General features: G+C 31.1%; 1 protein-coding gene and 1 long non-coding RNA gene across 5 annotated transcripts; both read right to left on the bottom strand.

The window, feature by feature from the left end:
* Positions 1 to 20,027: 20,027 nt before the first annotated feature.
* LOC121123935 (uncharacterized) lies at positions 20,028 to 66,697 on the bottom strand. Of its 4 annotated transcripts, XM_040719010.1 has the most exons (5): positions 66,627 to 66,697; positions 49,140 to 49,477; positions 20,937 to 21,128; positions 20,564 to 20,729; positions 20,028 to 20,500 (listed from the first exon to the last, which is right to left on the bottom strand). In XM_040719010.1, exons 1-5 carry the CDS (start codon positions 66,680 to 66,682, stop codon positions 20,287 to 20,289), a joined length of 966 nt encoding a protein of 321 aa, XP_040574944.1. In that variant the 5' UTR covers positions 66,683 to 66,697; the 3' UTR covers positions 20,028 to 20,286. The 4 variants fall into 4 exon arrangements, with proteins under 4 accessions (XP_040574944.1, XP_040574959.1, XP_040574953.1 ...); XM_040719025.2 differs by lacking the exons at positions 49,140 to 49,477; positions 66,627 to 66,697 and adding an exon at positions 32,313 to 32,790; XM_040719019.2 differs by lacking the exons at positions 49,140 to 49,477; positions 66,627 to 66,697 and adding an exon at positions 29,975 to 30,366.
* A 30,517-nt stretch (positions 66,698 to 97,214) lies between these two features.
* On the bottom strand, positions 97,215 to 98,975 carry LOC139905728 (uncharacterized). Its single transcript, XR_011780753.1, has 2 exons — positions 97,971 to 98,975; positions 97,215 to 97,911 (listed from the first exon to the last, which is right to left on the bottom strand). It is a non-coding gene; the product is annotated as an uncharacterized lncRNA (long non-coding RNA).
* Between the last annotated feature and the right edge of the window lie 3,640 nt (positions 98,976 to 102,615).

Genomic DNA, 102,615 nt, shown 5'->3' with positions numbered 1-102,615 from the left:
TATTATAAAATAAATTTTTCTATGTACAACAGTATCCAGATTAATTATCAGTATTTTAATGACTACTTAGAGCAGGAGTCGGCAACCTATGGGACACGGAGTTATATTCACTGGCACGCGCAAATTAGAACATATTTGCATATTTTGTGTGTGTTTTTCACCATTATTGTTGATAGCTACAAAAAGTTGAATAGTCAGATTTATATAAAAGAGACATTGTTGGGGTTAAGGATAAAAATGAATAGAATATTGTTGAACCGACCATTTCTTTCTCGAAAACATGTTAGAGGAGGAAAACTACATAAAGAGCCTAATAGATGGAGGTTAAATAAGAAACTCTTAGAAGAAGAGGACGTACTAAGAAACCTAAAAGAAGATGTAGAAATGATTGAACAGGAGATGGAAGCTGGATAGAATATTAGGAAGGATTTAAATAAGTTCTACAAAAGTTCTAAAAATTCTAAAATCTGTCGGTTACCGAAAAACTAATGAGAGAATGAAAATAGAAACTTAAATTAGGTTATTATTGCAAGAAGGAAATTGAATGAGATAATGGATTATAAAATGCAGGGAGTCAGAGTTCAAACAAGAATTGTAAATCACAAAATCAATTCCGATAATTTAAATCTTTTAAAAAACCTGGAGAAAAATAATGGAAGAAAGAAGATGAACGAGATATTTGTGAATTAACAGATGATAACATCCCCGCTGAAGATTGTAAAACATGTGCGGGATTATTACAAAGAACTTTACCGATTTAAGAAACCGTTCATCAATGAAAAAGTATATGGTACAGAATACGAAGTCCCTACATATATTAAGAAAACGCAGGAAAATGATAAAGCACCAGGACCTTCAGGTCCAAAAAAGGGTACCAGAAATAGCCAAATTCCCAGCTGAATTATATTGTGAATATTTTTTTCGGAAATAGACTGAACAAAGAGCAATATAAGGGAATCATAACTCTTTTTCCTAAGAGTAAAAAAAGATGTACAAAAAATTGAAAATCGGAGGGCGGTAACTTTAATGGAAACATAATATAAAATTTACAGTGGATGTCTGAAAGAACGTATGAAACCAATAATGGAAAGAGTGGTCCCAGATACTCCGTTTGGCTCTAGAAAGAGCAGGCAAATGGAAGATTGTTGAATTGATTATTCTTTCTACCAGCTGACAAACTCTGGGTATTGATCCCCCCCCATCCGAAAGAAACTATCGAAAAATGTCTCATGAAGAGACAAAAGAATCCTGATTACTGCCCCACATCACACAGAACAAACATTAGGAGATTTAAAGCTTGTATTAGGCAAGCAAGCAGACTATTTGCAACGTCAAAAAAGTCATTAATGATGCTAATGATATTGAGACAAGCTTAAACAATATAATGCACCGCCACACGCAGCAAAGGTTACACAGTTGTTTCTGGATGCCAACATTTCATTCTGGTCATAAACAATGTAGACACTATACCGGGCGCGGCGAAAAAAAACTTTACACTTTATTTTTGCTAGATAAATCAAGATTTTTGTGAATGTGATAAACTTGTTCCGGTCAAATTATAAAGATAAGCAAAAAAAAAGATCGTAGTAAGTGTCTTAGAAGCCGAGAAAATGCAATCTGAACATGGGCAACCAAGTTCAGTTCGGACACTTTTGGACGTTAGCAAGAAACCAACAGAGAATGTAAAACAGTTGGGGATCTCCAACATGAACCCGGACACTAACGTGGTGTTCCAGTAAGATGGTGCACCTGCCCATACGTCCAAAAAGGCCGAAAAGTGGGTGGAGGACAACTTGCCTTTCTGACCAAAGAAAATGTGGCCCCTACTCACCAGATGGCAACCTATTGGACTTCACTTTATTGGTGCATGTTGAGTCCAAGAAGTTCACCGTCTGTCGCCCAAATATCAACCACCTCAAGGACACCGTCAACCAGAACTGGGAGACTATGTCTGTGGACTACATCTGCAGTGAGTACTAGGTCTTACGTGGCCACCTGGAACCCATCATTGGTGCCAAGGGGGGCTACATCGATGATCAGGGTAGCCAAGATTTCATTTTAATTATTTTTTTTTTATTGACATACCCTATTACAACTGGTTGCTGAAATGAAACTTGATATATTTCTAGATTGAAAGTGTAAAGATTTTTTCGCCGCACCCGATACACACCAGATCAAAAGCTGTTCAACTTTTTGTGCTGGCTGTCTTTCGAGGATAGAGCCTTCCTGACATAGGCACTGAAACTCGAAGCACTCAAGGTTTCTGATGATTAGCCTTGGAACTCCAATTACATTATTACAACCTGTAAAAGCTTCCAGCGGTGCATCAAGGCCATTATCAAAGTGATGGAGGCTAAATTGAAGATTAGAAATAGCAATCAATGCGATAACATTTGTACAAAGTTTAGCTAATGTAGTATCCCTAGTTTTCGAAATTAAACTTATTTACATTCTAGATTCAAAATGTCTAGTTTTCGATTATTTACCCAGTACGTTTAAATTATTGAGTACTTTTCAATGTTTGATAGCAGTATTTTAAATATTTTTCTATGGACTCAACTTACAGTTTCTTGTCTCTGTTGTAAATGTAAAGTAAATTTTTCTGTATTTCAGAGGAAATTTTACTCAAATACTTCTGCTAAATGCAGTTTGTTAAACTTTCCTTTTTCTCAAATTGCCTTCCATTGTTGTAAAATTTTATCGACAAGATTATCCACACATTTTTAATTTAAAAAATGTAATTAGAAATCCATCTTAATTAAAAAAATTGTCATTGCAACCACTTGCATTATTCAGCAAAAATTCATAAGTATATAGACAATCCAAAAATGGAAACACCATCAAGATTATCTAAATTGAGTTTATTCCTGTAAGAAAATACCACAGATCCCAATTTCTTAATAGTATAGAGGAGGGAGGGGTGTCTCACCCTTAATAAATCGAGTGGTATCAGCTTACAAAGAAAAGTTATCCTATAGCAGTGGTAAATTAGGGAGGCTCATGCAAAGGAGGTGTATAGAAGTATCAAAATCAAATATGATTAAATCTAGCTCTTAAATTTTGATAAACGAATTATATTCAAATTTATTGTCTTAGATTTTTTACTTTCAAAATCTATTTTCGCAACAAAAAAATGTTCAATGGTCAAAAATTACTTAAAACCGAAGTATGCATTATAGTATTAAGCTAATTCATGGATTATACACACATTTTCACATGAATCGGTCGAATTTATAGGATCAAATCTTTTGATTATTTTCACCACTTTAAGAATATGTATTTTTTGATGTTCGGTATACATTTTCGTATAGGGACAATTTGTATAATACCATTTTCGTATAAATTTATGTGTAGTATCATATGTTTTTTTCAAGTTTTGGCGGTATGTTTCATCCCGTTTTGAGAGTTGGCGGTATTTGAAAACACTCTCAAACATTTTAGGTAATATTGGGGAGTTGTGAGAGGCTCTTTGTAGTTTCTTCAAGTATTGGCGGTGGGTTGTATCCCAATAACTTTTTGAATTTTTTTTGAAAAATTTAATATGATGTACCCAAAAACACCCTCAACATTTGGCGTACAAAATGGCAATTCATAAAGTCTATGCCCCATTTCCTCATAAATTTATACGTAATAATTTTACAGTTGACAAAATAATACAATTTAATTTCCATGTTAGTGGTATAAAGTCTCTCTGATACTTAGTCAATGGATGCAAATGGACATTGGCTAACTAATGTGTCTCATACATCAATATTGAAGTATAATATAATATTATTATTTTGACATTTCATGGATACATTTTTATATATATAAACTACCTCTATTTATCCTTATATTTCATCTTTTCACAAATAGGATAGGAGGATGCCGTGATGATGGGTCCTTGTGTCCTTGCTATGACATTTTAAAGGAAAATATATTGTGTATTTTGAGACTTTTATTTTGTTTTTATGTCTATATATAATATATATATACATCTATTATTGTTAAAGTATCAGGTGTAATCTCATTGTCCCTGTTTTGTATGAGGGAATACATTAACGTTATCCAGAATATATGATGCTATGAGTCCAAAATTTTACTTTTTATATTTACTAGTAGTTGATTAATCAGTAAAAAAATATTATGTACCTACCTTGTTTTTGATAATTTAAGGGGGTTGGTTTTATCTAAGACTAGCGGGAGTACCCAGCAGATCTCTCTTCGAGATTTCTGATTGATTCTGTGAATATAAAGCTACATTTTAACTTTAATTTTGAATGAATAATTTCAAAGATCTACTTTATTACTATTATAACAAAGAGGATGTATGTAATTCATCCTTTAGCATAATGTATCCCATATAGCAATGTATTTATTTAATACGAATCTTATCTTATTTATAATTGAAAGCTAAAAATAAACTAAACTAATGCATTAATAGATGACAAACGTGTGGTAGTTTATAAATATTTTCCCAACAAGTGACGCGCACATTAAATAAGGTAAACGGTTTCACTTAATCCACAAACGAATAAGTTTAATTATTCAAGTTATTTGTTCATAAATACCCTCTACAAAACTTTTTACCATTTTGGGAGGGTGAAAACAATACCTCATTTAAACCTGATTTTTTTTAAATGCACGTCCTAGGGATAGGAACATCGTCTCAATTAATGCTATTATTAATTATTCCTCCCAATTTTGAAAATTGTAACCTATCGTCAGGCAAGGAGCACTATAATTTAAGGTACTTTCTTTCAGCAGATATATTGTTCCTTAAAGTTAACGGGTTTGTATGAAATTTTCTCAGATTTGGATTTTTACTTTCAATATTTCCATCCAAAAAGAGGAAAAGTACTTTTTAATCTTTTTAAACATGAGACTCTTTGCTTTAGCTACACATACTTGTTGCTACACTGTTATTTCTTAGATCGTGTGGTCATGCAGTCTCAGATTTCAAGCATATACTCAAAAATGAGGCGTCGACAAACATACACACTTTTCATTATTACTACTGGAGTAGGTTTGCCCAGTGTTACCCAGGACATTAAGAAATTCAAATTAATTAAGAATTCTTCTGTATCAAATAAAACAAAAAATAAGAACTGTAAAATTCTAAGAATTATTATCATGTTGGTTTTATGAGTATGAATATACTAATGTATAGGCATTTTATAAGCACTCTTCTTTCATGCACTGAGGAAGTAGTTGCTTTATTCTGGGTGAGACGCTGAAACCGCCTAATATCTCAAGATACACCCCGACTCTCAGTTAGTAAAGATAAAGTACTGGCCAAAATACAGTTTAAACTCTCCCGCCACCACGTTTATAGCCACCAAGGAACCCTTCTAATATTTTATAGTACATCCCAGCCAACGGGTTGTTCATGTGAACTGCTGAGCCCAAATCAAGTTAAATTTATCCATCGCCTCTTCCCTGAGCACCGAAAAACCTTCCTAATATCCCAAAATACACCCTGGCTCTCAAGTTGTACAGGTGAAAAGCTGGGCACAAAGGAACCCTACTAATATTATATAGTGCATCCCAGCCCATGGGTTGTGCAGGTGAACTGCTGGGCCAGAAGGAAAGTAAAAATTGTCTGCTTTACTTTCAAATTGCACTAATTAATATCCCAAAATACAAACTGGCCCTGAGGCTGTACAGGTGAAGAGTTGGGACAGTTTAAACTAAAACACTGCCGTGTTTCTCGTACAATGGAACTGTTCCAATATTCTATAATACACCCTGGCCCACGGGTTGTGTAGGCAAACTGCTGAGTCCAAATAAAGTTTAATTTCTTCGCCACCGCTTCTTTGAGCGTCAAGAACCCCTCCTAAAAAAAAAATTCACTACGGTCCTCAGCTTATGCAGGTAAAGTCCTGGGCCTTAAGGCAGTTTCAACTCTACGCCGCCGCATTCCTAAATATCACAAACCCCGTCAAATATACTAGAATACACACACACCTACGGGTTGTGGGTTGTAGGCCTCTTAGGCAGGTTAAATTTTTCCATTACTGCTTCCCTAATCATCAAAGAAGCCTTACAATATCAAAAATACAACCCGGTCCTCAGGTTATATAAGTAAAATGCTATTTTAAAGCCGACATTGGTTCGGCTGTAATTGAAGGACGTACATCCACACACAGAGATATTCACATTTAATATATAGATAGATAGATAATGTAAATTCTTTTTGCTCAACAAATATCGCATCTAGGGGTAAATTTTGAGATTTAATGTTATTTTGGTCTTAAATCCTAGATTAAGTTACATATTTTAACAGAATAATTATCTTTGAAAAATTATGCAAATTCAATTTATACAATATGAATGGTTTATTTGTGTACAGGGATTGACTCTTTTTGGAGTAATGAAAAATTAAACAGAAAAGTATTAGTTTGAGTCATAAATAATTAGATTCGATGAACAATTTCTTGTGCTAGACAAACATTTGTTGCAACTTATCGAGTAATCAGACGAGGGTGGGAGTCGATCAGGTCACGAATAAATGTGATTTTATCACAGGTCCGGGTCTCCAAGGAACATCCTTCTTCTCCAAAGTGAAAATGCAACCCTCCATAGCTTTAGGCCACTTTAAAACAGTATGGCTCGATGAGGAATGTTCTAGCTTGGTATTGAAGAGTTCGGTGTATATCTCCGTGATTGATTTTGCCATTTTCCTGCGGAGGTAGACATTGCTGTGAAAAAAAGATTATCCACCGTACAGCGGTGTAATGACTAACTAATACATTTGATATACATGACCCTTGACACTTAATACACAAATGAAACAAACTGTCCTTTCTTACACTTAAAGTCGCGAAAAAAACGCTGTTTATAGAATTTTTCATTTAGCGTTTATGGGAGAAAAGTTGTGGCACTCACAAATTATTTATGACTCAACCTAATTGATATTTTATAAGTGAATAAAACTTAAAAGTCATGAATAATTAGTAGAGAGTGCTACTTTTTTGGAAATACAAATAATATATAATGACTATTCCTCTAATATATTGATTAAATTTCCGTGAGAAGAATTCAATTACTTACTGTTCCAGATTCACATATTATAGCTAACACATATAAAAAAAGTACCTTGTACAAACATATTTTCAAAAATACATTTTTTTTTAAATATAAAAATCCCCCTAAAAAAAAAAAAAAAAATCCACAAATAAATTGTAAAATCATTGTGGTCCTGTCATTATGTGATCTTTAAATGGACCGGAAGTTACACCTTGGGAAGTTTCGCCCTTATAGATATATTATGGGCAGCATAAATGTATCTTCCACATATAATTTAAGGTCGTCCTTACTTCGACTTCAAGCCCTTTCTAAATAATTATGAAATTATGGCATTTGAGTAATTAATATGAAATAGTTTTTCTTTCTTATTATTATGAATTCGAACCGTTTGATATGTTCTATTTTAAAAAAATATTTAAATTGAATTAAATGTACTTATTTTACACTTCTGAATGCAAAAATGCATTACAAATGACTTCAATTGGGGGGGGTAAAACCATATTTATTGTATCTCATCCAAAAATTCGCAACAGAAAAATATATATTTTGTGCCGTTGTGCCCTATTTGTCAGCTTTAACATTTAAGAAAATACCACACACACACACCCCACCACAAAAAAAAGCAAATGATACACTTGCGATAAAAATATTTTTCTCTTCAATATTTTATAAGAACTTTTTCCATCTATTCTTACAATTTATAACAATACACGTTAAAGCTGTATACTAGACAAAAATTTAGGGCCATTTTTTAAATGAAATATAATCGAATGGCCTTTTCTAATACAAAAAAAATATGCATCTTTTATCGTAGTTTAAGAAATAAAAATTTATTTTAATTTGATAATGATCTTCTTTTTTTTTTTCCAAAATGTCCAACTCTTTTAGAAATTTCTTCAAATGGTGTATATTTGAAAGTTATTTCATCAATGTATTATGTAACGCTTCAAGGATGACCAACCTTCTCTCACTCTCCTTATTGTTTCAACTTAAGACACCTCTAGCGAGTAAAAAAATAGATGTATGTAATTCATATGAGTGGAGTTCAGTCATTTTTGATCAAATAAATAAGAGTGAAATATGACTTAATTAATACTAGTGGTTGTAGACGCAATACTAGTTGTCGAAAAACATACTAACTTATCTTTTAGAAGATAATTCCCGCAAGAAATCCTTTGTGTTACTCTGCGTTTTTCATGACATACTCACTGAATACTTGGAGGTTCTCTCCTTGGGAATTAAAAGATAATAATAACAGATTTAGAAAAAACTATTCATATGATTTAATGAGCAAAGGAGTACTTTAGCTCTTTACAAAACCTCATCTAAAGTCTCATTCACTTTTATGAATGAGATATGAAGCTTTTTAATGTGAGTTCAACTAAAGGCCAACAAGATTTAATTTATTTTATAAAGTTATCCTGTATTTTATAGTCTTTTTTTTCTTTATAGTGTGTTGATATATGATATCATCAGGGAACGATTTATAAAGGACACCCTGTGACTCTTTGTCATATACTCATACAGATACACTTTACTTTATTATTATGGAAGATGACTCACTTTAATGAAATATCGCAGGCGTTTTGCGTGTACTTAATATTGAGATTTTTATTATTGGTTTTATGTGTTAAAATAGAATTAAAATAGTCAATTTCTGTGAAAAGGTCATTAAAAGGTCACTATGTCCATGTTTATTAAAAATTTAATTTTTTTTGCTGACTTTAATATGATTTAAACGTAATTGCAAACTTTTATATTTATCAGTTAAACAGTAGGGTTACAAAATGCTAAAATAAATTAAAAAAAAGGCCCTGAGCTAAATTTCAATCAACTTCTACATATAAATAATATTTTTGTTGAAATGGTTATAATATATTTTATTGTAAATTTAGTAAGCTCAATTTATTGTTTTTACAAAAAAGTTTTAATTTGAAGTTTATGGACAGTTTTTAAGAAAATACTCTGTTTTTACGTTGGAAATGTAAAAAACTATTCAAACTTTTCTTAAATGTTTTTTCTACAATTAGGAACCATTTTTCAACCTAAACCATAATGTTTTTCTTGTTTAAATATGAAGCAATACTAGGTACACACAAACCCCTTTTAAATAAGTTTTATGAATCCAGATTTAAATTTGTGGATGGTCCTAAGGGTAAAAAATGACATTGAACGAAAATATTCCCAAATTACTATAATTACAGATATTTCAGAATTCAGATGACTGTAAGAAAAACTGAGATCAGTTTTGGATTCTTCCCTCTAGGATAAATGTATTTTTTTGGTTTTTGTACAAAATGAGGGTTGATATTTATAGTTATCAAACAAAATTGACAAATTTCCATCAAAATTAATCAAATATATTTTAAAAGTTTAAAAAACACAAAACTTTTTAATTATTGTTATATCTATTCAAGAAGAAGGATTTTTTTTGTTATTGTTTTTCTGAACCGTTATTTGTAGGAAAGGATTGATGAAATAAAGCCCCCGTTATATGCTCTTTTAATGTTAATACAAAGTTATCCTTAGAATAGAGTGTGAAGGAACTTGTTGAATGTCAAATGGGCTTAAAAGTATTCTTTAAAAAAATAATTTTGTTATGAACATATTAAAAGACGTAGATTCTTAAATAGATCCTTGTATTTATAGGTACATAACGGATTGTATAAGACAGTAAAATATGTCTTGAAGCATTTTATGAATGGATACGTACAATCTTAAGATAAGTTACAATAAGTAGTATATATATAAAGTACCGATTCATTTTATTCTTTTTTTGATGAAGCCAAACTTGATTATTGTATTCTTGAGGTAACTCTTTAAATGAGAGGGGTAAGAACTACTCTTTAAAAGTAAGACATGTGCTTTTCAGATAGAAGAAATAGGTATTAATTATCAATCCTGAATGATATAACTTAACGTCCATTTAAAAGAAAACATAGCTCTGAAATATTGCTTCAGTTTGTCTGATAATGATTAAGAATTGAATGAAGTAATTCCTTACAATTTTTACATCTAGCTATTAAAGTCCAAAAAGATGCTTAGTATATAAGCAATACATCAAATTAGACTTTTAGTGATACTTAAACATTGTTCAAGGATACTTCCTACAAAAAAAGAAGAAAAAAAAGCACGAACGAAAATTATAGTGAATTGTTCATGGTTAATTTGATATTTACGCAAGGAATTGCAATTTTTCAACATGGCTAAGGGGAAGTACAATAAACATGTATGCTTATACCAAATTATGTATTGATATTTATAACGTCAAATGGTATTAGATCCACAAATCATTTCTTGGCATTAGTACTTAATATTCGTATCAAAACAAAAATGCCCTTTTAAAATTCGGGTAACTACCCATAATATTTTTTATGTCATTTTATTTATCTCTCGACGAGTGGCGAGGAACAGAGCCTATAGACAGTCGACTTATATTTAATGCTTATAAAATATAAAAATTATCATTCTTAATAAAAGAGAACAATTTAAAATACAAATATTAATACTTTTAAGAGTATTTGAAAGCGCAGAAAAAAAAAAAAAACATATTAAAGTAACCCAAAATTGTAAAGAATATATAAATGTATGTCACACAAAAAAATAATTAACTAAAAATCGCTGGAGGTCAGCTTCACTTCCCTGGCAATTTTCTTAGTTGTTTGTTTTTTTTGTGTGCATTTGTAGGCATTTTCCAATGATTTTATACGTCACCAGGGTGATACTGTTGTATCTGAGTTCCAAATAGGTAAGGGCTTCTTATGGATCTGTAAAAGTGATTTTAGGCACCAGATAGGAGCGGTACAGCTCATTGATTGGGTCCGCTACTAAGCTTGTCGGAGCCCTATAATTTTTCTTAAGCCAGGTTTCCCAAACTGAACTATCCCAAGACCCCCTACACTAATACATTTTTAACTGAGACTCCCTTTATACGAAACATGTGTACTATTTATATGTAAACAGAAAGCAATCCTCAATTCTCCATCTTCCTACCCCCCTAGCCTCCCCTCACGGCTCCCACTTTGAATCCCATTGTTTTAAGCAAACCTTAGTTATTTAGGCCCTTGCTAGAATTTGGGGAACACCGCACTCTGCGTATAAGGTAGCTGCGGCCCTGTGTGTATATAACATCATTCCCTGGGCCTGAATTTTCTAGCGAGGCCATTGTTTAAAGTGCCTGTTACCAAACTGAGCTTATTTAAAGAAGAAACGAAACCAAAGGCCGGAAACGAGCCCGATAAAGCTGAACCGATACGGCAATCGTTGAAATGAAAGAAATGAGACCAAGAACGATAGAACTGCTGAACCTGAACCGGGCACAACATTGGTAAAAAAATGTGCTGTCGCCAAAGTTCTATTTTTCTATCACAAATTAAAAATCCTAATGGAATAGGAGCACCATCACCACTGAGGGTACCTACTTTGAGTAGAATTCGAATCCAGTAGCCATATCTTTCAAATAGTTTATGAATTTTTTGATTTAATATATTATTAAAGATTTTGGGATTGTTTTATAAATTTTTTGAAATGTGCCCAAAATATCGCGTCGACCCTGTATAATCCAGTCCAGATAAATATCTGAATTATATATAATAAACAAATATTTTTGATATTTATATCAATAAGTAATTTTAGAACTACATTTCGAGCAAACCAGTGTTTGATTCAATCGTGTTTTTGACAGATCATCGATGATTTTTATCTTATCTTATCTTTCAGCAAAAGGGTTTTTTGGTGGAAAATCACGATTTGTATCCGCATTTATAGATAAACTATAGGAAATGAACTGAAAAAGAAGCATACTTAAAAAAATGCTGGCGCCAAAGTTCTATTTTTCTATCAAAAAAATCCTCATAAGAATTTTTCATTATCTTGTATTGCTATAAGCTTATTTTTATTATATCGAAATTTCATTTATCCGGATTTGAAGTCATATAGATTGAGCGTAAGAACCGATCCTTTGATTTGTAATCAAGTTAGTAATCAATACGATTTTGAATTTTCTCAAATGTATTAATATATTTAATATTTAAAACACTCGATTTTGGCTTTACACTATAATTCATACTCAGAAGGGAATGAACAAAGTATGTACATACATTATTATGTGACATGAAAAAGTGGGTGTTATAATTTGCTCTAATATATCAACCCCTTGAATCACAAGGGATTCAAATGCAATAATTCCATGTTGTACGAGTACATGGCTTTGTGTCCTTCAGCCAAAAAGGACACCTACATACATACCTAGGTATAAACATTACGTACAATTTGTAATAAAAAAAATGAGACGAAGCTTTTTAAATTAATAATTTTCAGTGGTACTTTTGATAAATATAATGCAATTTTTCAAATTCCATTAGATGGTTAATAAATATTTATTGAAGGTATAATTTTAATTTTTTTCATGATTTTTTGAAATTTTTCTCCTTAAAAAATTTTCAAAAAATTTAATATTTGAAATTATTTCTAAGAAATTCAATTTTTTGTGAATAGCTATTAATTTTTGAATAAAATTTTTCTCCTAAAAATTTAATATTTGAAATTTAATCATAGAATTTTTTTTTTAAATTGATTTTTTATGAACAACTCTGGATTTTGGAATTTTTTTTTTTAAATTGAATTTTTATGAACAACTCTGGATTTTGGAAATTTTTTTTTTAAATTGATTTTTTATGATCAACTCTGGATTTTGGAGATTTTTTTTTTTTTTTTTTTTTTAATTTTTTGAGAATAATTATGGATTTTGGAATTTTTTTTACAAAAAATTTAATATTTAAAATTTTTTCCAGAACATCTAATTTTTCAATTTAAAATTCCAAAATCCATAGGTATTCTCAAAAAATTCAAAAAAAAATTCAAAAATCCAGAGTTGTTCATAAAAATCCCCCCTCCCCAAAAAAAATGTATATATATACATATATCTGCGAATGGAAATTCATCATGAATTATATATTATACAATTTACTGTTTGATTAATTTTGATCTTAACTTCTCAGTTGATTTCACATATTCTCATAAGAATGGTCCAGTTATTTATATATGACTCGAGACAATCTGACCTTGTGTTCCATCGTTTTTCTTGGTGTATGGAGAGAAATTAACCACAATCCTGTCAATTTCTTGCTCCGAGATAGTAATTATTGCAAAAATATTTAAAGACATGGACTTTGAAAAGTAAGGTAGTCCATTGGACTACCCTACTTTTCAAACCTTCAATTTAGAGGTCACAAGTTATAAGATTTAAAAAGTGACCATATGTAAGGACAAAGTTCTTTTGATTTTCTTTGCAAATTTATCATCTTATTTACATTAGCTCTATTGTCTGTTAAAACACTTCCTACATGACAATTGAAATCATGTTTAGCCTTTTGTTATTTAATTTTGAATCAAATGTAGGAGATATTCCGTGGTTTGTTGGTTTCCTGATGTGTTTATCGTCTCAGGTAAGAAAAAAATGACAAGGGGATTTTGTTAAAGTGACGCATATGGACATTAGACGATGCATTGAGCAAGGAATTATTTTCCAGATTTTCTTGGAAATTTTTGAAATAGTTCCAAACAGGGTCATTTTTCTACCAGGTCTAGAACCAAAAGGTATCATTTATAAGTTAATGCAAAATTGCGCCTTTATATTCAACAAAAACTACTTTACAAAACAAAATAAATTATATACTAAATACATATAACATACAATAAATATGCAATATTATTATATAAATTTATTACAAACAAATCCTCTCACCATTATATATTTTTTTCATCTAACCATTATTTTTGTAAAAATCGGGGTTTTTTATATTTTCGAAAATGTAAAAAAAAAAATAAATAACTGGGTACAACTTACAATCAAATCGATTTCCAGTTTTTTGGATGTTTAAGTTCTTTAACCGGTTTTCTATACTTTTAAAAGTGTCAACTCAAAATTTTGTTTAATTGGACCGTAAAGTTACATTTGTTATAGTGGTTTAGACAGCTTTTATCTACTATACAAAATTGCTCTGTTTTTTTTATCAGATAGAGGGTAAAAAGAGGTATAAAAATATGATTCAAAAAAATTAAATCTATGTGTGATAAATAACAAATATATTTTTTCCATATTTTTATCAAAATAATCTACCAATATTTTTGGCACTTCTCAAAAAGCTGTTGAAGGTGATTTCAAAATTTTCATAAAAAGTCAGAAAATATATCTGGGACCAAATTTGAGTTTAAAGTTCTCACACATCTTAAAAAAAACATATTTCAGCTTACCAAAACTTTCAAAATATTGTTTACTTATCATTGCGGACCCTCATATAAATAATACCAGCAGAATACCCGTTGAATGAAGTTAACCATAAAATTTATCCATATCCAGGATATGGAATGAATGCTTGAAGAGTTCAAGTACATAAATAATATCAAATAATACACGAATTACATTTATAATTTTTTTTTTTATGTATTCCTTGCTGGTAAATTACATTTACTCTTTGGAACTCAAACAAAAATACTCCATAGATTTGCAGATGTTGTTTGAAACTTTAAAAAAATATTTCTGGAATACCATGAAATTAAGATTATGAGGTTTTCAAATTTTGTATGTTTAAAAAAGAGGTATTTCTAGTGTATATAAAAAACGCTCTTGAAGTAATATAATAAAATATAGTAGGCCTGAAACGTAGCACATCAGTTATTTTAAATAACGAGATGGGAAATAAATACTATCCATGATTATTTAGCTTCTCAGAGTAGTTTTCATTGATTCATTTAAGGACATCACATGAAAATGAAATGATAAATAATTCTACAGAATGATGTATTCTGTGACATTTGTAGATTTTAACATAGCAAGTGGGCTACTTGAGACCATATTCAGTTTTTGTAATTTTATTCATATTTTAATAGCCATAGTGAGACGTTTTCTTAAAGTTAAAAGTAATGGCCAACTAAAACCTTTAATGATATTTTAGTTGTAGTATCAAATTTAGTGTTAGCAATTTAATGTAACACTATATTTTATTGTCAATATATCCGGCACTTGACTCTGTTTGTTTTCGAAGTCTTATTTTCAATTTTACAGAAGAAACAAAGTCCAAGTTCTGGAGTTTTTCCATTAATGTGTCCTGTGGCTAAAATATTTGTTATGGATCCGTAAAAAAACAAAATGCATAGAAAGATCAATTGTTTTACAATTTATGGCATTTTTACAATGGGCTTTTTTGCCTATAGATTCCTTTTTGTTGATGATTGATTTTATTCATATAGTATGTTTTTGTAGATTCAAGGACGTGTAATCTCCTAATCTGTCGATTTTTCAATCCTCTTATAAAAATTTTCTGGGACAAATCTCTCTTTCACGTAGTGTTATGTTTTTAAGAACTCTCTTTATATCCAATTTCTCTAGGTAGATGGAATTGAGTTTTTCATTGAAAATCTCACCGATATAATAAATTTTTTTAGGGACATCTCTGATAGAAAATCCTGCTGTTTCTGAGAGCCCCTAAATTTAATATACCTAATGTCTCCTAATAATTTGACTGGACCTTGCCTCTTAATATCTTGGATCGAAATCCTGTTTATAATAGGTCGTTGTTTAATAATCCTTCCCAATCAGCTTAAATAATCTCCAAAAACTCTTTTGAGTTTCAAGAAAATAGAGAAATCTTGCAAAGAAAAAAATCATCATATTCCTTCGAGCATGTTAGTCGTTTCCAAATAACTTTTTGGTTTTTACCTCCAGTACATAAAAAGGTCTTATATATTTTATCTACTTTTAACAATTTGGCAGTTCTTAAATAATAATTTGGGGTCTGTTTTTCAAATTTTTTGAAGGAAAGGCTTTAATATACAATAAGATAAGAACATGTTTAGAGAGAATAATCTTAATTCAACTTCTTCACACTACCTTAAATTATTATCTTCCCGGTTATGGAGCTCGTTGTAGTAGATTAAAATTGTCGAAACTCATATTTTTACAATAATTGAAGCACCTACACACATCTTTGTACAATCATACCCCTCTGTGTAAAATTTCTACTTTCTAGAGGCCGAGGGTTTTATGTATACATGGAACAAAAAAACAACTAAAATGTTTTGCCTGTTTGTAAAAGTTAAAAATCGTACACAACATTTATATATATTTTTCCACAAAATAGGATACCCATTCAAGTTCCTCCCCAAAAATATTTGAGTCATATATTTAGAAATTGTTGAGAATTCATAAGAAGGATCTTAACGGGGCTTTTTTTTACGTCATGTAAGGACATGTTTGTTACCGTGTAAAAAGAACATTGATAGAAAGTTTCACTAACTTCCAAATGAATGTATCCATGAATGATAGGTGACATTATATTTTTGTCCTTAACTCAACAAAGAATCCAATTAGGGTAGACTTCTACTGATTTCATTTCAGTGTTCCCTGAATAAGGATTATTCTAATGTACAAATTCAAAATGTGGCATTCGTTATCGTCAAAAAAGAGAGGAGGTACGAATCAAATTAATATTCAAGTAATAATAGTTTAGACAATCATCAATCATTTTTGTCTAAATGGGTTAAAGGGATATTATTAATAATAATTATATTCTACGTAAATTATATGGCAGTCCACATCATTGAAAAAAATAAATTATATTCCATTAATTGTTCAGATGGAGTTGCACTGATTAAGTATAGTATTACACTTACTTTTGGAAGTCTATGTAAATGATGTATGTTTCTTTTCCTAGGAGCGGCCGTGAATCGAAACTACAGACAATGAGTTGAATAGAATAACAAGATTTTTTTTTTTTTAATTTGCGATTTAATAAGTATTTGTAATATTAAAATTCAAAAAAAGGAAAATGACCTTGGAACCAAAAATAAAAACACTTTTTTAAGGTAAAGTACAAAATGTTATTTTTCTTCAAGGTCAAGGTAATTTCATAACGGGATTCCCAATAGAAAACGCTCGAAAAATGAGAAACACTCTCCATGTTTTCATTTTTTTTTTGTTGTTGTTTTGTTAATGATACCAAAATGGGATAACAATGATGGTATGAGTGGCTATCCAAGGGCATTGGACGGGTTAAAGATATGAACAAAGTTATCTAGTACGCAAGAATTAGTTTTAATACCCCCAAAGTTATACATCTATCTACAAATTAGAGAGGTAGACAACTCGAGTTGCTAATATGGTTACTCAAGCTCTGCACACCGGGGTTGTCAGGGGCGTCTGCAGGATTAAATTTTGGGGAGGGTTTGGTTTTTAAAAACTTTTTTGATTTTTTTTTTTTCAAAATTTCAGAAATAAAATTTTTATGCTATAACTAATTAAATTATGACCTTAATTTTTTCCTTCCAGAGCGATAACTTTTCCTAGTACGAAACAAAAAATCCTTCGTTTGGGGTAAAGGGGGGCTACAGGCCCTTTCCAGCACCCCTCTCCCCCCTTGCCTTTTTCATATATCTGAAATAAGTAAATAATATATGGTTACATAAATTAAATTTTAATGAGATGTGCAAGTCATTATAAAATAATTATGATATATATATATATTTTGACCATCATTCATTTCCCTGAATTAAAATTACTTTTAGTTTATTTTTGAGTAAAATAAATATCATTACTCGATCCTTGATGATAAATAAAAATGTAAGTAGAGTGGGTGGGTGTATTTTTGTGTTTGGAGGTGAACTTTTGAAAACAAAAATTATATTTATATGTGAGTATTACATGTCTTAGCTATTAGCAATTATATGTAATCGAAAAATAGTCTACAAGTCCTTTTTATAATATGAAGAATTTCCGCGTTTTATTTTACATCGTGGAAAAAAGCAACATCTTAAAGAAACTAAAATCCGAAAAGGGAGAGAGAGTTTTTATGTAGTAAGTAGAGGAATGAGATTAGAAACACTACTGTTAGAGTGAAGGGCTTTAAACAATTTTTGAGGAGATCATATATACAGAATGGACACTAAATACTGTAAAAATTAAAGCTAAAATAGAACTTATACATTTACAAGAGTTAAAGAGAGTGAATATAGCAATAAATCTCACTGTTTGTTGAAGTCCAGCACACCAACCGATATTGTGTTGGTAAAGTTTTTTTTTGTTTTGTGGAGGTCATATTCAAATCACAAAATAATCGGGTTTTGATCAACAAAAGATCTGATTTGTCTTATATCTATGATCTATTTGTAGGATAAATATGAGTCAGTAGTGGTTAAGCCAGTCCTGTAAGACAGTCATTATCTTAGCGGTCTCGGGGTTCAAAATTGACAACATTTATTAAGTGAGCACCATCCTTGGGAAAGGTATCTAGCATTGGGCAAATTCCTACTTAAGAGAACGATCGGAAAATGATGTGACACTTATTTTCCTACATTTTGGAACAATAACTTTTAGCATACATCAAGTTCGTATTTGAATCTGATGAAATATGCTCCATTTTGGAGGACAGGATCAGCAAAAAGACCCAATCAAATTTGGATGTACTTACTTTACAGACTCAAATTTGTAATTTCTGCAAATGTACACCAATATGGATAATTTTTGAGGGGATTTATATACGATTAGAAAACAAATCCTTAGAGCTACTGAAACTTAATGACTGAAGGTATTGTTTGATCCTATACAAAAAGTATATTTAATTTTCTTTCTTTGAAGTTCATAAACTTAAATTTCGGTTTTTCCTTTAATATTCTTTAAAAAAGGGATTCTCAACCTTTTTTTTTTAGTGATGTACCACTTATAAAATATTTATTTAATCCAAGTAATCCCAAATAAGCACAAATTATTTTTAGGTTCAGAGACAGGTGCGTCTGCAGGGTTATATTTTGGAAAGGGGCCTTGGTTTTTGGATTTTTTTTGAAAAAAGAAATTCAAAAACAAAAAAAAATTTTGAAAAAATTTCCAAAATTAATTTTTTTTTTTTAAATTTCCAAAATCCATATCTATTCTCAATAAATTTAATTTTTCGAAAAAAAATTCAACCTCCACCACTGTTTCCAAAAAATTAATTTTTTTGGATAAAAAAAATCAAATATAAAATCTTTTGTATTTTCAAGTATAAAATTTTATTTGATGAAAAATTTGAAAATCCATAGTTAATCACCGAAAATTAAATTAAAATTTTTCAAAAAACAAATTGAAACATTACATTTTCTAGTAAAAACAAAAAAAACCTTAATTTGGGGGAGTACAACAGACTCTCCCACCCAAATCCTGGAGAAGCCCCTGAATTATGAATTTGAGAACCACTTCTTTAAAACATATATTCCTCATAAGAACATGTAATTAATTATTATTAATTTGAGGGAATCTATATATTTTGATAGCCCATATTATGGGCTACACTTGGAAGGTAAGTATTATATAGAGGACTATAGACGAGTATTCACGGAAATGATTTGAGTTGTCAAATTAAAATGTGACTTCAGACTCGGCTCGAACTCAAAGTGTTCAAAGTCTTGGACATAGGCTAAATGACCTAAAACTTAACTTGGATCTGTAAAATTTAACTCGTCAGAAACTCCGTAGTTTGTTGAAATACGACAACATGGTCTTGCGAGTGAAGGAGATTGACCAGAGCAAGACAGTCTCGATTGAAAATTATAGAACCTCTATTCTGCATTTAAATTTTTAATATCAATGTTGGAACGAAGTATTTTATTGAGGTGGTTATCTACAGTTGTACATAGTAATGATTAAGCAATATTATGTTTAATATTGCATATAAATTTTCAAATAATTTGGAATAACAAACCGCATGTTGAACGTAAAGATGATGAAACGACTAAGAAAAAATATTATTGACTATAAGTATAGCCATCAGTGATGTGCAAAAAGATATATTGATCACATAATCTTACCAGTTACTCATGGATACACAAATACTTCCTTTGATCACCACTATTTTTTATCTTAAACTTATACACATGATTTTTGCAAATCATGTACATAGGGTTTGATCTCTTTCGACTCAAGTTTCTTTTAAAATTATCGTATCTACATATTTAGGATAATTAGAGGACAAATGAAGAATTGATTAAAGTTTAATTTTGACATAAAAGCATTTATTTCAAAGAATGAAATTTACGAGCAATGCAGAACAAAGATACAAGAAAAAAAGAATAAAGACTCAAATTACAAAAATAAATATCAAATAAATAATAATCACTGAGTCTAAATTAACTGTAGTACAAATAAATAACAAATCAGAAGATGAGATTTTTTTTTCAAAGAGAGACAAATCCCTCAGAAAGGATACAACTAGAGGAATGGTTATTTCATAACCATGACCCAATGAAGAATTAAGGGATTCGAAGATTGGGGAAGTTTTGACGAGCAAAAGCAATGTGTCCCTCCACATCCTCACAAACAATGGGCTTCTCATGATGGCAAGTCACATCGTGCCATTTAATACCATCTCCATAAAAGTTATTAAGAACACCGAGGCAGGATTCATTTTCACCATTTTGTTGGATTTTCTCTCTGTTGTCGGGTTGACGTCTTGGAGGATTGAATCTGTACATTTTACGTGAGAAATTAAATGGGTCTCGCAATACAAGTTTGATAGAGGCTACTTACCCTCCGGTGAATGACCAATCGTGGAAGGCAGTAGTAGAGTTGGTTGGACTGAGTCTAGCTTGGTTAGCAGACCAAAACCATCCATTGATTTGCTTAGGAAAGAAATCAGGGCGATCACATCCATCAAAATCGCACAAACGTCCAGAAGTCCAGAAATATTTCACACCTAAATTTAAATGAAAATAAATAAACGATCGATATTTATAGGTAAGAGAGAGATAGAGACGAAGAAAATGGGTTTAACCAACTATTATGTACTGCTGCTTTTAAGATATACGACCTTGAAAAAAGGCATCATAATAAAAAGAGGTAAAAATAACAGTGCATGTTCTTTTCTTCTTCCTCTCTATATGGAGCAATGAACTTTTCCTACCCCCCATTTGAGACTTGATAAACTCATACTCTTCTCTGGTTTCAAAACTAACCAAATCCATACAACGTTTACGACAGTAGTTACGAGCATTGAACCAGTCCCAGTTAGTGTTTCTTAATTGAGGATCAGTGGAGAGCCAAGAGACCCAGTAAAGATGTCCTCCATAATTGATATTACCACTTCGACTCACTCCTAACATACAAAAGGTAGAAAATAGATTAATTAATTAATAAATACCCTCATTTCTACAACAACAAATAAAAATAGGGGCATGAAAAAGTGGTGGCCCTACTCTCTTGACAAAGCTTCCCATCAGGAAAACAAAGCTTCCCCTTTCCATCGTCATCCCGACCACAGTCATCCGGGAATCTTTTATCAATCCCAGTGGATTGAGGTTTTTTAGTACCCCCGGTCTCATCATGTTCACTCTTTGTACTTGATGTGCCACGAATGTTTGTCATAAAAGTTGATAAGGGACGAGTGAATCGCTGAACCCCACGATGAAAACGTTGAAACATGTTTTTAAAAAATTGAGCGTCAGTGCCTGGGAGGGGAGCCAGAACAAGAGCCAATACAAGAAATATTGATAATCGAAATCTCATTCTCCGGGTAGTGTGTTTTAATTTAACAATTATAACTGATTTAGTTAGATGCTTTAAATGAACTGATTTGTAGATGGAAACGGTCAACCAAAAGTTGATTATGTTTTTAGTGTTTTTTTTGTTTTTTTTCATAAAAAAATGATTTTATTCGTGTCTGTGTGGCAACAAGAGATGATGACGAGGGTGTGGGGAGGAACAACGGGGAACCAAGGCGGGTCCAAGCAAGGAATTTCCTTACTAAGTAAAGCATGGATCTCTTTCTAATAATAATTTATAATTAATTTATCAAGAGTGTCTCATATCTATTCTAAGAAGGAATGATTTGTTTTTGCGGGTGTTACGGTTATATTTTTGAAGGTCAGTTTCTCTCTGGAATGAGATCCGGTTAGTTGTCGCCGTCGTCATGGAAGGTCATACTGCGTATATATATATCATATATTACTACCAGAAGCAGGACAATGTTTTGCATTAGTGTCCTATATACATAACCGCCATTAAGAGGGGTGATTTGTGGTCTATGATACATACATACATAGTTTTTCTATTTAATCGTAATGAAAATAGTTTTTAGACCATTCATCACAAGAAAAAGTAAGTTTGTTAATTATTTTTTTGTTTTCCTTTGTTAATAATATTCTGCAAGGGACATCGAAATTAATGGACGTGTAATTTCAATTTTGACAGTGGGAATCCATCATCTCCTGCAAAAGTTATTTTATATTCATGCAAGGAACATACATAAATAAAATTATAAACGAAAAAATAACACAAATGGATTCGAACTCGAGTAAAAAAAACACACGTAAATGAATACATTAGAGTCTATACTTTCAGGGGCGTCCCCCGGATTTTATTTTGGGGTGGGTTTTTTTTTAGAAGAGACAAAAAATATGGGATTTTATTCCTGCTCAACCCCTGCAGACGGCCCTTAATTTGTTTTTATGACTAATAAATAATAGCTATGCTATTTATTGGAGTCCAGAACAAGTTGATCAAAAAATGTATACAATAAAAAAATTAATTGACTTAGTTGGAAAATTAGGATCTTCAGAGCAATCAAATTGGAGACTTATAACTTATTTTATGCTTGTTCCTCGAGAAGGAATAGTTTCATAGTGGTGTAAAAGACTTTGTATTAGTTAAAAATATTGTTTGAATATGGACATCAAATTTGACTAGCTTCAAAACATTTATGTAGCTGGAAATATAATATGATAAGTAACCTTACACATAAATATTTATACACAAGTTATTATAATCTGTTGAATTAAGGCGAAGTATGTAGTAGGGTGTGATGAGATTGTATAAAAAACAATTAAAATACGCATATTTGATTTGTTTTTAATTGGTTATAGGCAACAGGGATTATATGTTTAAAATTAAGTACTTGAACAAATAAAGAGTCGGCCCTTTAGGTCTCCCTCCAGAAATGATAATCTAAGTAAAAATACTAAAATATATACTCCAAAAATGTTCATATGAATTCAACATCCCGAAATATAGAGTCATATTGATCAATGTAAACTTGAAGTCTTTAGAATCTTTGAGGTTGTAAATTTCACATTTTTAAGTAAGAAAATAGAATTTTTACCCACAAAATAGTCTACAGTGTGTGTCAACGAATCATGGAGTAAGATTGAAACTTGTTTAAGGCTCGTATCCCTTTATTTTAAACTATTTTAAGTTACATGAGTTTATTCTATAAGCCAATTATAATTTGTTTTATAAATAGCATTCGTATTACGATCGAGAACGACGATGGTGGTTCAAAGAAAAAAAGATATTCAACTTGCTCGACGCCTATGTCAAGGCGGTAGAAATTGTCAGGATCGTCGGTTGCTCGGGAAGGCTAGTTTTCAAAGTAAAGAAAGTGAAAAAGGATGGCTTGAGCCTTGCATGGAGTCCTAGCAGCTGTGGTCTCAACAAAATTCGGTCTCCAGTCTTTTTGGACTCGGTAAGGAAGATAATAGACAGGAGCCTGATAAAGAGCATGAAAAAGATGGCCAATTTTTGAAATTTAAATAAGAAATAATATTTGAACTGTTTTTTCCAAAAAAAAAAAAAAATTATGTAAATAGCTATGAATTTTTTAAATTTTTTTCCAAAAAATTTAATATTTGAAAAAAAAATTTCAAAACTTTTAATTTTTTGATTTTTTTTCAAAATAAATCAAAAAACTAAGCCCCTTGCAAATTATAATCCTGCGGACGCCCCTGAAGGGATTCTGGTCAAAATATTTTTGACCGCCGTCAAGCCCGAACCCTGAGCCCCCTATACTACTGGGTGTGGGGCACCATTGAAAGGAAGGTTTGTGCGACCTCTAAACCCCATGTGGAGTCCCTGAAGGCTGCAGTGGACAAGGAGTGGGATAACATGAGTGATGAACTTGTGAGGAAGACGTACTTGGCCTTTCTATCACTGAGGCCATGCTGGGGGCCAAGGAAGGCCCTTTTGAGAAATGATATATCTAATACCATCCCGATAAACCAGTAAAAATTTTAATTATCTGCCTCTTTTATTTTCGAAAATATGAGTGAAATTGTACAAGGTAATCAATTACTGGACGATTCGCTGCCGCACACTGTACATAAGTGAAAACAGAGCAATTTATTCTTAATAATGATAATATATCAATAATGAATTATCTTTCAAAAGTGTTAATCTAACTTTCTTTTACATTATTATTGCTTGAAAAAAGCAATAAATTGCCAAAAGTAACATTTATTGCACGGGTTTCCACATTGGGGATTGGGTGAAGCAAATTCAGGGGCGAAAAAAATATTTCCATATATATAATCTTGCTAACATTTTATGATAGAAGATATTTTGAACCAAAAAGCAAAGTGGTTCTTTCTTGCATATTTAGTACAAAAATATAATACATATTTCGAATGATTTCTTATTAGAGGCATTGTGTTAAGATTATTTGTTAACACAAAGTTTTCAAGGCTTTGGTTATATTGAAAAAGTTCACCTTTTTTATGTCAAAACATAATTGCATCCGAATTTAAAATCGTATTTGAAAAAAAACATAGGACTTTTTGGTTCAGGAAATCTAGATTCTAGTTAATAAATTTCTATTGTACAACTGTTGATCATACAACATATAACTGCAGATGAGAAAAACATAGTTTAGATCAATCCAGGCAAACAACTTAAAATGTATGACCTGGGGCCTTATTAATGTTCATATCAAAACTTAACTTCACAGGAAGATGAAGTATCTTAAAAGTAATGGGCGGTTTGAAAAGCCAAACTGATATCCTTTGAGATCAATTATCCAACAAAGTTGCCATAATCAAAGTTGCTTCTAAAGTAAAAGACATCATCTTCTTAACAATCTATGTTTATTGTTCAAATAAAAAGTTTTGGAGAATTTATATTTCTTAACAAATTATCGGAACTCTAACTTTTAATGACAACTAATGTGACATACTTCCAGTGTCTAATTAAGAAACTCGATTCGATAATGTACTGCGTGATTGTATCCATAACCTCGTCAACATATTGATATATTTTTAAGCACCCAAATATTTTACCTATAAGATTTACATTAATTTGATCAACTTCTCGATGCATTGGTGCTGATTTTTTCTTCTTATAATCATGATAATATAATCATTATATATTTGTACCTTTGAACAAGAAAAGGGAATACCTTTTTCTTGAATTTTTACTGTAGAGGGCCATTTATTTCCACAATCAAATTTTATCATCCAATCGTTTACATCTATTTCTTCTTAATATGACGAACTGAGTTACAACACACACTTAAATCATAAATATCACTTCTTAGATCAAATACTGCAGTTCTAAGATATTCACACTCAAAAATGAAGCTTCGATAAACAAACAAATATCCCACAGACAAACTTTGCTTCATTGATATATGTTAGATAACTCGAGTATTGTTAAGAGAATTCATTTCCTTTATTAAGTCAATTACAAGCTACGGAACATTTTTTTATTGAAAATCACAATGTGATGTTTAGTCTATCTCTCAATTATTCACCCAACAAGAGAGAAAAAGTCCCGAAAATCAGTTGGTATTAATTAGCCAATTCTTTCCTACCGTGGAATAATTCTTTCATAGTTACTCAAGAGCTAATTGGAGTTGAAACAATCAATATTCAGAACACTACTTAAAGACATGGGTAACATAAAAATTGACAAAAAAATATTAGAGAGTAAACTTTTATGTTAGGGGGAGAAGAACGTGAAATATCCTTTTAATATTTATGTTTGTTTATTATTCAACTGTTAGATTTCTTAGTTGAAAATTTATTGCGATGGACTTTAGTTATTCTACAAATTGAAAAAGAAAAGTATTCAAGTTATAAGACTGTAAAATTTTAATAATTATTCTATTTTTTTTTTTTTTTTTTTTGGTTCGAGTTTACAAATATATAGGCATTATATAAGACTCTTGTTTCCTGCCATGATGAAGTATATGCTTTATTCGGGGTCAGACGACGAACTTGCCGTCTTGCAGCAGCTTTCTTGAGCTTAAGGCAAAAGTCTTAATATCCCAAAATATACACAAGCTCTCAGGATGCACAGGTGAAGTACTGGGACAAAAAATATTCAGCCGCCGCGTTTCTCGACACCAAGAATAAAACAAACAACTTCCAATATGTTATAATACACCCCAGCCCATGGGTTGTGCAGGTCAACTGCTGTGCCCGAGTCAAGTTAAATTTTTTCGCCTCCACTTTCCTGAGCATCTAGAAACCCTCCTAATATCCCAAAATACACCCAACCCTCAGGTGGTACAGATGAAGTACCTGGACTAAGGCAGTTTAAACTGCATCACCACCCCATTTCTAAGCACCAAGAACCCCTTCCAATATCCAATAATGTACCCCCATCCTTGGTTTGTGCAAACAAACTGCTGGTTCGTAGTATAGTTAAACTTCTCTTCCACCGCTTCCCTGAGCATCAAGAAACCTCCTTATATCCAAAATACACCCCGACCCTCAGGTTGTACAGGTGAAGTGCTGGACCGAAATACTGTTTAAACTCTACCCCGCCGTATTTCTAAGGACCAATAAACCCCTTCAAATATGCTTGAATACACCGCTGCCCTCGGATTGTGGGCTGCTGGTCCCTTATACATGCTAAATTATTCCATTACCGCTTCCCTAAGTATCAAAGAACCTGTTTAATATCCAAAAAATATACTCCGATCCTCAGATTGTACAAGCAAAGTGCTAAAATGATTATTTAAAGGCCGCCATGGCCTCAAGGACCCCAAAAAATGTTACCAGAACCGTTTCTAGATCCATAAGAACTTGCATGAAAAATTTCAACAAAATCCATCCATTGGTCCGGCTGTGATTGGAGGACACACACACAGACATTCATATTTAATGCATATTTAATGTATGGAAGAAAAATTACTAATTATTGAAAGACTTAGGAAATATTATAAAAAACAACTTAATAAATTTAATGTCTTTAATTTTTTATATAAAAAACCAAATTGACTGGACTTCTATCTTGTTTGAGTTATCGGACTTTTACAACCAACAATTCCCAAGATATATGTGATAGAATAAAATCTTTTCTAGTAACATAAATATATATCTAAATGACAATAAAGTATGGAAATATTAATTAACTTAAAAAAATACCCAGAGAAAAAGTGTAGTAAGTAACTTTTTGCATTCATTTGAGATTTTTAGTCCACATTAATACTATGTAATGTCCGAGATTGATTTTTTTTTTTTTTTTTTTCAATTCGGTTTTAATTAACTTTTTCTAGACCGATTGGATCCGATATTTCGATCTACACCACGGTATCAAAGATGGACCGATACAACAAACAAAAAAATGAGAGTTTTGAATGTTATTCTTTTTCTAAAATCCAACTTTACTACGGGACCGGTCCAGATCGAACTTGGACAAAATTAGTATGGCCTTACAAAAATTATAGCACTCTCATACTGTTCCAGGATTTTTAAAACGAAACTCAAGACTAATTAATGCATACTTTATTCCATTCTGCGTATTGGGAGGGTTAAGGAAGTATTCGAGACATTTTGTCAAAATCTAATGACAAAAATGTAACACGCATATGTACTTCAGAGTGTTGAATACCATATATTTATTCAGACTTCCATTACCAATATTAACTCAAAAGAAGAGTTCAGATAGTTATCCATATTCAAATAACTCATAATAATTGCAACTGATAGTATTTTATTTTTTGAGTTAAATTTGGAATCTTTTTTTTTTTTGTTTGTTTTAAAAGTTCCTATTTTGTTTATGTTTTAGTTTATGCTTAATCTAGGTTCTTAATCTTATTTGGCTATAAAAACGGCTTTTAATTTATAATTGTGGGATATAGGCCACATGTACACAATGATATATATGTATAAATGTAACCAAATAATTTAGTCATTGCCATATGAGGCGTTTCCAGTGCACAAACACAAAAGTGCACTATTTATTTGGTCGTCAGGTGTCGAATTTGTCTTTTTCCCTTCCTCTAATCAGTGTTCTTCACATTGATTGGTTGGATAAGAATTAATTCTTATAAAGATGTGAACAGATATCAACTATAATGAAATAATAGTTCCATAGTTGAAGGAATTGGTCCAGAAACAATTGATTTTGGACCTTTTTCTTTTCGGTTGAGAGGTTGTGAGATACAGTAAAGGTAATGACGTGTCCAATGAACTAATTATGTGCTAATGGTAATAAAAATTTGGGTCATCCATTGTTTCAGGATCAGCAATCAGTAAAAAAAAATGTAACCTTACTCTTGATTCAATTTTATTTAGTCACAAACTTTGGATAAAACGTTAATAAAATTCTATACCAGCATCTGTATAATTTTGATTTCAGATCTGGGTCCGAAAGTTCGGATACCCTAAATTTACTTCATAAGAGTTGAACTGGTCTGAATCCAACAAAAAATGGATCTATCCTATCTGTAGGTATTAATAGAGTTGAGAAGTTTGTAATGAAAAAAATTAGACATAAAAAAGGTTTGTTGGTTCTAATCTTTCTTCTTTTCGTTGATTATGTAATAGATTACCGTGGTGTTAACTTTTCCAGCTGAAGTATGCATCATTGTCTATTTTTGCTGTAAATTCTTTTAAAAATTCATAATAAAAACCATATATATGACTTTAAATATTATAACAATACTTTCCCTCCACTAACGCTATTTAAAATGTAGAGGTTTCTCCTCTTTATAGCAGTAATCAACAGGCAGCTGATATTAACAAGAGTCTTAATTTAGGGGTCGCATATGTCTCGCTCTCGCCTTTTCCTCGCCCTCTTTTTTCATGACAAAATTTGCAACTCTAGTTATGACAATCTAGAAGGAAGTGATTACTTTATTCCCTCACAATCCGGGTTAAAAGTCAAAGGTCAATGACATCATGTAGGAACATCATAATAAAACATATAATCTTACTTATTTATAAACATGATTGAGGGACTTCTAGAAGAGTATAGAAGGACAAAAATAAAAAAACACAAGTATACATAATTTAAAATTGAAAAAAAAAACATCTTTGAAGTGTAGGTTTTGCTTATAAAAAAAATATTTTCTTTTCTTTATATACAGACAGGTAGGTATATCAATATAATTGATTTGAGTTTTTACACAAGAAAAAAATATACTTATTTCATCCATTGTATAAGTCAGTAATAAGTTTGCAAACAAAAGGACATCCTTAGGAATGTTAACAAATCAATTTATGATAATTAAAATGGATGGATGAGGTGAGGTCAAATGGATAAGGCAAGTATGTTCACGTGCCAAGTTTCAAGACACCCATCCTTTGTTTTCGAGCAGTGATTTTACTTCCGGATTAACATATTTACTACGTTCTACCTACAATCATTACATACTTTAACACGTATTTGTATCTTGAGTTATAGTAGTAAATTAAATAAAAGGTGTTACTGATGTGTGCGCAGTTTTTATTTTTATGGATCTATCTATAATGTGAGAATTTTCATTGCACCTTTCTACCTTTAAAAAATGAAAAAGGACCCTTTGACATATATGGGGCAAATACGTCATTAACTGTTTAACTATTCTCCTTTGTAGTGGTTCCAAACCGAGGCTCATCGGAGCCCTTGTGCTCCGTGGGAGATTACATAATTAATTAATAAACCATTTGGTTGATCATACGTTTTTTGCCAAAAGACATTTAAAGTACTATAGCAGTTTGCATTGTTAAATAGGTTAGGAATCAGTGCTCTATTCTTTACAATTAATTGAGTTCAACACATCAAGTGTTCTGAACTCCAATACGGTGGACGAGCATACACACAAAAAAAAAACCTGAGAATAATAACTTAAGAGTTGTTGCTAATTTTGGTATACCATTCTGGCAAGCTCTCGCAGAAAGGCAGAAAAAATATAAGGAGAAAGAAAATAAGTAAATGAACAAACAAAGGAACGAAACAACTCACGTTGTTGGCACAAAACGCCATCTGGGAAGCAGAGATTTCCAGTTCCATCCAATGGATTTCGCCCACAGTCTGCGGGGAACAAACTATCAATACCAGTGGCTTGTGGAAAGGGTGTTCCAGATCCCGAGTTGACAAAAGAATTGGGCTGCTCTTGAAACTGATTAGGGAATGGACCCCCCGCAAAAGGAGGCCCAAATCTACCACCAGGAGGAGGTGCACCTCCTGGACGGAAGCCTGGCTGGGGTGGACCAAATAGATCTGAGAACAAGGAATCGATGGCATCAAACAGCTGTCCTTGCATAGGAGATAGAAGATGAAGAAGAAGGAATATAACGAATCCAAACATTGTAATTACACTATGAACAGCCCCAAGTGGTTAAACATAAACTAAAATACAAAATGAAGACGAAAATTAAAGGAGGGAAAACCGAATCCTTGTGTGTGTAGGCGGCGGTTCATATGTAGGTAAAAGTAGGCATAGGTATTTGCAAGGCCAAAGATCCCCCCCATACTCCACACACGTCTGTTTTCTTCTTTTTCTTCTTCTTTTCTACTCAAGGGCCTCCCCTTCTTCTTAGCTTATTCTTTATTGAATATTGATGAAAATAATATATTATATAAATTTAATATAAAAACGATAGACTGCTAGTAATGAATTTGTAACTCTGAAAGATGAAGGATGTATGTATGTATATACATGTAAAAATACATTTTAAAAAATGTCAAATAAATTTTGAGTGAGAACGGAAAATGTAAATCGAATGATAATTATAATAACTTATGCATTAAAATAAAAATTGAATTTGGGAAAACATAAAAAAAAACGAATAAAATATAAAGGAAAAATGACTAGAAAGGGAACGATCCCTCTATGCACAAAATATGTAAGGATATCTACCCATGAATAAGTCACTCACTCAAATAACTTCGTACTTATTACTAACAAGTTATTGAGACATGTACCTGTAAAATGAATAGGTGTTGTAAAAAAATAATGTGTCCTTAATAATGTTAATGCAGAATCTTTCCGTTAGAGGACCACACGCCGTGCGTACGCAAAGAAAAAAAGGGAGATCTTTTAGTACGTCCTCTATTGGTAGAAAAGCACATTAAGCGAAGGATATTAAATAATAATTATTAAATTAGACGGTTGAAGTAGGAACTCTGAGCTTTACAGGCGATTAAGATAATTAATCTCCCCACTTATTTATTATCCTCAGTAATCTAATTAACTACATGAAGGATTGAAATCCATTTTCATTAGCATAATTAAATGCATATTAGATTAATGAAGGTATAGGAAATGTGTAAGGAAATATGTTGTTTTTCTGTCTGGATGAATGTAAAAACATGTATCAAAACTTGTGGTTTCTGATGCATTTCCGCGTAATTATTTTTTTTATAAAAAAATGACTGAAAACTTGTTTGACGTAGGCTGACATTTCAACATAATTGAGGATATAATTTTGTTAAAATCAGCATAAGTAATTGATTAACGATAGGTTCATTATTGGATCTCTCAACTCTTTCCTCAAAAACAAAAACAAAAAAGGCCCAAAATCAATTATTAATGGTTAACTAATTCTTCTCAACTGTTGGACTATTCTTCATTTCATAAAATTGTTCACAGCTGAGCTGATTTGAATTCAAATAATGCACTTTCAAAACACTGAATTAGAGGAAGATTAGAAGAAAAATCCAGGGGTGTGGCAAATAAAAACTGAGTCAATTTCTATATTTTTTGTATCTCTCAACCTTTCCATCGAAAATAAGAAAGACTCCAAATCATCTTGTAACACTTTGCAAATTTCCCCTAACTTTTGGAATGTTTTCTATTTATCATTAGGGGCCTTGTAATAAGATTTAATTTGAATTTTACAAATCAACAATCAAAACATTTAAAGTAGGAGATAATTGTTGATATATCAACAGCTGACATTTTATTTTTGAAATGTTGATGCCGTGTGAGAGTAATAACACCTAAGGGCTCATTGATATTATTTATGCAATACCGAATAAAAAAATAGACTAAGGAGATACCAAGAGAATTGTTCAGGAGTATCTACATTTTAATCCTTTCCACACTGAGAAATTACCATAGCTGGGAGGAAAGTTATTTAATTTCTTCACGTCAAAAATTACTACCAAACCCAACTCTAATGGTATTTCAAAATAATAACTATTAATATAGGACAGCCTTTGATGAGAGGTAATTAAAACAAAAAATAATGTCAAAATCACATCTAATTAATCTGACCAATTAAAGAAGTGAATGAACGACTAAATGAAACTCAAAAACAAAACCCCTTCTAATGTTATTTTTCAAAATGAGACTCACTTTGTTGACAGAGGATTCCATCTGGAAAGCAGAGTTTCCCAGTTCCTTTATCCGTATCCCGTCCACAGTCCGAAGGAAAAGCTTCATCTCTTCCTGTGGCTTGAGGTCTTTGAGTTCCATCGTCCCGGAAACGACCACCGCCTCCAAAGAATCTAAATAGACCATTACCACCACCTCCAGATGGTGCTCGGAACACGTTTCTAAAAGGCCTCGTAAGAGGACGAAACAAGTCTCTAAGTGCTTGAAATAACTGAGCATTCCCAGAGAGGGGCAAACACACACACAATAAACAAAATAAGATAAATATGCTGGAACGCATGATAGACTAATTATGGTATTAGTTAGATTTCTAAATCAAAGTACACACTCTTGGAATATGGTCTTAAAGCACTGAGCCGAAACGAAGTAGAACTCAAACTTTATATAACATTTGAACTATGCCAACAACGTTGATTTCGATCGTTGTTGACGCAAAATACAAGTACATATACAAACGAGAGTTATAGAAGTTGTACAAGAAAAAACGCACGTTTTACTACCCCGCAAGAAGGTCATATGATACGCAAGATAAACGCACGCGAATTAATTTCTTGAATATATGTTTCCCTTCGTCTCCCTTAGCTTCTCATACTCTCTTTCCTCCTCAAGAAACACCGTGCGTAACAGGTCCGTCAACCGGAACAATCTGTTTCTATCACATCGCAGGATATGAATACAGTTTACCTATGTACATACATTCCAAAACTATAGCAGATCATCAGAGAAAAATGTAATCACGTAAAGGAATTGAACTATTCAATCAATGTATCCGAATTACAGTGAGCGTAAATTTAAACAAACAATATATGTTATTAAGAAATAATATAAGAGTCTGCTAATTAATCCTTTCTCTTAATTTTGAAAATTTTAACAGATCCATGAGCAAGGGTCACAATAGTTTAACGTGGTTTTTTGTCTGAATTTCTCAAAGTTACTATATGTATTTAAACATTATCTAAGACGTGGTTTTTACGCTCACTGCAATTTAGACAATATCCCTTATGAGAAATCTTTTTGGAAAAAAGATATTTACAAAAGACAACCAACCATTGATAGAAAGTCTTAACGCAATTCTTACGACATGAAACAACCAGAGCGGCACAAAATTGAAATATATACTACTGTGTAAGAATCTCGTCCAAAGAAATAATTGCAATTTATTTAACTCGTACATTTATATTATTTGTACACTTGCTACTGGCAAATAAAAAAATGGTAATAAAGAGTGTTAATTAAGTCCCGACCTTTCTTTGGACCAGTCCTTAGGAACCGTCCTTCAGACTGTCGGTATTTCGGACGGTCAGTACTAGAACTAATTAAAAAGAAGAAGAAATAAAGTTGAGTGGAGTCATCAAGGACCAGACTTTATAGGTTTGAGGACTGATATGTAGAAATAAACTGGAGCTGATGGAGAGTGAACTGTAGGATAATGCAGTCTTCAGTCCTAAATAGGCACTGACATGTCACTATTAATAAATAAACATGGACGTAACCATATGCAAAATCTCAAAAATGATCATCACTTCATTCCCAGTTTTCCTTTTTATGCAAATTATAACTATTATTAGTGAAACAAATCATTCCAGAATCAGGGGCGTCCGGAGAATATTTGAATGTATTTTTGTAATAATTTTAAATATAACTTGATAAATTATTTTTTTAATTCAGGATTTTTTTCATATATTATAAATAGTATCCCTAGCCCTCCCAAAATATAATCCTGGAGACACCCCTGCGAATATGCAAAAAGAAACTTTGAATATCCATCAAGGGCAAATTGATCATTCAAGGTCATGACATGGATATAATAAAAAACAAAGACAAAATAAAATCAACAACGATCCCCTATTTTTCAAAACAAATAAAAAAGGAAATTATTGTTAACTCATTTGGGTGCGGAAAATGAATGCATAGGTATACTTAAATAATACTTGGACACCTTCATCAACACATCTTTAAAGAGTTGTTAACTTTGCCAATGAATCTACTTCGTTGGAGATTGTATTTTTTCATTTGGAGGTAAATGAATATGATGAGGAAGATGGAAAACATAAAGAATCCAAGGGACTTTTCATATTAAAAAGGTAAATGGTTCAAGCATGCTCTGCAATATAATTCAATCAAGTATTCATTCAAGGAGTGTGTGAATCATTGACTGGAAGAATGAAATAGATGCTGATAAATCAGATGAAAAGATCTATTTAAACATTTTTATGGTAATTAAATTTTCGTCTAAAATTGTCCATAAAATATCATACAGCCTTCTGAGGCTCAAAATATAAACATGCATTAGTCCTTAATTTAGTCAAAATTTAAACACTCTGATATAGCAAAAATTCTTCAGTGCTCTTTTTATATATTTATAATTAATGAATTATACATCAGATAATTTTTTGTTTGTAAAGTAATATTTATTTTATTCAATTACTTAACTGTAATTATTTGCAAGAAATATATTTATTCTATTGTATTTCTTAACCTTTCCACCTTCAAAAAGAAAAAAAGGACCAAAACACGTTGATTGCTCAGCCACGTGTTAACTAATTCTTTCCAAGATATTCTTCTTTTAATTGCAAATAATTGTCTACGTTGAGTCAGACTAGAGCTAATTTGAATACAACCCGTTTAGATTAAAAACACTAACAATGGGGTTATACAGGGAAATGTAAGTTCACAGCATTGTCAATCTCTAACAGTCCGGTATATCGACGGAACCAATTATCAGGAAAGTTCAAGGTATTGCTATATTATGTAAATACAATAAATAAACTTTAAAAAAAGGATTTCTGAATCCTTTTCATCTAATTATAGTTTTTTTGTTTTTGGAAAGGAGCAATCCAAACCCTTTGCTTCTAACATAATCATCATTATAATGATGATCACTGTCATGGAAGGTTGTGGTAACATTGTACATACATAACTAGATTGACACCATAATGACTCTTGTTAAGAGAATACTTAAAGATATGACACCCTCAAAAGGAAAAAAATAGATTATATGATCCTTCTACAAGGGCGTTCATAGGATTATATTTTAGGGGGGGGGGGTGTTAAAAAGCCCAAAAAATTACATTATTTCGGGAAAAAATTGAAAAATTATTTTTATTTTTTTTAAACTGAAAAAATTAATTTTTTTGAAACGAATTACAAATATAATTTTTTTGGACAATAATTAATAGTTATTACACAAAAAATTTAAAAACTTTGGAAAAAAATTTCCAAAATTAAATCTCAAATATAACCTTTTTTGGAAAAAAAAGTTATATTAAATTTTTCGTAGGAAATTTTTCAAAAATCCATAGCCATTCTCAAAAAATTAAAATTGTGGGGAAAAAAATTCTAATATTAAAATTTTTGGAGAAAACATTAACAGCTACTCACAAAAAATAAAATCTTTGTAAAAAAATTTGTAAAAAATTTTTTTTTTGAAACAAAATTTCATAAAACATTTCAAAAAATCATAGTTATTCATTAAATAAATTAAATTTTTTGGAATAAAGTTTCAAAAGTCCAAATTGATTCTCAAAATTTTTTTAATATTACATTTCAAATAATTTAAATATTAAATTTTTCGGAGAAAAATTACAAAAATCCAAAGTTATTCAGACGATTAATCTTTTTGGACAAAAATTTGAAAAATTAAATGAAATTACCAATATTAGATTCTTTTTGAAAAAAAAAATCAAATATTAAATTTTCTAGTAAGAATAAAAAATTCCTTAATTGGTGGGGGGCTACAGCCCCTCCTGCCCTCGCCCTGCGGACACCCCTGTTCTATCTATGTATTCATTGTTGTTTGTTCTTTCTATGGTAATAATGACTCCGCTTGTTCACACATACATCCCCATCTCACATTATTACAAATGTACACACACTTTAATTGAATCCTTTCATAAACTCATGGCATAATCCGTGAGAAAGGAATATGGGAAAACAAACAAAAATACATAGAATTAAGAAGACAATAATATCCACATGACAAAGATCATAATTCATATGTAACAAGGGAGAAGGGAATTGAAAGACAAGTTCCATCATAATCAAATCCATCTTCATACATACTTACTAGTGTTGGGTTTGGTCTGAAAAACATAGACCGGTCTGAGATTTTTTGTTGGACCGTATTAGTTCTGTCCTAAAAGAAGCTCCGTCTCGACCGGTCTCATATAAAAATTCGGACGAGATTAGTCTAAAGGAAAAGGTCGGTCTAGATCGGTCCAAAAGAAAAATTCGGTCTAGTTCGGTGGGTTAATTGTTTATTACATGACGTCATATGTTTTTTCAAGTACAATGACGTTATGCAAAGTTTAAACAGAGATAGTTCGGATTAATTTTGATTTTGCCGTCTTTATGTTGAATACAGTATTTTTTTCTAGAACTTATCGTATACTTTGAAGAATTTTTTGAAAAAATAAAATACCGTTGATCTAGAAAAAAAAAATGGTCTTTCATAATATATGAGACTGTAAAAAATCGGTCCATAAATTGATAACGAAAAAAAAAAATCGGTCCATAGAGTAAGACCGAATCAAAATGGGTCTACAAAGTGAGACCGAAATAAATCAGTCCACGATCTGACCAAGGGGTTTGGACCGAAAAATTGCTCTAGAAAATATCACTTAAGACCGAACCAAAAACTAAAACTCAGCACTAATACTTACTTACACACAAAGACTCCATTTATAATCCGATAAAGAAACAATGAAAGATGTAGAATCCATAATAATTCAATCTTCACGTCGATAAATTTGATATAATATATTCCACATATTTTTTGTCATATATCCAAGAGATGCTTACGTCACATCAGCATTCCTATGAGGGAGATCTTGACAAAGAGGATTATGATATTGTCTAGATCTGTGGTTCTCTAATAAGGGGACGCATACCCCTTGGGGTACTTGGAGGCACTCAAGGGGGTGCTTGAAATTTTGAAAGAATATTTTAAAAGCAGTACATACCTCAAGGGTGTCCGCAGGAGGTGGGGTGTAGGGGCTGATAGCCCACTCCCCAAATTAAGGATTTCTTTTTCTAAAACATTAATTTTTCGTGAACAGATATGGATTTTCCAAATAAACTTAATTTTTTGAGTACAGATAGGGATTTTAGAAATTTTTTTCCAAAAAATTCAATTTTTTATGTATGGCTAAGGATTTTTGAAATTTTTTTCTGATAGGTGTGAATTTTGAAAAAAATTAATATTTTGAGATTTTTTTTACAAAAAAATTCAATTTTTGAATTTCTTTTTTAAAAAAATCCAAAAACCAAGTTTCCATCTCCTAAATATAATCCTGCAGACGGAACCTAAAATTTTTTGGTGTTGGTAAGGGGGTTCTTGGGTTATTTAATATTTTACCAGCGGTACATCACTAAAAAAAGGTTGAGAATCCCTTTTTTAAAGAATATTAAAGGAAAACCCGAAATTTAGGTTTATGAACTTCAAAGAAAGAAAATTAAAAATACTTTTTGTAGAAGTTCAAACAATACCTTAAGTCATAATTACTCATATTGGTGTACATTTGTAGAAATTACAGATTTGAGTCTGTTAAGTAAGGAATAACCGTAGACACTGAAGAGCCCCTTGGCGTATTTTGGGGAGGGGGAAGGGGACCAATTTGGACCTAGGTTGTTTTCTTAACATTTCTTTAAGACCTTATTTTGAGTAAATACGATTTTTGGTAAAATTTTGATTATTTTGATTAATAAGTGGAGTATTAGGACTCCGTGGAGCACGGGTTAGGAGTCACTAGTCTAAATATATGGGTATAACTTGAATAGAATAAAACATTTATCATTCTACGTAAAGTCTACTTTATATATATGTGTTTGTTTTAATGGGATAATTAGCCTAGCCCTTCAGTTCTTTAAAAAACGATATTTTATGAATTTATAATCGCTATGAACATATTAAGATGTGGTAGACGGAATGAACGTAAATACATTTTCCATGCTCATTAATTATGAGCAGAATAGGAATAATAATAATGTTTCAATCCTTTTGGCACTTTATATTTATGTATGTAAATATTTGGTTTCTTGTTGGTACCCAAGAGTGATAATAATATTAATTATGAGTTTAAAGAGACATTTATTCGTATTTATGTACACATACAACTATATCCTTATAGAAGTTTACAATAGAAAATCACAGACTCCAACGCAAAAATGAATATTCTTAATGTATTATTTATTATTCTATGATATTTTTATAGGAAATGTATTCATTCAATGGTAGATTAATCCCCATGGTTTAAGACCACTCGTAAATTCAACAAATCAAATAATAACTATTATTTGAGTATCATATAGTTAAAGAGTCGGAATCAAGTACTGATTAAGTCTAAAATTGAGCTGCAACTTCAAACTTAATCAAAATTAAAAGATTCAGCTAGTCTTGAAGGATAATTGAGTGCACTTGAGACTCACAAATAACCTTATTTAGGATCAGTACTATAATCATTTTACGCGCCATTGATCTTTTTATACAATTGAATTTTAAAAGTGATTATGAACTCATCAGAACAGAGGACTTGTACTCAGGACTTCAACTCGAATTAAACAGAAACTATAGAATCGCCTTACCTATACTTGAACTCATAAGACTCGTAGCAGAGTATCAAAGATGAAAATCCAAAAACGGATTCGAGTTGTTAAGAAGAAGAAGGGCTGACGAAAGAAAAGGGATAAGCTAATTTATTCCTGTGGTAGATGGCGCACTCATAGAGTTGCTGTTCTTGCTTTAATGAATCTTTCTTTGACAATTTTTATTTAACTTAATATTTTTAAATATCGTTACCATCTCCTTTATCTAATTTACTATTTTACTATTTAATATGATCACATAAATAAGTATATTAATTTACCAGGTCGATTCTAAGGATAAATGCTATGTTATTAATGTATATTTATGTCTAGATTTCTTTGATAAAATATATACACTCATATGTGATTAGTGATATTACACTAGATTGATTTTAAATTACTATATTAAACCTTTATCTACAGACTTGCTATTGGAGTGTAAGACTCGCGATGGTATTCGTACCTGTATGAAAGACTAAAACTTTAGACAGTTCATAAAGTGAATATTTATAACCAAGGCCTATATAGGATAATATGTTTTTAAGTTTTCTGCTCAGGGCAACTCATAGAAGAAGCTATTCATTTCCTCTTTAATGTATTTGAATGGTATGCTTCATTTTGAGGGAAGATTCTACCACGAATCTTTTAACATTTCTGGAAGCCGGAGACTTAATGACATAAGATGTTGAGTTCCAAATGTGTATTCCATATATTTACGTAGGTCGCCTTGTATATATGCAGTGATAAAATAAGGAATACAAATTAATGCACAGAGCCTGCACGATTTTCTTAAAACCACTACCCATAGACTTTTTTTCCCCTTCACAAATCAAATGTAGATAAGAATTTAAATTTAATACATACTTATACAACTGGTGAAATATATGTGAGTACATACATAGACTTTGAGGATACAATTTGTGGTTTCAATGTTAGATCTACATTACACATACATTTGAAATAAGTTATGCTGTAGACATCATTAGGTAAATAAAAACGACGATAACCATCTCCAGATGTTCTTCTTTATGTGTAGATAAATGCATAAAAAATCTACTTATCAACTAGGATATGTAGCTACATCTGGAGTAAAAGAATGGGGGTGTAAAGAGTTTACCAAGGTTTCTAAAAAAATCATTTCATATCATAAATCTGGTAGGTAAGGGAGTTGCCTCTTCTGGCAAACACATTGGTTATTATTTGAAAGCTGCATTTAATGGCATTCCATTATATATAGGTAGATCTGCCTCTTTTGATAGCCTCAGCTACATGACGCCAGAAGCTTTGGTAGGCCCGGACAACCGCGTACGGATCCAGCTTTGCCATTCTACGGGTAATATATTTCTTCAGGGCCTCCAGAGATGAGGTGTCATTGCTCGAACCACACCAGAGATAGAAATCGCATGGATTCTTGACGGAGCTGTTTGCAGGCCAAAAATTTGGTCGCCATAAGTTCGAACATTTTTTGGCCCAGACATTATGCACCTTTTTGCCCTTGTAGGCCGGTGTACTGTCTGGTTGGAAAGTGTAATTTATTGATTGCACAACTCCATAATTCCAGGGAATGTAAATTAAAAGTGAAAAACCAGGACCAAGGCAATGGTGAAGCTGAATCTGCACCAGGTACCCCAGGACTACCAAAGTTTCCGGTGCCGTGTGGCTGAGTTTATCAGGAGAAGTGGATCTCATTATGAATAATTGAATTCAATTAGATGTATCTTTCAAAAAATATATAGTTTTACTCCATCTAGTTCGTTCGTTATAAGCCTTCAAAGATTTTCCTATTTATCTGGACGGCTTTGAAGAGTTGTATGTATTTAATATACATACCAGTGTTGAGATTTGGTCCAACACAGAATGTCAGTCTTATGTGATTTTTTCTAGACCGATTTGTATCGACTTTTTCTGTCTCAACACGAATTTTGATTCGGTCTCACTTTATGGACCGATTTTGTTTTCAGTCTCAATTATTGAACCGATTTTTGTAGGTCTAATATATTATATTTAGACCGGTTTTTTTTCTAGATCAACTGTCACAAAAAAACTTTGATTAATAAATAAGAAAATGATTAGTGTTACTCAAAGTTTTTCCAGAGGAAATTTACTAGTAATTATTCATACTTAATAATAATGATAAAAAATGAGTCTTCAAATCAGATTTTATATAACTGTATATACGTGCGCGGAAAACTGCTCTGGGGGCAATTGCCGTGGAAGATTATCAGTTAGGAAAATTGACCGTATTTTGTTCAAACTTCATTTTGAATATTAGCCTTCAAATGTGAGCAATATTATTGAAATACAATTTCTTTGCAATTAAATAGGCTAGGGTCTCTTAAAATATGGTAGAAAACTTTCGCCCCTTGAATGGGCCCGGGGGTAGTATGGGATTACTCAAAACCAACCCTAATACATCCAAGGAACTCCTTCAATACCAAAAATGTTTGGGTATTTGTCATAAATAATATTAAGGGAATTTATAATGAGTTATGTATTCATCATAACGTTTGAACAAAATACGCACCCTTTTCCTAACTGGCAATTTTCCACAGACAGTTTTCCTAGTACCCTGTATATAGTATAGAGTTGTATAAAATATGAGTTGACCTAAACACATGTGCGATTTCATTCATTTGAATACTCTTAGCATATACTTTATGTTAAGGATATGCTCTACATTAAAGAGCACCCTATATAGGTGCTCCCTCAGGGGAACCCGCTGGATTATATTTTTTGGGGGTGAGGGATTGGTTTTTGTAAGTTTTTGAAGAAAAAAATGCTAAAAATTAATTTTTTCAGCAAAAAAAATACCAAAAATCCACAACTATTCACAAAAACATCAAATTTTTTGGATTTAAAAAAAAATTAAATTTCGAATATTAAATTTTCTGTCAAAAATTTCAAAAAATACACTTTGAATATTACATTTTTTGGAAAACAAATTCAAAAGCTCAAAACTTAAATTAAATATTTTAAGAAAAAAAATCCAAATATTCACTTTTCTATAGAAAATAAAAAAAACCTTAATTGAGAGGGGGGCTACAGCCCTTCCAGACCATCTCCTGCGGACGCTCCTGTCACTTTATACATTTCTTCTTCTTTTTATCGACTTTTAAGAGCAATTAAGGGCGTCCGCAGGGGAGGCTGTAGCCCCTGCCCCCAAATCAATTTAAGAAGTTATTTTCTAAAAAAAAGGACTTTTGTTGTGGAAAATAAAACAAGCCACACTTGTTGTTAAGTTGAGTTCTTTTCAGAGAATCAACTAAACAAACAAACAGACTTTATTAATCTAGATAAATAAATATATTATTCAAATATATGATAAACATACATCGAAATAAACTCAGTCTAGCGTCCTTTTCATAATCTCCTGCTTCGACTACTTCCGCTTAACTTAAGTATCATATTCATTGAGTAACAGAAAGTCCAATTAAATCTTTAACTCCAAATAGATGAAATATTATTTTTAGTTGAATAATATGATGTTATAATATAATGAATTAAATCTTGTGATTTTTTTAGCTGCCACGTGTTTGTTTTTTTTCAGTTAGTTAACTGAAGAATGAATTGTCTTTGTCCAAAAACTTCCTCAGATGTTCAGGGGTTACCATGTTGATTTTCGTTTTCTTTCTTTTTTGACATGCCCATTATACACAAGATTTTCATCACTGCCTATGTATAATACGTAGGAGTACATAAAGTATTGTCTGGTTTGTAGAATCTGAAATGTTTCATCTAGGACGAGTAAAGGTCAGCAACCCATGAAGGTAGTTGTTTTTGAAGGACAACCACCACTTCTTCTCTTTATTAAAATATCTTATAATGAACAAGAGCACAGTTTTTGGTCTGTGCAAAAAAAAACTATAAATAATTATCAGCTCATTCTTATCCTGTAGTTATATATAATAGTATTAGCAATATGGAAGAAACAGGAAACAGGAGAGAGAAACACGCCTAAGACGTACATATAATACAAAGAATCAAAAAAGATAAAAAAATAGTCAATAGACTCACACAAAATATATATTATATAAATCAAACTCTCGTCCAATGGTCTACAGAATTCTGCATAGTATTATCTACAACCTATACGATATGACATTTGATTATTTTTACAACAATGTTTATACTCTAAACTTTAGAAAAGTTATGTACAATTTGTGACTTGTATTAGTAGTGATTGTACAAGTTACCACCAAAAAAATGAAATAAATTTAAGGATATTTTTGATAAAAATAATGCAGTCATTGAATTTCCAGTAGATGTTCCAAATATGAAGGGATCAATGAAATTTTTAAATGGATATGACTAATTGATAAATGCTATGCGGCACATTATAAATTTATAAGTGCTCACAGTTCCGTTGTCCTCAAATAGGTACAAGATAAATAAGTAATTTTAATGGATCGAAATGAACAATTAGGACTTGATTTGCACTTAAGTTTCATTCAATTGTGATTTGTCAAAAATGACACGTGAACAGCATTAATAGTTGAAAGTTAAAATTCCTGATATTATATATATATTATAAGTAAGTAAGATGTATTGAGAAGTACATATTGTAACTTGTACAATCAGTTGTGTTGGATTGCTCTAAAAAACCCAAAAACTGCAGTTTTATCTAAAGAAATATGTCATTCCTAGGAAGGGATCTCATCAGTCTTTTATGGCAACAAAAAAGATTAGGAAAATCAGTCCTACAACCGATCCAATACTATCAATCAGTTACGACTACTTGAACAAAATTTCAATTTGTAAATAACCCCTAGAATAAATATCCAATAAAAAATTGTTCAATAATCCTTTAAATATAATAAAATCTCATAGAGACAGACTATTTGCAGGAGAAAAACTTGATGTCGGTCCCATCTCATAGATGGAGGAAGTCTTTCGTAATAATTAAGCCTCCTTATTAGGAAATTATTAAAAATCATCTTAATTAATTTATTGTAAATCTTATGAAAGTTTTCTCACGCTACAGGGATTGCGGAAAGAAAAGATATGTTTCAATAGACGGTTTGTTTATCCTTTTGCAAAATATACAAACTCTTTCCTAGACAAAGGTCAAAGGAGGAAAGATACAAACCACTCCATATATATATATAGTCTATGCTACGCATTTGTTAAATAATATATAAGTATCCTTAACAACAAAGGGATGAAAATAAGAATCCGCACACAATAAATGTAGAAAACGAGTTTTGTACTAAAATATTCAGAGAATTATTTACCAACCATCATCAACAGAAACAAAAATATGATAATAAGAAAACCACATTAATGACCTTCAGTCCTGTCGGACATTATAGGCGCCAATACATTTAGACTGTACAGCATAGTAATAATTACATAAACGGAAACTCCTGCAAAATTTATTATTTAATCCTTATAAAAATAAAAAAATGGACAAGGCAAATACTAAAAAAGTATAAGCCATTAGGTCGGGCTATCCAAGTGGCTATGAAATTCCTAATGAGTGGATCACAGTCAAGGTTAATACTTAGTTTTGAGGTTTACTACTCTTATCGTTGGTATGTCTATTATCAATTTTTGAACGCAATTGTATAATCATAGATGAATTCTCTATGTGGAATCTAATGATGCTTGCTTTGAGAAACAATAGAGATGGAACCTTGGGTTATTAGATTTTCATCAAAATGTGAAGTCTTTTTTTTATAAAACTCCACTGCCATAAACGAAAAATATGGAAAAGTCAAAAGGGTTACCTTTGGTAGTTTGAAATGGTAACACAGGGGCTGAAAAGTTGCTTCAACCAAAGATTACGCTGTTTAAAAAAATCAACTCATTTTCAGTTAGTACCCTACTTAAAGACAGCTCTATCAAAATTTCATGACCATCAGCATTAGTTTGTGAGTTAATCTACTAAGTGAGACGCTAATTTTGTTGTTTCCAAGACAATGGATGAGAAAAACAATTTTCTGTTTTAATTTTACACTGTTCCTTGATGGTAAAAAAATACCGTTCAAGCTAAGTAATGCCTAGAAAAATGTTATGAGGACCCTGCTCAATAATAATAATAATTCAAAAACGTGGATTCTTTGTTGAGCCCACGACTTTTCAACTCATTAGTTAATAGAGCTTTGTTTACTTATATTAGTTTTTAAATAAGACGACAGAGAGTGCGCCGTATAGCGACAAAATAATTCAACTCCGTGAATGATTATTATCATTATCACATAGAGGATATACTAGCACCCTCCAGAGTGTATCTGCAATTGAGGGGCCAAACTATATAATGGGCACGTCATTAGGAGCAGCTGCAGGTGCCTTTTTTTTATAATTTTGAAAAACTTTTTGAAAATTATTGGATATTTTGACATTTGAATTTTTTATATCACGATAAAGCTAAAAAATTTGCAAAAATGAAAGAGGGGGAGTGGCTCTTCTGGTTCTAGTGCCAATGGTTCTGCAGATAAACTTGAATAATTGAAGACGAATAATTTAAGACTACCCATATTACGAACTTGCATTCACACCATACCTCACTGATGAATTGGTTCCCGTATTCAAGTGTAATCACACTAATGTACTTTAGAAGGATATCCGCCTATTGTCCATACATCATAAGAAATTGTAACATTCAGAGATTATCCTAATTTTAATTTTCAATAGTATTTTTTGTACATACGAGTAATACTATTATAATTATTAACTTTGAATGCATACTTACACAATGCCCTGACGTATTTGTTAAAAGATACATTTTGCTGATAAGTACATATTTGACAAATAAATTATAATTCTGATAAAATTAAAGTATTATGTCATTGTAGCAAATCTTTTTAAATACTTTAATTAGACAGTCTCTAGAATCAAGATGATTTAATGATTAAAAACTATACGAACATACTTATATACACATAAACTTTTAATTCCAAATTATGTTCAAATGGTCAATTAATTTTCTGTCGATTAACGAGCAAAAGACTTAATTAATAATCAAGGAAGGGTTCCATGTTGACTCATTAATTTTTTCTCATAATTAAAAAAAATAACAAAATAAACAAATTATGGAACTATGAAACTATTCAATAAATTAGATATATACTGAGTTATTAAGTAGTTTACAATTTTTGTTTTAATAATGTGGAAGATAACTCCCGAACAAGTCGTTGATGTTGTTCTCAGTTTTTCCTGAGTACACTCACACGTGGGCTACGTGTGAGTGTAGATCCTTATTTAGGTCTGCGGACCGTGGTCCAGTCCAGTCTGGCCCAATCCATTCCAATCACACTTGTCGGTCTTTATAGAAGGTAAAATCGATCCCTCGTGACGTCAATGAGTGTGTTTTTCCTCTTTTTAGTTATTCCGTCAATTATTCTATGTGACGTAGCAACGAATGTTGAGACTAAGGCCAGCACAGATTTTTTTTTTTTTCGGTTCGGTCTTAACCGATTTTTTTTTTTTTTTGGTCTCACTTTGACCGATTTTTCTTTTCGGTTTCAATTTAAGGGCCGATATTTTTTTGGTCTTCGAAATTTTTTTTAGATCAACTGTCATTTATTTTTTTCCAAAAAATCTCAAAAGTACACAAACACGAAGTTTTAGAACAAATACTGTATACATATAAAAGACGGCGTGATCAAAATTAATCCGAGCTATCTCTGTTTAAACTTCGTATAACGTCATTGTACTTGAAAAAACATATGATGTGATGTTATAAACAATTTATCTGTAAAATCGGTCTAGACCGATTTTTTTGTGACCGAACTAGATCGATGTTTTGATTTGGACCGATTTAGACCGAACTTTTCCTTTGAACCAATCTAGACCGAATTTTTATAAAATATCAGTCTAGACCGAGCTTTTTTATTGGACCGAACTAATTCGGTCCATCCAAAAATACCGGTCTTAAACCGGTCTAGGAGTTCCAGATCGAAACTCAATACTAGTAGCTACTCACTCAAAACTTAGACATTCTCTCCTCAAGAATAAAAACATAATTATAACAGATTCAAAAAAAAAAAATATTCCGTGATATACCAAGGAGAATTTTAGCTAACTTTCTAAACTTCATCTAAAGCCACATTCATTTTTTTTTTAAGTTTTATATAAAGGACTTTCTACATCTTTTTTTTAAAATTATAAGTTGAACTAAACGACTGCGATATCACGGAGCACCTAATGAAATGTTTTCAAACATTCATAAATTATTTTTTACATGCTAGATGGTTCTTAAGTTGAATTAATTTTACTTTTTTAATACTTTTCCACAACAATTAGAAATATTTTTCAAAAGAAACATGGAATCACCATAGCTCATGGACAACGCACTCGGGAGAAGTTATTCTCATAAATTCAATGTGTGTACGTTGGTGCCCCGGCGATTCAAAGAGAGAGAAATATACCTTTTGTATATGGATGTCTCCAAAGGATTTATAGTTTAGATGGAGTAAATGTAATAGTATAAGGTTGTACTGATACTTAATCAGTACAACTCCGTCTCACCAATAATTAAAGGAACATTACAAAACAAAAACAAAAAGATGTTTCATTCAATTAAGTCAAATCGTATCAACTCCCTCAATAATCAAATTGTATCATCTCCTAGTAAAAGGAGTATCAGACATTCAAAGACTTCTAACCTAAGCATTCATCCGAAGAGATATTCGGATTCCGAATTCCAGGAGGGACGATCGAAGGAGAATTCATTCGAGGAAAACTACCAGACCTCATAAGGAAGTAGAGTGAACACCTTCCTTGGGAAGGAGATACCAGGATCGAAACAATAAAGTGATCCATTCACGATAAGTAGATGATATTTCAAAATCACTTGCAAAGCAAAAATCCTGGGAGATGTATATTTTTTAAATAGATCTTTTTTTCAATTATACCTGGAATACTTTTTTATAATATAAGGAATCACATTCTTCATCAATATATGTATTATGAATAAGTTATAAGGGTCTAAAGAATAGACTTCGTTTTCAGTCTAAAAATGGAAATATATCGAGTTCAAAACAGGATACAGAATCAATAATAAATAATGATAAAAAACACTTTCACATATGTTTTATTAATCATATTTTGACTTTCGGGATTGTTTTAAGGGTAAAAAAAGACTCTGAACAATAATAATCCCGAATTAATGTAATCCAAGATATTTCATAATTCAGATGACTGAGAGATAAAATGAGATCCGTATTAGATTCTGCACTCAAAGATAAATTCCTTTTTTGGCTTTAATTCATTTGTACGAAATGAGGGTTCCCCTGTGTAATAAAACCATAATTTACAGATCTAAATTCAAAGATTTAAACTCATTTTATTTCTCAAAACAATTTTAACATTCAAATACACTGGAGTAGTTCACCATTTTCCATAGTTTTAGTGAAAAAAGGGTTTTTAACCATATATAAAAGTTCTATGTTTAGGCTCATAATATAGCCGACATCTACAAGGCGGAAGCCACATGGAAACGCTCTATTCACATAATTATATATATGAAAAATACATAAAAATCTTGCCAAGATCACAAAATGTAGTTTTTGCAATTACATGGGTGCATAATATATCAAACACTTTTCGATCTATTTGCCTATAATTGATTGATTTAGAAAAACAAATAATAATTCAACCATTCAATTCAAATATTATTCAACTAAAATATATATTAGTTGTCTAGTATGTATTGATATACATTTACATTATATTTGTTGTAAAAAATTACTATGTTTTTATCAAATACTTCATTTAATTAGGTAGGAGTTTTTACCATAAATTTATCCTATTTGTACGATACCATCTTTGAGAAAAACAAAAATATGAAAAAAAAAATGAATACTGATTTTGTATAAAATTATTAAAGTAAAAAGGTCAAACATCAAAATATAAATCAGATATCCATTGTAAGTTCATCTCGAAGTGTTGTTTATATTTATAAAATTGATTTAAGAATCGTAAAGTGAATGGAACAATGTGTTTTACCTAAGATAGATTATAACTTGTAAGCAGGGCTTTGTTTTTTCACTGTCTGTCTTTCAAATTAATTTTATAGACTCATTGACTTCTTTTACAAATGCATTCATTGTCCCTAAATATGTAAATCAAAATTGCCTACTGAAAATGTTTATAATTATATCTATCTAAATAAAAGTGTAACATTTTCACTTTTCCTTGTAACTTGAGACATGTTGCATTCTATATACATTTAACACTTAAATACAAAATAAATAAACGTCTTACTTGTCTCGCACAGCTTCCCATCCGGGAAGCAAAGCTTTCCTCGTCCAGTCTTATGATTCCTTCCACAGTCGGTAGGAAAGAGCTCATCATTCCCCGTAGCTTGTGGCCTAGGAGTCCCTCCATCGTCTCCTCCACGGAATAGGGTTGACAAGGGGCGAAAGAGGTTATTGAATACATTAAAGAATTGACCTGAGGTCCCTGATATGGCAATCATAACAAAAAGGCAAAGAATGGATTTGTTGTTCGTCATGTCTCTTGATTCGATATTTGATAAGTGTGGCTTCATAGTGGTTAGAACTGTTATTTTATACCAATGCATGATCCCTACTTCGCTTGCCCTGAAGGAAACGAATCAAAGGAATTGTCATTACTCCAGTAGTCGTTGTTCCTATTACTATTTTCGTGTTAATTAGATTTTAAAATCATTAAATATTTTAACATATAGGTATGTATGTACAAGGCACATACTTTTTACAGACTATCAGCGTCATATGCGTCGTTGAACAAGTAGACCTTCTAAGATCATTCAAAAATGAAACCATGTACGCTATGGGAAGAAGGTTGATTTAATATTTAATAATTAAAAACAACCATGAATATGGTAATGATACCTATATAATTGAACCAATTATTGTATTAATTATTTTACCAGTTCAAGGGCTCACTGAAATGTATGTAATTCCGTTTATTGGCCTCATTTTATTTCTATGATACTTTTGCAAAACAGACTAGGAACGAAAATTTGGGATTTTATTCTTTTTACTACACAACTAGCTTTTTATCCACTCTCAACCTCGACTGTCAAAAGGGATAGGAATCATTTGAAAAAAAAACCAAAAACATATGGCCTTTTTTGTAGCTAACTCTTAATGATAATTTAGGTAATATTTATTCATTATTGGTTTCATTGAATTGATAATCTTACCAATAATGACAGAGTATGCGTCCAAGGACCGTCCAACAATAGTTATTGATGATGAGCATGTTATAATTACTTGTATTACTATGGGATTTTAATTGTATCTCTCAACCTTTCTTGTTTGAAAAGAAAAAGGAAAAATGAATCAAAATCCTGAATATGATGAAATTTGTCATTTTTGTGACATAATGCCGGAATATAAATATAACTTGCTTCCAGATGCATTGTTCATCGCTATGTACGTTTTTTTAAATGGTTGGTACTAAAAAGTATTTAGTAGATTCGTCCTTTGTAGCGTGCTACAACTATGTCGTAAACAGTTATTAAATATACCAGTCTTTGAATGGCTGATTCTAGGGAGAATAAAAAAACCGCTATTTTTATAATTATAATCAAATATTTGTCATAAAGAATTTATAAAGATATGTACTCTCTTATTATTGTTATTTTACAGTACAAATCACGTATTTTTGTTCTGTCATGTTCCGTATAGGATTCTCAAAGTTCATAACCAGTCCTTGTTTTCATGTAATACTCTAACAATTAAAATAAAGTTTTGAACCCAATGAGATGCGTAAAAATGCTACAAGGCACAGAATTGAAACAAAATGTTGAGTATCCAAATTGTACAATTATTTACTTATTCAGAAGTAATCTAAAGGAATAAAATACCAAGGTAATGATGAATTATCCAAATTACTTATGTACTTGTATATCAAACAATGGAAAAGGAACTTTTCACTTCTATGTCAATATTTAATCCATTATATGCTCCAGGAAGAACTCCAATAACTACATATCAAATCCTTGATTATTGTTGTGGTAAAATAAGTATTTGCTATTTTCTTCTTTTTCAAGATTTCAATTTTTTTTTTTTAAATATATATAAGGCAATTGAATAAAAAAAAGGCCCTTATTTATTACTGATTTTTATATGCGATTTCCTAGTTCAACTCTCCCACACTCTTCATAAGGATTACATTCATGGGTACGCTATGCTCAAAGTCAAGAATCTCCAAAATCGCTCAGTAGCCAATCGATAAATTTCCTGGTTTGTTGATCGGAGTTTTCTCTGATTGGTGATCAATTACGATATGGCGATATTATATCGCTGATGGCAGTCTTGCAATCGGTTCTGATCTTTATATTGCTATATCGAAACAGAAATAGCAAACAAATTACTGTCTGACCTTTGTCTTGATAGAGTGTTTATATGGTTTTGGTCTCGTCTCCTTCTCGACACATCAAAGACTTCGTCTTGGTATAGGGTCTAATACACTCCGTCTTGGTTTGGTCTCGAACTAAAAATACCAGTCTCTGTATCAATTTTCGTCTCAAACTTTATAACCTCGGTCTTGACTTGGCCTCGATCCTTATATATGTCGTGGGAACTGATTTTGGCCGATATATATAAATAGCAGTGCCAACAGCGAGCGTGTGTTCTCCCTGGCCAAATAGATCCTGAGGAGGACTAGACAGAGGGATGACTACTTTGTGAAGCAGTTTCTGTTAATGTCAAATAAAGAGCTAGACGAGAAATGATTTATGTGGATATTTTATTATTCGTCGGCAAACTATATTTAAGTTTTTTCTACATATATGGAACGCCGTTCAATTTTTGTTCTGTTCACAAGCCTAAATATATATTGAATTTATAATAGTTCAAAAAAATATATATTCAGTGTTATTCTCCGTTTTTAAAAAGTACACACACTCAAATTATGTGATACTTGAAATTTACGCAAAGATACTGCCAGAATGAATACAAAAGCTTTAAAATCCTCTTCATGGAAAATGAAGGAATGAAAAACATATTATGTGTATTGTATACATGTATTGCAGAGAGACTATGAAGTAAATATTGACATTTTTTGAAGCTATCTTATATATATTTGTGTTAACTGATGCTTCGTTATCCATTTATTTGCTACAAAATACTTGATAAATATACTTATTATCCAAACAAATCATAAATATACCAATAATTCAAGGCCCTATACCTAATCCATGTGTTTTTCGCAAAAACCAAAGAGATATTGACGTTTTTTTTGTTTTTTTTATAGATTATTTCATCCTTTACTAATCATTTATATTTTCTTCCCTTCAAAGAAGCTTAGGAAACCTCCAAAAATATCTTTTTTCCGACTCTTGTACAATCTTTCTCTAAAAATACATTTACATCGAAAAAGTTCCGTAAAAATTTTCTCCTTTTTGTAGTATATGTAATATGTAGTGTAGTGATAAAATAAGATGATTCGTTTTTCAAAATATTTGTCATGTAGGTAGCTCCGTGGAGGAGGATCAATGAGTTAGAGAGAGATCAAATCAGTTGGTACACACATATTTCTATGATGTCCTGAGAAATACTTAATTAAACAATTATAGGTACATACTAAAAAGTTAAAACGGGATAGAAATCAGGTTTAGACGTATACAACATGACAGTTTGTAAGCTTCAGGTCCCTATACCAGGGTTTTTAAAAAAAAACAAAAAACTTCCAAGATATTAAATAATCATCACATTTTAGGACAAATTAATTAATATTATTACCTTCAATTCTTACATCTTTTCTGATCATTGAAGTTAATTACATTAAATAGTCTTATTTTATGTTAATGCAATCAAGTATTATACTTAGCATTGAAATACTCATATCAATGCATATTCAATATTACATCAATTCTTAAGTACATTTATTATCCTACACTATAATTTCAGTTACGACATTATACAGAGATATTATCTCCTTAATATCATAATGATATTGACAATTGATAAAAGCCATTGAAAATAAATAATATTATTCAGGTTGGCAATCAAAACAAAATATTGCACGCTAAAAATGCTTAGGATTTACAATCCTAGATTGTATATCCCCCTTTCTTGTCTTTTTTTTTTTTTTTTAATATGACACGCTAAGCATTAATTACCCATGCTCGTTATTAAAATTATTGGATAATAATTCCAAATTTGGGAAGAATTGCCTAACTTTCAACTTCTGTTGTTCCATTTTGGATGAGAGGTCGCTTAATAAAGGTGAGGACGAATATTTAATATTTTTTGGGGTTTATAAAAAAGCTTTTCATTCATGACTCATAACATTTTTTAATCGTAACATCCTTTGATAAACAATGATGACAAATTTTTATACATATTTATGTACTGAACCATCTGCTGAAATAATATTATCTTCTTATTTTTGAAAGAATTATTATTTAACGGTACAAGAAGTTACCAAAGAAGATTTATAGCTCATAACCCTTAATAAATAAATCTTGATGTATATACTAATACATTTTGAAGGTGTGGAGTTAGACTCTACCTGACCCAACTTCCTATATTATATATATATATACATAAACACTAACAAATGGTATGCTGTAAATAAAATCGTTGATTCTTAATCATTTTTCTTGTTAAAAGAAAACCAGGTTTTTTAATAGTTACTTATTATTTATTTAATTATAAATAAAATGAGGGAAATAAATTCTTGGTTACAAAAATGAAGAAAAGAAGGTTGGTTGAGGATGTAAGTACAACAACAGAGAAGGATAGGATCAAAATAAATATTTTTTTGTGTGCTATACATAAGTCGTCATGACATTCATTTCTTCTTTTCTTTACAGATGACTTAATACTCCCTTGAATATATGTATAAGTTAAAATATTATTTTTAAGAAATGTTTCATTCTTGCAATTTGACTTTAAATTTTTTGAGAGTGGCAAATTTTGTATTGCCCGGAGATGTAAAACTGGTCATACCGGGTGTAGAAAAAGTTCTGAGACCTGCCTCAATGTAGTCAAAATTGATCAAGATGATGTTATACATAGAAAATTTTATTTTATAATATTTTTTACTATGGCAATATACGTCAATTATGGAACTGTCCACCCTCGGCCTCCAACCGCTTCCAGAAATTCTTGCACACATTGGGAACGAAGTCCTTTTTCAGGATCCTCCACTGCTGGTTAACAGACGTCTTCAGGGCATCAATATTCGGGTGGTGGACTTTGCAGGTCAGTTTCTCAATTTGTCACCAAAAAATTACCCGGTTTCTGTTGTGCTTAAGATCGTTCAAGAGTTGTTAACATCGATGAAGACGGAGTTCTTTTTTATGTTGGATCAGGATTGACTTCTTGATTATTCTGAGCGACTTTCCTCAGCCTTTCACTCACACTTGAAGGTACTCTCTTGACCGACGGAGCAAACAAATATGTTTAGATTTTTGTCATAAATAATATGAAGCAAATTTATCATATGTTATTATTAATCATGAAGTTTGTACACAAAATACGGACAATTTTCTCCCGATCAATTTTCCTAACTTGCAATTTTCTCCAGGGCAGTTTTCCACACACGTTTCAATACATTCATAAATTACTTGTTACTTGATGGATGGCTTTTAAGTTGAATCAAACTCATTTTTTAAATACTTTTTTTACAAGAATTAGCAAGACTATTTGCAAAAGAACAGATGCTTCACTCATTTCAGTCAAACTATATCTACTCAAACAAATTGTATCTCATGGTCACATATATGTCCTAATTTCCTTAATGGAACATCGTTTTTGATTGAAGGAAGCAAGAATTGACGGTATTTATATATTACAGATAAGAATGAAGCTTATTTGAGTATAAGAGAGAAGGTAAGTCTAACAGAATGTAATACATTTTTTTAATGATTACATTAAATCTATTTTTACAGCTATTTAATTTGATTTTTTTCATATGACGTTAACATTGTTATGAAGAAAAAAAAAAAAGATTAATTTTTTTATATTAAATAAAAGGTTAAAAACTTCTATAACAGCCAATGTAACTCCGGGTCGATAAAAAATTGCCGCTTTATATATTCTTTAATGCAACTAGTTAACACAAAGTTACCCGTTACTTTGAATATCAACCGTTTCTATATTGGATGATGCTGTCTTTGACGATATTACATCAATCGGCAGTGGGCTCGAATCCGTTTGTTAGTCGCGTTGGAACGCAAGACAACCTATAAGCCGGTATACCAACCGGGTTTATAGTGGATGACGTCCCTGATTTTAATATATGAATTGAGGAAGAGGGTTGACTCTCAATCAAGCCCTGTGAACATGCTGCTTATCCTATTGGTCGAGCATCAATTTGTGTCTCTGGAAAGGGCCCCGAAAGATAATGATAAATTTATAATTTCAATGGTTTTGTATATTAACGGTCTTTTTCAGTTATTTTGCCCATTAACTGTCTAGTTCAGTTATTATACACATTAAATAGTTATTTTGCATATTAACGGATTTATTAATTTAACTTCAACATATATATATATAAAACAACGAAGCGAATCATTTGTCATAAATTTACTTTTAGTACGGTCTACAGGTCCTCTTACTATACATATAACGGAGCTATTTAACTGTTGTTTTCTTTACAAGGGTTGCCCTCTCTGTGTAAGGTCTAATGTACGTACATGTATGTATGAATACTGAATCCCAATAATGGGCAAAGCCTAAAGGCAGAGCATACAAATAATATGACTTAGGAGTACGAATCTCGATGTTCCGTCAACTATACAGTCAACAAAAAATATATGAATAATTATTATTCTGTTTGGATGAGTTCCGTTACATCTTTATTCTTTGCTTCATTAATAAATGCAAACGAATTTAGGTACGTACATAATATTTTGTACACGTATATTTAGAAGGAACACTTCATAATTATAACAACAGGATAAGGAACACTAATATTTAAGAAAAAGACGAACAACGAAGATGTTGTCACTAATAAATGTAACACAATAGAAGAAGGCATTACACGTATAGACGCGTATATTTCATTCCTAGTCACGCAATCAGTATACGTACATATTATGTTTATGATATGGGTAATATACTATACATATCTCTATCTACGTAGGTATACTTATATACATCATTAATTGAAAATTGTCCCGGGAGGGAAATTCAATCTACTTAATTGCTATAGATTTGTAATTAGACTTGATAACGTGGTAGGATATTAATAGGATCTACAGAATATAATAGAATATTTAATTGTAATTTTCTACATACAATAATTCATGTACGTACTATATTGAGTTATGTAAAATATGACCTCCCGGTATGTAAAACTAAAAGAAACTGAAAAAGTATTTGATAATTGCCAGAAATTAAAGAAATATGAGAATGTATCTTTTTGTAGTAGCAACCAAAAAAAAGATTTTTTTTTTAAATTTTCCAAAGCAGTTGTCGTCATTATTTTATTATTGAAGAGAGAACTATTACCAAAAATAGAGTTGAATAGTGTTGTTTCGATTCCTTATTTGTTCGGTCCAGTCTTAGGACTAGTCTTATCGGTCCTTGGGACTGTCTATCATTGGTACCGATCATGAACACTCGGTCTTTGGAATTTTTTAATAAAATATCGATGGATTATTAAGCCAAATAAGATATATGAAATATGTATTAAGATTACTGCACATATCTTTAAAAAAATAGGATTTTTTTCATTATACTATGAACATATTATATCATTACTTAGTTATATAATCTATTCTATTATGTAACACATTGTTTGACGTCACAAAGGATCGATTTTACCTTCTTTAAGGACCGACAAGTGGAACTGGATGGGACCGGACCGGATTGGAACGCGGTTCTCGGTTCTAAATAAGGACCGACGCAATACTAGAGCTGAATAGTTTTTAATTTAAAGAAAACAGCATCAGGAGATGGCGGGATCGAGGCATATGGTACTACTGAATTGAAGCCTTGTTAATATCAGCTGCCTTTTATATGATTTTGGGTGTAGAAAAGGAATTACTGCTATAAGGAAGGCTATAATCTACTATCATCACTTTTGTATTTTTATTTCCTTTTTTAATTATTTGTACTTTCAGATAATGCATCTTTTGGGCACCGGATAAATGTAATCCAGTGGCTTCTTCTCCTTTATCGATGTAATCTATATGTTCTCTCACTCTTTCTTTTAATCTTCTTCCTGATTGACCTAACTATTGGGCTCCACAGTTGGGTTTTGAGCAAGTAATGCAATATATTATTCCAGTTGTCTCACAGTCAACCGAATGCTGAATATGTACAACAGTTTTTTATTAAGTAGCACAGACTTCTATCCTGAAATTTCCAGTAATTGCATTTGTTCTTTTGGAGCCCCAAATTTAACCAGGTAGGTCTATCACTTGAAAGTTCAAGAGCTTTGGCATTAAAGATCATAGCTTTGAGATTTCTTGGTTGTTTAAATGCAACCATGTGTGGAAATGGAAAGATTTGTTTCATTGTGGATCATAGATCATAATTGTATTTAAATTCACATCTATTTTTTTTATTATGAATTTTCAAAACAATTTGCACCAAAAAAAGGCTGGAATTCTTCTTTCAGACCTTGTTGGAATTAGAGTAGACAATTGAGGATCAAAATTGGAGTAATTTCTCCCTATATCATTGCTAAATACAGAATAGGGGCTTATGTTTATTTATTTTATCTTATAACTGCGTGTAGATCATTTAATGAAACTTCATGGCGGCTCTTCTCCCAAAAATGCTTCAAATGGCCAGGGTCACCATGTTAATTTAAGTTTTTTTTTTTTCTAATGAACCTGCAGATTATATTTTTTTCAGCTATAATAATTACTTTCCTGCAAAAGTAATTTAGATAAAGAAATACACATCGATGCACGAATGATTGAGCAAAGGTATCAGTTCACCAAAAGGGACGTCACTAGAGTAAGGAGAGGAGAAGGCGGGAGCGATACTTATGACACGACTCAATTAAGACCCTTGTTAACATCAGCTGTTTTTTATATGATTTATATATTAGTACTTTTTCAACTCCAATGTCTTTATTTATAAATATTTAGATGTACAAAAATAAAAATAAACACAAAAGAAAATTTGTGTTTGTATAAAAAACATCCTTTAACAATATATTTAAAAATTAATTTCCTTCTAAAAGGCCTAAAATCTCAAAACAGTCAAATAAACAAACAAATGAATATGACGTTTCACATAATCACATATACATAATCAAATGTATTTAACAAAAATAACAGCAAAACAACTCAAATAAATAAAACAGAAAAAGAACAATCCTTATTTTCTTGCCTATACATCTTATATCGCCGAATAATTGTCCTAAGAGTATATTCCTACCGAAGTGAAAATATGGATATATGGATGGAAAATATCTAATTAATTCGGCGGCATAACTTCATGATGAGTCTAGCGATAAGAGAATCCTCAGAGATAAAATGTGTATCTAGCTACAGCCGATAATAAGTAAGTCCTTAGATTTCTTCGGTCAATCACCCTATCATCTCTGAGCTGTTGAACAATAAAAGCTTTACAATTAATGACAGCCACACTAATTGCTTTTTCCTCTTCTGAACTCTGCTTCCTGTTAGAAGGAATACCAAATAGCACAACTGCTTCCCAATATCTTGGCTCAAAATCTAAAATATACTTGGAATTAAGTAATACAAAATCCTTTATCATTTTCAAAAGTGGACAGGAAACAAAGGCGTGTTTGACATGATTATATATTCTTCCACAGTCTTTACAATATAAAGACAAACTAATCAACTTAGTCGATATCTGATATTCTGGCGTAAGCTTCCGACCGTCATTGATACATTTCATAGAATGCATAATCCTCCTCTCCCATTTTTGAGAAAGATCTAAGCTCCTTATATATTCCTAGATGATAAGACACGCAACAGGAGATTTCAGATCTCCAGTATTAAATTTCAGATAACAAGGAGTAAGTGGAAGATGCTACTTTGCTGATCCCTACAGAGGGTAGTAGAATCTTCCAGTATTCAGAATCGATTTGTGATCCATGTCATGAAATTTAAGATCGTCCTTGTTGATAGCAATTGTTTCCAGCTCTCTCGGTTGTTTTTGGAGGTTATTAAAGAAGAACACTTGTTTGTATTTTGGTGGATGAAATATATTATACTATTGGAACCAAGCACAGGCAATTTACTCCATATAATTTTTTGTGTAGCTGCCCAGTCCCAGGAGTGCAATGCCACTATATCGATGGAATATTCCGTACCAAACATCAACATCTTATAGACAGATGATTCAGTGATAAATCTACTCCATTCCAACTGAGGTTTGGACGTGACTTCGTAAAAATCTTTATATAATTTTTTGGTAAAATATTTGTGAGTAGTACTAATCCTTCTCCTAATTGAGACCGAGGTCTCTTCAGGGCAGGGGCGTATCTTTTATCAAATAATCTATTCAACCACCCTTCCTCTTCCTTTTAGAGCCGTCGCCTACCAATGGTGGAGCTGTGATCACATAAATCCTTTGAGCAATTAATTTTAATTTATATAGTTCCATTTTCTTTTGCAAGCTAAATCCTCTGAAGGCAGACGCCACTTGTGGGATTGAGAGTTTAGCTTCACAAAGTTAGATAAATAACCTGTTGATTCTTTACGCTTTCAACTACTTTACATCCTGTAATCATTATGGGAGGCCCAGCGCACCATCTATCAAAAGGAAGAATGGAAGTATTTTCTGCATTGATTTTCATCTCTGAAAATAGAGAAAATTAATTAAAGTAAGAGGGTATGTAAAATATGGATTCTTTTCATTACTTGTCTGTCCGCATTTCCCTTGACCATCAGTATAAGTTCATTTGTATACAGATCAATTAAATGTTTTTTACTTCCTATGGAAACACCAAAACCTCCATATTTCTGCATAAGTGTACAACTTAATTGTTCCATTGCAGCCACAAATAGTAATAGACATAGTAACGGGACATCCTTGTCTACAGCTTTTTCTTATGACTATAGGGTTACTCTGTAATCCATTAATCACTATAGTTAATTTTCCATTGAATAAAAGTGCACGGATTGGATTAAAAATCTTCTTGAAAGGTATTTCTTTAAAGCAAATAGGATAAAATTATGACTTATAGAGTCAAAAGCTTTGCTAAAGTCAATTGCAATAACTACTATAAAAAAAAACACATTTTAACTGAATAAATAATAATTCTCCTAGAGTATCCCAATATTCCTTGATAATTATCATGAAATATTTGCAGAATCAATTTTAGATTTCTAATTTGTAAATTTGTTGTCAGAAGAAGTTTGAATAGGTACGACGCTTTTTTTAAAATATAATAGCATAAGTATGGAAATATCAAAGCAACCAATCATTATCATTATTTAATTGCTTTATAACGTCCATTAGATTCAGTCTATGAATTCATTTTCTGAGCATAGAAGTATTCGGATATGGCCTTTTATCAATATCAACATTGAGGTCGGCAATTAAAACCGAGGGGAAAGAATCCCTTTTTATATTATTGATTGAAAAAAGGGGATGACTTTACATAAGGCCCATATGCGTCTACAATATTAAATTGAAATACATCAGACGATATCGGGATTTGGTGTCACTCACTCTTATTCGAATATTATTTAACACATTTTACCTTACGTAGCATCACACTCAATGATAATTGATAATATATCTACAACTTGACTATAACAAATGACCGTATAGGCTATAATAACAGTTAAATTAAACAACTGTTCTTGGAGCATGCAATTTTCTCAGGAGGGCTAATTCCCCTTGCGAGGCTCCTGTAAATGGGACTGTCTATACTTCCTTAACCCTTTCATTCCAATAATAGACAATGTCTTCAATAAAGAATGGCTCTTTTTGGACTAGTATATACTTTAGAAACATGAACTCAGACAAGACTCGAACAGAGGATTTAAAACATCTCTTGCTCCTCATAATCATGATGAAGTCAAAAGTAATTTTTAAATTAATCAATAATTTCTAAAGAAGTCAAGGAGGGAGCGGCGTAGCTCTGTCACTCCCTTGCCATCCCTAAATCCTTCTATGAAATGTGAATCGATTCAATAATCCCACTGCTCAACGTCAACTCGTTTTATCCTTTACCCTCTCAAGCATTTACCTCAGTTCTACTTCATGAATTTGATATATATTTGAAGCATGAATGGGTAAGGATCTTCACATTTAATACTCTTGGATTCTTATCACCCATCGTAGAAGCAACAGCCGTATGAGACAATGATAACATCTCTGTAGAAGTTGATAGTGTTTTTAATAACAGTTTTTGGAAATCAAATAGTCTGCAGGATAGTGTGATTTTGTTGTATGAAATGTGGCATTGGTAAAAAATGATAGAAGAAGCACCTTGTATTTTATAGACCTCAATTGTTAATAATTAATTGTTAAAAATATTTATCATTTATTTGATGGCAATATACATTGTTTATCAAATTAATCATATCAAGTGTGGTGATTATTTATTTCTATAATTTTAAGTAGTTTTCCTTCAATTTTTAAAATTAAAATAAAATTCATATTTTTGAGAGTAATATTTATAACAGAAAAAAAGTATAATTTAATCATTCAAAAGTAAAATATGCCTAATTATATCAATTCAGTAAATACAAGCTCTGAATTCTTTGCTGGCTCCAAATTGTTATACAAACATTTATTCTATAGAAATGTGTAGTAATTTTTTATTTACTCCTTGACTACTGTCAAATGAAATTATTTTCCACTATTCTATATATTACCAAAAAAAATAGGAGAAATGGTACCAGAATTTTATTCAGTAGGTATGAGAATTTAATTTAGATATTTTTTCGATTTAAGAATACATTTTTAGAGAGTAAATGGCCCTTTTTGGAAGGATGGATGGTATCATTCATGAAACCTTAAAAAAATTTAGGCCAATATCGAGAATAAAATCTAGGAAATAGCGCCCATCACTGCAATTTTGGGAGAGAGTATCTTCAATTGTAGAGGTGTTTAAAAGCTTCATTTTTAGAGCAGTTTTAAAACAGATCCCAGTGAATATATTTTTAAAAATGGGGGTTGTACATCGCCAACGTCAAATTTGTCTTGTTTTAATTGTAGCGTATGGAGGCAAGTTAAGTAAACTAGCTCACACGGAGGAACTATCCCTCCACAATTTAAAGACTGCAGAAAAACTTGTTTAGCAGGTTGATGGGCCTCCTCGCTTACCAAGACAATCTGAAGTTCAGGTACTTTAGTTCGGTCAGTTAAAAGTTCATGTCATGAAGGACACTTAATTTTCTTAAGGATCCCTTTGTAGCAATATAAAAAAGAACTCCTTCATTTCCATTTTTATGAAGATTTGAAAAAGTATCTGACTTAAGATTTTTCAGAATATCTGGGACTTGACCTATCATTTCCTTTTTCAAAACTTCTTTAAAATCAGAAAAAAGGTTGTTTACATCTGGAAGTGACATTTTGTGGAATTGGACAAGGGATCTTATTCGATTTTTTTTTTCGGTTACTAAAAATTGACGTACAGAAAACAATAATTAACTCCGGACAATTTGTTCATAGTGACCAAAAAGTTTCTCAAGAGGATCTGAGGAAATGTTACCTAGAAGAATGTAATCTATATTCTCCCTCTTTAAGAGATATTCTGGAAGATTCTTGAGAGTAAAAAAAACAATGCTTAGCAGTACAGAACGTTTCTCGACTCAATCCGGACTTTTCAGGTAATTTTTCCCACTCATTAAGCTCACAAATAACTGTCTTGCAGCATTTTTGCTGTGAATGACCCTCCCTGGTGATTGCTTTTCTCCGATCATCTCTCTTCCGAGAAGGGGGAAGCACACATTGAACAGTCACACAACTCCATAGTCGCTTGACAAGATGTATGTAATTGGGCGTTTCCTTCATTTTTCTCCCTCGAATAATTATTTCAGCCCTTTTAGAGTGGAATCATCAAAAAAATATTTTGTAAGCTCTACTTTAGTCCGTTCTATTGGATGTGGAGCCAAGACTTTATCCGATAATTTGTAACTTATTTTTATGGAGGAGGATAATTCTCCCAGAATAAGTCAGTCCTCAATGTGTTTCAAATGGGCAATTTCAAGTTTTCCTTCAAAGGGAGGACCGTCAAATATTTTCCTGTTTAGCAGATTATTGTAAATATTTTAAAAACATGAACACAATCAAACAGTAAAAAAATCTTATTATCAACATTCGAAAAAGGGCTTATTATTGAGGTTTTTAAATCTCCATCGCATAGTTCTTGAACGAAGAATTTTCGATTTGACGCATGGGCATCACAAATGACAGCCAGAGATATGAGTCCACTTTTTTACTACCTTCAATACTAGAAAAAACCACTGTTTAATGACGTTCGAATTTGTAATGTTTGAGTTTTGATCTTCAACTCTTTTCCATGCATAAACTTCATCTAATATTATTGACACGACGACTCATTCCCTTTGAGGTAGTTTTTGAAATCTTTTTCTCAGATACTCTAAATTAGAAGAAGGACGGCTAGTTTCAATCCCATCTCCAGTCAATCGCCGTACGTATATGAGAAAATAAAAATAATCTAGATATTTTAACAAATTAATTTCATATATATTACTTTGATATTGGGAGTGTGAATAATTCTTCATTGACCAAATGACGATGAAGTGTTGGGGAAATGTTGTCCCAAATCACAAAAGGAGCCAACAAAGAGGATGAATATCATCGTTGATATTTATGAGCTCTAACTGTTCAATGGGGAATAAAATTTTCTTGCTCCTTTCATCGTTTTGGTTTTAAGTAAATGATATTAGTAGCATTTCACAGCAATTTTTTATACCCTCTTGAAATAGTATCTTTTTCTAACATTTAGACTTTAAGAATGCAACCAGATTCAAGACCTGTGATGTATTTGTAATTTCCTTTTCTAATAAAATATGGCTAACTTTATCTTTAGAAAGTTGAAAATTGTTGTTAAACATCAAAAATGAAAATTTTTGCTTAGTATCAACCAAAAATCGATCACAGGTCCTGTAAGATGGTCTACTGAAGCTCAAGCCAATATTAGACATTGATAACGCCACATTTCTATAACTCTTTCTCGTAAACAGTTTATGTCAAGTTTAAACCGGAGATCCTCAAGGGATAGAACTGAGTTTCTTTACAGAAACTCTTGACCCAAGGATTCGATCCGATTTAATTTCATACGCAATATATAAATGCAAAATGGATAGTTAATCAATTCTGGTCAATCCCTTCTCAACTGGGATTAACAGTATGTGCTCTATATATTATGATGTCATCGAATAATGTATATGATATACATTAATCTCTCTAGGTTTCCTTCAATATTAGGATGCCATATTTAATAATTATATATTTTTATAAAATATTCGATCCTATAGGTTCATAGATCAAGGCGTTACCTTACTAACACAAAAAAGTATTCTACATTTTGTTGTCAGCTGTCGATGTGTCTGCTTCTTTTCTACTAATTAGTGCTTTGAACGTTGATTGGTTGAATAAAAATAAGCTCTTGTTCAGCTGTGAACAATCATCACCAATTATTGAATATTAATTTCATATTTGGGAGGACTAAGCCAACAATTGGAAAACGGCCTACTGATCTTAGGGTCTTTTTCTGTTGCTTATCATGTAAAAAGTTGTGTTATATAATAAAGATAACTATGTGACAGATGTTCATAAAATGCATGTCATCTGAAACATTAATTAGTGGGAAAAAAATAATTTTGATGACGTGGAAAATTTCCCTGTCGCACTTTGTACATGATTTATTTTAGTGCTGCTTTGTTTGTTATGACAACTATTGTATTTTTATTTTGTTTGCCCTCAACATGCGTTACTTTATTCAGGAACAAATATAAATTTTACCCGGGAAGCCTTACGTTCACTAAGTTTCCATTTACCTGTATTATTTGTGGGATCGTGTGAGGGTCAGCGTTAACTTTGAGTATAAGCATATTTCGAAGTTCTCCAAATTAATATTTAAACTAATATTTCGCAAATTTCTTCACAGAATCTGTATTCTTAGGATTTAGTTCTGGATCGGAGTCCAGGACTTTGGCAAATTTACTTATCCATTTTTTTCAATTTATGTTCATTTTTCCATACGTATTTGAATATTGACAGCCTCACTTTTATACAAGGATGCATGTTCATATCCAGTCTCTGCTTGTGCACCAGCAATTTCCTGCTTCAAAAAAATACGAGTGCAGAGCTGCGTTATCTTGCTCTTCTATCCCTTGTTAGTGTATCCAATGATAAAATACAATAAAAATGCGTAGATTTAATTAAAAGATTGAGTCCTTTAGATATAAGTATGCATGCCTACTGACAAAAAATATATATAAATATGAATTCATTATAAGGAATGATGCAGCACTTAAATGTAGGATTTAATTGACGATTTCAATGAAAATTTAAATGTGTAATGAAGTAATAAATTATTGTTTGACGTGTAGTAAATTATTTTGCAGACTTTTACCATTTAAATTATTATCAGGTCTACATAAATGAAAATTTAAACTGCGAGTTTTTGTCAGCTGTTTTATACTAATCTTGCCTTTATTAGTGTTTTAAATGTTGATTGGTGATTTAAAATTAACTCTAGATAAGATGTAACCTTTCCAATTTTGAATATTAACTAATCAACAGCAGTTTAATATTTTGAAAGGAGGAAATTCATAATTAAGTTGATTCTTTTTCACTCTTCTGTTCATATGACAACCTACATAGTTCAATTTTTATAATATTTGTGCTACTATTTTATCTAAGTGTCTCACAAGGTACTGATTTGCTTTGATTATTTCTAGTTCATATAAAATACACAATTATTTTTCTTTTTTAGCATATTGCAGCAATGAAATATTTAAAAATAGAAAGCCTTATAATTAAAATTCCGTAGAAGATAACGTGACAATTTTCAAAAATCCATCTAACATATGTAATATTTATAAAATCCATAATCATTTGGTTTTTTACCTGTGGTCAATTTTTTCATTTTTGAAATGTGTACGCCATTCAACAATATCCTATTTTGGTGACCTTGAAAGATAGAATATATTCGTATTTGCAACTGACCTTGACAAACTCTGCAAATATTTATATCATTTAGTACACAGTATTTTCCATTTTTTTTACTAATGATGTAATACTGCAAAATCATTTTATTATAGAAATAATTGATTTTTTTGATATACTAAAGGGATTTCTGTGTTATTATTAGATGAGTATCTAATCGTTTATTCAGCTTTTAGTAGGTGATTTACTTGGTCTACAATATAAGATTATTTTTTTCCTTAATGTGACTCCAAGGAAATTAAAGCAAATTTTAAAATATATACATTTATTTTTTTGTTAGAAGACGACGACCTCTGAGATTACAAAGTTATTTCTAATTCCTTTTTTATTATTAATGTTTGTTTCATATCTTCTATACCTCTTTGGCCCATTCTTCTATTTACTTGAGTATGTCATCACTTCCTTGCTCAAAGGAAATATACCTATTTCCAACATACCCTTAACTAACAAAACTTCTACAAACATATATAAAACACGTTCTGTATCATGAATATATGTTTTTAAAAAATAGCTTTTAAAGATCATCACTTATGTAAAGGTTAATAAAACGACCTATGTAATTATACATAATATGTAATCGAGTCGATCCATTCAGAAATTATGGCAGATTAAGGTTCAAATAGAAGTCAATTATATTTTAGGCCTGACAAAAAAAAATACATACCCTAGAACGTTTTTACTGTAGTTATATATTGCAAGATCATTCCAAGTAAAAGACATGTTGAATTATATTTATAAACATCAATATATCAAAAACAGACATAATTCATTTGTACATAACAGGGTTTATAGTTTATTCAATTCTTCAGATATGCTGAAAATGCTCACAAATGATGAAATACCCATAACAAAAACAAACGCACGCACCAGCAATATTTCAAGACTACGACTACATATTTTGTTCTTATATCAAAAACATTTATTTCTAACATCATGGAGCACTTATACTGTGTATCTTGTTTCATGTTTGATGCTTTATGCATCCATGAGCAATAGTTTATTCATACAACTACCTTGTTATTTCTTAAATCGAAATATATTGATGTTATATATGATTTAACACTATATAAAGTGCAGTTTTTGTATATTCATAGATACAAATTATGTTTTATTAATATACACTGAATCACTTTTATTTCATATTCTATTTAATAAAGCAATCTTGGATAATACCATTGTATACAATACATAGTAATAGTAATCAAAACATCAACATTTCCTATGTTTTTTCGTCAAATGTTGATTTGTCTTTTCTTGTGTTTTATTAGTGTTTGCAAAGTTGAATAGTTAAACTCAAGTTAAATCTATTTAATCTGCATACAATTTCTCAAAGAATATTTCAACATTTGGTGACTCATAACGCCATGGGATAACTACTAAATACCAACTAATTTCAGATCATTTTCTTTTTATAGGAATGACGTAATAAAGGTAATAAATATCCCTTGTGACAATTGATATCTCGCTAAAATACAAATTCGCACAGTGTTATTTTCAGTTGTCAATTTAACTTTCATCTACATATATGTATAGTTATTTCACTTCGAAATATAACTCTAAATCAAAATTATACTCTAAAAACGTGATCTAAAAAAAATACTTTAAAGGGTAAATTTATTATGGTTATTTTTGTGTTCAATGGCTTACATAACAATACTAAACTAGAATCGGCACTGTATAGTGTTCAAAACCTTGGCTTAAAAATCCAATACAATACTGAGACCAAAAATAATCTTCTTACCAAGTTTGATCCAAATGGAGGTGTAATTTTGCTGTAATTCAGATAACTAACAAACAAACATATGCGAAAAAATAACGACTTCGTTGGTGGTGGTATTGAAAGTTTTAACCGGCAGGAGAAAATACTCTTCAATAGTTTTTTCGAATAATTTAGGCCTTTTTTAACACTTACTTTTTTTTTTTACAAAAAGAAACAAATTTATTTTCTGTGAAATACAATTAATACTTACTAAAAGGTACACTAAAAATTAAACTTGTCATAGAACAGTTATTATTCATGTCTCATAGAAAGTAAGTCTTTTTTCAAACTACTATAACTAGTATAAGCTATAAGTTCTTCATTCCAAAGTATGTAAGCTTCTTTGCTTGTCTCATATTCATCAAAACAGTCATTTGAATTCTCTAAAACTGGTTCAGGTTGCACTATTAATTCTTTAAGAGGGGTTTGCTGGTTCTTTTCTAGTACAGCTTCTTTTGTAAAACCATGCTGAATATTTGAAATATACTTTACTCTTATATAAAATGTAATAAGATAAAAAAATGTAAAAAAACAAAAACCCCCCTTCTCAGGAGTGCCATTTTTCCCCTTCTCCTATTTTATTGTTATATTAATATAAATCTTATATATATAATACAATAATCTTTTGAATCTTCCTCCTCCTCCGTTTTTTCTGCCTAGCAACATTTTTTGATATACACTATACCATTAAAAATTAGAAGGGAAGGTAAGCTTGCATTAACCAGTTGATTCCTCTGTGATTGCTCCAAATCAAATGAACACTTATGAGAGTTAAATCTGTTCAATAATTTTTAGGGTAGTAACATGATGGGTAATTTGGATTAACCTGTTAATTCGTCTTGGATTCTACAATTCAAATGAACACATATGAGAATTCAATCTGTTCAATAAAGCCAAATAATGACGTTGTATAACTAATTTGACATATTACTTTGCTAATATTTCTTCTTGATTACTTAAGACAACATCAGCTTTTCTATATTGGGTGGGGGTACAAACATGGATACATTTCGAAACAAACATTACATCACATCACACTTTCGTTATTATCCCTCATGCGTAGGTGGAACGGGCAGGCTCATACTAGTATCATAAATACAATTATTTTTTCCCCCTTACTCCGACGTACAAAGAAGGAAGGATATAAAAGAAGGAAAAAAAGAGGAAGAGTTGATGAGCGGGCGCTCATCCCTCCCTTTTAGAAAATTCCGGTTGATCATCGAGAGACAATTGAAACGATCAAAAAACTATATATTGGTATGTGTAATAAACTTCAAATTTTATGCGTCCAAGATAATTTATATATTTTGATAATGATGTTGATATCTTTATCTGTCTATGTATATATGTAGGTAATTTTATAAAAGGTAATCTAGCAATGCTTACTGAAATATCTTATAAAGATAAAAATACATACATGAAGTATAAACTATACATTTGTTATTATATTAAATATTATTAATATATTAGAAATACCAGGAAATCGTGTTTTTTAAGATGTTTACAAAAATAAATAAACCGTAGGATAAGGATCAAAATATGATGTTAATTACTTTTTAACTATCTAAAAATTTATAATTATTGTTATCAACTATTATTGTACATTCACAGTTGACAAAGACTCCAAATTACGCTAATGAGTCATCACGACGATATAATTTGTTATTATTATAATATCATTTTGGCTAAAAACTACTATGATATATAAATTACAAATAATTAACTTTTCTTACTAAAAATGTATTCATTAACTTTGATTAGATTGAGTTTAATATATGGGATAATAACAGCTGATATTTTATTTGTAGCAGTCCGAATATCATAAATAAACAAACCAAAAGAACGACATAACAGTGAAAAATTAATCAAATTTACCAAACTTGATTAAAAATTATAAAATTTGCAAATTGTTCCAGGAAAATACATTTTTCTGGCAACAAAAAGTTGTATTTATTTTGAAAAATGTTTCGGGAGCATATTCATGTTGTTTCTAGTATTAAAATCTATTTTAAACAGATTTAAAACAATTTTATTAAAATTGCAGAAATCCCTGGTTCACTAAGGAAAGGTTAAAAAGTAGTAATTCTAGGGATACAAATGCAATTATCTCTCAAGACAAAATTATTATGAATATAAGCAATTCTATAAATAAAACCTATTTGGACCACGTTGATCGAGCGTCTGTATGTATTTGAATTTATTAAACAATCAGGTACAATCCTATTTTTACATACATATAATAAATTATATCCAAATCTATATAGATCAGACATTTATGTGACATCATCAACAGTTTTATGTAGAAGTCCAGAGAAGGAAGTAAGCAGAGCAAGGTGTTACCTCGCTAACACGAAAATACTCTATTTATTTTGTTGTCAATGAGTCGATTCCCTCGTCTCACTTGATGCGTCTATACTTTGTCAAGTCATAGTATTATTTAGACTTGGAACTTTTCAGTGATTTTTTGTCCAAAATGATGAGAAAAAAAAGAACGCTACAATTTAAAAAATGAGCACTGAAAATATCAAAATTGAGCAAATTTTATTTGAAGAAAAATACATTTTTATATGGATAATTAAAATTAATTAGTGATCTTTAATAGTACAACAATAATTAATTAATAAATTGTGGTGTGTTATATCGAGAAGTCAAGATTTCAGAAAGATTTTTCTCCGTTAATTGTTGCCTTCAATTAGTATTGGTAGTTGTTACAATACTAAAACACCGTTGAATGTCCAAATTAGTAGTTGGAACAAATTTGAGGATGGTAAGATCTTCAGGAGTCTTGTTAGACGGAGGTATATCATCATCACCTCCAATGATTATACGTAAAACATTTTGTACAAATGGAAGATTATGTTTGTTTGTTTTTTAATTATAGTAGCTATTTTTGTCGGAAGTTTTTCTCTATGAATTGTTTTGACCTCTTTTCGGCTTCAGAAATTATATTAAAAGAATCATAAATGGACATAAATTCTGTTTCGAATTTTGTATAGCTTCCGGTAAAAAGACAATTAATTTTGATTAATGAAAGCAAAATTGTTTCCAAGGACTGCATCCAATATATTTTTTTGTATGAGTTGATAAGTCAGGGACGGTGATAGGTATATGCTTTTCAAAAACATGCTTCAATACTTGGTCAGGGGAGAGAAGTCTTGGTCTTTTCCCCTGAATTTTTTCGAATGACCATTACCTTTTTTTATTCTCTCGATGTATTTCATACCAGTCTAAAAAAATAAGCAATTATCACACGAAAAAGTGCAAAATAAGCATTTTTTTGAGGGATTGAGCCCTCGCTCACAAATTCTGAATCTAGTTAAAACATATTTATGCTCCGTTTCGAAAAGGACATGAGTACAATTTCTTATTGATCCCTCGTCGTTTACATATGAATTGTTTCTCTTACTATGTCTATGAATAAATTTTGGCTATCATATGTATACAAATATAAAATATTACTAAGCGAATATTATAATACAATGTCGAATAAAATACAATGTAGGATTTTAATATTATGAAATACATGTATTATTGTATATGTTATGGGCATAAATCGGGACTTTTACAAAATGTCCTGGCAATCTATAAAATTTCAAATAAAGTGGTCATTTTCTGTTCACTTACATTGCCAGGTAAAATGATTGTGAGTAATTTGATTACAAAACAATTCATGTCAAGTAATTTGATCATTAAGGATTTGATTAAGATACAATTTCATCGAAAGCAATTTGATAATCTAGTGCAGGGATGTCCAACCTGTGGATCACAGGCCCATCCTAATATTTCAGGTGTGGTCCACTACTCATTTTCACTTCCATTAGTATTTTTTTAGTAATATTATCGCAATATCATCAAAACGCGTATAATACGTACAAACATTGAAAAATATTTGACGGTATCTCGTATTCTCTGAGACTGCCCTCCAAGCAATGTATGGCCATCGTATAAATGCGGACTTGAGGGCTTACATTTATCAAAAGAGGTTGATGTAACCACGGATAAACATCTATTAGAGATGTGTAGAAATATAGACCAGGAAAGACGCGAAGTAAAAGGCATAGAAATAACACCGGTTCATGATAATAAATGTGCATTATGTCACCAATCTGTATCCGGGGAACAAAATTGTTCCATCTTCAGCCTTAAATGCCATGGGAGAAAATGAAAATGATTGGACATATCTTAAGTGCTCACATTGACAATCTTCTCAGGACGGTCAAGTGCAAAAGAGAGAAGATAGTCACAAGCAAGCAGGATTATACAACTCTCCTCAATGCAGTTTAATGAGACTGAGGTAGGAGAGTCCCTCAAAGTCAAAGTTCCATGTATCGACTGTGAAAAAACAGATCCCCATTACGTCTTGACTGTTGTGATCCATGTATCAGAGAACATATATTATAGATTAGGGACAAAAATTGATGACGTATAACCTCTCAATGCAAGAAAGTAGTTTGAGTCTTGTGATGAGTCATTCCTCAGTGTTGATAAAGTTCCCAGATATATTTCATAAGAAGAGGCAAAGGCGTAACCTAAGAAAAAGGGAAATTTACAATTAGACATAGCCCAATATTTCGCATTTATTGTTCATGCAATAAATATTAAAACTCAATTACTATCTACTCTCTTTTCATAGAGACTATATTGAAAATGTACCGTATGCATTTGTTTTCAATTTATCAGAATATAAATTTTCTTAGACTCGTCTCATTTTATCAGCTATATAATATTATTTCCATATAGGTATCCATTTTAAATTATCCTTTAATTGGTGAGATGGAGTTGCACTAATTAAGTATAAGTAAGTATGATGTAAATCCACTGTGTTTTTTTAGCTGGACCGTTAATTTGTAATTGGAGTATAAAGAAGGAATTTTCTATTCTTTAGTAGTTGCCATTATTATTTCCTTCCTGATTAATGAACATCCTTTCATAAATAGATTCAATTATATATCAAAAACCTGTTGGAATGTTCATGTGTGCCCATAAAAGACGGAGTGTAACCCTGAAGATTGTTGCAGATTTATAATTGTAAGTCCTTGTTGGACTCAGAGTAGAATTGGGGATCGATATCGGAGTAATTCTAGGAAATGTTCTCGTTTATTTCCTTTTCTCCTTCCTCCTACGTCACAACTGATTGTAGATGATCTAATGAAACGTCATGATCATTATTCTTTCTCTCCTCCAAAACATTCTTCAAATTGTCAGGGTTACCATGTAGATTTTCGGGTTTTTTTATGCCCATTCCACAATGGATTCTCACCTTTGATAAGCAAAAATTATTAATAAGTGATACAAGGAACTTCTAAAGTCACACTTTATATAAATTGTATTAATTTATTTTTAAATTGTATATATATATATATATATATTAGTTGAAAAACTGACTTTGAACAATATCCGTATCAAATTCCTACATATACACAGACTGCTCATAAACAATACGTAAGAGAGAAAAAATAAGATCACTGATGGCAAAATTGAATTAAATATAATTCTCAAAGTTCAAGTCAAAATTTTCTCTGGCCAAAAGGCTTTCAATCTATTTCAAAATATATTTATTCTTTTACACCCCTAAAATAACGATCGATTATGTACGTTAAGGACTTATTCGATATTAATAAATTCCTAAATATTTATCAATCTTACACTTTAAAAAGATTTATGTGTGTTATTTTTTTATAATATCAAATATAGGTAATTTGTATTATTTTTAGTTAAATTTCCATCAATCGCCACAAAAAGAAATGATTATTTATTTAAATTCAAAGGTCATTAATCTAACATAAATAGTCGGTCATTATTTTGAGGGTGTAGATCCGCAGAAAACAACGGTGATTATATCGAATGAATGGCTACTCTATACCTATATGCTCGTCATAGTTTTGATTTTCAATAAAAAAGTTAAAAAATGTATATTTTGTGTTGTTTTTGTAGAAAAATATTTTGGCGACAATTTGATCCCCGCTCCCTGTATATAAAATTGTAAACATATGACATAGGTTGTACCATAAGTAGTACTGTTACAATAAGTCCAAAATAGGAACATATATGTATAACAAATTGCTAAGCGAATGCTTTATGCTTGATGAATGTATTTCGTATATTTTTAAAGGTGTGCGTGTAATCCTTTTCTTCTTTTTTTTAAATGTATACATTTAAATTCTCCATATCTTCCTGGTCTTTTTTTCCACTCATTAGAAGCAATAATTATTTTTGATAGCTCAATAAGCAATTTATAGGTGTGGAATTTGACTTTTGTATTGATGTATACATATACTGAACATATAAATCATTTCTCAGTATTTCCTCTCCAAAAAGAAAAAGCGTGCAAACATAGTTGGTAATTAACCACTATTAATAACAGTGGAATTATTCTTCATGTAATAGTAGAGAATTGTTCAACGTTTTTACAAGAACCTATTAGAATTCAGTAAGCCAACGTTCAAAACATTAATAAAAGTTAAGAGTAGAAATGGTATCGGACATGGACAACGCGCTCGGGAGAACCTCTCTTGAATTCCATGTATGCATGGTTAATAGAAATACAAGCTTAGACCATAATGTGTGGTCGACTGATGTTTGACTTCCACCACGCTTTTAATATTGACGACGTCATAGTAATGAATGGTTGATTGTATGATCAAAATCTGTTTGTTTTTTTCACAGCAGTCAGTACTATATATAAAAATTGACACTTATAGCAATCATAACGTCATAGACTATGAGTAGCTGTGTGTTTTGTCAAAATCTGCCTATCTTGCCCAACAGTCGGCTCAACACATCAGATTGAAAATTCTAGCAAGACGGATTACATGATGGTCTAACCTTGTATTTCTATTATCCTTGCATGTGTGTACGTTCGCGCCCAGGTGATTCCTAGAAAAAATCTATACATTATGTATATGGACTAGTATGAGTTTACCCGTCCTATGAACGCATGAGGGATGATAATGAAAGTATGATGTGATGTTTGCTTCGAAATATATTGATGTTTATGTCCGCATTAGTTATACAATGTCATTATTTGTCTTTATTGAACAGATTAAATTCTCATAAATGTTCATTTGAATTGCAGCAATCCCAGACGAATACACTGGTTAATGCAATCTTCCCTTCCCTTCTAATTTATAATAGTATAGTGTATAACAAAAAATGTTGCTAGGCAGAAAAAACGGAGGAGGAGGAGGATTCAAAAGATTATTGTTATATATATGTATAAATTTTCATCAAAAGATTCCTAGGTTAGATGGAGTTATTGTAATACTATAGTGTTTACTTATACATAATCAGTGCAACTCTATCAAACCAATTAAAGGAACATGAAAAGAAAAGAGTAGATCGACAATCCGATTTGATGATACATGGAGAAATTGCGCCTAATATTCTGAGGAGTTTAGACTGAGACGAGAACATAAGCCTGTTTTTCAAGTATAAAGGCCAAACTACCTCCAAAATGTATGTATCTGCATTTAATAGATCCGTGAGTCAAAACGAAGAACAGTTGAATAGTATATGAGTAGTATTATTAAGAAGAAATTCTTATTACATTCAAAATTATGTCGTTCATTTTTGTATACATATATATATATATATCTGTCCATATGTATAATACATACTATTTGAATAGAAACGGTCATAGGAGCACAAAAATATGATAAATAAAGATGCATTCAACTCGTACTATAAGATACCATAAAGTTATATGATTGTTGAAAAAAAAAAAAAAAAAAGATATCAAATATGTATGGAATAGATGTATAAATTTAGAAACGAAGGAGTATCATAAAATTATATTGGTTAAAAGATCCCCTTTTTGTAAATTGGTTTTTGCAACATTACACTTTGTAGGTAAAATGATTATCGTTTATATTTTTTATAAAAGAAGCAGAATAATAGTAGCTTAAAGACCTCTGGAAACCATTTTTTAAAAACAAAAATAATATAATTATTTTGTGAATTCCTTTTTAGAGAACATATATTCTTTGTATATAATTTATAATAAAAAAAAAGGTAGTATTAATTCAATGCCGTCTCTCATAAGATGGCCATCAAATGAGTAATATGTGATTTTAGGGGGTTCCAATCATCCTGGAACTTAGAAATGGAAATAATGAACACGTATTACGGATATACTCGTATAGCCGTATAAAAAATGTATTAATTCATGATATAAGGGTTGAAAATATTTACTGAGGGGAAGGCCGGGCTGACCTTGAGCTATCTCTTTATTTTTTGCAGTGCCTGACGTAATACATGTTACATAAATGAAATAATTTGGAGATTTTATTTCTTGGAAGGAAGAGTTATCTTATTAGTGTAAATAACTATACAAATTTAGAATAGGGAATCCCCAAGGCTTCTACAGGATATTTCAAGGACATATCCGTGATGTATCGAATATTTGTTTCTCATTTCGACATCACATTTTTTTGAAAATCTGCATTTGCAGCTACATCTTAAAAATGTGACTCAATTTTTGGATTTGAAATAAAACAACGTAGATACTGTTCGACGTTTTGATAATAATCCCAAGATTTAAGACATTTCCGCTCAATGTCACACTTTCATGCAACCTATGACATTTATCGCGCATTTTTACTCCAATATCAATCATGACAGCATAAATGACTGATTTAGAATCTTAATGCTTCAAATGGGAGGCAACCAGCCCCGTAATAAAAACCTCGGAATAGGCTACAAGTACCCTTTAAGGTTGTATTTTAAATCTTTTTTTTTTTTTTGTATGAATTATTCATCATTTGTCAAAACTTATTTCATAAATTGAGAACCCTGTTGAATGAAGGTCACGTACAAATATCACGCCGAATCAATTTCAAAACTTGGAAACCCTGTAATCCTCTGAGACTTTTGTATCCATTCTATTGTCAATAATAAAAAGAAGAATAAGGGTAACAACATTGAAGTAAGAATAGAGATGGCTTGGCCCATCTCCCGCTGAACATTTGGACATAAATTGTGAGAAAAAAAAGCGACATAACATTTTTTTTTACTCAACGAAAAAACATCAGATCTTTTTTAAATCAAAATATCCGAAAAATATTGGGATGAGGTAACAAAAATTTGAAAATCTCTTGTCTAGGGATGATAATATTTACATAAGTCTCCCCCTTTAAAGTTAATCCAGGTCAACACTAAGTGAGTGTAACTTGTATTCATATATGTTTTACTGGTGATGAATCGAATAATAGCGTTCAGATCTGTCAATTATCCCTATTTCAGAAATATTTGTATCGGCATAACATTTTTGGATATTCTCTACTAATTTATGTAAAAATAAGGTTATGTGCATGTTGACTATAATAAATTGAGTTTGACTGTATTTGCTTTCTGGGCCTTTGTAGGTATGGGGCCTGGTAAGATTTGAGAGTATAAATTTATATGATAGATCTACTCAAATGGTATTAATCCACCTGTTAAGAAGTTATTTCTGCAAATACTAATAATGATAATTACTAAAGGGGGAAACTTTATTCTCACCTCAACTTTTTAACAGATTTGGGCTCACTAGATATATATTTTAGAGTCAGTCTTTATAAGTTATTACTGATGCTAAATCATCATTTAATCATTAATGATAAAAGACTTATAAAATTCATTATGTAAATTTGGGTTTTATCTATCAATTTTACAAACTAGATTTAAATCAGCCAACCCTTGTTTAAAGCTAATCCACAGACTCGAGGCCCTAAAGATTATCCCCAGAAATATGTTTCTTTGCTGATTTTGTCTTATATTCCTGATACTCTCTTATTAATCTGGCAATAAGAAAAATAATTTATACATGCTATATCTGCAATTGTATAGAGAACCAAGAAAATGCCCTGGAACCCATATATTTTGGAGAGCAAGTGCCAAGAAATGCTTAAGAGGCGACTTTTTAAGTCTATCTCCCAGTTAAAACATTACAAGGCACAGTTGTGTAATGAAAAAAACGAAATTTGAGTGTTCCTGATGCAATATTAAACTACATCAACATTGCTTTTATGCAATGATCCCTAACACTAGAAACTATTAATTTTTTCCATGGCATTTTATTCATTTAAATACAAAATCAATCTATCTGAATATGTGTTGTTGTTTTTTTAAAATTTTTCAAGTTTTAATCCAATAGCTGAATAACAATTATGTCTTCAAGTCATATATTATATATTCTTACATCTAAATGCTACTGATACTAGCGATAGGTTAATTAATTATCCGGCCCTATCAGAGCCCAAGGGGTGTTTGGATTTTTTTTTTAATTATGACTCTTTTATTTGAATTAATAATAAATAAATATCAAGGTTAATAGAAATACAAGGTTAGACCATCATGAAATCGAGCTTGCAAGGGGTTTCTAGAGCTATGCCTCATTGCCCCATTGCCTTCCTATAATTGTCTGCATCGTGTTTCGAGAATTTTGTGGAGTGTAATTTCATAGTTTTACTTTGCCTCTTTGCACAATACTCTATTAAAAATTGACCTACAAACTCAACGAAAAACAATATCTACATTTAGGGAGGGTCCATAGGGCAATGAGGTATAGTTCTACTTTGCCCCTGTTGCTTCCCCAAAAATTGACCTTATATCGCGAATTATTTATAAACTTAACTAATTATCACCTTTAATGGATTTATGAGCAAATCAAAATATTTTTTTTAATTATTGCATTTTTCAATTATTTATTTGAGGAGAAAGAGGAAATGCCGCCTCATCGATAGGGAGTTGAAAACTTTTGAAATGCAAGGGTCCATATATTTAAAAAATATATAAGTTAGTATCTATCAACCCATCAAGTATAAAGAAAGCGGTTGGATGGTTATACCAAGGATTGGGTTTTAAAAATTGTCAAAATCATCGCAAGCATACATTTGGTAACCTGCAAGATATTAGTATTCTTATTAATTATTTCTCCCTATTTTGAAAATCCAAAAGTAATTGCAAGTAAGGAGCACTATATTTTATTTTGTGATCTTTTTCACTAGATATTATGTCGTCTATCAAAGTTTCCAACATATACCTTCTTTTTTTTTTTTACGCTCACGAGGATATATAAAATTTTGCCATCGGTGATTATTATACCTCAAGCCTGATTTTTATGCAAGTTACATAGACGGGATGAAGTGTATTAGTTTCAAAAAATCATATCGAATCTTGAGTCGTAAAGAGCCCATCAACCTCCTTCTTCTGAGTGGAGCGTATAGTCTTAATAGACTCTTAATTCCATTCAAATTATTTTATCCTCTGCCTTCCCAACTCCAATTTTCTAGTGAAGGAAGTGAGCTCGTTAATTAATTTTATGTTAAATTATTTTATTTTCTAAAGTTTCTTTTTACTTGACTCTTCCATTTGGATCTGGAGAGTGAGGCGCACTTTTAATAGCGCATCAAAAAACAAAGATAATCCGTCATTTGGGGTTCAAAACTCGATACGTCCCCCCCTTGTACGAGAAAACTATTGTGTGTTCTCATTCGAAGGCTAAAGTTCTCATGAATGTGATTCCGCCAAAGAAGTACACTCTTTTCGATCTTATTTGAATTGCAATCTAATAAAAGAGGAATAAATCTGTATGGTTTCAAATAAAACTATTCAATTATAGCAGCAAATTTAAAATTTATCAACACTTATACTCAAAATAAACTGGACTGTTTTAAAAACAAATAATGTACATATCTAGTACATTTGTAAATGGACTTGAGTGTTGATAGGATTTGAAGTAATTTTTGCTTCCAAAGATTAATTTGAATGTAATATTTTTCTTATAATTGTTCATTTTGATAATCAATTCTTTTTCTTTTTTTAAACTCTTATATATGTTTCTAATTAAAGCTCTTAGAAACTTTAATAATTCAGGATTAATAGGATATATTGAAGTCTAATATTTGCTTAGCTATTCTGAAACTTCCAAATGAAGCAATTTGAATGAAGCATGGGTACAATCCTCAGTTGTTCCTATAGAATGAAATACATTATGTATAATAACTTCAAAGACAATTTCTAAGTCAGAGAGGGTAATTGTATTATAATGTTTACTTATACTTAGTCAGTGCAACTCCGTCTGACCAATTAAAGGAACATTAAAAAAAATATATGTATTTAAAATTATTAAACTCTATTTAGCAGGATGACCTTATATTTCAATTTTTTTTAAATTGCCTTAAAAAGGTTGATTTTGATTTTTTTATGGTCAATTAAGTTTATAATATTTGTTAAAAAATTTAAATATATAATCAAATAATTTTAGGGAATTAAAACAAGTTATATGAAGCATGTATAACATTATATTTATTATTATTATACATTATTTTTAAATTGAAATATAAGGTATATTCTCTTAGTTCAGCTATGATATAAAGTATTTAAAGAAAAAATAAAAAAGATATCACCATCTAAGTAAAGTCCTTCATATTAGTTGATTTTTTGGTGGGTATATACATTTTTTTATCAAATGTAATCAAGATAACGTCATAAATAGTTTATTTTTTAAACGCTGAAATGTTTTTATCAAGTCATTATTTACTTTGATTTTCATATATATCGTTTTTTCATGTCGAAATATGGCACTGAATCTTAGTTATACCCTATAAACTTGATTTTTAAAAAAGGCTTTAGAGGCCAAACCTTCATGGATTGAAAATTTTAATGGCCATATTCGTGTTCTACGACTTAAATAACAATAATAAATGTGGGTTTCAGTCTGCGGGCGTTCCAAAACCTTCATTTTGTTGCATAGTGTAAATGGTCAAAACTAATATATTTATTTATCCCAACATTTGTTTGATTCTCCAACCACTTAAAATGACTCGGAAGCTAATATTAAGAATTTTATCGATAAAAATATAAACCAAGTATACTAGAATTGCTAAGTAATTCACAAAGTTAGAAAAGAGTGTAAAGTCTTAGCATATAGATACAAAACACTTAACAAATTTACTCTTGCCAAATTGAAGAATAGAAAATTGCAATCACATATGAGACAAGCAGTCAATATTAACAATCATATTTTTATATTATTTTGTATAATATTAACAAAGTTTATGTTTCTATAAAAGTGTTTTTATGCTAGGGTAACGTTACGAAATTATACGAAATTGTGCATGGTATACGCGGTTGTTAATATCTTTTTTTTTTCTAAGGATAAAATTCTTATGTTTGATGAAATAATTATTATTTGAAATTGTTCCCTACAATTTTAAACCTAGCAATTTTATGATATTGTAAAAAAGCATCAAATTGACCCTCCCGTACAATGTACAACATGGACAAATTCAGATCTACTCAACTGACTAACTTCCTCTCCCCCCTCTCCTTACAACTTTTTATGAGTGCAAATAATTCTAATCAAAGTCTCGGAATAAATATTTACAATTCAATGAAATAATTTCTGTTGTCCTTGATAATGATATTGATTAAAGACTCTACCATTGTCATAAGGAGTGAGTATCATCACAGTTAAAAAAGTAGGAAATTTGAAAATCACGCTCTTTTGGTAATTGCTACCTGAAAATATTTTTTTTATTTTTACCAATGCTGCCATTCTTGAAGAGAGAACAATACGTCTTCTAATAATAATCACTAGTGCGTGAAAGAGGACTAGTAAGGGTGAAGATTTGTTGTTGGATTATAAGTGTTAGTCCTTGTTGGATTCAGAGACTCAATATCGTAGTAACTCCTGCCTATATCATTGCTAGATACAATGTTGAATTTGTCTATAACGCTTTCATTTCAACGTTGCTTCAGCTAATTGAATTAAACGCCATAACACGCCATGAATCTCTGTGTCTCATTATCCCTTCAAAAATAATTGAAGAGAAAGTATGAGAGGGATTTCATGTAAAAATAAGCAACTTCAAACTTATTTTATAATTTAAATATATTAGAATTACAAAAGAAAACCACAGAAATTCAGAATATTGATTAAAAGTTGACAAATTAAAAAAAAATATGAGTAAATTAAACTTAAAAGTTGATTCTTTTTTAAGACATGGAACTGCCGCCCAGTCGCTCTTGTTGGTAATTTTATCACAGTGGTGTATTTAGCCCTTTTTTTAGGCGGTTCAAGCCCCCTCCCCTCCCCCCAAAAAAATAAATATAAATTTCAAAAAATAAACATATTGATATAAGTAAGCTGTGCTAATAATTTTTGGGGCTAAGCCCCCCCCCAACCCAAAAAAATGATGAAAGGCACCTTTGCTCCTGATCATATGACATGGGTATTTGAAACCTAACAAACATAATGTCTAGAAGCCTAATCATAAGTTGGAATGGAAAAACTTTATAGCCAAATAGCCAAGGTGTGTGTGTCTCCGGGAATTACGGCCAAGCCAACGAATAGATTTTGCTGAAATTTTTCATATATATTTTTAAAGCTCCAGAAAAGGTTTCAGTAAGAATTTTTTGGGCCGTCAAGGCCATAGCACCCTTAAAATAGCAGTTGTTTACTAACAAACGTATATAATACAAAAAATAATGACTGTAAAAGTCTAAAATATATCCTCGCTGTATCTTGGTGTGTGTCTTTGCAAACTTTTTGAAAGGAGATTATAAGGTTTAGAGGAGAAGAAAAGGAAAAAGAGAATAAGACAAAGGATTTTTGACCATAGTAGGATCGAGTGTAGAGGTGGGGATTGTTTCTCTAAACCGAATAATCTCCTTTAAAAAATAATATGAAAATATGAATAAAAACATGGAGATAGTTCCTAAAAGTTTACCGTCTTTATTTTATTTTATTTGAAGTAACAGAGATAAGAACTGATTTTAATTGTTTAATGTTCCGGGCAACACTGGACAAAGCTAGACTAAATACGTATATAAATCGGTTTATTTTTTTAATATATATACAATTTTAAGCTCTATTGGATAAAAAAATTTACAAGAAACAATTGCATACAGTTAATTAAAGTGACGTTGAAAATTTTGGTCCAATAAGGGAGTCGGACGAGTATATATCTCTCTCATGACCGACTAAGAATCATGTACATAGTTTACTCCCAATCTTAATATTAAAAGGATATTTATAATATCATATAATGTGTAAAACTTTCATAAATATTGATGATAAAAATCATCCTATGAAATTTTATACGTATATATGCATGTATGGTACAGATCACTCTATTTTAAACATCATATCTTACATGTTTGTAAGCATATCAAATGATTATTCATGAGTCATGAGATGAACATACAGGGTGGAACGTTAAAATAATCGCCTAAAAGAAAACAACACTAAAGCTTTAGATAAAAACACGGTGGATGGTGGCGATAAGGCTGACATTGGTGTTGTGGGAGATCATTTTGGTGATATTATCGACGCATGACCAAACAAAGGGGGTTCAGGTCAGGCGAGGAGGGGGCCAGTGAGAAAATTGTACAATGTTGTAGCTTCTGCTCCACCACCTCTAAAGGGCTAGCCGATGCATTGAGCTGTGCTCTCAGGCGTTGAACCATTCGGATTTGCATTTTGAGGGTGCTGGCAATGGGCATTCTCACCTTTCTAAAGACTTTTTCAATAGCAAAAAAAAATTTTAAAAGCTAGTAATGTGACTACATTTATAATTTACTAGTGATAGTCCCCGCCAATACACGGAGTTATTAGCCCTCAACGAACATCCAAATTTAGCTTTAATAATATAGAAGAAACATCCGAACAAATCCTTGGTGCTATCCTCCGTTTTTCATGAGCACACTCACACTTAACGACTCAATTAATACTTAAGAATTATCTCCTTAAGAATAAAAAAATAATAATGACTAATTGAGAGGGAAAAATAATATGATTTGATGAGTCAGGGAGTACTTTAGCTCGTTGCTAAATCTCATCTAAAGTCACATTCTTTTTTTTAATTTTTAAATTGAATATGAAAGTACTTCCTTCTTTTTTTTCTTTTTTAATATGAGTTGAACTAAATGGCTGTGAGATTTAAATCATTTTTATAGAGTACACCCTGTAAATCATACTCCACTTTTTTTTTTCTTTATATTATATTTTTTGCAATAATAAACTTAATTCTTGTGAGGATCTACATAGTATCTCCACACAAATAAATTATGAATCAACTAAATTTAAATGTCTTCCATAACAAAAATTTAAACTCTAACAAAATAATAAGATTGTTCTTGTATTAATTCGACAAAATACATTACAGATATAATATTTATGTATTTTCCGTTTAATTTTTTCAATATTTTAGATTATTTCAGCTATATTTTAGATAGGCTTGATAGCTTGTCTATTCTTACTTTTTAATATATTACTGTGTAAGAACCAATACATGTTTAAAAATTTTTTTTGAAGGTGATTTAAAAATATATATGCTTAATGAATTACACATTTTTAATAAAATACGTCAATCCCATGAGATACCAGAGAACTGCATTGAGAAAGGCTTGAATTGCTGTGAGAAACAAGACCAAAGATTTATAGTGATCATTTTCAGCAGATATGTCATCTATTAATGTTACCAACATAAACATTTTCTTCTTTATTTACATATAGGAGGATTTAGACAATTTTCACATCCCTAAACTTATAAACTCTATAATTTTTCATTCTTCTTTGTTATTGTTTGAAAATTGATTGAAATTAAAGGAAATCCCACAGATCGACTGCCAAGGCTTCCTCCAATGGAAAATATAAATGAATAGCATCCAAAGTTTATTTATTAATCTTATAGTGCTTATTGAATTTATTTAAAAATAGAGCACAAATATGTTAATGCGCAAAGCTGACGGTAATTATGCATATTGTTGGGTCAGTCCTTATTTATTCAGTCCAGTCTTAGGAACGATCCAATCTGTCCTTCGGACCGGTCCTTAAGACCGTCGGTCCTTCGGACAGTCAACAATAACACTGACATCATAAAGGACCGATCGTTATAAGTTTTGGAACTGATACGTATGACTGAACTTGACCGGACCGAGACTGAACTAATTCTAGAAATAATCTTGCACAAATACTACTCTATATTCATATAATTATCTAAAACAATCAAATGGTCCTTTAAAAAATAAAACTGAAGATTATTCTTGGATTAAGTCAACCAACAATTCACCAAATTAGACTTAAGAAGAAAAAAACTATTTTTCAGTCAAAAAATATATATATTTAACTCCTTCTTAGAAGCCTTTTCAATCATAACTGATTGACCCAAAACAAAAGCTATGCCTCATTGCCTTATGGACCGTTCCCTATTGTCCCTATTGTTTTTTTTTGTGGATTTTATGGAATATGATTTCATAGTTCGATGTATGTAGTATCAATAACCAAGACTCGTCCCAATGACGTCACCAGAAATAGAAAGAGGTATATATTTATTTAATAAATCAGCTGTGCTTGCCCAGCCATTCTCTTGTTGCCTAACCTTGCTCTAGTAACATTGGCTCAAGCAAAGTACTCTTCTAATTTCTTTAAAAAAAGGAACTTGGACAAAGTGCTGGAAAAAGTTTACTCGTAATTTCTTATATAGTCCTGTTCTTTTTGTGCAGAACTTTCATCGATTCCTGGAAGGTCAATTATCGAAAATATGAATAAAATAATTGAAATGGTTTAGTCCGTTTTGATTGAAAACATTAATGGAAAAAAAAAAATAATAATAATAATCCATCTCCTTTTGCTACGCCTTAAATATGACTTATCCGATTCTTGGTACACCTTAACCCAATGTTGGGGTAACTGTGTTATGAAAAAGTTTAACAAAGTATAGTTTTTATGATGATTTTGTTATTTATTTATTAAAGTGTTATTAAAAATGAAAGGATATTTCAAGGTAAAATCACTAAATGAGTTTCTTAACTCCAAATTACTCAATAGAAAAGGCAAACCCCAAACTATAACCACTGAAATAAACCCAACATCAAAAGATAGTCTCGAAAGTCCAGCCAGCCAGCCAGAGAAATTCTAAGGAATATTCTCAAACTTTTCCGGAGAATATCCATTTTATCTTCACGATCAAGGTATGTCTCATATCCCAAAAGACTTGCATTTGAAATACAATTTTCGAAAATTAGTATTGCACAACCCAAAAGTAAGAAAATAATTATAACTTTCTTTTATCATTAAACTGTAACTCTCTTTTGCGTTCATGGGGAAAATATGAATTATCTAGATGATTGTAATTTGTAGATCTTTCATACATTACAAGATGCACCTGAATGGTGTCTCTTCTGTTCTCACTTTATTCCTACTTTTCATATTCTGCGTTCGATAAGTCCTTTTTACATCCGGAAAGAAGTGTTTCACTATTGATTAAAAAAATAGCACCCAAAAATCGAATGCTGTTGTTCAGAATGAAACCATATTGACACCCGATGTAGTTTTATCAAACTTTTTGTTTGATGTAATCGTTGGAAACGGGCCAAATAATTATGATCCCCATTTGATTTATTGAAAACTTTCATTGGTTTCATCAGATGTACCAACCATAATGAGTAGAGATTTTATTATAAAGCTTAACTAAGGCTGGGATTCATTGCAATGTACAATGAATAATCATCCTCGAGCTACTGCGCCCCTATTTTCTATATTTAAGTATCGAAGGGTTTTTTGACTCATGGAAAGCAAGTACCGAAAGCCATTGGAAGCTTAATTATTTATTAATGAATAAAATTGACGTGAATGGTAGAATAATTAAGCTACGATTTTCTCTATATTGCAAATAAAAATGTTAATTGAAAGACGATTGTCGACAAGCAGGTGCAAGACGTATCAGAAAAAGAATTAGACAACTAAATGAAACTTAAATTATAAATAAAAAATGAAATCTGAAAAAGTAAAAAAATAAAAATTTTGGGACAACTTTATCGAGAAGCAGACCTTCCTCATAAAAGAGTTAAATTGAAAATGAGGATCATGGATGTGTTATCGAACTCAAGATTGTAATACTTACAGTTGGAAAAGAAAAATAGCAATTGAAATAACTTATCTATCATACTTAAAACTGTTCTGGAATCAAATTATACTGAGATCATTCCCAAGGAGATGGTGTCTCCCATATGTACAGTTTTATCGATTGCAGACATACATCGAAATGTGTGAGATACATATTAAAAAAGCAGGGTCTTTTTTTCGTGAGGATCTCAGATGCAGGTCTGATAAAAAACTTTCCTCATCGAATATAGATAATAATATGATTAAGGGTCACCTCTCAATTTCAAGGAATTAAAAGTGCGGTAGATAAAAAATAAAGCCCCTGGTCGATTGGGTTTTACCTCTGACTCTTACGAATAATATATACCTTATCTTGCTCAAACGTTACTCTTGTTTTATGAAATGGTTCTCAATACTTTTTGTCTCCTTAACTTTATTTTACATGGTCCTGCTTCCGAAACAAACAGCAAAGGACCTTAGATATCTTAAAAATATAAAAATTCATTTTGCAAGAAATGTTCATACTTGTTCGGAAATCGGACAAACAAAGAATATATTTTTTTTTACATGAATCACAATATGGTTTCGTAACGAAGAATATGATGGACAGTATCCATTTTACGCTACAGACTCTTACCAAATCTAATAGCAACTTAACTCTGATTAGATTTTGCTAAGGTTTTTGATACTTTGCCTCATGAATATATCATAAAAACTCTGTACCAGAAAGGATTTTAAACTTTATCATTCGTATGGCTGCGCAAGGTTTGTGTCATTTTTACCATCACTGGGAGATAACGCGAACTATAAATGCAAATTTAAAAGATTAGGCCTCATCACTTTGTATCATAGACGTTCTATTAATTATATAATTACGCTCCACTGAATTTTAAACAAAAGGATAAGGCTATCTCCCACACCCTGGATACTAAATAAAGGCTTTCTCTTCCACAAAAAGGAGACTCTCCACTCACAATACCATTTACCTACCAAAAAAACAAAGATGGACATCTTTAAGCGTAGTTTATATTACAGATCCACGAGTCTTTAAAATATAATACATTTTTGCTATCGCCAGGGAAGTGAGGCTGACCTCAAGAGATTTTTAGTTAACTCTTTTTTTATGTGTGACTCGTATTTATGTATATTCTTTACATTTGGGGTTTACTTTATTATGTTTTTTTCTCTCTTTGTACTCTCACGTTATTTAAAAAAAATTAATATTTGTATTTTAAATTATTCACTTTTATTAAGAATGATATTATGAATAAATATTATTTGAGCAAAAACTCGTACATTGATTAAATACAATAGACAATACAAATATTTTCCTAACAATATGGGTGTTCAACACTCTCTGTCTCCAATACTTTTATATTTATATATATATGTATTGATGGGTTAATAGAAGAAATCGATCACAGAGGTGAAATAAAAGTGTTTCATTTGTCACACTTCAATTTAAAATGCATATGCTATACGGACAACTCAACCATGATATTTTGTAGGAATCGCTATCAATCAAAAACAGATTTTATCTTTACTCTCTCAATTATCTGGTGTGATTATCCGTCCTTATAAAGGCTTAAATGGAAAAGATTTCCCTCATTTTGGATATAAATCAAATTTACGACTTTTAAGATCCTGGATAGACCACAAGACTTGCGAAATGAATAATAATTTAAAATAGTTCCAATATGTTGGTTACAATCACGATATCGTCTTCTTTGAACAGGGTGAGGATGACCTTCAAGCTGTTAAATTATCTCTATGCGATTAATATAGGTTATTAATATACATGTCATTGGAAGGATTGTACCGTCGTTTTTCCTAGCAAATTACTTCATGCCATCCAATTATCTGGAAGTTTATCGAACTTTTAAAGGATGAAAAAAACTTGATGCGCATAGAGAACATTCAACAGCTTGCAGGTCCTCCTCCGGCTGTTCAAAGAAGACGATATCGTGATTGTAAATATCATATTGTGACTATTTTAAATGATTATGAAAATCATGAAAATTTTGATTATTTAAGATCTTTTGCTCATAATTTTGTATTTTGATTATTTATTTCTTTTAAAATTGATATATTTTTATGTTTTTCTATTATCTCATGTTTATGTTTATATTTGCTGTTAGTTTAGAAAATACAAAGTTCATAGAAAATCGATATGCAAAAAAATCGACTTACTTTATTTTTTGTTTTGTTTTTTGTTAAAAATTGGTTTATCAATATAGGTAGGAATTAACCGGAGGGGAATTCTCCAGGAATCTTTGAAACGTCAAATAAAGGTAGTATATGAGGGGTAAGGGTGTTTAACGTTTGCAAGACAAAAAAAAAAGTAAAACGCTCCTGTGACTTTATTTCTAAACCAATTTTATTAAAATTTTCAAAAAACTGGACGTTATAACATAAATTTGACATTCAACAAATGAAATTGCCGTTAGTTCAAAAAGTTCCAGGAAACGGATCACTCCCTTCTGAGTATTGAAAAAATGACAAAGTTTATTTTTAACAATGGTTTAATAAATATTCATTGACAATATCAGAGACAAGTACATAGCAATTTATGCACCAACATATATTTTTGCAACATCATCATTTAAATGTCAAAGACATTCACGGGATTATTTTATTTTGAAAGAAGACTATTTGAATTGAAAATTTAGAAATAATTATAAAAGGCTTTGAATAATATATATTATATCAATGTTAGTATGTATCTAACAGGTGTAACGAAATTAATATTCCATTCTGACGACTTAATCTATGTGGAACATCAAGTCGTAGAAAAAAAACATAATTTGAACATTTTTATATAAATATATTTTTATTCGTGCTAAAAGAAAGTTCGCTCAGTATAGCTTCAATTTGATGCATATATCCAATCTCTTCTGTACGATCTTACAGACAGCCTTAATAAAGGCATCATACAGAATGTCCCATGGGATGTGCTCTTTAAGGTTCTGATGAGAATGACTTTCTTCTTAATTTACAGTCAGAAGACATAATTCAGAGGGCTGAGATCTGGGCTGTCGAACGATCACATCAACATTTTTTTATGCTCTAAAAAAGGCTAATTTTTATCCAAAAACTTCCCATTTGATATGTAAGCTGTGGCACCATCCTGCTTCAAGATCTTCCCCCAGCTTTTATGCATTTAAACATTATCATCTTGTAAAAATTGAAGAAATAGCATGGGCTCCCATACTCTTCAGAGGGGCTTGCTTGACAGACTCCTTCACAACATTGGGGTCTAATTTATACTTCATGCCAGAGCTTTCAAAAACTCCAGTTCCCCGTTGACATTCTAAACGGTCACCTTGATTATATATACCTATCTCACAATCACTAAAGAAGTAGGTTCGAATGTTTCAATAGGGATTCTTTTGTTTCGTTTTGTTAAACAAAATATCTGCTCATATCCATCATCTTCAATTGATTTATGTAATTTTAAAGAAAAAAATTACGTAAGCTTTACAAAAATCATATGTACAAACATAGCTGAGAGCTGAGTAGTTTGTAATGAAAAAAGGAGCACAAAGAAAAGGCGAGAGCGAGATATATGCTACACCGGAATGTGAATGTCTGTATGTGCGTAGCTTCCTCCAATCACGGCCAAACCAATGGACGGATTTTGCAGATTTTTATATGGCTTCAGAAACAGTTCTGGTAACAATTTTTTTGGTCTTCAAGGCTATGGCGGCCTTTAAATAGCATTTTATAGCACTTCACCTTGACAACCTGAGGGTCTGGGCGTATTTTGGATATTAAGAGAGTTCCTTGGTGCTCTGAAAAGCTGAAGCGGATAAATTTTACTTGACTCGAGCCCATCAGTTCACCTGTAAAACCCGCAGGATTGGGGGTATTATAGCATGTTAGATGGGTTTCTAAGTGACTAGAAATGCGGTGGCGGTAGAGTTTAAACTGTATTTTGGTACAGTACTTGACCTGTACAATCTGAAGGCTGGAGTGTATTTTGAGATATTAGGAGGGTTCCTTGATACTCAGGGAAGCAGCTGTGAGATTGCAAGTTCGCAGTCTGACCCAAAATGAAGTAGTTACTACCTCATTTATGTAAAAAAAAAAAAGTGCCTATATATTAGCACACACATATTTATACCAAAGATAGGCGATCATGCTTACTTCAGAAGGAGAATTAAAAATACGACGCCCAATTAAATAATTAACACAAAAGAACAACTGTTTTTTGTTTTTTTTCTAATTTTTAAGGTAGTTTATTCAATAGCAAACTACTCTACTCTAATCATCAGAAAGGGAGTCATTGGTTCCTACAGGTTCAAAGAAACCATGACTTGCAACGCAAAAAGGAACTAAAACAAAAATACAACACATAAATAAACAGGATATTCAATTGTATGTATATTGTACATATGTATGCAAGCAACTTATATATAAGTTGTTTTATGCTTTGTCCGTGACAAGGAATTGTTTTATGATGTTAACAGAATTAGTGTTGTTAAATATATACATTGCATATATACATACAATATAGTTTTAGATATAAAAAAATTATATTTTCAGTTCAACTCTGGGATTAAGGAATCCAAGTATTCAAAAGGGGTTTAAAAAGTTATCATTATGCATTTTTGTTATCATGGATTCACTTACAGTTCATTAGATTATTAGTACATAGGTTACTTAACCATGAAAGAAATTATCTTCTATCGATAGTTCATTTATTATTTTATGGAAATACATCTATCAAGCTTCAACTTAATTCCCATTTTCTAAAGAGTTGAAATTTATCATAGTCATATCCTTAAAGCGTTAAGATTTACATATGTCTATTGTTCATATAACTATTTGTAAATGAAAAGTTATACTGAATTGTTTTATTTACTGTGAATTAATCAATTAATGTTGCTCCGTGTTGTCTGTGATCTGACGTTAATAGATTGAACTCGAATCCCCACTAGTAAAGCTATTAATAATTCCCTCCTATTAATTCTTTCAATAATTGAAAAGAATTGGCTAACTACCAGTTGATTGAGAGGCTTTATTTTTGCCTTTTTTGGAAGGGAATGTTGAGAGATGTAACTAAAATGATAAGTTGTGTATCACATGGAGTTCCTAAACTTATGAGAACGAAGATTTAATAATGACTCAATATCTTCCATCACAGTGTCAATAAAAAGACCATTAATAATATATACTTTGACTTAACATATATACTAAAGTATATCCACATTTTAGTTTTTTTCCAGTCTGATTTAACAGCATATTGTACGCAAGTATTAGTCTACATATTATATGATAAATGTTAACAAGTCTTGAATATGTTGCGGTCATAAAGTTTAATTGTTATACTGGTTAGTGCTTAAATGTTATACACTTAATGTCAGCGTATAAATATCATGTCACTCTGTGAATATTCGTACTATAAAATAGAAAATGATATAATTGGTTGACTGCCAATTAATTTGGGTTCTTTTTCTTTTAAGAGAAGGAAAAATTGAGAGGTGCAATGTGAATTACAATAAAAAAGTATATAAATTTTTTTTTTGACTTCAATAAAACTGATTTTTTTACTTATCTTTAATATACTAAAATATTATTTATAATCTACCATTCAATTTTGATATATTCCTTTGTTCAGTAATACAATCTTTCTTATCAAGGTTTTTCAACTTATTAATTTCCCGAATATGATCTTTCTCTTCTTTAACAAAGTTTCTTATGGATACAGAAAACATTTTCCCAATAATGATAGTTGCTTTGTTACGGAAACTATGACCAAATCTGCATTAAACTGTGATATTACATTGATTAAGTCTTATGTTTAGGTAAATGAAAATATTAATACATTAGCATATACGCTTATGAAAATTTCCCACCTTAGAGAATCCTCAATAAAATTTGAAAATTTGTGTTTAGATTTTATACAAATTATACCTTTTATAGCTACGTTGGAAAAAGAAACTGGATGATGGAAGATTTGCGTTATCATCAGTTCATGAAGGCAGCAGCGACCTCTAAAACGACAATCAAGCCACAGTCTCTTACTCCAACCAAAAATGCTGCAATGTATACCTTTTTGCGAATCCATCTGCAGGTCACTGAAAGGAAAACATTAATGGGCGTTGAAATAAGTCCGCTTGATTGGGGCTGGAAACTATCCAATAACAATTACAAGCCTATCATGACGTACTTTAGCGCGGCACCAGATAATATTCTTCGCTTCATACGATACAATTGTAACGTATCCAAGATAAGCCCTTTCAATACCAACGTTTGTGGCTGCAGGTGGCACGGGCATTCATGTGTTTCCGCTTGTAGTAATTGCAATGGAGTTAAGGGCTAGAATTGTGACCATGAGGAAGTTTCATCTGACGAAGACGGTGTTGGAAGTGACGAGGAAACAGATATAAATATATTTGATATCTTTGAGGTTTAAAATCTTTATCGATCGAAAGTTTTCATTTTTTTCGGGTTTTTTTTTAGTAGCAAAATATGTATATATAATACATGGTACTTGTGTGCCAAATTTCATAGCATTTTTGGTACAGTTTTTAACCAGGCTATTGGTGTGTGGATGACAATTGAAAAAGTGAGTTATGATAAAATTTGACAGAAACACTCACTTTTACTCGAACTATAATAATTTTTTTTTTTTTCACCCGAAACCGATCAAAGCGGATTTTGGAGATGTTAATTTACACAGAATTGCGTTTATTTTGGTATCAAATTTGTTAAGTTACGAATTTTTTACGGGTTGAACCCTAATATGACTATACTATGAAAACAATTTCGCATAAAACAGTTTTGTATAAATTTATGAGGAAACGGGGAATAGACTTTATGAATTATCATTTTGTACCCCGAATGTTGAGGGTGTTTTCGGGTCCCCCCCCATACTTAGGTAAATACTAACCCCAAATGTCGAGGGCAAAATCCGACAATAATTAATATTGTCGGAAATAGACTAACTGTAAATTTCAAGTCATTTATATTATTACATTTTTATATACAACAATTCAGGAAGTATCCGAAAAAAACCCCAACATTTGTGGTACAATGAAAAGGGATTGTGAGGAGATCTTAGTTGTTTCTTCAAGTATCAGCAGTGGGTTGCATCCTATTTTAGGACCTGACGGTACCCGAAAACAGCCCCAACATTTGGGGTACAAAATGAAAATTCATAATTTCTATGCCCCGTTTCCTCATAAATTTATACGAAATGTTTTTTATACAAAAATCTTTTATACAAACGTATAGTTCGTATAAAAGATTCGTATAAGGACATTATACGAATATGTTTTATACAAAGTTACCGTACACCGCCAGGAGCAAATAAATATCAATTTTCGAAGAATATGGTTTATCCAAATGTCTTCATATAAATTACTTCAAAATAAAACATTTCTGATGATTCAGAGAGGCTAACAAAAATATTACATATGTTTTGTTTTTTTGAGGAACTTACTTACCATTAGAGGTTTGTTTGTTTTTTTTGTATTAAGTTTAACACACTTTTTTAATACAAATAACTATACACTTATATTAGAACATAAGTAGTACAAAGACAAAACATGAAAATAGAGAAAATGCAAATGGGCCTAAGGCCTAAAGTTACATAAGTAGAACAAATCAATAACAGGGATAATTTAGGTCATTTTACAAGTATTGTAAATGTTATTAGATAGTAGCCATTTATTTGATATACAAGTTCCTTACACCCAAAAATTATTCATCAAATGTTATAAAACCACTTATAAAGCTTCATAATCATCCAAGGTTCGGTTCGTGCCTCTGATATTTGCCAAGAGTAGTAGATTAGAGTTGTTTTCAACGTATTATCTACAATTCAATATTATATTCGTTTCCTATGTGTATAAACAATAAACTTCATCCATAGCAATCTCTCGGTCTTATTCAGATCTTAAAAATCATCTCAATCCTTGGATATCCATAGTCAACTCTTTAAATAAATGATCCAAGGGCAAAGATGCCCTTAGAGAAACAGACTCCGAATGGCTAGTTCGGAAGTTTTGTTAACTTTCTACATTATCTGCAGTCTTTAGATATACTTTAGATGCTAATAGAGGTTTCGTGGTATTTGAAGGATAAGTCTAATCAACTATTTCTCTCTCAGTGAGATTCGGCGGGAACTTATTTGAACATAATATATTATCCGTTCTTGCATAACCCAAATGGCCTGTTTTACAACACGGAGCAATACAACAATTTGGCATCTTTGAAAAATTTAAAATTAAAGTTGACTCAATTTTAAACGTGAAACAGCTCTTAAAACTTGTATACTTTCTATACGCATTAGTTGTGCATTCGTATATTAAGTTGTAGAAAATTCGAAAGGCCTTTTATAATATAACCACAAGTTTAAAGCAAGCAAAAAAAATTAAAAATTCTGGTGTTCCTATTAATTTTTTTATGTAATCCATGCTACGTACATACGATATTTGAAGTAACAACAAAACTCCCGTAATAAAAATGATTCACATGCAACTTGCAATAGATTCTTTGTACATATTGTGTAGCTTGTAAATAGTTCATAATTTTTTACGAGAATTGTTGAAAAATGAGATCATTAAGTAGACTTCAAAAAAAAGCAAATTACTTTTTTGTTTGTGAGGTTATTTGGATGAATTCAAAGGGATGCAACACAAATGAACATTTACGATGATTACAACTCAATTATGCAAGTGTATTTTTGAAAAATGATTACAAGTTTGAGAAATGCCTTTTGTTACCCTTTTTTTTAGAATACAAAAATTGTTTGACTGATCTCTAAAAGTAAGAATTTTATTTAAATATACTTGAAATAAATTTTAGTACATACAATTGTACAATTGATTTAGGAATCCTTCAAGATTCAAACTTCTATCTAATTAATAATAATAATGACTATTTTTACAATCCTTCATTAATTTATTGAAGGAAATACCAGACATAACTAATAATTATATCTTGCAAGAAGGAGGTAAAAATTATTTTATAACATTTTGTACATGAAAAACTACATTTTAAACAGTTTTTTTTTTTTTTTTACTAAAAGGTCATTTCCTTAAATACTATTCATATTTAATTACCATTAGGCTTTGAGTTGAAGTGAATGTTCCACTCTATACTTAGGGATAATATTGCATTGATTTGACTAAATGAGAGTATTGAAGGTTAGTGCACTTACTTGCAGATACATCCATTCTAGTTAATGATAGACCAAAGATTGATCAAGTCATAAAAATATATTTCGGAATACTCAATAATATATATATTTTTTTTTCAAATGTTGAATTTTGATTTGTTCATGCAATAACTTTTCTCCAGTACTTCTCTAGTATTACACTAGATTAAAAATCCCTTTCTATAAAAACATATCCAAAATAATCCAAATATGACTATAAGTATTGGTTGTTAGTCCCGAATTTGATTACATTTTTCAATATATATTAATTTGACAAGAATAAAATTGTGCCTTGTTTCGTATCTATTTACTGCATTCAAAACTTTCTAACTAATTTTACACTTTTTGTGTAGTTTGTGAATACGAATGTGTCTGTACGAATAATCATGGATCATGGATAGATCAAACCTCACCTTTTGATTCCTCTATTCTTTTTCTGATGGATAAAATTATTTTTTTTCCCAAATTAAATAGTCTGTAGGAGTAATTATGGATCCTGGACACTTGAAACCTCAACTTTTGATTCTTTTATACTTTTACTGATTGCTTAAATTATTTTTAGTCCCAAATTGGATAACAAGTTGGATATCAAATTGCATAGCCATCACTTTTTAGTATTACAATAATTAAGTTTTGATATTAACTCATTTTTCGTCAACATTTTCAATCTGATTTGTTAATCATAAAGTAACCTTAGATCATGATTAAGATCCTTTAGTACTTGATGTATGAAATCTACTCTTCTTTTATTTAAATATTATTTTTATCAAACTGTACTTGTGGGTAATCAAAAAATGTTTAATGGAAATCTTTGAGCTTCATTTTATACATTGATATTTGTGTTGTTCTTAATGATAAATAATTTAAATGGAAAAAAACCTGGAAAAATCTTGAGCAAGATTTTGAGCAAAAATATAAATGGAAAGTTTACAAATTTATATTGTATTAACTATTCAGTATTGATGCTTACTAAAGTTCCACAAAATGTATAACTACAGGACAGAATCAAGAATATTTAACCAGGGGAGAGAGTTGACCAAACGATCAACCGAATAGCCTATCTGTCAGGATCAGAAAAATGCCTGCTATAAACAGTGGGACTTCTAGCATCATTTGCCTGATCAACTGGTCAAAAGGATTGGCATAGCCACCTCTTACCTTCTCTTGAGCAACTTTTAAGTTAAAATTATTCATCAAAACACCAACAAAAGTGTGTTGACATGGCCATGTTAAAAAAAAAAAGTTGTTAGATGGTTGTTGAAATCGTCAGAGCAGTTTCTTCAATTTATTTATCATAAAAAATAGAAATGGGACAACTAAGACTCAGAAAGCCAGCAGGAGACAGATGTTAAATGATGACTTCAAGCAAGACATCTATAACCTTCTAAAATTAAATAGATTATAATAATGATATACTGAAACAAAAATTTGAAACTCTTTAATTGATTCAAATGTAGTGTAAATATTTTCATCATTTAATCAAGTAAAACTTTATTTGTTTATAAATTATTTGAATTGTGATATTTATTTTCTCTTATTAGATATTTAGAAACAAAATAAAGGGATTGACAAAATAGAGTATCAACAGATAGGGGCATTATAAGGTTAATAAATAAAAGTATATGTTTCTAAGTATTCTCCAAACGAAACAGTATAATTACAAATAATTAGCTTAGAATAAATTAATGATTAAAATTTCTTTATATATGAATTCTTCACATCAAGGGTAATACATATGCATTACCTTAATATAAATATCTATAAATTACACATAGAAAGTCAGCATTAGAAAAATATAGAAAAACACGCCTTTTCTCTCATTTTCAAAGAGAAATTGATGTAGTTTTGGATTTTCGGAAAAATGAAAAGTACGACCCAGCCTAATAGTTAAGCTTGAAAAGCTGTATAAATTTTCAAATGGAACAGATCCTTTCTTCAACAAATTTCGTAAAGCTAGTCCAAGTAGTTCATTACGGAGATCTCTTTCACAACAATCGTGGCTGAAATGGTTGCTGGAGATACGAGATGTTCTTTGATTGAACTTGTCTTTTCTTTTGCAAGCCTTGACCCACTTTCGGAGCATTGGCGGATCCTTTGGAAGATTGTTATAGAATGTAACGGCTGGAGATGGAAAAGAGGCCACGGCACACAGAGCACTACAGAGTGTGGAAAGGAATATTTCAAGTCTTATGAATTAATTTAAATATCCGTCTACCCATTTTTCCAATCAATAATAATATTTGAAAGACCATTTTTTTCGCATTAATTAATCTACAAAATTAGCATTTTGTTTACTCACCGAAAATGGAGTTTCACACGAGAAGGAACTTGTAGGAGAAGATGGCGGCACGGATGATAACCTTGATCCACATGAGACTGTAGAAGTAGCAGAGAGTAAAGTAGGTCACAGAAGTGGATACAAAAGAAACTGCAGATTTGGGGGCTGATGAATAGACTGATTATTTTTCCTTGTTAGAGGCACAATTTGAGTTTTGATTGTGCTGACTGAAAGAAATCTCTAAATTCTCAACTCACGTTGTTACATTATTGTTTCCATTTCTGAGTGACTTGTATATTTATGACGTCACACAGTTTAGCAAATCAGAATGCAGAATCTAAGCAACACACCTCCCCCTTCCACCATCTTGGTGAAATGTGACTCTTAAAGCCCATTCTATGGATTACATAAGAGAACAATGAAAAAAAGAAAACATATTTTCGGATGTGTTGTCAAACTAAAGTACAGTCTTAGTCAATTTGTTGATCTTTAACAAGAGTCCATTTGAAAAGGGAACCCAGGAATAGAAGCGATAATAATAATAAAACCGCTATTTTGTTCGATTCTAGCGCGGAAAACTAAAAAATCTATGAGGTTCGGTTCTAGCACCGAAATCCATCACTAATACGAAGTGTATCCTTATTTGCACGGTTCTTCAAACAAGGAAATGCCAACATTTGAGGAAAGGGACATTCCTGGGAGGATTAATCAAAATGATACATAACGATACACAAACAAGTGAAGACTGACGACGTTTCTACCTGGTTGTGTGGAAAACCCCATAAATACATGATTGTAGATGTAGGCAGTAGTTTAGTTTTTCTTAGGATTAATTTTTCAAACATGTTCATGTTCAATCCGAACCATTTCCTGAATTTTTCAAAAAAAATAAATTTGATTTCAAGTTTTAACTTTGCTGAAGGCAATATTGTTGTTGTTTATTCATATACGAGCGATTGATAATGACGAAAATGTTATTTCCTTCTAGTTGGACTACCTTCTACCTACTACATATTTTTTCACTCGCAACGTCCAAAAATAATAATGAAAAAAAAAAAAAAAAAAAGTAACAGAAATCAAGCTGGAAAAAGAATGCGGAAACATATTGAAACTTAAGTCAAAAAAATATACTTATCTTTTTATATAACAATTACATTATACATATATCAACATACACCTATTATTACTAATAAATGACGATAATAGATATCCAAAGAATTAAGTATTTTGATTTCCTATAAAAACAATTAAAGTATTACAATTTTTTCTCACTTTTCCCCAAAGATATAGTATGTCCTTCAACCTGGATATAATGTAATGAGCTGCCCCCCTCATACATTATGTTATTATTGTAGGTTGATTTTGAAATTTAAAGGAGAAGCTGTGTTTACATTAGAGGAACAAAATGGGCGGATTTATGTGTTTATTTTCAAATAAACACATTAGTTTTGTACAGAAATGAATTTTTGTCTCCATCTTACATTCATGCAATTTATAACAATCAATGAATATTTTTAGAGTTATAAATTGTAAGCATTCTCGGAATATAAAAAATAACACCGAAAATCAAGATGGTAATCTTGAAATTTGGAATGTTTGGGAGGACAGCTGCTTAGCTTTTATAAAGTTTCACTGTAAGCAGTTAATTTATTGAAAACTTGGGATCCCATAAGGTGACTTTATGGGCTATCTTTTAAACACCTAACATCTGTTAGTCTCTCTGTTTTTTTTGTTTTGTTTTGCAGTGTAAATATAGAGCAAATATAGATTTTTCCAGAATGGATAGAAACATTTTTTATAAGAAGATTATTCATTTAGGATCTCTTTTAGAGTTTGAATCAGATCAATTGCCTTGAAAAGGTCTATTTTTGTAGATTGTAGAAAAAATAAAGTTTGTAGAAAATTTGTCTGGAAATTCGTTTGTATTTAAATTTGACACATCAAAATGTATGTTTAACTGAAATACCTGTCATTTTCTTAATAATTAAAAAAAAAATATCTTTCTTTCATCAAATGTCATTTTTCAATTTTTAAGAAGAAATGCCAGTTTTTTTTTCGATTTCGATTTGGCAATTTTTTGGCACAAATAAAAGATGGACTATCATCGAGAATTTTTTTTTTTTTTTTTTCACACATATATGTTGGTAAGTTATTTGAAGTTTATAACACATTTTTTTTTAAATTCATAATCTGTAAATCTTCCTTATATATGTTGCAATTAAAGTAAGAAGTCCGTTAATATGCAAAATAACAGGATCATGTGCATAATAACTGAACTAGATAGCCCAGTTGATATCCCCGCCCTCAGATTTTGTTGCGTGGCAAGGGGACAAACTAATAGGTTGTAATCCACCTCAAATTCATGTAATATCATCAGTGACCCCATCTACTGTAACCCCTGTTGATATCCTAGCCCACAGGTTGTGATGGGTGACAACGTGACTAAAAAACGGGAAGTAACCCACTGCCAACTCATGTAATATCATCAAAAACGGCATTCACTATAGCTGCACTTCATATCACAACCACAGGTTTTGTTGCGTGCCAACGCAACTAACAAGCGGGTTGCAACCCATGTCATCATAAACAGCATCCACTATACTTCTATATATACTATACTATATTGTTCATGTACTTTATGATTAAAAAACACGCCCAGAGGCTATTTTTAGGGGGGGTCTGGAGGGTAAATCGAGCATTACGGGTTGATATCCCACGCCAACTCGATTAACGGTTGTAACTCACTGCCACTTCATGTAATAGTGGATTAGGTCTCTGATGATATTAGATGAATTGGCGGTGGATTACAACCCGTAATGCTCGATTTACCCTCCAGACCCCTAAAAATAGCCTCTGGGCTTGTTTTTTAATCATAAAGTACATGAACAAAACTATACCATTGTATAGTAATATATCATGACATAATACAAACCAAGGCTGACAAAAAAAATCGGTCAGAACCTTGAGGTCAGACTCCCCACAAAGTATCCCAAAACCCGTAAAATTTACATTTTTTCATCACATAAGATACATGGATCTATGAGTTTCTAAATGTATTATTATAAAATAAATAATAATTACACAACATATTAAAAATCTTCAAAAGTTGCTCCTCCAATGATCTTTTCTTTTCCACAGACTCCTTAGCAAGTTCAGTCATTTACTACATTGTAGGGACACAGTCATAGATAAGATGAAATGGTGTTTCCTCATCTTTTTCACAGAGTCGACAGTAAAAAGATATCTATTAAGTTGTCTGTGGCCATTAAACATACCGACTACACTTGAGATTTGATTTATCTTGTATTTGTGAACTTTTGTTCCGATGTATGGCTCGACGATTAACTGCTTAGATTGGCATCAGCTATCCAACGTCTTCAATGGAAAGGAGGAAATAAAACCAATAAAGTTCTTCCAGAAAAAAAAACGAAGCACATTCAGCTTTTAGTTAGCTTGTGTCAGAGGGAGTCAGCATCCACCATTGCCGCAGTTGAAAAGTTTGTGAGTGAGATGTACACCAGGATGACATCTGTAAATGAACTGCTGTTCCCGTTGTTTTTGGACAAGTACATACGAAAGAAAGTTGAGGAACGAATCACATCTGTGCAGAAGTTGTATGGCAGTTCTTTACGGCATTGTTCAAGACCTCATTTAGTTGCAAAACGGTGGCTTACTGCAACTAGATCGACCCAAGCAGAATTATCTCTCCAAGAGTATAGATGGAAGGATGTAAATAGTTGCTACCCCTTGGTGTGGCTTGAGGGCGATTTTCCCCCAAATTCATTAGATGTTGTTCGTATAGAGGCAGACCTTTTCAAGGAAGGTAATGCAGAAGCTAAGTTACGAATTGCATGTTTGCCTTATAAAATTTCTGGTTTCAAGAAAAAAATGTATAGAAACTAAAAAAGTGCGCAAAATTCCCCTTAATAAATAGCTAAAATAAACAAAATTATTTATGTATTGGATAAAAAGGCTGAATTCATTTTAAAAACAGAAAATTATCATGCTTGTCCAGCTAAATTTCTTATTAATGTCGCATACATCAAAATTACATTTTATCTCAATTTTAAAGCAGGTAAATTGATAGCATTCTTTATAAAATGATCTTAATGAAATTCTATTTACTTGTGTTAGTGATGAATAGTGATAAATAATAGTGATGAATAAGTGATGAATATTGATGAAATAAGCAATAAATAATAAAAAAGTAATCGTCTAAGTCTTGTCCTGATTGTACTTTATTATTTATAAGGAGAAGGAGTAAGGAATCACGGATCTGGAATGATGAGTCTATTTCGAAAGGACTCATTGACTTGTGGCAGCTTAATACTTGTGATTGAGGTTTAGAATGCCCTATTTTTTAGGGATAACATGAATAATATTTATGGAAGATTACGTGATTTTCTACAAAAGTTTAGTAGAATACAACCCACTTTTCCCATTAGATTATGGAACGTTTATGAACGAGTGGAAAGAACAGAACAAACAATAGCATTGGTAGGTTTCACAATGCATTAATTACAAAGCTCAATCTCAAGCATGCACCCAAATGTATGGAGAGTAATAAATTGTTTAGAAAAAG

This window comes from Lepeophtheirus salmonis, chromosome 1, assembly GCF_016086655.4.
Source record: "Lepeophtheirus salmonis chromosome 1, UVic_Lsal_1.4, whole genome shotgun sequence".
In the NCBI taxonomy this organism is placed as follows: domain Eukaryota; kingdom Metazoa; phylum Arthropoda; class Copepoda; order Siphonostomatoida; family Caligidae; genus Lepeophtheirus; species Lepeophtheirus salmonis.
Note: the sequence above shows the minus strand (reverse complement) of the source record. Positions and strands in the feature narration are given on the sequence as shown.

Bases quoted from the DNA above. Each gene is read 5' to 3' on its own strand.
- LOC121123935 (XM_040719003.2), bottom strand. From the start codon at position 21,670: ATGAAAAAAAACAAAAAAAACACTAAAAACATAATCAACTTTTGGTTG. The intron at 21,129-21,228 runs GTAGGGCCACCA...TTTGTATGTTAG, and splicing joins TGGGAAGCTTTGTCAAGAGA to GAGTGAGTCGAAGTGGTAAT. The intron at 20,730-20,936 runs GTAGGAAAAGTT...ATTTAAATTTAG, and splicing joins TATCAAGTCTCAAATGGGGG to GTGTGAAATATTTCTGGACT.